The sequence below is a fragment of the Vigna angularis genome, chromosome 10 (assembly GCF_016808095.1).
Source record: "Vigna angularis cultivar LongXiaoDou No.4 chromosome 10, ASM1680809v1, whole genome shotgun sequence".
Lineage (NCBI taxonomy): Eukaryota > Viridiplantae > Streptophyta > Magnoliopsida > Fabales > Fabaceae > Vigna > Vigna angularis.
This window is the reverse complement of record NC_068979.1, coordinates 21,476,740-21,592,690: the sequence shown is the minus strand read 5'-3', so window position 1 is coordinate 21,592,690 and position 115,951 is coordinate 21,476,740. Positions and strand designations below refer to the sequence as shown.

Genomic DNA, 115,951 nt, shown 5'->3' with positions numbered 1-115,951 from the left:
AAGAGAATAAATATTGAAAAGAGATTTTGGAGTCGCCACCATAGTTTATTCTGGAAAACTACGGAAAAACCATAAAATGATAAGGCATGGTCAAATTGAACCAGATTCTTGGTTCGGGAGTCGGTTACGTGTAGGGAAGGTATTAGCACCCTACAACGCCTGCCCTAAGGCAGTACCTTTAACTAAATGTGCGAATGTGGATGTGGTTTTCAAAGTATTTAACTTCCCCTTAAAATAAAACGCTAAAGAAAACAAACAATATTTTTTAGCTTTTTGGGCCCGACAAGGATTGACCTTGCTCCTACGTATTCTCATGCAGAATGAGAAATCAGGGTTCCGTAGTTCATTTGAAAACTGTTTGAGAAAATTTGTTTGGAAAATTGTTTGGAAAATGATTTGGATTTTTGGGAGAGTGAGCCTGACAAGGACTGGCCTTGCTCCTACGTATCTCCACTTTTGATGGAGAATCAAGGATCACGTAGTTCTGCAAGGCGATATTGTTTGTAGTTTTGAAAAAGTGAATGTTTTTGGTTTTTGAGGATTTTTATTTTTTTTTGGTATTTTTGAAGAAAGAGAAAAGGTTTTTGGCACAAGGACGATGCGTGCGATCACACATGTGCCTAAACCTTTAAAACATATTTTTTGGTATTTTTGAAGAAAGAGAAAAGGTTTTTGGCGCAAGGACGATGCGTGCGATCACACATGTGCCTAAACCTTTAAAACATATTTTTTGGTATTTTTGAAGAAAGAGAAAAGGTTTTTGGCGCAAGGACGATGCGTGCGATCACACATGTGCCTAAACCTTTAAAACATATTTTTTGGTATTTTTGAAGAAAGAGAAAAGGTTTTTGGCACAAGGACGATGCGTGCGATCACACATGTGCCTAAACCTTTAAAACATATTTTTTGGTATTTTTGAAGAAAGAGAAAAGGTTTTTGGCACAAGGACGATGCGTGCGATCACACATGTGCCTAAACCTTTAAAACATTATTTTTTATTTTATTTATTTATTTTTGTAATTTTTGTTCATTATAAAAAAAAGTGAGTGTATGCAGATAAATAAACAAGACAAAAACAGTACAGAGGGATGAGGGGTTATCATACAAGGGGATTACACGATATAAATTAATGACCAAACAAATAATAATAAAATTAAGAAACTAAAGCGTAAAAAACAAAACAAGAGAAAATTAACAAAATTAAGGGTACAGAGATAAAACCAGGAGTGACGTGTGAAATTGATGCCCCTTTGTTTGGGTCAATGTCCTTTTTCTCCAATTTTGTATATGTCCGAGTGGTGTAGAAATGAAATTTGGAGGTGTATTCTGAAATGTGTGTTCGGTCCAATTGTTTTCGTTTAGGCCCAAGTTGAATGGGTGCCAATCATGAAACAAAGGGTGCAGAAAAAGTTCTCTCTTTTTTTTTAGGGTTCAAAGCCTCTTTCAAACTTAATCAGAATCCCTTAGGGGTTCTATTCCCTTCTCCATTTCAAACATCCAGACAGCCTGCGGACCGCTTCTCTTCCAACGAGCCTTGCCTCGTTCTCCAACTCACGCATCCAGCCGCCGCTATCTACAAGCCAAAACGTTGCCCGGCCATGGCCGCTGCTGCTGCCACCTCTTCTTTGTGCGCGAGGCCAAGATGCTAGCCTTCTGCCTATCGCGTCACTGCTTCCAGCTGCCGCCGCACACGCACAACAAGCCGCCAACCAGACCAACCACTGCTGCACACGATTCGGCCACCCAGGGAGGGGTTAGCTTCTGCCACCAGATCCAGGCCCCTCCTCCCTTGTCTTCTCTTCGCGTGACGGTGTTATTGGCTGCCAGCTGCAGGAACGGTTTCTCCCCTTTGTTCCTGTACTTTGATTGGGTTCGATTCTTGGGGTTTTTAGTGATTGATGGGTGAAGTTGGACTGGATGTTGATTTGGCCGTGTGTGAGTGTTACGGAAGAAGATATTGAAGCTTTTGGGTGATGGGTTCCTGTGACGTGCGTGATGGAGGGTGGTGTTTTACTGTCTCTGAAAAAAAAAAGAAAATGGTTTTGGTTTCTTTGACAGTTGAAAGATGAAGTTGAAGTAGGGTGGTTATGGGTATATCCGTGGGTGTGTGAGTTGGAGTTAGGCCGTGGGGAATGAAGATTGATGGAAAGGTATTCCTAATAACTGTTGGCCGCGATAAAGTGTTGGAGGTGGTATAAGAATGGAGGTGTGGAATTTCCAGTGAACACAAGTGAGTAGTGTGAGGGGTGGAGAATTGAATTTTCAGAGAAGCTTAGAAGTGAGGGGAGTGTGGTTAGGAGTGATGAGTTGAGGAAAGTGAATGTTGTTGAAGGGGAAGGCCCGTGAAGTAAGGTGAAGATGATGAGGTTGTATGACCGTGGGATAAGGTTGGTCGTGGCAGTGGGTTTGGGATCAAGTGTTGGGTTTGAAAATGAAGAAGAAAGGGGCTATAGCAGAGAGGTTAAGATCAGTGATGGCTGGGAATATGAAGGTTGTTGAAAGGTGAATGGACGGATGATGAGAGTGAGAAGTATAAGGGTGATAGGTGCTGGCTGTAGTGTATGGATGTTGGCCATGTATAAGGTGTTGGCCGTGAGGTATCTTATATTTGGTTTTCTGTTTGTTGGGGTGAATTGGTTTTGGAGGGTATGGTTTTGAGTGAGTGGGTTTTTCTTGTGAGAGTTGAAGATGATTGAAAATTTGAATTGGAAGTTGGATGATGAAAATGGAGGAAGAAGGTGAGGTGGTTGGGTCACGGTGGGTGTTGGGGATCCATCTCAGAAGTGATGAAAAACTGGCCCTTAGTCTGGTTTGGTGGCGTTCCCAGGTGTGGTGAATGATCAAGGGTCTCAGAGATGGGAATAATGATGCTGGAGGTGGTTTTGTTGTTGGAGATGAAAATGGAGAAGATGAAGGGGCTCCCCGTGGGATGATAGGTGCAGTGGGTGGTGGTGGTGGTGTGGACGTTGCAGCAGAGGATGAATGATGATGGGTTTTTGGAGGTGATAAAAATGGAGGAAGAAAGGTGTTTACTGCCGTTACGGGTGAGCAGTATGAGGGGTAGAGAGGAGTTCGAAACTTAGGCCATGGTAACTCTCGGCTCTCCCAGATGATGGCTGATTAGGGTACTTCCAAAAAAAATTGGCAGAGATTACCGTCGGCAGGTTTTCTAGGTATGTGTTGAAAGTGGAGATTTTTGGTGGGAATCAAGTGGGAATGGTGGAAGCTGTTGGTGGTGATGAGTGGGAAACAGTAGTGGAAGTTTGTAGTGGGATGGTGGAAGCTGTTGGTGGTGATGAGTGGGAAACAGTAGTGGAAGTTTGTAGTGGGATGGTGGAAGCTGTTGGTGGTGGTGAGTGGAGCACTTAGTGGGAGGTTGGTGATGGTGGGGAGTTGTGGAAGTGGGAGAAGTTAGAAGTGGATGGTGGAAGCTGTTACGGTGGGGAATAGTGGGAATAATTACTGGGCCCAAGACAAAGGGAACAACAATACGAGAGGGGGGGGCGAAGCGGGCAAAGGAGGACGAGCGGCAGAAGGATGGAAGTGAGGGTCAGGACGAGCGGTAGAAAGGCCAGGTGTGATTTGGACGAACGCCAGGATAGCGAGGACGAGCGGTAGAATAACGAGGACGAGCGTTCAAAACCAAACGCAGGAAATACGAACGCTGGAGGAGACCGAACGTTCAAAAGAGAAACCGAGCGTTCAAGTGATGACCGAATGCTCATAAGACAATATAAACCGAACGCGCATGGAGGACGAACACTTTCTCAAGACCGAACGTTCACTAAGAATAAACATGACCGAACGCTCATAACCGAACGCTGAAGACAAATATCATGGAGACCGAGCATTCAATTTAAAGACCGAACACTTATTACACAAAATAACCGAACGCTTAATAAACACAATGACCGAACGGTAAACATGAGAGGTTGAACAGTTGAGGGCGAGGACGAACGTCCAAAATGAACAAATGGCCGAACGGTCGAAAAGTGAACGTTTGAGGATGACCGAACGGTTGAAGATGAGGACGAACGTCCTAAAAGAACCGAAATGCCGAACGGTCAAACAGTGCAAAGGACGAACGGTTTACACGGTACAAATACTGAACGGTCAAACCTAACAGAAAACGAGTGAGAAGGTCGAACGACCACTCATGCCAACAACTAATAGCAGAGCGTCTCACTGCTCGATCTTCACTTCGACATCAACCAGGTTCTCTTCATTCAACGCATCTTCCAAACGCTCATCTCCCTCTGCTCACATCCACACGGTCACATATCATTTTCACTCAGTAAACAACGAACGTTCATACAACTCAAATCACAGCAACATCATGCATTATATTCATACAGTAATTAACGAACGTTCAAACGAAGCATACAACATGAATTAAATCAATAAGCTTCCCTTACCTTGAATGAACGAACGTTCACAGGCGCACACAGACGCTCTCTACTCAAATCCTTATCACCAACGCTCGTTAATCCACTATATATGAACGAACGCTCAGAAACCCACCTATATTAGGTCATATACTGTTAGGACGAACGTTCAGAATAATTTGGACGAACGCAATGAGCGAACTCATGAGCGAACGCTCGTCAGGCTAAAGAAAAAGAGCGTTCAAATCAACGTGGACGAACGTTCAATTTGTCTAGTGGACGAACGTTCAATTCGTCTTAATTTGGACGACCGACCACGGAGGACGGATTTTTAATATCGCGATTCCAACAACGCATTTTTAACACTATTTTGACAACGCCACGTGTCGCCACCTCATTGGTTCGTTTAAATTTTTTTTTTTTTTAAAACCTATGACCGTAACCCTTATTTTGAGTGAAAATCCTAAAATACCCCTTTCCCTTTCTCTGTTCCATTGCCTTTCCCTTTCTCTGTTCCATTGCAAACGAAGGTCCGTTCTCTTGAGAGGTGGAAGGTCGCGTTTCGTCTCGCTTCGTTCCATTTGCATCCTGTTGTCTCCGGCCAGTTTGGTCTCCTGTTATCGTGCGTAATGGCAAGTTCCGGTGACGATTGTCCGACGACTAAGGTAAGTGGTTTTCCATTCCTTGTCGTAGCTTGGTTATTCGGTTTGGGCATCTCGTAGCATGGTTATTTGATTTGGGTTAATGTTTGGGGTTCGTATCGTTGTGTTGTGGTGCTTGGGTTATTGGGTTTCGTTGTTTTGATGATTTGATTTTGGTTTATGCAGTTGAGTGTTCGTCACTCTTTTTCGACAAAGTATATATGTACTTTGAACGAACGCTTAACAAAGGAGCATCGATCATTGATTGCGACAACTCCATTTGCTTGGTTTTTAGATGTCAATGTCAATGTTAAAGTAGGTAGAAATATACTGAGTGAGTTATTGGGTAAGTGGGACGACTGTAGTAGTGGTTTTATAGTTGGGAATAAAGTTTTGAATATAAATGAAAATGATATTTATTTAGGGTTGGGACTGAGTACAGATGGTGCAAACATTAACTTAAAGGAAGAGCTGGGCAATAGTGAATGTGTGAAATACATAGGCAAAGGAACAAAGGAATTGAATTCAATATACAAAATTCTAATGCGAAAACAAAAGAAGAAGATTCCTTGTTCTCATTTTTGTAGCCTTTACCTCCTGGTAGGGATAAGTGAGATTTTATTTCCAAAACGTAGTGGGAAAGTGTTTCCCGTAATGTTTAATGTTGTTGACAACTTAAGTGCTTTGGGTAGTTATTGTTGGGGTAGTCTAGTTTATCGTTTTCTGTTACATAGTTTGTGCAAAGCTTCAAAAGGCTTGAAGAAAGGCAAAGGTATTTCAAACGTTTACGTCAACGGTTGTGTGTACATGCTGCAGGTAATTAATAGTATTTGATGTACTTACTTAAATTGTTATTTGAATTAAGTTTGTTACAAGTTAAGATGATTTATTTGTCTTAGGTATGGTTTTTTGAGCTGTTTGTTCCACCAAAAGGTCCTATTGATAAATTTCCACGAATATTGCATTGGATGAATATAAGTGTTGGAGACAAGTTCGTTAAACGGTGTATGGAGACAGGTTTGGTAAGTTGTTTGTTATCGAAAGTTTTGTTATGTTTTCATATATTGACCAAAGTTGTGTAATCTGTAATGTGTTGTTAAATTTCAGGTTGTTGACGATGTTTATGGTGGTCCTTCAACGAAGGATAAGGAGGAATACAGACCAACACCTAAAAGAAAGGATGCTAAACCAAGAGGAAAGAAGAAACAAAAAAGAGCTCGCAGAGAAACTTTTATGCGTGCCTTAGAGGAACAAGAATTTCTAATTGAAGAACTTAAAAGGAGGGTTGCAACTTTGTAGGCACAATTGGCTGAAGAGAAGGCAAGAAGGCAAAATAAAGATGACGTTGGACAAAGTGTGCCTCGTACAGAACCATCTGTGAACACTGGTTTTGTATCCCCTACTGACATTGACGGAAATGAACAACCTTTGAAGACGTATGTTAGGGTTGGATCACGAAGGCGTTACAAGGGAAGAGCACTTAGGACTCCATACACCGGGACCGTAGTGCTTAGAATAAAAAATGAGTGATTTGTGTATTTAGTTGATTGAAAATGTTATTTGGAAAGTAATGAAAATTGTAATCATTGTAAATAGATTAAGAAAAGAATGTTCAATGTTTCCGATTTGGTTCAATGAAATAAAATTTGAGTTTTGGTTTGAATTGGTCTCATATTTTATCTATTCAATACCATTGTTATTATGAGTTGTGGGTTTGTCGATTTCAGAATGTCGTAATTTTTTTTGACTCCTAAGTTGCAGGCTTGTTTGTGACATGTTGGTGTTTGAGTGGTCATTTTGAGTAACATGTGATGTGATGTGAGTCCAAGGAGTGTGGGGTGACCCCTCATGAGTTGGGGGAGCAAGCTGTGCAAGGAATGAGTGAGAGTGCTGAAAAAAGGGGCTGGTAATCGTTTACAGCAACCCTGTAAAGGATTACCCGAGAGAAATTGCCAATGTGTACAGAAAGTCCAACACAGGTACTCAGTCAGATAAACACAGGTCACCATTGGACAAAAAAGTGACTTTTAGGCACTTCTGGACCTGTCTGAGGCTGGTGCAGGTGTTGCAGTGGTGGGAGAGGGTGGGTGGTGATGTGATGTGAGTCCAAGGAGGGTGGGGAGACCCCTCATGAGTTGGAGGAGCAACTTGTGCAAGGAATGAGTGAGACTGCTGAAAAAAGGCTCTGGTAATCGTTTACACGGTTTCTGTAAACGATTACCCGAGAGAAATTGCCGATTTGTATCGAAACGCCAACACAGGTACTCAGTCCGGTGAACACAGGTCACCATTGAACATAAAAGTGACTTTTAGGCACTTCTGGACCTGTCTGAGGCTGGTGCAGGTGTTGCAGTGGTGGGAGAGGGTGGGTGGTGATGTGATGTGAGTCCAAGGAGGGTGGGGAGACCCCTCATGAGTTGGAGGAGCAACCTGTGCAAGGAATGAGTGAGACTGCTGAAAAAAGGCTCTGGTAATCGTTTACAGGGTTTCTGTAAACGATTACCCGAGAGAAATTGCGGATTTGTACCGAAAGTCCAAGACAGGTACTCGGTCAGGTGAACACAGGTCACCATTGGACAAAAAAGTGACTTTTAGGCACTTCTGGACCTGTCTGAGGCTGGTGCAGGTGTTTCAGTGGTGGGAGAGGGTGGTTGGTGATGTGATGTGAGTCCAAGGAGGGTGGGGAGACCCCTCATGAGTTGGAGGAGCAACCTGTGCAAGGAATGAGTGAGACTGCTGAAAAAAGGCTCTGGTAATCGTTTACAGCACCCCTGTAAACGATTACCCGAGAGAAATTGCCAATTTGTAGAGAAAGTCCAACACAGGTACTCAGTCAGATAAACACAGGTCACCATTGGACAAAAAAGTGACTTTTAGGCACTTCTGCACCTGTCTGAGACTGGTGCAGGTGTTGCAGTGGTGGGAGAGGGTGGGTGGTGATGTGATGTGAGTCCAAGGAGGGTGGGGAGACCCCTCATGAGTTGGAGGAGCAACCTGTGCAAGGAATGAGTGAGACTGCTGAAAAAAGGCTCTGGTAATCGTTTACAGCACCCCTGTAAACGATTACCCGAGAGAAATTGCCGATTTGTACCGAAAGGCCAACACAGGTACTCAGTCCGATGAACACAGGTCACCATTGGACAAAAAAGTGACTTTTAGGCTAATCTGCACCTGTCTGAGGCTGGTGCAGGTGTTCCAATGGTGGGAGACGGTGGGTGGTGATGTGATGTGAGTCCAAGGAAGGTGGGGTGACCCCTCATGAGTTGGGGGAGCAAGCTGTGCAAGGAATGACTGAGAGTGGTGAAAAAAGGGAGTGGTAATCGTTTACAGCACCCCTGTAAACGATGACCCGAGAGAAATTACCAATTTGTACAGAAAGTCCAACACAGGTACTCAGTCAGGTGAACACAGGTCACCATTGGACAAAAAAGTGACTTTTATGGTAATCTGCACCTGTCTGAGGCTTGTGCAGGTGTTCCAGTGGTGGGAGAGGGTGGGTGGTTATGTGATGTGAGTCCAAGGAGGGTGGGGAGACCCCTCATGAGTTGGAGGAGCAAGCTTTGCAAGGAATGAGTGAGACTGCTGAAAAAAGGGGCTGGTAAACGTTTACAGGACCCCTGTAAAAGATTACCCGAGAGAAATTGCCAATTTGTACAGAAAGTCCAACACAGGTACTCAGTCCGATGAACACAGGTCACCATTGGACAAAAAAGTGACTTTTATGGTAATCTGCACCTGTCTGAGGCTTGTGCAGGTGTTCCAGTGGTGGGAGAGGGTGGATGGAAAAAGATTTTAATTGTTTGGGTACAAAATTTGGATTCAGTTCTTCCATGACAAATAACATCATCAGTGATGCTGGCCAACTAAGATACGATACTGGTGCATGCAAGTCAATACCACTTACTCCAGTTGGAACTTTCTGTACAAGCCATCCACCCTCTCCCACCACTGGAACACCTGCACAAGCCTCAGACAGGTGCAGATTAGCCTAAAAGTCACTTTTTTGTCCAATGGTGACCTGTGTTTATCTGACTGAGTACCTGTGTTGGACTTTCTATACAAATTGGCAATATCTCTCGGGTAATCGTTTACAGGGGTTCTGTAAACGATTACCAGCCCCTTTTTTCAGCAGTCTCACTCATTCCTTGCAAAGCTTGCTCCTCCAACTCATGAGGGGTCTCCCCACCCTCCTTGGACTCACATCACATCACCACCCACCCTCTCCCACCACTGCAACACCTGCACCAGCCTCAGACAGGTGCAGAAGTGCCTAAAAGTCACTTTTTTGTGCAATGGTGACCTGTGTTCATCTGAGTGAGTAACTGTGTTGGACTTTCTGTACAAATTGGCAATTTCTCTCGGGTAAACGTTTACATGGGTGCTGTAAACGATTACCAGAGCCTTTTTTTCTGCAGTCTCACTCATTCCTTGCACTACTTCGTCCCCCTACTCATCACGGGTCACTCCACGCTTCTTGCGTTCACATCAATCACCAACACCCATCTCCCCACTCAGAAATTGATCAAATCCTTCGCATTAATTACCATTAATTTTAGTGAAAATGGTCTCGTACTTTTCAAATCTTTATTATAATGCTGCGTTCATTTTTCAATCACTAATTTTGTCATTATAACAAACACAAACGCAAAGTAAAAACAATTCATTTCGAAATCCAACCACTATTCTTATTACAAACACAAGTGTACATTGTCAAATAACATTAGGTACATATTTGAACATCTTATACATGTCAAAATTGTCAAATAACATTAGGTACATATTTGAACATCTTATACATGTCAAAATTTGATAATTTCTTAGCAATCCTAGACAATGCCGTATAGATGTAGGGCTTCCATTCTGCTAATGTTGTCATTGTCCAGGATCCAGTCACACACATATTTCTTTCTAATCCCAAGCAGCTCCTCCTGAAACCAACAATTTCCACATTAGAAACCAGGACATACAAGAATATTATCAAACACACAGTTCCAACTTACAGTTGTATATTCAGGCATGCTTTTCCCGTTGTATTTTTCATCTCCATCCCAGATTTCCATTGCTTTCAACATTATTACTCCACAATCATGTCTGAAATAATATACCCACAACATCAGATTACTTTTGCCCATATACATTACAATATAATCCGGCAGTACAGTTGAAGAAACTTACAAGTTTGGTTGGGATGGGATATTTGCTTGTTTAACTGTCAAAGGACCAATACTACCTTCCGGTATATTCATCAGGATGCAAAAAAACCGTGCCATATTTTCAGCCTACCAGTTAACAAAAACAATAAATACTTAAACAATGCAGGGTTATGTCATAATCACACGGTAATCAACAATGAAAGATGTCGAATCTTACAACGGTTGTGTCTATCCTTTTGCGGTCTCTGATCCCCTTCCCCAATGAATCAATCACAAAAATCTCCATTGACCTCAATTTCACTGAATAACACCACCAATGATCATCGTGGACAAATGGCAGAAACAACTACAAAAAATATAAACAATTTCAGTAACACATTTACAACCAAAAGTCGACAAGATTTGCAAATTCAAGGTTACTCACAAAGTCCGCCGTGGGTAATTCTTCAAGTCCAAAATGATCGGAACGCAAATAAGTGTTATAGTTATGAAGCGTGAATACATGGCGATTCTGTGGACGTTTCCTATAATCTGTAAGAATATGGTGCTGTGGACAATTTCAAATTCATCAATAAAAAATCGATCAAAAATACTTTCTTCAATCATAAATATGATACAATATCAAATTTTATTTACCGAGTATAACGGACTAAAATGAAACCTCTTAACAACACCGCACAACCTTTTCTCAAAGTACATAAAGACCATACAAGCAAAGAACACCACCTACACAATAAAAAATTTTCACATTACTAAAATAAACTATAACATGAAACACAACCAAATGTGACAATACTAACCATGTTATCAACGTATTTCATTGGGGCCAAAGTGTAAATTGAAGTAGTGCTCAAGCTTTGGCCAATTATCTCGCTTACAACCCTAAACATACAAATATTAGTCAATCACAAACAATACATATTCCTCAACCACAACTACAATTCATACCACATACCTGTGTACGTTCATCTCTCTGATGCTGACTGCTGTATACAATTGGTTTACATCCACACTAGTGCTTGGATCACCAACAAAACTCCGCAATGGGGGTATAGCCAATGGCACGACCTCCGGTTCTCCTTCATCACCATCATCTTCTATTTCAATAAAATTAATGTTACGAACAGTTTCATCATCCCCTCTTACTTCAGCATGTGCACCTAGGGGGTCATCAACTTCATTTCCATCACCTTCTTCTTCTCCCCCAACTTCAGCATTCTCCTCACCTCCAACTCCATGTCCATCACCTTCTTCTTCTCCCCCAACTTCAGCATTCTCCTCACCTCCAACTCCACCCCCAACCTCTTCATCAGTGGCACATGTATCTTCTTCATGAAAGATTGGAGTTTGATAAATTTCAAATAGCTCCCTAGTCAGAACTCCAATCTTGGCATTCAATGCTCTGATATGTTCGTTATTTTTCCTCAATCTCTCCTCCGCACCTGCTTCCCATGCCCCGTCATCAGAGCTTTCGTCTTCATCATCGTCAATTTCAACCTTGGATCCTTCACTCATTCCTCCGTCATCCATGTTGAAAGCTGCACGGATTTCCGGCCTATGACGATCTTCATTTCGTATATACCACTCCATATTTAACTGCACCAATAGCACACAACAAATTCAGACAAAATACACAATCCATTTTAACATACAAAATAACGAAAAACAAAACACTTACATCTCCGGTCATAAAAATATTTTCAATTTTTTCGGTCCTTGATTTAAACGGGAACCATCTCATTATGCGCGGGAAAAACCGGTGCGAAGGATGACCATGCAAAGAAAGTCTCTCAACCGCCCAAGCCTAAAATATCATAAAATTATTTCATCAAACATAATTCACAATGTTCTGCACTACATCAAAATAGTGAACTACATATCATATTACCTGCAACACTGCCACATTGCCACTGAGAGTGACTGACTGGGGGATACCTGCTCCCATAATTTTCTTCTTACATTTATTTAAATTCTCTACAATGTGTTTATGTACACCGGTGCACCAATCATATAGACACAAACGGTCTAAGTCATCTAACACTCCAAAAGGCATGTTACAAACATGCCTTGATTTCCTAGGGAAATAGAAAACAACCAAACAAACTAATATATATAACCTACACACTACATCGACTTCAATGTTTTTATCATCAACAATGACACTAAACATGTCTGTCAAGTCCTTCAAACTGATGGTTTTTGATTTGAACATTTCACCAACCAATCCACCAACTACTTCATCAAAGGGAATCTCTAAACCACCTATTTCTAAACCTAAGCTCATCAACACATCAACAACTCTAAAGGGCACCAACTTTTGACTAACTCTAAAACTGTTATCATTTCCAACCCACCTGCTAACCATAACCTTCAATAATTTTAAATTCACCTCCACAGGGTTATTAATATTCACACACCACATAAATGGTGTCATCCTAATCCGATCCACATGACACTGTCGGAGTAAACGATTCATTTCAATAATGATCGATGAATCCATCGAGATAAGAAGTCGCCACTACAAAAAAAATCATAAAAATTTATTACTAACAACAATCCGTAAGATAATTAAATAATATATAAACAAAAAATTTAATTTTTTTCTTACACTTGCTTTTTTCCCTTCCATTGCAACGGCCCTAAGAAGACAACATTCCACACTCAGTTATATCATTCAACTTAATGAAAACCAAAAACACAGAGTAAAACACAATGTCAGGGCTCGCCCATTTTTACTTACACCAAAATGTAAGGGTTTCAATGCACGTTTTGAAGAAGGAGGAGAGAACGAAACCGAGGATGGAAGCTTCGAACACGGCAAGAGAAGCTTCGAAGACGGACGACACACCGAGAGAGAAGACGGACGACAGAGAAGGCTTGAACGAACGAGAAGAAGGAAGGCTTGAACGAACGAGAAGAAAGAAGGCTTGAACGAACGTCTTTGGCACCCTAAACCGCGAAACCCAAATTTTGTTAAAATTTAATTTGGAAAGCCCAAAATACCCCTATGACCGTAAGCCCTTCTCTGTTCCATTTTCAAATTACTGAGCCAATTGGAAGCTGCCACGTGCCGGTGTCAAAACTGTGTTAAAAAAGCGTTGTTGGAATAACATTTTCCTTTGATTTGAGCGTGGAACTGGAATGTGGGGGCTTCTTCGAACTAGAACGTGTTTGCGATATGCAGAGGCCCTTCTTCTTCATCAACCATGGAAGAAGAAGGTAGGGTTCTGTTCTTTGTCCGCCATTGACGGCCGTAATTGCCTTCTGGATCTGCCGGAGATCGAGAAGGTTCTGATGGATATCAAAGCTGACGACGTTAAGGTGATATCGGTTCCCAAGCACTGCGATTGGGCCGATTTCATGGTTCTCGCCACTGGCAGGTCCACCTGGCACGTCAAGAACATAGCCCAAGCCCTAATTTACAAGGCACCACACCCTCCTTCCTTCGTCCTTTTTATCGCTATATTTGCATTGATTTTCGATTGAAACTCAAAAGTGGTTTTCATTTTTGTTTTTCTTCCGACTTATGTATATTTGTGTAATTAACCAGGCCAAACAGAAACAGAGAGGAGCTGAACGAATGATGCTACCGAGTGTAGAAGGGGAAGAGGGAGGAAAGTGGATAGTCATTGACTCTGGTATCTCGTGCTTTTGTAATCATTTTTGTGTTCATTTTGTTGAGTTTAGAAAATCCATTAGGGGTCGTTTGGACAATCTTCTAGTTTTTTTCAGTTAAAATTAATTTATACATACCCAAATTTGTAGAATTGTTCTTATATAACTTTTTGTTTTTGTTTTTTTTTTATCTTTTACTTTGTGCAATGAGCTAATCTAACTTACCTTCTCTTTTTTAATTTTTCTCACCTAAAGTATTTTGAAGAAATTTGTCCAAACAGAACTCCAACTAAAGAAAATTGCAGTAGCGATAATGGCTGATAACAGATACAATGTCATGAATTAGCATCTTGACTGTGTTGGTTGGTTAGCATCTTGACTGTGTTGGTTGGTTTAGGAGATATTTATTTTATGGTAGTCTGTTTCCAGTTTGTTAAAATAAGTTGTGCAATCCTATTTTCTAGGATATGCAGATTAAATCTATATCAGTTAACCATTCACGTAATTTTAGGATGAAAAATCGTGGGTGGATACAGTGCTTTCGGTCCTTCTTTTTCGGTTAGTCATCTCTGTATTTTGGCTTTATAAGCCAACTTATGTTTTGTTAATAATAAGAGATTATGCAGCACATACCTTAAGTGAGTATATTATTCTCAGTTAACAATTGGTATCAGAGCTCCTATATAGGGGCCTGATCCTAAATCTCCTTGAGAGTGAGAGAAACAGTGGTGAGTGAGTGGAAAGAAACAACAAATTTATTTCAAAAAGAGTGTGAAAACAGAATGGCAGAGAATGATAAGTATGTGCAACCTGCAATCCCAAAATTTGCTGGTCACTATGATCATTGGGCAAAGTTGATGGAAAATTTACTACGTTCCAAACAGTATTGGAATTTGGAGTTGATTACACAGAGGTGTTTGCCCCGGTTGCTCGGCTTGACACTATTCGCATCATACTTGCATTAGCAGCTCATTATAGTTGGCCAGTTTTTCAATTAGATGTGAAAAGTGCCTTCCTTCATGGTGAACTCAAGGAAGATATTTATGTGCAACAACCTATTGGTTTTGTCAAGAAAGGGGAAGAAGACAAAGTTTACAAATTAAGAAAGGCATTGTATGGCCTTAAACAGGCCCCAAGAGCATGGTACAGTAAGATAGAGAATTATTTTTCTCGTAAAGGCTTTGAAAGGTGCTACTGTGAACATATTTTTTTTACAAAATCAAAAGAGGGAGGTAAAATTTTAATTGTAAGCCTTTATGTTGATGATTTGATATATACTGGAAATGATTGGGGCATATGTGATGAATTTAAAAAGTCAATGATGTCAGAGTTTGACATGTCTGATTTAGGAAGAATGAGGTATTTTCTTGGAATAGAGGTTGTGCAAAATTCAAATGGAATTTTTATTTGTCAAAGAAAATATACTCATGAGATACTAGCAAGGTTTGGCATGGAGAATAGCAATGCAGTAAAGAATCCTATTGTCCCAGGTACAAAACTGTCAAAGGATGTTGCAGGGACTAAAATTGATCCAACCATGTTTAAGCAAGTAGTTGGCAGTCTAATGTACTTGACTACTCGTCCAGATATTATGTATGGAGTAAGTTTAATTAGCAGATTCATGTCTTGTCCAACTGAATCACATTGGGTGGCAGCAAAACGCATATTAAGGTACTTAAAAGGTACCACTGAACTGGGCATTTTTTACAAGAAGGGTGGCAGCACAAATGTTGTGGCTTATTCTGACAGTGACTTTGCTGGAGACTTGGATGATCGTAGAAGCACTTCTGGATCTGTGTTTTTACTTGGCTTTGGAGCAGTTTCATGGTCCTCTAAGAAACAACCTATAGTAACATTGTCTACTACTGAGGCTGAGTATATAGCAGCTGCCTCTTGTGCTTGTCAATGTGTTTGGATTAAAAGGATATTGGAGAAGCTTGGCCTTAACGAGCAGAACAGTACGTTAATTCTGTGTGATAACAATTCAACCATACAATTATCCAAGAATCCAGTGTTTCATGGGAAAAGCAAACACATTGATATAAGGTTTCATTTTTTGAGAGATTTGGTGAAGGATGGAGTTGTCAGGATGAGCTATTGCAAATCACAGATTCAAATTGCAGACATTATGACCAAGCCTCTGAAACTGGATCAATTCTTAAAGCTTCGTAGTATGCTTGGCATGATTGAAATTTCAAAATTAAACTAGATGTCATAGCATATAGTTTAAGGGAGGGAATGTTGGTTGGTTTAGGAGATATTTATTTTATGTTAGTCTGTTTCCAGTTTGTTAAAATAAGTTGTGCAATCCTATTTTCTAGGATATGCAGATTAAATCTAGATCAGTTAACCATTCACGTAATTTTAGGATGAAAAATCGTGGGTGGATACAGTCCTTTCAGTCCTTCTTTTTCGGTCAGTTATCTGTATTTTGGCTTTATAAGCCAACTTATGTTTTGTTAATAATAAGAGATTATGCAGCACATACCTTAAGTGAGTATATTATTCTCAGTTAACAGACTGCATTTGCTAAATGTTCTGTTCTTTTAGGAATGTTAGGTATTCACATGCCTTTCCAATAATTAATATTTACGAAGAACTAGTTTTCTATCTTTAATGGGGTCTTCTTTTTTAGAGAGGTCTATTCCATCCACACGATAGATGTTGTGTGATGTTATAAATTAGTAAACCAATATGCAAATACTGGTTGAAACTCACATCAGAGAGCTACTGGTGCAGTTTAAGTGGAGACTTATACTCTATCCTAGCTAATTGATCTACCTGTGTGACAAATTACTAGTTCCTTAGTACTAGAAAGTTGTTAAATTAACTTGTTGGTTCCGCAACATTATTGTCTTAGCGTATGTTGCTTTGCGTGATATTCATTAAATCAAACAAGATAATGAGTTTAGTCTCAGCATGGTATCAGTTTCTACACTCTACAACCTCTGATTTTCTTTCTTGCACTTATTCCAGTTTCTTCACTGGTGAATGGAGCCAGCGAATTACCATTCTTGGGTGATTAGGGATAACAAGGTAAGACGGGTGCTGTAAAAAGGTGTGGGTAGGCTGGACATTTAAGCCCGTCAATCTGCATGGGGCATTATAACCTGCAGCCCATTGGCCAAAGTGTGGGTGAGCCTGCCCCTCAACATGCATGACTCTTCTATTGAAGAATTAACTGAATTTTGTCTGTTACAACTAATCTAACATTGTGGTTTAATTCTTTTTATCTATTTCGGGAGGTGTTGCAATTTAGTGATTCTTTCATGTTAACTTTTCATTGCTTAGCGCATGCGGTGGCTTGACAAGGCTTCGGGGAAAAAATTACTTTGTTAGTCTTTAGGGTTTAATAGGTCCTTTCTCTGTCACTTTCCTTCTATCAGTCTATTATTTTTGGTGATGTATGATTTGCTAGATCAGTGAACATTGCTTTTTATGTTATGAAAACTTTCAATTATTGGATTTATAGTTCTAACATGCCTTGCTTTCCCTTTTTGGTTCATTTTTTTTTATGTTTAGGTAAAGTGATAGTTCATGCACTTGATGAAAAGGCCAGAGCTTACTACAATTTGGAGGGTCTTTGGACCCGAGGGACAATTCAAAATGAACCTGATGGGGTAAGTACGAGGCTAGCTTATATTCGTTTTAAGTTGTAAGATAGTTAGATATAGTTTGGGTTTGTTACAGGTTTACTATTTAATCATTTTTTGATTTATAGCTTATATTTACACTGTCATACCTACCAAATTTTTTATTGGTTAATAGTGTAGATAATAGCGCACCAAATAAAACTCAATTTGAAAACCATTAAGTGGAATTCACCATTTCTTACTTCTGTGCCTGCCACCTTAACATTCATTCACTACTTGGATTTATACTATGATGGTATTGCCACACCAAATCTTCCTATGGATTAGGCGTTGTGATTGAGGCCAATTCCTGTACCAGTTTGTGTCAAGAGTAGTTCAAAATGGTACTTTAAGTTATTCTTGGTGGAGGTTTTAGAGCATGCATTTGATGGGTTTTGGGGGCTCGCGCGAGTTATCTGATTAGGCTTATGTTAGTGTATATGGCTTGGTTCAACTAGGCTTGAGCAATTACATAGACATATGTCTTTATTATTTTTATTATGATGATGAATATGTATTCTTGAGATAAATACTGTAGGATGAATGATTCGAATGATCATTTTTCTTTTCACTGATTGTAGGATTTACAGAAAGCTTTGGTGAAGGTTCGTCGAAAAAACAATTCGAAGAAACCAACACAAAAGAATACTTAATTGGTGTCTCAATGTAAACAACCTTTTAAAACTGTAGCTTCTGACTGCATCTGATCTAGACAATTTAGAAGTTTGTATACATATCACGGTTTTCTGATATGTTATTTTAGTTGTTTTAAATACAAATTTTGCTATGGTTGTCTAGCTGCAATGGTAAAGATAGAAAAGAGGTAACATTGAAGGTCTCCATCATCATGTACTCCACTTTTACTTTTGGTGAGTCATGAATCGTTACCGGAGCTGGACTTTTACATCACCTACATAAATATGTGAATTAAAAAACCTGTTTACAAACAGAAAATATATATATTAAACATACATCTCATTCTCCTAGGTGACAAAAATTACTTGAGTTGGAAAATGGCTAAAAAAATGAAATATTTTCAACTTAGAGTGATGAAAACGGAGGAAAGTATATTTTTCAATATAAAAATCAACTTTAACTTTTTTTAACAGTCAGATAATTATCTTTAGAAATGGTTCTAACTTCTGAATTCTTTTTCTGACGAAGTAAATTATTTTGAAAAAATTTCAGCTAATAATTAGAAGTTAATTTTAAATAAAAATGTCAAGAAATTCTATTTCTTAAATACTCTTTTTAATGTATATTAACAACTTTGATGGCGCAAAATTTGGTAATATTTTCTAAATTCTTTTAGAATTTTTAATTTTTTACATTTTAAAATTAGAATTTACAGTTGTAAGTTTAACTGTACTTGCATTCGTAATAAATTTAAAATAATAATATATATATTTTTTACTTATTGTATTTGCAGGGTATTTTTAACAATACATATAAATTAATCAATGAAATAATGTATTATTTCAACTCTTATGAGATAGTGTGACATCCCAAAAATACAGTCATAAACCATATAATTAGAAAATCACTTTTAATAATAATTCAAAACAGTTTTCCAACTAAAAACAAAACCGAACGAACGAACGCTCAAGGACGAACGTCCTTGAGTATAGTCTTAGAATAATAAAGAACGAACGCGCAAAGTCGCACGTCCATACAATAAGGGTTACAAATTAAGGTCGAACGTAAAATAAAAACCTGACTGAACGGTTTACACGGGACAAATACCGAACGGTCTTAACCAAAATGAAAGAAGGAGGTGGTCAAACGACCACTCAATTCAACAACTCCACTACTAGCCGAGCGTCTCATTCTCACTGCTCATTCTTCACTTCAACTTCAACTAAGTTGGCTTCGTCCAGTGCTTCTTCCAAACGCTCGTCTCCCTCTGCTCACATCCACACGGATGATCATTGCAACGACAGGACGGATGTACAAAACGAGACAACACAAGGAAAAACGCAGGGTAAGCTTATGTAATTTAACTCATGCATCAACATACAAATTCATGTAAACAATTCATCACACATGAACACAATTCAACGTACGTACTACATAAAACTCAACACTCGACTGAACGTTCGGACTGTATGAATTCTGCGTAGTCACAGGCGTTCGCGCACCCGAGTGGTGTGGTAACTGGCATCCTCATCAGCTGCAACCCGAGGTTAATCCGTTCCGTCCAAAGTACCCCTAAGGACGAGGATCTCCTGCCGTTCCCACGCATGACGTACCCCATCTACTTGAGGATGAGTACTCACGGAACATCAGGATCGAACACCCAGCATTAACTTCCCACAGTCATACTTTACAAATTCTCAAACTCTCAATCAGGAGTCGTTCCAACCCGGAACGCTCGTTCAAATCCATAATATTCTTTTCATCTCAAATAACATTCATCATTTATTTTTCATCATTCCACAACCGTTTTCATCATTAATAGGATGACCATCAAAAACCGATCGTCTTGCCCTCACCAAGAAAACGAGGACGAACCATGCTGACTGGACCAAAAGGACGCTCGTTAAGAATCGGAGTACGAACGCTCAGTATATGACCGAGCACCATTTTGAGCGAGCGCTCAATCTAAGACCGAGCCCCTATTTAGAACGAGCATTCAGTATAAAACCGAACACCCTTTAGAAAAAACGTTCGGTATAAGACCGAACACCAATTAGAACGAACGTTCGGTATAAGACCGAACACCAATTTGAACGAACGTTCGGTATAAGACCGAACACCAATTAGAACGAGCGCTCAGCATAAAACCGAGAACCCTAAAGGACGAACGCTCAGTTCAGAACCGAGCACCATTAGGACGAACGCTCAGTGTGAGACCGAGCACCAATTAGAGCAAGCGTTCGGTATAAGATTGTCGCAACCGGAATCGCGACGGGACGACGATCCGAAAAAAGAGAATAAATATTGAAAAGAGATTTTGGAGTCGCCACCATAGTTTATTCTGGAAAACTACGGAAAAACCATAAAATGATAAGGCATGGTCAAATTGAACCAGATTCTTGGTTCGGGAGTCGGTTACGTGTAGGGAAGGTATTAGCACCCTACAACGCCTGCCCTAAGGCAGTACCTTTAACTAAATGTGCGAATGTGGATGTGGTTTTCAAAGTATTTAACTTCCCCTTAAAATAAAACGCTAAAGAAAACAAACAATATTTTTTAGCTTTTTGGGCCCGACAAGGATTGACCTTGCTCCTACGTATTCTCATGCAGAATGAGAAATCAGGGTTCCGTAGTTCATTTGAAAACTGTTTGAGAAAATTTGTTTGGAAAATTGTTTGGAAAATGATTTGGATTTTTGGGAGAGTGAGCCTGACAAGGACTGGCCTTGCTCCTACGTATCTCCACTTTTGATGGAGAATCAAGGATCACGTAGTTCTGCAAGGCGATATTGTTTGTAGTTTTGAAAAAGTGAATGTTTTTGGTTTTTGAGGATTTTTATTTTTTTTTGGTATTTTTGAAGAAAGAGAAAAGGTTTTTGGCACAAGGACGATGCGTGCGATCACACATGTGCCTAAACCTTTAAAACATATTTTTTGGTATTTTTGAAGAAAGAGAAAAGGTTTTTGGCGCAAGGACGATGCGTGCGATCACACATGTGCCTAAACCTTTAAAACATATTTTTTGGTATTTTTGAAGAAAGAGAAAAGGTTTTTGGCGCAAGGACGATGCGTGCGATCACACATGTGCCTAAACCTTTAAAACATATTTTTTGGTATTTTTGAAGAAAGAGAAAAGGTTTTTGGCACAAGGACGATGCGTGCGATCACACATGTGCCTAAACCTTTAAAACATATTTTTTGGTATTTTTGAAGAAAGAGAAAAGGTTTTTGGCACAAGGACGATGCGTGCGATCACACATGTGCCTAAACCTTTAAAACATTATTTTTTATTTTATTTATTTATTTTTGTAATTTTTGTTCATTATAAAAAAAAGTGAGTGTATGCAGATAAATAAACAAGACAAAAACAGTACAGAGGGATGGGGGGTTATCATACAAGGGAATTACACGATATAAATTAATGACCAAACAAATAATAATAAAATTAAGAAACTAAAGCGTAAAAAACAAAACAAGAGAAAATTAACAAAATTAAGGGTACAGAGATAAAACCAGGAGTGACGTGTGAAATTGATGCCCCTTTGTTTGGGTCAATGTCCTTTTTCTCCAATTTTGTATATGTCCGAGTGGTGTAGAAATGAAATTTGGAGGTGTATTCTGAAATGTGTGTTCGGTCCAATTGTTTTCGTTTAGGCCCAAGTTGAATGGGTGCCAATCATGAAACAAAGGGTGCAGAAAAAGTTCTCTCTTTTTTTTTAGGGTTCAAAGCCTCTTTCAAACTTAATCAGAATCCCTTAGGGGTTCTATTCCCTTCTCCATTTCAAACATCCAGACAGCCTGCGGACCGCTTCTCTTCCAACGAGCCTTGCCTCGTTCTCCAACTCACGCATCCAGCCGCCGCTATCTACAAGCCAAAACGTTGCCCGGCCATGGCCGCTGCTGCTGCCACCTCTTCTTTGTGCGCGAGGCCAAGATGCTAGCCTTCTGCCTATCGCGTCACTGCTTCCAGCTGCCGCCGCACACGCACAACAAGCCGCCAACCAGACCAACCACTGCTGCACACGATTCGGCCACCCAGGGAGGGGTTAGCTTCTGCCACCAGATCCAGGCCCCTCCTCCCTTGTCTTCTCTTCGCGTGACGGTGTTATTGGCTGCCAGCTGCAGGAACGGTTTCTCCCCTTTGTTCCTGTACTTTGATTGGGTTCGATTCTTGGGGTTTTTAGTGATTGATGGGTGAAGTTGGACTGGATGTTGATTTGGCCGTGTGTGAGTGTTACGGAAGAAGATATTGAAGCTTTTGGGTGATGGGTTCCTGTGACGTGCGTGATGGAGGGTGGTGTTTTACTGTCTCTGAAAAAAAAAAGAAAATGGTTTTGGTTTCTTTGACAGTTGAAAGATGAAGTTGAAGTAGGGTGGTTATGGGTATATCCGTGGGTGTGTGAGTTGGAGTTAGGCCGTGGGGAATGAAGATTGATGGAAAGGTATTCCTAATAACTGTTGGCCGCGATAAAGTGTTGGAGGTGGTATAAGAATGGAGGTGTGGAATTTCCAGTGAACACAAGTGAGTAGTGTGAGGGGTGGAGAATTGAATTTTCAGAGAAGCTTAGAAGTGAGGGGAGTGTGGTTAGGAGTGATGAGTTGAGGAAAGTGAATGTTGTTGAAGGGGAAGGCCCGTGAAGTAAGGTGAAGATGATGAGGTTGTATGACCGTGGGATAAGGTTGGTCGTGGCAGTGGGTTTGGGATCAAGTGTTGGGTTTGAAAATGAAGAAGAAAGGGGCTATAGCAGAGAGGTTAAGATCAGTGATGGCTGGGAATATGAAGGTTGTTGAAAGGTGAATGGACGGATGATGAGAGTGAGAAGTATAAGGGTGATAGGTGCTGGCTGTAGTGTATGGATGTTGGCCATGTATAAGGTGTTGGCCGTGAGGTATCTTATATTTGGTTTTCTGTTTGTTGGGGTGAATTGGTTTTGGAGGGTATGGTTTTGAGTGAGTGGGTTTTTCTTGTGAGAGTTGAAGATGATTGAAAATTTGAATTTGAAGTTGGATGATGAAAATGGAGGAAGAAGGTGAGGTGGTTGGGTCACGGTGGGTGTTGGGGATCCATCTCAGAAGTGATGAAAAACTGGCCCTTAGTCTGGTTTGGTGGCGTTCCCAGGTGTGGTGAATGATCAAGGGTCTCAGAGATGGGAATAATGATGCTGGAGGTGGTTTTGTTGTTGGAGATGAAAATGGAGAAGATGAAGGGGCTCCCCGTGGGATGATAGGTGCAGTGGGTGGTGGTGGTGGTGTGGACGTTGCAGCAGAGGATGAATGATGATGGGTTTTTGGAGGTGATAAAAATGGAGGAAGAAAGGTGTTTACTGCCGTTACGGGTGAGCAGTATGAGGGGTAGAGAGGAGTTCGAAACTTAGGCCATGGTAACTCTCGGCTCTCCCAGATGATGGCTGATTAGGGTACTTCCAAAAAAAATTGGCAGAGATTACCGTCGGCAGGTTTTCTAGGTATGTGTTGAAAGTGGAGATTTTTGGTGGGAATCAAGTGGGAATGGTGGAAGCTGTTGGTGGTGATGAGTGGGAAACAGTAGTGGAAGTTTGTAGTGGGATGGTGGAAGCTGTTGGTGGTGATGAGTGGGAAACAGTAGTGGAAGTTTGTAGTGGGATGGTGGAAGCTGTTGGTGGTGGTGAGTGGAGCACTTAGTGGGAGGTTGGTGATGGTGGGGAGTTGTGGAAGTGGGAGAAGTTAGAAGTGGATGGTGGAAGCTGTTACGGTGGGGAATAGTGGGAATAATTACTGGGCCCAAGACAAAGGGAACAACAATACGAGAGGGGGGGGCGAAGCGGGCAAAGGAGAACGAGCGGCAGAAGGATGGAAGTGAGGGTCAGGACGAGCGGTAGAAAGGCCAGGTGTGATTTGGACGAACGCCAGGATAGCGAGGACGAGCGGTAGAATAACGAGGACGAGCGTTCAAAACCAAACGCAGGAAATACGAACGCTGGATGAGACCGAACGTTCAAAAGAGAAACCGAGCGTTCAAGTGATGACCGAACGCTCATAAGACAATATAAACCGAACGCGCATGGAGGACGAACACTTTAACAGACCGAACGTTCACTAAGAATAAACATGACCGAACGCTCATAACCGAACGCTGAAGACAAATATCATGGAGACCGAGCATTCAATTTAAAGACCGAACACTTATTACACAAAATAACCGAACGTTTAATAAACAAAATAACCGAACGCTTAATAAACACAATGACCGAACGGTAAACATGAGAGGTTGAACAGTTGAGGGCGAGGACGAACGTCCAAAATGAACAAATGGCCGAACGGACGAAAAGTGAACGTTTGAGGATGACCGAACGGTTGAAGATGAGGACGAACGTCCTAAAAGAACCGAAATGCCGAACGGTCAAACAGTGCAAAGGACGAACGGTCGAACAGTGCAAAAGGACGAACGGTCACTGTTTGGACGAGCGGCCACAGCAACAGTGGGGAAGGACGAACGGTTGAACAACAGTAGGGAAGGACGAACGGTCACTGTTTGGACGAGCGGCCACAGCAACAGTGGCGAAGGACGAACGGTTTCAGCATAGCGAGGGACGAACGGTTTCAGCAACAGTGGGGAAGGACGAACGGTTTCAGAAAAATCACATTTAATAATAATCTCAAACAATTTTCCACTAAAATTTTAAAACGAACGAATGATCCAGGACGAACGTCCTTGAGTACAGTACAACATTAAGGGACAGCGTGCACAACTGCACGTCCACACAAGAGTTTATAATTTAAAACCGAACGTACAAGAAAATCTGACCGAACGGTTTACACGGTACAAATACTGAACGGTCAAACTTAACAGAAAACGAGTGAGAAGGTCGAACGACCACTCATGCCAACAACTAATAGCAGAGCGTCTCACTGCTCGATCTTTACTTACAGGTTATCGTCTTACCAAACTCAAGAGTATCAGAAGAGAAAAACCTCACAGAAACACAACCACCTGTTTGTAATTTTTATTGTATTTATTTAAAATATATATATATATATATATATATATATATATATATATATATATATATATACTTGTTCATAAATTCATATTAATTAATTTATTACAAAATTTTGAGATTTGACTCATAGAATTATTCTCAACCATTTTTTTTTATTTGGTCCAAAAGAATAACATAATAAGTTATCAATGAGTTTGAAACGCATTAAAATTATGTCTAAAAATTTATCAAGATTTTAACGATACTACAATACTCGATGAGGTAAACAGAACACGAATTTGCCCCAATCTTAAAACGACCTTTGTGTTTGCGGACTCGAAATTAACCAATAGGATTTCACATTAAGGCAAAAATACAAAGTATTAATGAACTTTGAAAACACAAAACACATACGTTTAACACAACCTGAATGGAAGCCGAAACTGGAAAAAAAAATTAGATTGGCTCATAATGACATTGAAAACAAAAGACATATGAACGGGAGCCAAAATCTGGCTTAAACACATAGAGGTTGATAACCCAAAAATGATACATGTTAATGAAATGAATGAATGTTTAAGGTTGAACATGACTGGATTAAAACATTAACTTGATGACAAAAACGGCTTAAACAGGGTTTAGGGTTAAACACGAGCGATGGACCAAACACAGCACATCTAGGTTAAGACAGGGAGAATTAAGTTCATAATGATAACAAATTTTTATTTATTCATTTTATTTTATATATAACCGAAGTCATGGTGTACAATCAGAGCAAGTGCTCAAACCTGTATGCATACTCAGTCCCGACCTATTTCCCGGTATTAACTGAAGAAATTCAATCTCCAGGTCATACCTTACACTGTAAGGCAAGTACTCAGTATATACTACCTCGTTCTCATCTGGACATCTCTTAGCACCACAAATTCTTTCAATGTCCCTAAACCACTGATCAGCTTCATTCGAACTGCACTTCCCATCAAACCGGGCTGAATGATGTTGTAGAAAGTTTTCCAAGTTCCACTCTTGGACCGGAATAACAGAAGAGAAAACACCCTGAACGGTCCTGCCACTAGTCAAACACTTTAATGAATTGTCTTGAGTGTTCTCAGATGTTACTCTCGCGTTCTCAGCAAATACCCTTGCGGCTTCTTGATTGTGCAGGGTTATGGTATTTTGCTCCACCAATGCAGCATTCTGTTGTTGTAACGCTTGGAACACCGCATTCATCATCTGATTAGAGTCAGACGGATCAACTCCCTGGGACGAAGGAGGAGAAGAAGTAGGTACCATCTTCTGTTCATACAGAAAGAAAGACCATTAGCCTGACTCAAATCAACACAACTTCCAACCCGAGACCAAAGTACACAATCACAAACGAAGCGCACCCACAACCTACAGGTTTCTAAGGAAGAACTGCTCTGATACCACTAATGTAACATCCCGATTATATAATAATCAATATTATATAATAAGGACGTTAACATTCAAATATAGAGAACAGTCGGAGTATGACGTGTAATTAAATGTGGTATTACAGTCATCCAGAAATAAAAGAAACTGAAAATTCAAACTTAAACAATTGAAAGGATTAAACACTACAAGTGTTCAATCAATAAATTCTAAGAAGACTATTCTGTGAAATCAGTAACCTCCAGCTCTTGCTCCAAGGGAAACTCCGCGACAACATCTGCTCCCATCCAAGTGGATGATCATCGCCAAAGAAACATACCCAAACAGCACATAACAAAAACAATGCAAGGGTGAGCTAGATATAAAAACATGTTATACAGATAGAACAGTTAAATTCAATGTTATCATACTTAGATTCGTATAAAAGAGCAATTATAGCATGTTCATTAACCATAATTCCACCCACTCATACAACATGCAAAAGTCATCCAAACATGGTAAATTGACATCTAAAGATTTGTTACTTTATAGACCGACTCGTTACTTCATAGACAGACTCGTCCGGACTAGAATGAATTCTGTGTAGCTTCGGTGTTCGTGCACCCGGGTGATGTAGTAACTGGAACTCTCATCAGCTGCCACCCGAGGTTAGTCCTATCTGTCCAGATAATCCCTAGGACTAGGACCTCCTGCCGTTCCCACACATGACGTACCCCCTCTACGTGAGGACGAGTACTCACGGAACATCAGGATGAACAACCGGCTAAGCTTCCCACATTCATTCTTTACAAATCTCAATAATCAAATTCTGAGTCATTCCTCCTTGGAACACTCATTTAATCATTCATACTTTCATTTCATCTCATATATAGTTCATCATTCACTTTTGATCATATATTCATAAATTGTAACCGAAATATTTAAATAACATAACTTAATGTTACTTTGAACCTTAACCCCAATTATGAATAATCACATACTACCATATTATCCCAACAATTCCAACATATTTCATACATTCACATAATTCATGTCATAGATAATATTCCAAACATTGGTACACATAATTCAATCTAAAAGCAAAGGAACTTAAAATTCAACATATTTGTAAAATACTATTTGGACGAGTACTATTCACTGGACACTATTGGACGAACGCTCACTCAATTAAGGACGAACGCTCACTTCTAGATCCAGGACGAACGCTCAAATCAATGTGTTAAGGACGAACGCTCACTATTTGGACGAACGCTCAAAATATAACCGAACGCTCAACAATTTGGACGAACACTCGATGCTGATCATTTTGGACGAACGCTCGGTTTGGACGAATGGACGAACGCTCACAAGTGAAATCAAGGACGAACGCTAAAATTTGAACAAAGGACGAACGCTCTCTCACACTCGCTCAAAGGTCGAACGCTCAACACTGAATTTAAGACCGAACGCACAGAAGTTAAGGACGAACGCTCAACTGAGAACAAAGGCCGAACGCTCGATCGAGCCATTTGAACGAACGTCCAGTGGCTCAAAACAGACGAACGCCAACTATTTGGACGAACGTTCGACATGCAACTTAAGGACGAACGCTCTCTGGACGAACGCTCACTAACACTGTTTGGACGAGCGTCCCCTATACGAACGCGGACGTTCGTTCAGCAATGAACGCTTGACAGGTTGAACGAACGTTAGGCCGACCACTATTTGGTCGAGCCTTGCTGGGACGAACGTTCTTAGCATTTGGACGAACGTCCAATTTGAAACCAAATTGGACGAACGTGATTCTGCAGATTCTGCAGAATCACAGGTTTTCCAGAAAACCATAAAAACCTCCATTTTTAACTCTTAAAGCTTTTAGATTTCTACAAAAACAGTAGAATTAACTAATCAAAACGAAAAATCTAGCTCCCCTTACCTCTTGGAGACTTCCTTTGTGAATTCTTGAACCTAGAAATACAAGTGTCTGGATCTCCTTCCAACTCCAAAGTTCTTCACTTCTTCTCTCCCAGCAACTTTCAAACTCTCTTCCTTCATCTCGGTTTTTCCTCCTTCCATCCTCTCTTCTTGCTCATTCCTTTATGTTCCTTCCCACTTCTCCTTCTCCTTCCTTATGCAGCAAGCAGCAGCTGCCACACCCAAGCTCAGACTGTCACGGCTGTAAGGAGAAGTTGATCATCACCTTGCTCACGGTTCACGCAAAGTGCAGCCAGCAAAGAGGAGAAGCGTTCCATGCACCACAGCGTCCAGCATGCTTCCAGCAGCAAGGTGGCATCACAGTTCCAGCTGTATCGTCCACCATCTTCACGCAGTCCAGCTACTATCGGTCACAGCAAGCAGCACACGACCAACACGTCCAGGAAGGGAGCAGTCCAGCACCTTGAAACAGCAGTTGGTCCAGGCAGAGAAAGCATGGCACGGCCTTGGGAGAAGGATGCTACGTAAGCTGAAAATGCCATGACTCGGAGAAGAGTTGATTTATTGTCTTGGTGGAATAGAGAATGGAACCCACGGCTAGAAGGAATTCACGTGAAGAGTAGTTCACAGACAAAAATAAATGGAGGGTCCCTTTTTGCTTATTTTTGGTATGAACCCAGAGCACAAGAGACAAAAATTTGGAATGAAGCGTCGGCAGGAGCAAGCACTAACACGGTTTGGCTTCCAGTTGCCTTCTCTTCTAGGAAACTCTCTCTCCAGATTTCCATTTTCCCCTTCCTTCTGTACATGCGTGATCCCAATGATCAAACATTGTTCCCCCGTGAAGCCCTTCCTACCATACCAATCATCAAAGGACGCCCCCACCACTTCACATGCTCAGCTGCCCACATGAGGCCACCTCCACCACATTTTCTTTTCTAATATACGGTCCTTACAATAACAGATGAAAATAAAATACTTAACTGAAAATGAAATTTATCAGAGATTCAACATTAAAATAAAATGACTGAATAAAAATCAAACCGATCAAACTGCTCCAATTTGCTGTGACAGATTACATGCTTTCATAAATAAAACACTACATTATTTTACTGTTTAAAATATCCTAAACTAACTAACTAAAATCTACTTCCAAAATCTAATCCTTTTTTCTTCTCTGCCGCTGCCCTTTTATATCCTTCTATGGAGAGACAGTGTGACATCCCAAAAATACAGTCATAACTATAAATTTAGAAAATCACATATAATAATAATTCAAACAGTTTTCCACTAGAAAATTGAAAATTTTAAAACTTTCAAACGAACGAACGCGCAAGGACGAACGTCCTTGAGTACAAAACCAACATAACGGACGAATGTGCAAAAGCCGCACGTCACACATAAGAATTACAATAAGAAGTCAAACGTACAAGAAACCTGGCCGAACGGTTTACAGAAACAATTACCGAACGGCCGAAATCAATTTAAATGAAAACTAGAGATGGTCGAACGACCACTCATTTCAACAACTAACTAGCCGAGCGTCTCACTGCTCGTTCTTCACTTCAACATCAACCAGGTTCTCTTCATTCAGCGCCTCTTCCAAACGCTCGTCTCCCTCTGCTCACATCCACACGGATGATCATCGCAATGACAAGACGGACGTACAAGGACAAAGGACAACACAAGGAAAACGAAAGGGTAAGCTTACGTAATTTAACTCATGCATCAACATATAAGTTCCAGTCAACAGTTTATTCCACACATACATAGCAACATACGCATTCATCATACATCACATAATTTAACGCACGTACAAAATAAAACTCAACACGACTGACTGTCCGGACTGTATGAAATCTGCGTAGTTACAGGAGTTCACGCACCCGGGTGGTGTGGTAACTGGCATCCTCATCAGCTGCCACCCGAGGTTAGTACGCTCGTCCAAAGTACCTCTAAGGACGACGACCTCCTGCCGTTCCCACACATGACGTGCGTTCTCTACTTGAGAACGAGCACTCACGGAACATCGGGATTGAACAGCCAACATTAACTTCCCACAGTCATACTTAACAATTTCCAATAATTTTCCAAGAGTCGTTCCTACCGGGGACGCTCATTCAATATCCATAACTTTCATTTCATCTCAAATATTGTTCACCATTCACTATTCACCAATCCATAATCATTTTCATCTTGATAGGGAAATCATCAAAACCGAACGTTCTATTCTCAATAAGACCGAGGACGAACGCTGTCAGTGAGACTAAAAGACGCTCGTTCAAATCAAAGTACGAACGGCAGAATTTCAATAACGTACGAGAATACATAATCTACTGTTCATTGGACGAACGCTATTTAGTGGGAAAAAGAACGAGCGCTCAAAATGATACCGAGCACTATTAGGACGAATGCTCGAGGCCGAGCACTATTTGGACGAACGCTCAGTTGGAGACCGAGCACTATTAGGACGAATGCTCGAGGCCGAGCACTATTTGGACGAACGCTCAGTTGGAGACCGAGCACTATTAGGACGAACGTTCGGTATGAGACCGAACGCCACTTTGAGTGTACGTTCAGTGTAAGACCGAACGCCTTCCAGTACGATCGTCCGGTGTAAGACCGAACGCTATTCTGAGCGAACGTCTGGTGTAAGACCGAACGTTCAATAACTCAGATTGAAAATCTTGAAAAATAAACTAAGGGAAGTTTGGAGCAGTAATACGAACGGGGAAAAGTTCACTGTTACATATATATACATACAAGTACACAGAAAGAAAGAAGTTCATCAAACGTACAGGATTCAAAAGTGAAAAACCGAACGCTCAAACAGTGAGGACGTTCGTCCTCGACCAGGATTCTACCCAGATGACAGAATCCCATTTCAATGATTTTTGCCAACAGAACCGAACGGTCAATGACCGTTCAGAACGAACGCACAACATCTCATGGAAGGTTCATTTCTCATAAAATCAAATCATCTCATTCGTTCATATGAACTCAAACTCTCAATTTCATATATTTCATTTTATCCAACATCTCATGCATAATATGTAACTCGGTCATATATCATTCTCATTCCATAAAAACGAACGTTCAACATAAATCAAGCATAACAGCTTCATATAATCAAAATAACGAACGTTCATGCAAGTCACCCTAGAAACATCATACAGTAAAATAACGAACGTTCATACCATCATTTCATACATCATGCATCTCTTTCATACAGCCAAATAACGAACGTTCACATAGCATACATCAAACCAGTTAAATTAAATAAGCTTCCCTTACCCGGAAATGGACGAGCGTTCACAGACGCACACACATACGCTTCTCCACCCAAATTCCACTAACCAGCGCTCGTTAATCCACTGTACGAGCGAACGAACCCCAACACCAAACTCAGAATCACGCTACTCTAAGAAAAGACGAACGCACAACTCAGAATTGAGTTTGCATGCAAAGAAAACGAACGTTCAGAGAGGAAGAAAAGACTTACGAGATTCACTAACCGAACGTTCTCCTCTGGAAGCTCTTGTCGCCGAGCGTCCTTCCACGTTGCCGGAATCCAGAATTGGAGGGGATGAAACAGTGTTTTCTTAGAGAGAGAGAGAGAATGCAGAGAGCAAGGGAAGAGAAGGAATTCTCAGAAATGAAGCAAAGAGATGCGTGAAGGGAGAAGTGGGGAATAAGTTCAAAATCTCAGATTTGCTTTCTTCTCCGCCAGCGCACGTCCGCACTCGCCAGCGCACTCCACTACGCCTCTGGCAGCCCACGCCGGACGGTCGAGCACTGCACTGTTGCCACGCGTCTTCCACCACCGCGGTCGCACGTTCAGGCTGACACACTGTTCTCCACTACGCCGGACGCACGTTCTCTCTGACTGTAGATGCCGGACGTCCACTCTCAGGGAGACACGTGTAATCCACTACACCGGACGCACGTTCCCACTGTGCTCCGCCTCAGTTGGGCGTGCGACAGCTGACGTTCAGCAGAGGGAGTCGGGCACTGTTTGTCGGCCATGTGTACTGCTGAGGTGGCGCGCTCTCCTGCTGCCACGTGGACGCCACGTTTTCCGAGGCCTGACAGACAGCACTCCCCTTTCTCGGTGTGCTTCCTTAATTTCTTCCGGTTTGTGTTTTTGTCCCTTAGCATTTCCTGAATGTGCCAAAAATAGGCAAAAATGGGACCCTCCATATCTTGTCCGTGAGCTTTGCTGCTCATTCTTTTATGGAAAATCTTTTAGAACGTGGCTCCCACTCCAAACGCTTCCTCTACTGCCTTGACCGTGTCTCCCATTGCCTCCTCTTTCATTCCAGCATGTATTTCTCCTTCTCCGTTCAGCCATGAACTTCACATGTAAAATGAAGTTACTTTCCTAGGTGGCGGGTGAAACCTTCTCAACGTGGCTGCTGGACGTGAAACCATCCAGGCCGTGAAGTGAGTGTGTGCAGCTGCTCCAAGCTGGACGTCTTCTTCAACAATCAGCCGTAGCCTCCCATGCCTCCTAAAACCGTGAGCTTGGTGGCCTTCTCTCTTTCCATCACATTGCACACCACTCCAGCCCCTTGATCACTTCTTCTCCCTTCACACTTTGTACACCTCCTCGAACATGAGCTGCTGCCTCTCCTCCGTCACCTCCTTCTTTCAAAAAGAACCTGGACCCTTTTGCTGGACTGGTAGAGGTTGCTGCATCCTTGCTGCTTTCTCTTCTCTGGACCGTGAGCTGCAGTGTGAAGGTTTATTGTTGCTGCACCAGTCTTGTGTTGCTTCTTCTTTGGACGTGTGCTGCTTCTGGATGGGACTGCTGGAACGTGGAAGAAGGTGTGGGGTGTAATGTGATTGTGGCAGCCAACTTTCTTGTTAATTGATGAAAGCAATAAGTTGCAAGTGTGGAATGCAAGCCGTGAGTTGTTACCAAGCCAAAGAGAAACCGTGAATGGTGGACCATGTGTTGTCTCCTTTGTAATCTTTATTATGTGCTTCTTTTTCAATAATATTCCCTTGGAATTAAGAATGGTGGGCTCTTTGCTTCCAGTCCCCTCCTTCCATTTAAAATGATGGTTGCTCAAAAATAATTGGCTGTGTGGCATGTGCTACGTGAATTAGCATAACACTTCTCCAATTTAATAAGCATTGTGCACTTTCCAAGATGATCACGTGAACCTTTCCTTTCCATTAACGTGGTGCTTTCTGCAAAACCGCTGGGTTTTCTTTCTCTAACACCAAGTCCGTGTGCTTTTTATTTTATGAATCAAAACCAAAAGTTTGTGGCACCGTGAAACAACTCTGCACATTTCTTCAAGACAAAGTGCATTTCTTATGTGTGGGGCCGTGACATTATGTGGCAGCCATTTCCAAGAATTACACTTCTAATTGTTTCCTTTCAAAACCGTGAGCTCCACTAAGTGGTGGCCCCCCTTTTCTTTTGTTTCCATCCAAATTAGTTTTCTTCTTCCCAACATGTGCCTCCTACAAAAATAATTCTTCAATCATGCCAAGTAAGAAAAGATGGGTCATGTACGTGTACTATAAGCACTTAGATGCAAAGTGTGAATTTAAAATAAAACTTGTTCCATGGACTACACAGTTAACGTGTTACTTTCAGCCAAGATCCTTTTAAAATTATTTCCTATGTGAATGTTGCATAAACCTTACTGGACGTATAAGTGATAGGTTTAATCATTCACTAAGTCCCTATTTTCGCATGGAATCTCAATTTCGTCCCTTTCTTTCTGAAAATCTCAATTGGGTCCCAATTTTATGAAAATTGCAACAAATCGATCCTTTCCGTTAAATAGTGTCAAACGGCGTTAAAAAAATTGATGAGTGAATGCGGAGATGACGAACGAGCGCTCGTCCAGCAGCGAACGAGCGCTCGTCCAGCAGCGAACGAGCGCTCGTCCAGCAGCGAACGAGCGCTCGTCCAGCAGCGAACGAGCGCTCGTCCAGCAGCGAACGAGCGCTCGTCCAGCAGCGAACGAGCGCTCGTCCACCGAACGAACGGTCGTCCAGTGTGGAACGAACGGTTGTCCACCAGAGAACGGACGCTCGTCGACCTCTTACTGCTGGACAACCGTTCGTTCCACACTGGACGACCGTCCGTTCGGTGGTCGAGCGCTCGTTCGCTGCTGGACGAGCGTTTGTTCGCTGCTGGACGAGCGCTCGTTCGCTGCTGGACGAGCGCTCGTTCGCTGCTGGACGAGCGCTCGTTCGTCATCTCAGCATTCACTCATCAATTTTTTTAACGCCGTCCAGCCAAATTAACGGAAAGGATCGATTTGTTGCAATTTTCATAAAATTGGGACCCAATTGAGATTTTCAGAAAGAAAGGGACGAAATTGAGATTCCATGCGAAAATAGGGACTTAGTGAATGATTAAACCTAAGTTATACAACACGCAAATAGATTTTCAATTTGTTTCTCATTTTTAGTTTGATGATAAATTTCTCAGTCCAAAATATTATCCAAAAATTTCCCTACATTCAATATAAATAATTAGTCTCAGATAATTCAAATTAATTAAAATAAGAATTTCTGATCAAATTGCATAATTAGAAAAAATGGGAAAATAGTGGACAATTAAGCACAATTCCCCGATTAATTCTAGTACAGTAAACTAAGTGAAGTGAAGAAAATATTGATTCATCATTCCCGGTGTTGTTTCTGCACAATGAGTTTTACAAAGAATGGTTTCTTGGGCATGGAGTTCGATATAAATGTGATAATCAATGCCGGAACATCACTAATATGTCTAATAAGTCTTATAAAAGATTGGTTCACTTAAAAATCAATGTCATTTTCACAATTGACCCCTGTGTGCAAAACATTTGCCTGAATTCTCCACTTATAAGAGATTTTCAATCTCATTTTTTCAAGTTCATCACTCAATGCATATTCTCCATTTCTTCCGTAATCAAGCTCAAAAATATGGTTTCTATTTAAATACATAAAAATCCTAAATTTATGAAAATATAATATAACTCAACATACCTTTTTCTTGTCTTAATAAACTTCATCCTCGTGATCAACTTCCTCCATTGCAACATGTAACGTCCCGGCAACTCACAGGGACCGTTGACTGCCCCCACAGATCACCACCATGCTTCTTGCACCGGCGAGACGAGGGCAGGGAGTGACGCCGGTGCAAGAGGCATGGTGCAGGGGGCACAGACAAGGAGCGGCTCCTGGCAGCTTCGGGTGGAAGGGGTACATGGACGAATCGAACATACACCGGAATGAGAGGGATCTAGAGACTGTATAGGTATGGGACTATGCGGTTGAAGGATAGCTTAAAGGGATTGATTGGGCTACTCATATCACCAAAATGCATTTGCTTTTCGGTAGCCTGACTCATAAGAACTCCATGGTTAAGCGTGCTTAGCCTGGAGTAATTCTGGGATGGGTGACCTTCCGGGAAGTTTTCTCGGAAAGTGTGCGAGTGAGGACAAAGCACACTGGAAAGCCTGGTGGTGATCTGTGGGGGCAGTCGATGGTCCCTGTGAGATCTGTAACGCCCCGGCAACTCGCAGGGACCATCGACTGGCCCCACAGATCACCACCAGGCTTTCCAGTGTGCTTTGTCCTCACTCGCACACTTTCCGGGAAAACTTCCCGGAAGGTCACCCATCCCAGAATTACTCCAAGCTAAGCACGCTTAACTATGGAGTTCTTATGAGTCAGGCTACCGAAAAGCAAATGCATTTTGGTGATATGAGTAGCCAAATCAATTCCTTTAAGCTATCCTTCAACCGTATAGTCCCATACCTATACAGCCTCCAGATCCCTCTCATTCCGGTGTATGTTCGATTCGTCCATGTACCCCTTCCACCCGAAGCTGCCAGGAGCCGCTCCTTGTCTGTGCCCCCTGCACCATGCTTCTTGCACCGGCGTCACTCCCCGCCCTCGTCTCCGTGCCCGGGTGTCACATGCCCACCAACTTCCGTCTGGTTCGTCCTCGAACCACACCGTACTGGGAGAGTAAAGAAGAAAGCAGAATGTAAGTGCGAGTAATAAAAGCTCAGAAAAGAAAAAGAAAAAGGAAAGTACATGAAAGGAAGCAGAAAGAAGAAAGGAAAGAAAAGAAGTAAAGGAGAAGGAGAAGCTGGGTAAAGGAAAGAAAGAAATAAGAGAAAAGAAATACTTACTCGAGGCGGGGCAAAGCCTTGGAACTTGCAGATTTGAAGCTTGCCGGAAGGCTCTCCGATCTACCACGCTCAGTCGTTCAGATCTCGCAAAGTTTTCACACTCAAAGCTCTCAGTGCTCAGATCTCTTTCTCAGATGCTCTCAGATCTCAACGTTTCGAAATGTCGCCCAACGCGGCTAGCACCTCGTTTTATAGCCAAGGAACCTCACTGTGTCCACAGTTCCGGTCATGCATACCGGAGTCTTCAATAGTATCGGTTAAAAAAAAAAAAAAAAAAAAAAAGATTTTTGTAGCTTGCGATTTTTGCCACATTGTGAGAGTATGAGACATTCAATTAGAGAAGATCTCTTGCTATGTGAGTAAGTGAAAAATGACCTGATTTTGGTGTGAGATGTGATATGTATGTTGGCATAGAATTGTCACCTTGGCTGAGCGGTGGGAACTGCCCTGATAAGCTCACTAGATGAGTGGTGGGAGTTGCCCTGATAAACTTTTGAGTGGTGGGAGTTGCCCTGATAAGCTCTTTGAGCAGTGGGAACTGCCCTGATAAGCTCACTAGAGTAGTGGTGGGAGTTGCTCTGATAAGCTCTTTGAGCAGTGGGAACTGCCCTGATAAGCTCACTAGATGAGTAGTGGGAGTTGCCCTGATAAACTTTTGAGTGGTGGGAGTTGCCCTGATAAGCTCTTTGAGCAGTGGGAACTGCCCTGATAAGCTCACTAGAGTAGTGGTGGGAGTTGCTCTGATAAGCTCTTTGAGCGGTGGGAACTGCCCGGATAAGTTTGTTATATGAGTAGTGGGATGGGAACTCTACCCAAGAGTTAGAGGACAAGATGAGAGAGACGTATCTCAACTTGTTTTGGTAAGCTTAATTTTCGAGGACGAAAATTGTTGTTGTTGGGGAGAATGTAAGGACCGTATATTAGAAAAGAAAATTTGGTGGAGGTGGGCCCCATGTGGGCAGCTGAGCATGTGAAGTGGTGGGAGCATCCTTTGATGTTTGGCATGGTAGGGAAGAGCTTCACGGGACAAGTTGAAGAGCTTCACGGGACAAGTTGAAGAGCTTCACGGGACAACTGTTGAAGAGGTGGGAGAGAAATTTTATATGGGCAGCAGGCTTAAGAGTCTCACCACCTGGAAGCATGCTGGACGCTGTTGTGCATGGAACGCTTCTCCTCTTTGCTGGCTGCACCTTGCGTGAACCGTGAGCAAGGTGATGATCAACTTCTCCTTACAGCCGTGACAGTCTGAGCTTGGGTGTGGCAGCTGCTGCTTGCTTCATAAGGAAGGAACATAAAGGAATGAGCAAGAAGAGAGGTTGGAAGGAGGAAAAGCCGAGATGAAGGAAGAGAGTTTGAAAGTTGCTGGGAGAGAAGAAGTGAAGAACTTTGGAGTTGGAAGGAGATCCAGACGCTTGTATTTCTAGGATCAAGATTGCTAGGAGGTCTTCAAGAGGTAAGGGGAGCTAGATATTTTGCGTTTTGATTGTTGAATTATACTATGTTTGGTGCAAATCTGAGAATTTTGGGAGTGAAAATGGGTTTCTGCGTTTTCTGGAAAAACCTTTGATTCTGCATAATCTGCAGAATCGCGTTCGTCCAATTTGGTCTCAAATTGAACGTTCGTCCAACTTGACGAATTGAACGTTCGTCCCGCCAAATTATCTGAGCGTTCGTCTAGTTTTTGAGGACGCTCGTCCAGCTTGACCTTGTGAACGTTCGGTATTTTCTGAACGTTCGATTTTTATATGTATTTTGATGAGCGTTCGTCCGAAACGGCGACGTTCGTCCACGTTGTTGAGTGAGAGTTCGTGCATAAGAGTGTAGTGTTCGTTCATGCGTTAGAATTATTTATACGTTCGTCCTCGGTTCAGCGCGTTCGTCCAAAGTGTTCGGCTTAGCGTTCGTCTCGTCTTAGCGTTCGTCCCGTAGCGTTCGTCCTTCCTTTGAGCGCTCGTCCAAACGAGTGTTGTTTTCGATTCTGAGCGTTCGGCCTTTTTGTAAAATGACGTTCGTCCGTTTAGAGCCACATTGGACGTTCGTCCAAATGCCTAAGAACGTTCGTCCAGACGTTGAACGTTCATTTTTATGGAATGAAAATAAGATGACTGAGAGTGGTGTCTGGTAATCGTTTACAACACCCCTGTAAACGATTACCCGAGAGAATTAGCCAATTTGTACAGAAAGTCCAACACAGGTACTCAGTTAGATGAACAGGGGTCACCATTGGAAAAACCATGAGTGTAGGCACTTCTGCACCTTCCCGGAGACGTTGTACGTTCGTTCTGGACGGTCAGTGAGCGTTCGACAGTGAGCGATCGTTCTTCCCCGTGAGCGTTCGTCCTTCCCAGTGATCGTTCGTCCAGTTTGAGCGTTCGTCCAGAGAGCGTTCGTCCTTGATTTCATCTGTGAGCGCTCGTCCATTCGTCCAAACCGAGCGTTCGTCCAAAATGTTCAGCATGGAGCGTTCGTCCAAAGTGTAGCGTTCGTCCTTTCGGATTAGTGTAGCGTTCGTCCTTAAGTAACCAGTATGGGCGTCCGTCCTTAAATGAATGGTTGAGCGTTCGTCCGAATGGTTGAGCGGTCGTCCGAATTGTTGAGCGTTCGTCCTGGTGAGTGTAACGTTCGGTCAGGAGGTTTAATCTTTGCGCGTTCGTCCAACTGTGCGCTCGTCCGCGTTCGGCAGCGTTCGTCCAGACTGCTCAGCAGTGAGCGTTTGTCCAGTGACTTTCGTTCTAGAATGGGTTAAGTGAATAGTGGTCTTCCAAATAGTATTTTACAAATATGTTGGTTTACCATGTTTGGATGACTTTTGCATGTTGTATGAGTGGGTGGAATTATGGTTTAATGAATATGCTCTAATTGTTCTTTTGTACGAATCTAAGTATGATAACATTGAATTTAACTGTTCTATCTGTACAACATGTTTTTACATCTAGCTCACCCTTGCCTTGTTTTTGTTATGTACTGTCTGGGTATGTTTCTTTGGCGATGATCATCCACTTGGATGGGAGCAGATGTTGTCGCGGAGTTTCCCTTGGAGCAAGAGCTGGAGGTTACCGATGTCGCAGGATAGTCTTCTTAGAATTTATTGATTGAACACTTGTATTGTTCAATCCTTTCAAATGTTCAAGTTTGAATTTTCAGTTTCTTTTATTTGGATGACTGTAATTTATTACATTTAATTACACGTCATATTCCGACTGTTCTCTATATTTGGATGTTAACGTCTTTATTATATAATATTGGTTATTATATAATCGGGACGTTACATTAATGGTATCAGAGCAGTTCTTCCTTAGAAACCTGTAGGTTGTGGGTGCGATTCGTTTGTGATTATGTACTTTGGTCTCGGGTTGGAAGTTGTGTTGGTTTGAGTCAGGCTAATGGTCTTTCTTTCTGTATGAACAGAAGATGGTACCTACTTCTTCTCCTCCTTCGTCCCAGGGAGTTGATCCGTCTGACTCTAATCAGATGCTGAATGCGGTGTTCCAAGCGTTGCAAGAACAGAATGCTGCATTGGTAGAGTAAAATACCATAACCCTGCATAATCTAGAAGCCGCAAGGGTATTTGCCGAGAACGCGAGAGTAACATCTGAGAACACTTAAAGACAATTCATTAAAGTGATTGACTAGTGGCAGGACCGTTCAGGGTGTTTTCTCTTCAGTTATTCTGGTCCAAGAGTGGAATTTGGAAAGCTTTCTGCAACATCATTCAGCCCGGTTTGATGGGAAGTGCAGTTCGAATGAAGCTGATCAATGGTTAAGGGACATTGAGAGAATTTGTAGTGCTAAGAAATGTCCAGATGAGAACGAGGTATCATATGCTGAGTACTTCCGTACAGTGTAAGGTATGACATGGAGATTGAATTCCTTCAGTTAATACCGGGAAATATGTCGTGACTGAGTATGCAGACAGGCTTGAGCACTTGCTCCGATTGTACACCATGACTACGGTTATAAAAAAAAAAAAAAAAAATTTGTTATCATTATGAGTTTAATTCTCCCTGTCTTAACCTTGATGTGCCATGTTTTGGTCTTTTGCTCGTGTTTAAGCCTAAACACTGTGTAAACCGTTCGGTCAGGTTTTTATTTGTGCGTTCGACTTCGGATTGTGATTCGTGTTGTAAGGTGTACGGCTTGGCTTTTGTTTTTAGCGAAAAACTGTACTGAATTATTATTAAATGTGACTTTCTGAATTTATAGTTATGACTGTATTTTTGGGATGTCACACAACAATACCTACAGTACCAAATAAGATCCAAAAATATTAGAATAACAACGTATCATACATAACCAAAATCACCCACAAACAACATCATACATATATTATACATTCATTCCACTCAAATAAAAAAAACGAACCTTGAGTGAACACAACGTGTGCCGGTTAGATAGCTCAGACAGCCTTCAACGTTGTCCGGCGACACTCCGGCAAGCACTCCGTCGGACGTCTCTCTCTCTCCAACTCCCTTTCTCCAAGTCGTTCGGCCTCTCTAGGTTACACTCTCTATCTCTGAACCTTCGCGCTTCTCTCTCTAAAATTGTTTCAAATTCAATTTCAAATTTGAAACGCGGACCTGCAAACTCTGACCACTCCCTTTCCACGTTATATTTCATTTTCATTTAATTTTTCCAACTGGACCACTCAAATTTAGACACGTGTGGCGTGTCTAAATGTTGTCAAAAGTGGTTGTTCAAGTATCATTTTCCTAAAATAAACTTGGACACAAATTTGGAGATTACTTCTAGATTCCTTTATTTTATTACCAACAGACACATGTAATGAAATAAATTATGTAGAAAGAAGAAAAAATAAATTGTTGTATGCTCTCATCATAGTTTTGGTGAGTCAAACACGGGTTTAGTTTAGGTGGATGGTGTATCAATTCGCCCCCAAAGAAAACGATGCTTCCAAGTATAAAGAAGACCTTCATTTACATTTTTACCCTCTATACACTCGTGTAGTCTCTCTTAATACACGGGCCCACACGGTAATTTCAGCCTCCCCACTCACAGACCACACTCCCTTCGTTACCATCGCCCTCTCTTTTGCAACATTCACTCTCTGCGGAGCTTCCAACGCAAACACTAATCTTAACAACCACAACTAAATCTGTTTTAAAAACTGCAACACACTTTCTTTCTCTCCTTCACGTTTATTTTCTCTCTGGCTTCTTCTTCCATTTTCGCTTCTCGTTGCGTTTTAAGAACACTCATGGCTTCTATTGCCGGATCCAATTGTGTCGCTCTTCGAACCGCCAACTTTGCCGCCTCTGGTAACCGGAAAGTCTGTCAGATCCGGCAATGGTCTCCGGTTCTCACGAATCACCGTTCCGTTTCCGGTCTTCGTCACCAATCGAATGCTCCGTTTAGATCCTCTGGTACCGATTTGTTTTTTTCTTTGCGTTTTGCTTTTCACTCGTTACTATGTACGCGTGTTCAGTTTTGGTGATTATTTGATACGCGTAAGTGCAGGTGTGAAGGCGCAGGTTGCTACTCTGGAGGAAGCGGGAACCGGAGCAACTCAGAAAGTGGAAGCGCCGGTTGTAGTGGTGACTGGAGCTTCCAGAGGTATTGGCCGAGCAATTGCACTGTCGTTAGGCAAAGCATGTTGCAAGGTTCGTCTTCGCCTATCGTTGAGCGTAATCTGATAATGAACGATTCACTGTCTTAAAAAAACTAAAATGAAACTGACTGTTGATTATATTTTGTGCATTTCACACAGTGTACGTATGTATATATGTATCTCATTTTCAAATTGTTGCTTTTGAATTTGCTAGTTTTTAAGTTGCGTGAGACTACGAGTGATAATGTGCAGTTTAAGTCGGTTGAACTTCTTTAGATTTAAAATTTGACACATAAGAAAATGCTTCTGGCGATTGTGACGCAATATTGAAGATCCAGATTTTTGGATACGCAGTTTTCTTGTTAAATCTGTTTTTTGTTTTTTTCAAATTTTGTCACGATATAGAGTATTCCATGGAATTTTCTTTAAGAGCTTAAAGTTGTCTATATTGCTGTAATACTATCGTGATTTGCTTTGGGATCCTGATGTTTAGTAACTTGCCTTGTATTACAGGTTCTGGTCAACTATGCAAGGTCATCGAAGGAAGCCGAGGAGGTTTCCAAGGAGGTAGAAATTTTCCTCCTGAAGTTTGTGTGATTACTTTTTTGTGCGCACAGTTACTGTTTGTGATATAGCTTTCGTGCAGATGTCATATTTTGGGCCATAATGTAGAGTTATTTACTATGTGAACCTATAAGATTACTTTCATTATTTTATTATACATTTTCTTCATTAACGATATACTTGAGATTCGGATATCCTACAATATCAGCATATTTGTTATTATAGTGATTATCAATTTTGTTGTCTAAAATGCTTGTTATGATGATTATAAGTTGGTGGTGCCGTGCTAGAGGATTGCCCCGATAACACATGGATGTCTAATTTTTTTCTCTTACTCAGGAGAAAGGAGTGATTGCCTGAATTGCATTGATTTGTTTGGTTACGCATTTTACATTGTTTTAATTATGTCTTATTTGTTTGATTCTCTTCTTTTAGATTGAGGAATTTGGTGGGCAAGCTCTTACATTTGGTGGAGATGTTTCTAACGAAGCTGATGTGGAGGCTATGATTAAAACTGTGAGCAAATATTCTGGAATCATTACATTTACCTTATTCTACTCTAGCTGCTTCGTAACTTTTACATCTACAGGCAGTGGATGCTTGGGGAACAGTTGATGTATTGATAAACAATGCAGGTAAGTTGGAAGACTCCGGTGGTTGAGCTAGCCCCCTTCCTTCCCTCTCTTTTTCTCCAGTCATTCTCAAATAAATATTATAATGTCTTTCAGGAATAACTTAACTAGAGATGGTTTATTAATGAGAATGAAGAAATCTCAATGGCAGGAGGTTATTGATCTAAATCTAACTGGTGTTTTTCTTTGCATACAGGTAAATATGTTTTCAATCAGAGTTTGCGTGAAATTCATGTTTAGCTTGAGAAATCATTTTCTGTTTTATAATATAATTATAAAAATGTCACTTGTTTATGAAGATTTGTAAGTAAAATATATATTTTTTGAAAAAGCCCTGCTTAAAATGTTATGTATAAATCTTTGGAAACAATGACAAGCAATTTGAAAATAGGGAGGCATTTCTGAAATTATTTTTAAATAAATAAATCAAGAAAGCATTGTCTCAAACCCAAAAGCTTGGTTTTTTTTCTCTTCTTTTCAATTGGATCTGAGCTAGTTTATTTTTGCAGGCTGCTGCTAAAGTTATGATGAAGAAGAAGAAGGTGACATACCGCTAAACTGTTCTTTTATTATGATTCTCTTTTTGGAGAAATCCTTGGTGAAAAAGTTCAATGGACAGGTTAATTAATTCAATGACTGGTTACCCATTAATCATTTTAATATCATTAATATGTGAAGTGATTAATTATTCCTAAAGTGAAAATATTTTTTCCTTTTTTAAATTTAGTGCTTTTAGCATCCATTCTACAGCTATCTTATTTTATGGCTTGCAAGATGACAGCTAATGGTAACTAAGATATTCACTTTCATGTAAATTGTTTCTTGTAGGGAAGGATAGTCAATATTGCGTCAGTTGTTGGTTTGGTTGGCAATGTTGGGCAAGCCAATTATAGTGCTGCAAAAGCAGGAGTAATTGGCCTCACAAAAACAGTTGCAAAGGAATACGCTAGCAGAAACATCACCGTAATTTACCAAATATTTATGCATTTTCTTTCTAGCATCAAAGGCTTGCAATGTCAGTTGACGGAGTTAACTTAAACCTGGTTTCCTTTGCCAGGTTAATGCAGTTGCTCCCGGGTTTATTGCATCTGACATGACTGCCAAGTTAGGACAGGACATTGAGAAAAAGATATTGGAGACAATCCCATTAGGTGAACACTGGGAATACTTTAATGGAGGTTCTAAATTGTTAAATTTTTTTGTTAACTTGCCGTTTTCAACTTGGATTCAGGAAGATATGGCCAACCAGAGGAAGTTGCCGGACTGGTGGAATTCTTCGGCTCTTAATCAAGCTTCTAGTTACATCACTGGGCAGGTAAAATAGGGAAGTAAAATTAACCAAACCTTTTTTTTTAAATCAAGTTATGCGTTAGGGATAACTTACGTCGTTTACGTTTTTTCCCTTTTTCTTTTGGAGAGTTAACATTTCCACTTATCACATAAAGCATTTATTTAGACTAGAATTGGTTGGCGCAGGTTTTCACCATTGATGGAGGTATGGTGATGTAATCCAGCAATCTGTTTACACTGGCAACGTGAGCTTTTGCAAACTCCTGCTGCAAGGTGATAGTTTGTTCTTTGCCTGAGTTTTGTTTAAGTTAGTTTACCGTAGTAGAGGCTTATTTGAACTTCATGGTGAAATTCAAGATGTTCTGCATCTTTTGTTCCCTTTTGGGATTTATGGTCATGTTCGCGGAATACGCATAATTCTGATAAGCAACTCTGTCGCTTTTGCCCTAGCTTTTCTTTCTTGGATGTTCATTACGGAAACTGCAATGTTTATTAACTAGAAACCTGCCCATTATGGAAACATGCTGAATTATAATGCGACTCTGTTTAAAAATATTGTAGATTTTAAATTTTTATGTTTATATTTACACAAGTAACTTTAGTTTAGAGGGAAAGAATAGTTAAATTTCTTTTCTTTGATAGCATAAGGTTTAGTTATATCGGATCTTAATTGGACTTCTAATCCTTGTTGTAGATTTCGTAGATTTCGTATGAAGTTAGAAAATCTTCTCAACATACCAAATTTAAGAAAGTAATTGTTATTTATGAAAGCACTTTTAAATTTCTTTAAAAAGTTATCAAGTTTATTGAGGTATTTGCATCGTGTCCAAATTTGTGATGAAATAATTGAAGGTAAAAATTAAGATCGGCATCTAAAACTTATTGTTATAGCGACATCTTCCTAAATGTAATCATCCTCGAAATGTAATTAAAACTATCGCATAAAATCTAAAACTTTAATCGCATAATAATTTTCCAATTTACATAAAATTTAAAAATAAAAAGATGTGAAAATGTCATTAAAATTACACATTGATTTATTTATTAAAGTTAAAACCATACTAATTAAAGCTATGAAGTTATACTTCGATTTAAGTACAATAGTTAGACACCGGTTTTATAAAGTGATGAGTTTTATATTTATTACTTAGATCATAAAAAAGTAAAAATAAAATTAAGTTAAAATTTTCACAACTGGAAATGTCCGAACCTACGGTAATTTTTTTATAATAAAAGTACCAAAATTTTGGTCAAAGAAGTTCATCTGCTTATGAAGTTAAACAAACTTGAATACAACCAAATTCATTTATTTTCCAATTGACTTGACTAGCATAGGACTTTAAAAATGCTTCACGTTCTTATAGATTCGACAACGCCGTTTTACCTAACTAACAAGTTGCTTGCATGGTGAATCGTAAAAATTTTGCAAGCATGAAAACTGAAACTTAAGACCAAGAGAAACTCAACAGGAATGAATAGTAAAAAATATTAAATGACTGACTGCGGAAGTCCTATCACCAAGGCAGAATCAAATATTAGATAGTGATTTGTTGCTTATTACGACATAATTTTACACAATCCATATGTAAAATTATGAGTAAATTTTCACATGAAATTATTTGTATGATATAATTTCTAATACTTACAAGAAAGCTATTCAGAATTTAATATAATTAAGACATAATTTATTAACTTAAATATTATATTACATTGTCTTTAAAAATTCTTTACAGTTTCTATTTTACATTTATCGTTTCAATATGATATTGTCTTAAATATTTATTTTGTTCATCGCATGAATCAACTATCTAATTGTGTAAAAAAAACACCTAAACTTTATTGCTTAATTTTTATAACGAAGGTAATTCAAATTGTGTTCCTCGTTTTAAGACATTATAATCTAAAGACAAATAAGTTTACAAGGTGCACAACTAGATTCCCTAATTAAATTATTAAAATTGTAGTATAAAACTGAATATAATATAATATATATCTTGTAAAATGACAAGTGAAATATGATTAGTGTACATACAAAAAAAATAAAATTTTCTAAAGTAATAAATATGATTAATGTATTGATTAATTAAACGGGTGGTCTGGCCGATGTGGTTTGTAGAGGAAACATTTTTACTGTTTCGATTCAACAAAATAACTAACATCATGTAGGTTAATTCAGTGGTTACCTTAACAAAACGAATCTTCATCATCATATGCCAACAATTGAAGCGTTAATTAGATTGGAACCCCCACCATAATCAAGCTCTACAAAAGTTCCCCCTCCTTCCCCCTTGGCTAGTCTACCCGGATTGACAGCTGCAAATTTCTTCATTTCGTGTTATTTATGCCTTCACTTTCGCTGCTAAGTACCTGCAGGGTGGAGAGTTATTTTGATAGAAATCCAACAATAAAACTGAATATCACAGGTATATTATTCAAGTATTATGCAGAAGAAAAGTTATGGAGCTGAAAGCTCTACAATCACCAGTAAAACCCAGAGTGCTCTCACTCCTAACCAGAGGATGACTCTCCTCCTAACCAACTCACCACCTCCCCTTCGTATCCCCTCACACTCTCTATTCTCTCTCCTATAACCGAATTCCCCTTCCCTCTGACACGTCATTCCCCTCTCTAACTAACTTCCCTTTCTTTTCCTAATCCCCTTTTCTTTCTTCTCACGTAAACATTCCATATTTTCGGCCTTGCTCCCTCTATAATTGTTTCATGTTGATTAACAGGCCCATCCTTATTAGGAGTCCTATCATTACTCCCTCCTGCAACAACAGCCTTGTCCTCAAGGCTAAAATAAGGAAATTGACTTTGCAATAGTCCCTCATCTTCCCAAGTTGCCTCCTCCTCTGTTCTCCCCTTCCATTTAACCAACCATTGTTTAGTAATAGTACCACCCTTAGGAATCTCCCTGGTTGCTAACACTGTCTCGGGTTCTTCTTGATCTTCCTCCTCAAGACTCAACTCTGTTGGTAAAGTGGGTTCTACTGCATGATTACCAATAGCCTTTTTTAATTGAGAAACATGAAAAACCGGGTGTACTTTTGCTGATTCCGGCAACTGCAACTGCACCTTATAAGACTCTTCTCCCTTCTTTTCCACCACTAAGAAAGGCCCATAATACCGAGGTGCCAGCTTCTGATTAATACGTCGAGCTATGGTTACTTGTCTATGGGGACGCAATTTGATAAACACCCACTCTCCGACCTCGAACTGCATGAATCTCCGCTTTTTGTCTGCAAATTTCTTCATTTGTTGGTGGGCTCCCAGCAGATGATATTTCAATTGTCGAATAGCTTCATGTCTATCAACCAAGTCAGCGGCTACAACTTCCACACGTTTTTCGCCCTGTGTAAAACGCACTAAAGCAGGTGGTGTTCTCCCATACACAATTTCAAAAGGGGTTTTTCCTGTTGCTCCATGAAAGGTAGTATTATACCATAATTCTGCCCAAGGTACCCAATATGACCAGTTCTTGGGTTGTTCCGACACAAAACATCGTAAATAAGCTTCTAAACATCGATTTACCATTTCCGTTTGACCATCGGTCTCAGGATGATAAGAAGAACTCATTTTTAAAGTTGTTTCTTGTAATCGAAATAATTCCTGCCAAAAAAGACTCATGAACACGGGGTCTCAATTACTAACAATCGATTGCGGAAGGCCGTGAAGTCATACAATTTCCTTAGCAAATAATTCAGCAATCTTCCTAGCAGTATAAGGATGTTTCAATAAAATAAAGTGGCCATATTTAGACAATCGATCCACCACTACAAATATAGCTTGAAACCCCTTCGATTTTGGTAAGCCCGTAATGAAGTCTAGGGAAATATCTTCCCAAATCCTATCTGGAATAGGCAGGGGCTGTAGTAATCCAGCTGGAGATGTTGCTTCATATTTTTGTCGTTGGCACACATCACATGCTTTAACAAACTCTTGAATCATCTTCTTCATTCCCGTCCAGTACAGATTTGCTGCGATACGTTTGTAGGTTCTTAAAAAACCCGAGTGACCCCCTACTGGTGAAGAATGAAACTCATTTAAGATAGTAGGAATTAAATCTGACTTAGCTGACAATACCAAGCGTCCTTTGTAAAATAATGGTTTAATCCTTTTCGACATCCCTATTTATGTACGAATGTCTCAATTGGGTCCTCGTTTTTAAAGTGTATCAAAATGGTCCCTAATTTTGAAAATTGATATCAATTGAGTCCTTTCCGTTAAATTGGCTGGACGGCGTTAAAAAAATTGATGAGTGGATGCTGAGATGACGAACGAACGCTCGTCCACCAGCGAACGAACGCTCGTCCACCAGAGAACGAACGCTCGTCCACCAGAGAACGAACGCTCGTCCATCAGAGAACGAACGCTCGTCGACCTCTTACTGTTGGACGACCGTTCGTTCGGTGGTCGACGAGCGTTCGTTCGCTGATGGACGAGCGTTCGTTCGCTGATGGACGAGCGTTCGTTCGTCATCTCAGCATCCACTCATCAATTTTTTTAACGCCGTCCAGCCAACTTAACGGAAAGGACTCAATTGATATCAATTTTCAAAATTAGGGACCATTTTGATACACTTTAGAAAACGAGGACCCAATTGAGACATTCGTACATAAATAGGGATGTCGAAAAGGATTAAACCTAAAATAATACTCCTCTTTGCAAACTGAAATCTGCAATAAATGCATCTTCCTGTTGTAACTTCTGCACCACTTGTTGTAAGAAAGGATCTACTCCCACTTCCTCTTAGATATGTTGTTCCTGCAACCATAATGGAAAAGACTGAATCTCCCTCAATTCACCCGCTTCGAATATTCTTGATAGTGAATCAGCAGCTTTATTCTCTGGGCCCGGTTTGTAAATCACCTCAAACTGATATCCTAACAACTTTGCCAGCCAATTTTGTTGAGCTTCGATGGTGATTTTTTGATGTAAGAGGTGTTCTTGAGAAACATGTAGAACTATATTTATTTCAATACATATTATTACAACATACTAATGTATTTATAGGAGTAAAAGTTAGGCACCTCCTTAAGTTAGGCACCTCTAAGTTAGGCACCTCCTATGTTAGGCACCCCTAAGTTAGGCACCTCATACCTAAATAATTATAGAAAAATACTTAGTAAGGTTTTCTCTAATTACAACACTCCCCCTCAAGTTGGTAAATGAATATCAATCATTCCCAACTTGCTTACAAGATCTTGAAATCTTCCCTGAGGTAGCCCTTTTGTAAAAATATCTGCTAGCTGAAGACCTGTTGGAACATGAGTTGTAATCATAAAGCCTCTGTCTAGATTATCTTTTATAAAGTGTCTGTCAATCTCAATGTGCTTTGTCCTGTCATGTTGTACTGGATTATGAGCAATGCTTATGGCAGACTTATTGTCACAGTATAGTTGCACAGGACTGTCTATCTTAATTTTAAGATCATCCAAAATGATTTTCATCCAAAGTCCTTCACACATTCCTTGAGCAAGGGCTCGAAATTCAGCTTCTGCACTAGAGCGAGATACTCTGTCTTGCTTTTTGCTCCTCCATGTTACCAGACTATTTCCAAGAAACATACAATACCCAGAAGTAGATTTTCTATCAGTAATAGACCCTGCATAATCAGCATCAGTATATATTTTCATACCTAATGTGTCTTCCCTTTTAAACAACAATCCCTTCCCTGGACTTGACTTCAAGTACTGGAGAATTTTATCAACTGCTTGCATGTGTCTATTTCTTGGATCATGCATGAATTGGCTTACTACACTAACTGCATAGGCAATGTCTGGTCTTGTGTGTGATAGATAGATTAGTTTTCCTACTAATCTTTGATACTGGGTCTTCTCTACAGGAGCACTTTCTTCACTTCCAATTCTATGATTCTGTTCTATAGGAATTGTTGAAGTTCGACATCCCAGTTTTCCCGTTTCTTTGAGGAGATCAAGTACATATTTCCTTTGGGAGATGAATATTCCTTCCTTGGAGTAAGCAACCTCTATTCCAAGAAAGTATTTAAGTTTTCCTAGGTCTTTTATTTCAAATTGAGCTGCCAGTTTTTCTTTTAATGCCAACTTTTCTGCTTCGTCATCTCCTGCAATAATCATGTCATCCACATAGACAAGCAATAGGGTGAGTTTACCTGTAGATGAATGTTTTATGAACAGAGTGTGGTCTCCTTGGCTTTGTCTGTATCCCAAGGAAATCATTGCTTTTGTAAATCTTCCAAACCATGCTCTAGGGGATTGCTTAAGACCATACAATGCTTTCTTTAGGAGACAAACCTTGTTTCGTTCAGTTTTCACTTCAAACCCTAGGGGAATATCCATGTAAACTTCCTCTTCCAGATCTCCGTGAAGAAAGGCATTCTTTACATCCAACTGGTGTAAGTCCCATCTAAAATGAGCCGCCAAAGCAAGAATAACTCGAACTGTATTCATCTTTGCCACAGGAGCAAATGTCTCCTCATAGTCAATCCCATAGGTTTGAGTATAGCCTTTTGCCACCAGTCTCGCTTTATATCTTTCTATTGTTCCATCCGCCTTATGTTTCACTGTGAATAGCCATCTACATCCTACTGCCTTCTTGTCTCTTGGCTTGTCAACAATTTCCCAAGTTGAATTTCTTTCTAATGCATTCATCTCTTCTTTCATGGCTTGAGTCCAATGTTCAAGTTTCATGGCTTCTTGGATTGAGGTAGGAATTTTTGTTGCATCAATGGCAGCAATAAAACTTCTATGCTTATCAGAGAGATTGTTAGTGCAAACATGTTGAGAAATGGGATATTTAGCACATGATCTCCTTTCTTTTCTCAATGCAATGGGCAAGTCATCAGTAATACTTACCTCTTCGATGTTGTCTTCAGGGATTCTCACCTCCGGATTAGACAATTTTTCTTGCTCTAGAGTCGAAGTGGGTTGTTTTCTTCTTTCATATTTTTGACCAAAAAATTTGTCTTCTTCTTCATCCTTATTATGGATCCTGATAGTTTCATTGCTCAGGTCTTGGGCATCCTGCGAAGACTGACATGGTAATGACAAGAAGGAGAGTTCATCCATTTCAAGTGTTTTCTCCCCCTGAAGTGGTGAACTGACATAAAAGGACTGTGTTTCATGAAATGTGACATCCATGCTGATAAAGATGCGACGACTCTGAGGATGATAACATTTGTACCCTTTTTTATTAGAAGGATACCCTATAAAGATACATTTAAGGGCTTTTGGATCTAATTTGCTACGATTAGGGTGATGAGAGTGAACAAAAGCAATACATCCAAAAATTCTACTAGGCAGACTTGATATTAAAGGGGAAGAAGGAACAAAAGACAATAAAGACTCTATAGGACTAATGCCGTTTAAGACACGGGTAGGTAACCTATTGATGAGATATGTGGCAGTTAACACTGCTTCCCCCCAGTAAATTTTTGGAACAGACATTTGAAAAAGAAGAGCTCTAGTTACTTCAAGGAGATGACGATTCTTTCTCTCCGCAATCCCATTTTGTTGAGGAGTGTTTACACATGTAAGTTCATGAACAATACCATTATGAGAGAAAAAATTGAGGAATTCATGATTAACATATTCAGTACCATTATCAGACCGAATTCTTTTGATATTTCTTCCAAATTGATTTTGGACAAGATGAAAAAATTTAACAAAGATTTGGAAAACTTCAGATTTATTGCTCATAAGGTATGTCCATGTGACACGAGTGCAATCGTCAATAAAGGTAACAAACCATTTTGCTCCAGAAATAGATGCGACAACTGGTCCCCAAACATCAGTGTGAATTAAATCAAAAGGAGAAGTACTTTTTTTATTACTAATAGGATAAGATGCACGATGATGTTTTGATAATTGACAAATATCGCAATTAAAAGACTCAACAGACTCATTGGTAAACAAATGGGGAAATAAAGACTTGATAACGTTAAATGAAGGATGCCCAAGCCTTTTATGATGAAGCCATATTTGAGAGTTTGCCCACGTCTCAGATGTAGCTTGTAGACTCAAAATATTTGTTGTGCTTTGGTCATTAGTCTCTAATAGATACAACCCACTTTGCTCCTTAGCAGTTAAAATCGTCTTCCCCGTGGCAAGATCCTGAAAAACACAATGAGTGGAGAAAAATATTACTGAACAATTTAAATCCTTTGTGAGTTTTTGCACAGAGATAAGATTATTGGCTAATTGTGGAACATGTAAAACGCCCTTTAATATAATGGATGATTCCAAAACTATATTCCCAGAGCCACATATAGGTATACCCTGACCATTCGCAACAGTAATAAGTTGTTCTTTACTGCTTTCATCATATGAGTTGAAAGACACACGACAAGGTGTCATATGATCAGTTGCTCCTGAATCAAGAATCCAAATACCTTGAGTCATATTACCAACAGTATTGAGACAAATCTTACCTTTCATGGACAGAGTACATGATCCAGAGGGCTTACTCATTGATTCAACCATTGCTTTCAAGCGGTCGAGTTCTTCCTTATAAGCTTTCATGTCAAGATCTGGTGGTGGAGAAACATTAGATTGATTGGTGGCTTCCTGTTCTGAGGTAGTGTGATTTACCCATTTTTGAGTAGGCCCTTTGTTATTCCTCATACGCTCTAGAACATTACTTTTCCCATGGAGTATGAAGCATGTTTCTTTGGTATGTCCAGATCTTCTACAAAATGAACAATAATCTCCACGATTTCCTGTTTCAAATGACTTTCCTCCAGTATAATAATCTCCACGATTTCCTCTTTCAAATGACTTTCCTCTAGTGCTCGTTCCTTTGTGGAATCCCTTTCCGGTTGTCATGGCAGAGCCTGTGTTGGAGATCCCCCCATCAAGCATGACAACTCTTCGAGTTTCTTCTCCTCTTGCCATAAAAAATACTTCTGATAAGGAAGATAATTTTTCTCTTCCTAAGATCTGTACCCTAATTGGGTCATACTCTTGATTTAGGCCATGGAGAAATTTAAAGATTCTTCCTCTTTCCACGACTTCAGCATGTGCGGCAGCATCTGTCTTACACATCTTTATTGTTTGGTATTGATCTAATTCAATCCAAAGACCATTCAAAATTCCATGATATTCTGATACAGAATGTGAGCCCTGTTTTGTATTAAATATCCTGCTCTCAATGTCATAACATGCAGCAAAATCCTTTTTTAATGAAAAAGTATTTTGTAAATCATCCCATATCTCCTTGGCAGAAGAATGAAACATGTAATTTCGACTTATCTCAGGAACCATGGAATGCCACATCCAAGTCATAATTAGTGAATCTTCATTGTCCCACATTAGGAAGTTTTAGTCATCTGGTTCTGGTCCTCCACCATCTATGTGGTCTAGTCTTGAACGACCCTTGAGAATCCTTCAAATGTACTGGCTCCATTGTAAGAAATTCCGCCCATCCAACCGATAGGCACCTATCATATTTGGAAGATCATTAGGACCCAAAGGAATAAATTTTACCTCAGACATCCTTGGGAATGCAATCTGGGGACCCTATCTGCTGACGAAACAGTGGAAAACAGTGCCGGACAGCGGCAAACAGCGCCAGACAGCGGCAAACGGTGCCAGACAGCGGCAAACGGCGCCTGGACAGTGCCAAACGGTGTCGACAGCGACAAACGGCGCTTGGACAGCAACAAACGGTGTCTGGACAGCGACAAACGCGGCCTGGACAGCGACAAACAGTGCCGGACAGCGGCACAAGGCGTCGGACAGCGGCACAAGGCGTCGGATAGCGGAAAAACAGCCTGGGCAGTGGAAAACAGTGTGGGCTACACAGAATAATATGGAGCAGTACTTCAAAACTCAGATTTACTCCGATCTGAGCCAAAATGGGTTGTCACCGGCCCTTGTAACGGAATGAGGAGGCTCCGACGACTCCTTCTGTGACGTCGGCGGCGAGTGGGTCTCGCCGGAACTAGGCGCGTGGGCTACACGCGCCGGCAAGGCTGGTTGTGCGTGGCGGTGCGAGGCGGCGCGTGGCGGCGCGTGGCAATGTCTTCTCCGGAGCGATTTGCAATGTTGTGTTTACTGCAGATAGGCGTCCCTTTCTGTCCTATCAGTGATTCCAATAGTTTCTGCTACAGTTGAAGTGGCTGGATAGCTGCTGTTGCTGGTGGCTGGTAGCTTATCAGTGCAGCGGAAACAGAGCTCCCAAGATCGGGAGCTCTGATACCATCTTGAGAAACATGTAGAACTATATTTATTTCAATACATATTATTACAACATACTAATGTATTTATAGGAGTAAAAGTTAGGCACCTCCTTAAGTTAGGCACCTCTAAGTTAGGCACCTCCTATGTTAGGCACCCCTAAGTTAGGCACCTCATACCTAAATAATTATAGAAAAATACTTAGTAAGGTTTTCTCTAATTACAACAGGTGTCTTAAACTCTTCTGATCTGAGTACACCTTAAAACTCCTTCCAATCAAGTATGGTCTCCAATGTTGGACCGCCAACACTAATGCCATTAATTCTTTCTCATAGGCTGACTTGTTAACATTAGTCGATGCCAAAGCTTTACTAAAATAAGCTATCGGTTGTCGGTCTTGCATCAATACTGCTCCTATCCCTGCCCCTGAAGCGTCGCACTCAATTTCAAACGGTTTAGAAAAGTTAGGTAAAGCCAATAGGGGAGCTTGAGTCATCACCTTTTTTAATTCCTCAAAGGCCAATAATGCATTTGGACCCCAATGGAAACCATCCTTCTTCGTCAATTCAGAAAGGGGCCTAGTAATCTTACCACCACCCGCAATAAATTTTCGATAATACCCTGTTAATCCCAAAAAACCCCTCACACCTTTGACATTACGAGGTATGGGCCAATTTATCACACTTTTAATTTTTTTCTGGGTCTACTACAACTCCTTGCTCAGAAATTAGATGACCCAAGTATTCTACTTGCCGACTCCCCAAAACACACTTTTTTCTATTGACCATGAAAGATTGTTCACGCAGCAGCTCAAAGACTCTCATTAAGTGCTTCAAATGTTCATCCCATCCTTTACTGTAAACTAGTATATCGTCAAAGAATACTAGTACAAACTTCCTCAAATAGGGCTTAAAAATATGATTCATAGTAGACTGGAAAGTCGCAGGGGCATTTGTCAACCCAAAGGGCATCACTGAAAATTCATAGTGACCCTCATGTGTCCTGAAAGCTGTTTTATGAACATCTTCCTCCGCCATGCGTATTTGATGATACCCAGATTTCAAGTCTAGTTTAGAAAAATAAGTAGCACCATATAACTCATCCAATAACTCCTCTACCATTGGAATTGGGTATTTGTCGAGAATTGTGACTTTATTCAGCTCCCTATAATCCACGCACATGCACCATGAACCGTCTTTCTTCTTAACAAGAATTACCGGGCTGGAAAAAGTGCTAGAACTGGGTATGATAATTCCTTGTGTCAACATCTCTCCAACCTGTTTTTCAATCTCCTCTTTATGGTGATGTGGATACCGATATGGTCGCACACTCACGGCTTTTGCTTCTGGCTGCAATGTAATAACATGCACCACATTTCTATAAGGTGGCAGCCCCTGTGGCTCTTGGAATACAGTCGCATAACCCACTAAAATCTGTTGAATATCTTCAACTTGTGTCTTTGATAAGCTTTGCTTCGAAATGGATTTTTCTCCCAAACTATTCTCCTTCACCACACTTTGGAAAGATGTGATCAACGCTATATGTTGTCCGTGTTTTCTCAGTTTCTGACCTTGTAACTCTAGATATTTGTCCTGCCAAAAAAAACTTAGCGTCATCTCTTCCCAATCAAAAGTAACCTTTCCAAACCTTCGCAACCAAGAAACTCCCAAAATCATGTCCACGTCCCCCAATTCCAACACATATGGCTCTACCGTAGTAGAGAATTCTCCTAATTGGATGTCCAACTTCTCACACTTCCCCGCCGTAGACACCCTATGTCCATCTCCCAAACGTACACCAATCTGTTTTCTTTTGTCCACTTTCAACTCCAGAGCAGCCACTACAAGGGGAGAAATGAAATTGTGACTGGCCCCACTATCAATCAGCACTCCCAAGGTTACTCCATTGAGAAGACCCTCTATGCGCAAAGTTGTAGGGTTATTCCGACCACCCCATGGTACTTCAACTTCTGCGAACAGCCCCATAGACCCACACTCCAAGTTATGGTCATCTTCTTCTTCTTGCGTCTCACTCGCGATCACCTCCCCCGCTTCATTTACTGTTTCGTCATCCGCTAACACCACCATTCGCAGTTGCCACTCTGTGCATCGATGCAAGGGATGATACTTTTCACCGCATCGAAAACAAAGCCCTTGAGCTTTCCTGTTCATCAATTCAGAGTACGGCAAATGTTTCGTACCGCGATTTCGGTCGGCGGTCGGAAAATGATCACCTGAAACTCAACTGCCTTGCGTCGTCGAGCGTCGTCGAGCGTGACTCATGAAGGCTGGAGCCCGCTGCCGATAATGGTTTATTTGATATGCTTTGGGTTGGGCCTAACCCAACGCCTAATTTCCCTAAATGTGGACCTTGACCCGACCCGGATCCAGACTTCTCTCCCTGACCCGTACCCCAATCACGATTGCTTTTCCACCCTCTTAATCCTCCTCCACGCTGAAATCCCTCTCCCTGCACTTCTGCTTCCACGTCTCGAGCTAGGCCCATGGCTTGGAGACGATTCACCGGGTTGAAGGTGCGAACCCTCCGCCGAATCTCCGGTCGCAACCCTCCAATAAAGTAACCCAGATATTGCTCCTCTGGTAAACGAGAAACTTGAGAGGAGATATATTCGAACTCCGCTAGATACTCATCTACGCTGCCCGTCTGCGACAAATCTTTCAACTCCTCGAAAGGATTACCGCTAGTATGACCCCCATAACGACTGATCAACTCTCTTTTTAACTTGGTCCACGACAACCCCACTTCTGCTTCTTGTAGAAGATTAAACCAATGAATGGTTGCCCCTTCCATGCTTAGTTTTGCCAATCGGACCTTCACTTCTTCTGTAGAGCCGTGCACTTCAAAATATGTCTCTGCCCTGGTAATCCATCCCACAGGATCAGTACCATCAAATGATGGCAATTCCACCTTCTTTGCTGCCATCCTGTACTCTGCCCCTGAATCCATATCTGAAAACGGAGATTCTCGACGCTCTCCCGCTTGCTCGTTACGCAGCTTAGTCAGCTCTTCCAACATTAGTTGGCGAAATTCCCCCAACGTCTCACGTACAGACACTTCCATCGTTAACAATCTTTCCTCCAATGCGTCGACTCGGTCAGACATTTTGGGTGGCATGGACAACAATGCTAGCTCTTCTTGGGGATCCGGCAGGTCGGACCAATGATAGAAACCCAACAATAAAACTGAATATCACAGGTATATTATTCAAGTATTATGCAAAAGAAAAGTTATGGAGCTGAAAGCTCTACAATCACCAGTAAAACCCAGAGTGCTCTCACTCCTAACCAGAGGATGACTCTCCTCCTAACCAACTCACCACCTCCCCTTCGTATCCCCTCACACTCTCTATTCTCTCTCTTATAACCGAATTCCCCTTCCCTCTGACACGTCATTCCCCTCTCTAACTAACTTCCCTTTCTTTTCCTAATCCCCTTTTCTTTCTTCTCACGTAAACATTCCATATTTTCGGCCTTGCTCCCTCTATAATTGTTTCATGTTGATTAACAGGCCCATCCTTATTAGGAGTCCTATCATATTTCTGAACATTTTATCATTAAAAAGTAACCAAAACTACCGGCTTATTTGGGGTTTGATGAAACTGAAACATCTAATGAGGTGAAGACTTTTTTTTTACCTTGACAAAGTGCTTGATGTCTGAAGGTAGGATAAGTACGTCCGGAACCAATGAAAGCTTAAGGGCTTCTGGAGCAAGCGAAAAGTCCAAGGGGACACTTTCTGCGGGTGGGTAAAGTGGATAGAAGCTGACTCAAAAATTGAAGGGCATTAGTTGTTTCTGATATTTCCTGAACCCAACATCAACCAAAATAAATCACAAGATATAAAAAGTATTACCTTTGTTGGTTGAGGATATGGTTTGCAAGTCTACTCATACGATCAATTGGTTTTCCATCTGCTGCAGTTCGTGATATCTCTTCTCCGCTGATTTGCTTGAGAACATCCACGGTGCAGCAACCAACCTTAACCTGAAAGCCAATTCTTGATCAATAATCTCTCACTTGCTCAACCTGTCACTTAACTTTTTTGTTTAAGTTTAAAAGAAAATCAGCAACTGGCAAGAAAAAACCTACAAGATCTTTTTTGAACATAAGATGTAACACAAGGTTGAAACCAGAAGTCACTGAATCTTAAAGTAAAGGTTTCATTTACACAAAATCCATGACGTATATTACAGAACTTGAGAAAGCAACAAGGGTAAGTCGAAAATGAGACCCCGATACAATACCTCATTTGCCTCAAAGATTCCAGGATTAGCGAGACTGACTATCTGAAAACAATAATTATGTAAGCATCATAGCCAAACTGAACCATTGCTGAACGATATTCTGCTAGTTCAAGGAACAGTTCTGAAGTTTAATTCTTAAGTGTTTAAAATCATTATGCCGTTTCTTTTTATGTAATGATCATACCTGAGATTTGAAATCAGATAAATTGATTTCCAGTGCGGGCTACAAAAACAAATTATTAAATAATATTTCAGATCCGGTTAAACAATACACTAAGAGAAACAAAAATCTTTACATCCTAATTGGTCCAATTAATCAAATACCTGAGGAAACACAAAATCATGGTTAGCATCTCGTATAGATGGAACAAGAAGAACACGTGTTCCAGAACCCACGTGCTCTACATAATCTTCCACCTGGAAATGGCAAGTAACCGACAGAAGTAAGAAAAATGAAAAAAAAAAATCCAAAAAAGATCATTTCCTCTAAATTACCTTCCTCACGATTTCAAAATGAAATATTTCATCAAAACTCCTGTATCTGGGAGCTCAGAATCCACAAATGGTCCCAGCTGAGACAAAACCCACTTGTCAACATCACCAAGTTTTCATGCTTAAAGGATCTAGCACATATTGTCAAAGGCAAAATAAAATAATTATGATAAAAATATGCGGATTCAGTATAGGAGGTGTTTACCAATACAAGCAACTGTGGTGGTCTTCGTTTTGCATATTGCAGCAGTTCTGTAAGAGGCTCAAACAATAAATTGTCTGTCGTAGTAAAGGGACCAGCGGCAATAATCTGTTAAGCACCACAAGCATGCGTAAATGATAAAATACTACCAGAAATGCAAGATGTATCTCAAGCAAGAGTATTTGAGACCGTAATTTCTTTCAAAATCTATATCTCAACTGTCACTTGTAGGAATGGATACAATATTACATGTGCCACATGAATGCCGTATGAGTTATGACCATTCCTTAGAAAAAATGTCATTGTTAAAACTGTAAAAGCAAAAGTTAAAAAATATTCTGACAATTCATCAAAATGAAATCTATAGCACAATATAAAGGAGATGCATTATACAAACCATCGATAACTCTCTCTGTTTATAAATAGTAGACTGACTCTCCTTATCAATAGCTTGCTTCTTCAGAGGATTCAAATTCTCATCAGCAACAGATATTATAGGTATAGAATCCACCAATTTAGATGCAATAAAGCAATGCCCACTAGGATTATGTCCTCCAATACCAACTACCTATCAACATAAATCTTCCATTTATAACCTGTAAATATGCTATATTTACACATTTAAAACCAGGGTTTTAACCCACCAAATTTACATTACTAACCTGGCCAGGAAAAATTGAATAATGGTTTAAACGTTGCAAGTCAAGGCGAACACATTCCCCTCCAGAATGCTCAATACTGCCAAGTTATTAGAAAACAGACCCATGTATGATAGATATAATTGAAAAGACAAAAATATAATGTAATGTCGCCCTTAAACAGTCAATGCCATATAGGATTTAACCTAAAATCTCCCATTATTTCCCTAAATAAATAATGGGTCACAAATTGTTAAGAATTGTATCACAGCATTCCACTCATTAGCAAAAGCTCTAGTCAAGTTGAATAGTCTGACTTTGTTATTGTGAATGTTCGTTACATGTTTATAAAAGAAATCCAACACACCGGCAAACAGACATATCAGTCTGATACTCGGATGAGATCACAGATACATGTGTATTGATGGCACATGGAGACTATTACCTGCTCTGCAGAATGACTGACTTCTCATTTAATCGTCCTTCGGCATCACAACAAATCATGCCAACAGCAAAAATGCTCCTCTGATAAATAATATAAATTCAAATTATTAGACAATCTACACACATTCAAAGATCATTCATTGCAGTCACAGATCAGATTATCAAATCTGATGCCCAAGTTAAGAAAAGAAAAAAATCGTAACAATCTTGTTATCCAAGAGTCATAATTAAATTTTGGTGCTTCAAAATGTTGGTGTATAGCCATGACAAAACATAATTTTGCCTTCAAATTTCAGTGTGCATGGGACAGAAAGGGAAGTATTATATTTACCTGTGACGCAGATGTGGTGTTACGTACCTGAGTACGTAAACTAGCCAAATACAACCTTTCACTCTCTCTCACACGAAATAGAACAATAAACGAATAATATTGGATGAATGAATCTCTTTTATTGATGGTAATATCTGAATAAACAAGGATAAACAATAATTGGGAGCGTAACCTCCTTCAATTACTTTGAGAGCATAACCTCTCTCACAAGACAATAATGTCTGTCACAAAACTCAATAATCAAAAGCCTCTCTTTTAACCCTGGACTCTAACCTTATTTATATTAATTAATTTCCGCTCATCTCTTATTAAATATTCCTCTAGAATATATCTGCATTTAATATAAATATCCTTATATTTAATATTTAATATAAATATCCCTATATTTAATATAAATATCTCTCCGTATATTATTCTAGCATATATCCTTAATTATAAATATCTTATATTGAATATTTCCCTAAATATATATTTATTTACTCTAATTAACTTATACTATATTTATTTAGTCTAATTAACTTATACTAAATATTCTTTCTGCTCATATACGTTCCAACCCTTATTATTACCCCTATCGTAACATGTGGGGTCTGTTGGTTCTTCATAGAGACCAGAAGCTACAAATGCCCTTGTATGTTTTCTAATTCGGTTTTCTATTGCATTAAGCTAAATAAAAATAATCAGACTTCAAAAAAAGAAATAGTGTAAAATGGTAATGATTTAGTTAGGAGTCATACTATACATCACATACCCTATCCTCCATTCTATCATACATGAATTTACATCACGGTTTGAGTCCTGATCCATGACTGACCAATGAACACCTTTCACGTTGTGGAACTCTTCTGACAACATCATCTTCATCATTCTCGGTATACTCGTGATGAGGTTCCTGCTTCCCATTCTCTACACTAGGGAGAGTGTTGATGCTAAATTTCACTGAAAACCTATCTGTTCGCTTTGAAAAGGGTGTTATTAGTTTTGATTTTGATGCTTTCCCAGAAGATAAAACATTCTCTTACATTAAAGATATTGGATCAGTTGAAGAAGATAAAGATCATGATGGTGATTTATTGGAGTTCCAGGAGTATCGTCCTTTGTATCATCATCATTATTTAAGTACCTGCATAAAATGATTTCTTAACTAACATCAAGCAGTTCTTCCAGCCTCGTCAACTATTACATAACCATACAGGATATAGAGAAAAACAAACACCAATTGAACCAGTGTACATGGTATTATATCCCAAAACGCATGTGCCTTTATATTAAAAAAAAGGTAGAGAAAATATCAAACACAATTCCAAGGAAAAAAGGGAAGCTGGTTGACAACAAATTGAAGTTTGAAAATATGAGATCAAAAGATCATTTTCAATCTGCAAGTGTTTATTCAGCTGAATGTACATGCCTTTGAGACGTGTGAAATGGGAGACTTGTTATAAAGGAGAGTCAAATCATCTGCGGAAGGTGGTTCAGTAAAGCAATTTCTGGCAGTGGTTCCACAAGCTTCTACATAGCACCAATCAGGGATATCTGTTGTTCCAATCATTAGTGCAAGGTTACAAACAGGATTGATTGCAGCCGCTGCTACAAACTTGTCTGGTGCCTGCAGCAAATGCAGAGTTCGAATGTTACAGCAAATTGATAATGCAACATGTGAGACAAAAACATCTATTAAGTGGAGTTATTGCACCTGGCCAATCAACTGAGTTGTCAGAAAACCACCATGTGAAATGCCCATTACTGTAATCTTAGATGGGCTGGCAAGACCCAAGTTGATGACATGATCTATGGCAGAGAGAACATCATTGACATCCTATATATGAAAAACTAAAGTTAAGGTCCGACCCAGAAAATCTAGCGTATCTATATTGCTAAACTAGCTTATAAATTAAAGCTTTGCTTCTATAGCATAAGCTAATCAAAGTATCTAGCGTCAGAAGTAGAACATAATAAATACCTGAGACCCAACATTCCCTGGAAGAGATTGCAATGGTTCCTTACCAAATGCCAATGAACCTCTCAGAAATAATAACATTATATGAAACCTCAGAATGGACAACTAAAAACATTCTTTATCCATGTTTTGACATCTAAAGGTTTTATAAGCTATACGTGGTCATAATGAGTTTCCTTATGGGTGTTGACAATGACATTTATTTCTCTAGAAAAGCAGTCCGAGTAGTGCAAACTTTTAAAAAATATAAATTAAGATGCATATGGAGAATGAAAGACTTGTGTCCAGGAAATTTTATCGAAGTATAATTATTCAGAGTCCTTATAGCATAACAAAAAATTGACCAGCCTTTCACTTTCAACTCCTCAGCGTTTACCATTATGAAGTCTAACTAAACCCTAAACATCCTTCTGTTCACAATTCCCATAATTCATTTCAATTTCTAAATTCCTATTACAGACAGGTATCCACATTTATTTCCCATTCCAATATCAGACTGAGTATTTTTTACTTCACGGGGAAGCTATTTAAACTTCATATATGCTAACATTCTCTTTATTTTCTCTGGTATCTAGTTTTTTTCTACTGTAAACTTGCTTCCTTTTCTAAGGATTCAAATGATAGGATCTACAACCAATCCTCTTTGACAGGTACTTCGAGCTAATGAAGTCAATTAAGCTTGTTTTGCATAAAAAAGGCAATAGTCTTACATCTTTTTTATGAGTTAAAAGCATAAATAAGTTTCATGTCCTCAATATGTGACCAACTTTTGTTACCAATAATTTCTCTTTTCAAATTAGGTACCTAATAATTTAAAATATTTAAGTTTATGATGTTAGTTCCATCTCTCTTGACATAACAATACTGAACCAAACTAATGATTGGAAGTTCAAGAGTATTTTGGCTACCTGTAATTTACAATCAGCAAGCTGTATCCAACTGTAGATAGAAAAGTATGACAAAGAGACGTCTTGGGGCCCTCCATGAAGGATCACAATTAACGGATCAAATTCAATCTTGGTATTGGTTTTAGAAGACACAAATATAGCTTCAAAAGGTTTTGTAGCACCTGAAATTAAAATTAAAATAGATAGATATAATAGTCAATTGACTGGTCAATAAATTTGAGAAGATTTATTGATAGGGCGTAATTAATAAGTGTGTTCCTGAAGTACTGTATCACCAAATAAGTGGTTGAATTGTACAAGACAATCTTCATCAATTTATCAAGTCAAATATTTTCAATAGTCACATACCACAAAGTTCTTTTATGCTCTCTGTTAAATGGTTGTTTATACATAGCCCCCTTATAGTGAACATATAAACTAAAGCTTCATTTCTACTTTCTTGTTTCTTTGTCAATAAAATCAAGATTTTATGCAAGATATAATACATAGTATTATCTTCATGCACCAATCAAAAGCTAACTTTTGTTCATTTTCCCTTTTAGGAGAGGACATGGTGGGGACAGTGCATGTTGGGGAGAGTGGAGGGAACAATCACAGTATGATTTTCAATAATGAATTTAGTCCCATATGTTTAAATTTCATCACATGAATCAGATTAATTCACCTCATTATTGACGAGCAGTATATGGATTGAATTTCATAAATCTAATAGATACCTTATCAGTTGGATTCTGAGAATACACAGATACAAATTAAAGCATATCTGAAATTTCATTAAGTCATTCAACTTAGCACTGAATATCCACGAGAAAGAAACCGGAATAACTTGAAAACCTTTTGTTTGACCAGCATGAGCATCCTTAACTGAGATCCTCAGTATACCAGACTGGAGAGAGGACAGCAAAGATCTAACCTGCAGCCAAAATCCTATGATTCGCTTCTAAATAGAATGACATGTTTGCAACAATGATTTCTGATAATATCTGACAAGAAAATAGAACAAACCTTGTCAGAGCATCTGAATATTGGACTGGATATATTTGACCAACTCCATGTAGTATTGTTTGTCTCCTTCTTAATGGCCTTTCCATACCTTATTTGAGCAAAATCAACCGGACTACTGGAAACTGCAAAAGGATTAACAAAGAAAAACGATAAAACATATTCCTCCACTTCAAAAGTCCCAGGTATTGACAAATTGAGCAGTTGTTTTTACTGGCAACAATATTGTTCCCATCCAGCGTAAGAAGATTCCACGAGAAATTTGGATCTACAGGGCTATGTACTATCTCCCCACTATAATGTGATGAAAAAAGAATTGATAATAAAGAATACACAACCTTTGATAAATGGAATAAAAAACATTCCTGTTGTTATTTACTTACCTCAGCACATTCACTGAGAGCAGAACTTCACTGCTGTGCCAGATGGATGATATAATCATTGTGCAATTGTCAGATAACCAAGGATTACTATGAATAATGGTACAATAAAGCCCAGGGAAGCAACCGTCTTCAGCGCACATCACAACAGGAATCTCCAAAATTGATTGAAAAGACTGAGTTATTAACCGAAAACAATATGCACTAATTGACATATGCTTAGATCTCACTAAGAGAAGGGGTAGGATGAAGAAGAGAAAAGAATCTTATTTATAGCACCAAGTATCATATGATGTTTTGTTTTGTAAAATAGCAAGGATCCTCAATACTAACATAAACAATCTGAAAATCACAAATGAAAAACTACATGGTCGATGTGATCCAACAACTTAGACTTGAATCCAGTGTATTTAATAAATGAACTAGATAAGAAAGTAACAAAAAGGTTCACTCTATGTTATTAAAGAATGCAGTTAAACCAAATACATTAAAATCAAACTGGCCACATAGGAAGATCTTACCATGTCGTCAATTTTGGAAGATTGGAAAGGTTTTCCATTAGTTAGCCAATCAATTCTGTGAAGTGAATTTGTAGCATTATGCACTCCAGAGTCCACAGCACTTCTTGCAGATAAAAACACAAGAAGTTTTCCATCTGGACTGGTGGAAAATTCATGAACAACGGTCAGAATATTAAGAACATGTTACGTACCCGAGTTCGTGAACTTGCCACTCACACCCTTTTACACTCCCACAGATACTAAACAATGGAATTTGACGGAATAAAACACTTTATTAACTGGAAATATTGGTATCACAATAAACAACCAATAACTGGGAGCAGGGTCTCCGTCAGTTACCTGAGAGCCTAACCTCTCTTACAAAACTCCTTAATCAAAAAACCTCCCCTAAACCCTAGGTTCCTCCTTTGTTAATACTAATTACTCCTTCCCAAAAAGGTAAAGAATAATATAGTAATTATGCCTATTTATTATAATTATTTGGTAAGAATATTTCTATCCTTATTTACTATATTTACTTCTATAATATCCTGAGGTACATCCTTTGAATTTCCCGCCTATCCTAACTGTTGTCAGTTAGAACGCTCGTTGTTGCTTCCACTCGCTTAGGACGCTCGTCGTCGCCCCACTCGCTCATCCCTCTTTTTCTCTTCCCCCTACCGTTCGGCCATCGTGCTCCCCCCTTTCAGCCGTTCGGCCCTCGTGCTTCCTTTCAACCGTTCAGCCCTCGTGCTTCCCCCTTTCCACCGTTCGGTCATCGTGCTCCCCCCTTTCAACCGTTCGGCCACCGTCCTCTACCGTACGGACCCCCTCTCTCTCCTATATCTTCTTCTCTCGTAAACTCGCCAGCCCCTAACATTACCCACCTCCTGAAGATCAACCTTGTCCTCAAGGTTGAAGTCTGGATATTGATCTCGGATGGTTATGGCATCTTCCCATGTTGCCCCGTCCGGTCCTCCCTCTTGCCACTCGATCAACACTTCCTGCCGTTCGTCCTCTCCTTGTTGCACCTACCTTTTATCCAGAACTCTGATCGGCCAGGGAGACGGTCCCTCCATCTCTAAGTCTATGGGTAACTCTTTCTCCACACTGTTCTCCCCCACGGCCTTCTTTAATTGCGACACATGGAATACTGGATGTATCCGCGCGGCTTCGGGTAGTTGCAACTTAAATGCCACTTCTCCTATCTGTTGTATGACCAGGAAAGGTCCAAAATACCGAGCGGCTAGTTTAGAATGCAGTGTGGAAGACATCGACGTCTGTCGGTGGGGTCTGATCTTTAGATACACCCAATCTCCCACCTCCACATTGGATGGTCTTCTTGCCTTGTCGGCTTGCCTCACCATTAATTCTTGAGCCCTGGCTAGATGAATTTTAGCTGGTTGAGTGCCTCATCCCTCATCTGTAACTCCTAGCAGACGGCTTCAACTAAGGTTTCCCCTGGAACGAACCTGTGCAGTGAGGGAGGAGACCTCCCATATACGGTTTCAAATGGGGTGCATCTCGCCGACTCTTGATAGCTGGTATTATACCAATATTCCGCCCAAGGTAGTACTATGCTCCATCCCTTTGGTTGTTCTGAGCAGAAGCATCTCAGATAACCCTCCAATACCCTATTCACGACCTCAGTCTGTCCATCAGATTCAGGATGATAGGCGGTGCTCATCTTCAGTTGAGTTCCTTGTAATTTAAACAACTCCTTCCAAAAATTACTCAGGAACAGTGGATCCCGGTCACTCACGATAGATATTGGCACCCCATGCAACTGGACAATCTCCTTTACAAACACTTCAACTACGGTTCAAGCAGAATAGGGATGTTTTAGTGGTATGAAGTGTCCATATTTGCTGAGGCGGTCTACCACTACCAGCACAGCATCATACCCGTGGGACTTGGGCAACTTAACGATAAAATCCATGCTTATCTCCTCCCAAATGGCGTTGGGTATGGGTAAAGGTTGCAACAACCCCTGCGGAGAGAATGACAGATATTTATGTTTTTGACATACCAGGCAGCTTGCAACAAAGTCAGTTACGACTTTCTTCATTCCTACCCAATAAAGAGATTGCGCCACCTTGCGATAAGTCCGATATATCCCTGGGTGTCCTCCTATTTGCGTGGTATGAAACTCGGCTATCAACTTGGGCACGCACCCAGGCCGATCGGGCAGACAACACTAGCCTCCCCTTATAGTGTAACCTCTCGTGTTCCAGAGTGAACGAGGGATGTGAGTTGGGGTCTTTTCCCAAATCTTCTATCACCTTCTTTAACTATTCATCTGCCTCAACTTCTTCCAAAATCTCCCTGAAGTCTTGCCAGTAAGGTCTGGCCACAACCCTCAATTCCTTTTCTTCATGTGGATCATCCTCTTCCTTCCGTGATAGGGCGTCTGCTACCTTGTTGGTGACACCTTATTTGTACACAATTTCAAAGTCATAACCCAGGAGCTTCGCAATCCAATTATGCTGATTCTGAGTGGTGATGCGTTACTCCAAGAGGTACTTCAGGCTCCTTTGATCGGTGTGAACCACAAACCGTTGTCCCAAGAGGTAGGGCCTCCAGTGTTGTATGGCTAAAACCAACGCCATTAATTCCTTCTCATATATCGATTTACTCAATGACCCCTCGGATAAAGCTTTACTAAAGAAAGCTATGGGTTTCTTTCCTTGCATGAGTACCGCTCCTACCCCTCTTCCTGATGCATCACACTCAATGTGGAAAGGCTGGTCAAAATCAGGTAGAACCAGCACTGGTGCAGTGGTGATGGCCTTCTTTAACCTTGACATAGCTTCCTCTGCTTGCTCCGTCCATGTAAACTGCCCCTTTTTAAGAAGGTCGGTCAAGGGTTTGGCAATCTTCCCATAATCCTTCACAAACCTCCTATAGTATCTTGTCAGACCCAGAAATCCCCTCAAAGCCTTCACTGTCTTAGGTTTTTCCCAGTCTATCACGGCCCTTACTTTGTCTTCGTCCATTTCTACACCCCTCGCGGATATCCAATGTCCCAAATAGCCTATTTGAGTTTTGCCGAACTCACATTTTTTTCTGTTGGCCACCCACCTATTGGCCACGAGTTCCCTTAGCACCGTCCCCACATGCTCTAAGTGCTCCTTCCAGAATCGGCTATACACCAATATATCATCAAAGAACACCAGTACGAATTTCCGTAGGTAGGGCTGCATCAGGCTGTTCATTGCACTTTGGAATGTGGCTGGTGCGTTGGTGAGACCGAACGGCATCACCATGAATTCGTAGTGACCCTGGTGCGTCCGAAAGGCCGTTTTCTCTATGTCTCCATCTCCCATTCGGATCTGGTGGTAGCCTGACTTCAAATCCACCTTCGAAAAATATTTGGCCCCTCTTTGTTCTTCTAGCAATTCCTCTATCAGTGGGATACGGAATTTGTCGGGTACCGTGGCTCGGTTAAGGGCCCTATAATCCACATTTAGTTTTCTTTTATTACTGCAATCCACTACATCAAGGACCAAGTATGGGAAATGTTGAAAACTGAGTTCTTATAATCCCATCTATGAAACTATATACAAACAGTAGACAAATACAAAAAAAAATTAACATTTTAGTGAATTTAAATAGGTTTAATATTATTTTGACATCAATATTTATTGAAATTATTCAATAAAATCTTTTAATTTATTTTGATGAATGTAATGCTTATATTTATTAGAAAGAATCTATATTTATTATATGTTAAATTGAAATTGGTACTATTTAAATGATAAGAATGCTAAAATATATATGTCAGATTGAATCACATTATTATCCACTAAACAAATTACTACCGATTTAATTAAAAGAATCATAAAAAAAATTAGAAGATTACAATACATAATTTGATAATATGAACAAAACGGTATTAACGATTTAATTAATGCTTTAAATCAAATTCAACCCAAAATACAACAGAGAAAAATTGCAAATGCGGATAGACTAACGGCAGCGAAAAAAAAAACTAGAAATGAAAACGGCATCGTCGCATTACCAAGGGTTATTCACAAACTCACTCGTACTGCTCTAGTTTGAATTGAGCGTGGAACTGGAATGTGGGGGCTTCTTCGAACTAGAACGTGTTTGTGATATTCAAAGGCCCTTCTTCTTCATCAACCATGGAAGAAGAAGGTAGGGTTATGTTCTTTGTCCGCCGTAATTGCCTTCTGGATCTGTCGGAGATCGAGAAGGTTCTGATGGATATCAAAGCTGACGACGTTAAGGTGATACCGGTTCCCAAGCACTGCGATTGGGCCGATTTCATGGTTCTCGCCACTGGCAGGTCCACCTGGCACGTCAAGAACATAGCCCAAGCCCTAATTTACAAGGCACCACACCCTCCTTCCTTCGTCCTTTTTATCGCTATATTTGCATTATTGATTTTTGATTGAAACTCAAGTGGTTTTCATTTTTGTTTTTCTTCCGACTTATGTATATTTGTGTAATTAACCAAGCCAAACAGAAATAGAGAGGAACTTAACAAATGATGCTACCAAGTGTAGAAGGGGAAGAGGGAGGAAAGTGGATAGTCATTGACTCTGGTATCTCGTGCTTTTGTAATCATTTTGTTGAGTTTAGAAAATGCATTAGGGGTCGTTTGGACAATCTTCTTCAATAGATAGTTTTTTTCGGTTAAAATTAATTTATACATATCCAAATTTGTAGAATTGTTCTTATATAACTTTTTGTTTTGTTTTTTTTTTTATCTTTTACTTTGTGCAATGAGCTAATTTAACTTACCTTCTCTTTTTTAATTTTTCTCACCTAAAGTCATTTTGAAGAAATTTGTCTAAACAAAACTCCAAGTAAAGAAAATTGCAGTAGCGATAATGGCTGATAACAGATACAATGTCATGAATTAACATCTTGATTGCATTTGCTAAATGTTCTGTTCTTTTAGGAATGTTAGGTATTCACAGGCCTTTCCAATAATTAATATTTACGAAGAACTAGTTTACTATCTTTAATGGGGTCTTCTTTTTCAGAGAGGTCTATTCCGTCCACACAATAGATGTTGTGTGATGTTATAAATTAGTAAACCAATATGCAGATACTGGTTGAAACTCACATCAGAGAGCTACTGATGCAGTTTAAGTGGAGACTTATACTCTATCCTAGCTAATTGATCTACCTCTGTGACAAATTACTAGTTCGTTAGTACTAGAAAGTTGTTAAATTAACTTGCTGGTTCCACAACATTATTGTCTTAGCGTATGTTGCTCTGCGTGACATTCATTAAATCAAACAAGGTAATGATTTTAGTCTCAGCATGGTATCAGTTTCTACACTCTACAACCTCTGATTTTCTTTCTTGCACTTATTCCAGTTTCTTCACTGGTGAATGGAGCCAGCGAATTACCATTCTTGGGTGATTAGGGATGACAAGGTAAGACGGGTGCTGTAAAAAGGTGTGGGTAGGCTGGACATTTAAGCTCGTCAATCTGCATGGGGCAGTATAACCTGCAGCCCATTGGCCAAAGTGTGGGTGAGCCTGCCCCTCAACATGCACGACTCTTCCATTGAAGAATTAACTGAATTTTGTCTGTTACAACTAATCTAACATTGTGGTTTAATTCTTTTTATCTATTTCGGGAGGTGTTGCAATTTAGTGATTCTTTCATGTTAACTTTTCATTGCTCAGTGCATGCGGTGGCTTGAGCAATGAAAAGTGACAAGGAAAGTGACAAAGAAAGGACCTATTAAACCCTAAAGACTAACAAAGTAATTTTTTCCCGGAAGCCTTGTTAAGCCACTGCATGCACCGAGCAATGAAAAGTTAACATGAAAGAATCACTAAATTGCAACACCTCCCGAAATAGATAAAAAGAATTAAACCACAATGTTAGATTAGTTGTAACAGACAAAATTCAGTTAATTCTTCAATAGAAGAGTCATGCATGTTGAGGGGCAGGCCCACCCACACTTTGGCCAATGGGCTGTAGGTTATACTGCCCCATGCAGATTAACGAGCTTAAATGTCCAGCCTACCCACACCTTTTTACAGCACCCGTCTTACCTTGTCATCCCTAATCATCCAAGAATGGTAATTCGCTGGCTCCATTCACCAGTGAAGAAACTGGAATAAGTGCAAGAAAGAAAATCAGAGGTTGTAGAGTGTAGAAACTGATACCATGCTGAGACTAAACTCATTACCTTGTTTGATTTAATGAATGTCACGCAGAGCAACATACGCTAAGACAATAATGTTGTGGAACCAACAAGTTAATTTAACAACTTTCTAGTACTAACGAACTAGTAATTTGTCACAGAGGTAGATCAATTAGCTAGGATAGAGTATAAGTCTCGACTTAAACTGCATCAGTAGCTCTCTAATGTGAGTTTCAACATATTGGTTTACTAATTTATAACATCACACAACATCTATTGTGTGGATGGAATAAACCTCTCTGAAAAAGAAGACTCCATTAAAGATAGTAAACTAGTTCTTCGTAAAAATTAATTATTGTAAAGGCCTGTGAATACCTAACATTCTTAAAAGAACAGAACATTTAGCAAATGCAGTCAAGATGCTAATTCATGACATTGTATATGTTATCAGCCATTATCGCTACTGCAATTTTCTTTACTTGGAGTTCTGTTTAGACAAATTTCTTCAAAATGACTTTAGGTGAGAAAAAATAAAAAAAGAGAAGGTAAGTTAAATTAGCTCATTGCACAAAGTAAAAGATAAAAAAAACAAAAGCAAAAAGTTATATAAGAACAATTCTACAAATTTGGATACATATAAATTAATTTTAACCGAAAAAAACTAGAAGATTGTCCAAACGACCCCTAATGGATTTTCTAAACTCAACAAAATGAACACAAAAATGATTACAAAAGCACGAGATACCAGAGTCAATGACTATCCACTTTCCTCCCTCTTCCCCTTTTACACTCGGTAGCATCATTCGTCTCTGTTTCTGTTTGGCCTGGTTAATTACACAAATATACATGAGTCGGAAGAAAAACAAAAATGAAAACCACCTGAGTTTCAATCGAAAATCAATAATGCAAATATAGCTATAAAAAGGACGAAGGAAGGAGGGTGTGGTGCCTTGTAAATTAGGGCTTGGGCTATGTTGTTGACGTGCCAGGTGGACCTGCCAGTGGCGAGAACCATGAAATCGGCCCAATCGCAGTGCTTGGGAACCGGTATCACCTTAACGTCGTCAGCTTTGATATCCATCAGAACCTTCTCGATCTCCGACAGATCCAGAAGGCAATTACAGCCGTCAACGGCGAACAAAGAACAGAACCCTACCTTCTTTTTCCATGACTGATGAAGAAGAAGGGCCTCTACATATCGCAAACACGTTCTAGTTCGAAGAAGCCCCACATTCCAGTTCCACGCTCAAATAACACTAGAGCGGTACGAGTGAGTTTGTGAATAACCCTTGGTAACGCGACGACGCCGTTTTCATTTCTAGTTTTTTTTTTCGCTGCCATTAATCTATCCGCATTTGCAATTTTTCGCTGCTGTATTTTGGGTTGAATTTGATTAAAAGCATTAATTAAATCATTAATACCGTTTTGTTCATATTATCAAATTGTGTATTGTAATTGATAAGTGTGAAAAAACAGATGTTTTGACACTTATAAAGGATCTCAATTTTGTAATTATTCATGTTATTACTCAGGGAAAAGTCGTAATAGGAAGTAGATTGTGTTGTAAATTATTGTACAGGAAAGGATGTATAATTGGAACTCTGTCAGTCAGTTCTCGCATAGCGCAAGCCAAAACTCGCACTGCCAGGATATATAAATTCGCATAGCGCACCATCACATGTGTGCTGTGCGAATAACGTCAGTTGAGAGGCAGCAGTTACGTGAAATTCGCATAGCGCACACACACATGTGCGCTGTGCGAATTAATGAAGTTATTGGTTTTTAAAGACGTGACAGAAAGGCGAAAGGCATCTCCTGACAGACGAAAAATAGCAGAGAAAAGACGGGAGAACTGCTCTGGAAAACGAGGAGACCTCTCTGAAGACATCAAGACTGCACATCATGCAAGGAATTGCGGAAATGAGTATGTTTGTGATGTCTAGGATAGGGTAAACTTTCATTCGTTGGAATTGACTGTAATGGCTGACATTTGATGTAATATTTCCTGTTCAATATAAATTGTGTTCATATGCTTTTCTTGTGTACTTTTTATTTTATTTTACGGAAGTAAAATATACTTGTTTTTATATTCAAATTGTACTGGGAAGTAAATTTGAGTATTGACGCAAGAAAAGCAACCAGAAGGAGAGATGCTAGGAATAGTTTCAATTCTCCGGGTCATCAATAACATCAGTCTTAATGCAAAGTTTATGTTTAATTACTTAAGGAATTAATAATTGAACATAATTTTTTTGAACTTGTTTTAAGGAATTAAACCAAGATACTGTGATGTTGATGTTTGAACGCAAGTTATATTGCTCAGAATAGTTACTGTAATGTGGTCATGAAGTCAATTCCAGTGAAACTTTCTTTAAATTTTAATTTCAATTTTAAATTTTCATCTAATTTGATATTATTAATTCACTTATAATTTGCTGTTCAATTGATTTTGATAAATAAATTTTAATTGAATAACGTAACACAAATTCCCTGAGGAGAACGATACTTTACTTATCACTGTATTACTTGTAACGATTTGGTATACTTGCCAAAAAGTTATCAAGTTTTTGGCGCCGTTTGCCGGGGAATTTGATTGTTTTGTTATTTCAATTAGTTGTTTATCAATTTCAATTTTGTTCCCATCTCCATAAATTCATTGTTTTAGTTTTCTGTGTATCTGTATATATTGTGTTTTGTTCCTGTTGTTATTTCTTGGGTTGGTCATTGAAGATTTTCGTTCTGCATGCCACGCAGAACAAAATCTGAGAATTTATTGTTTGATTCTAAGATTGAAAGGACAGCCCGTAGAAATAATAATAGGCGTAGAAGAGAAAATAGAAAAAAAGAAGCTAGAGAATCCAGCTTATCCTCAAACGCTTTTTCTTCATCTGACCAAGAGGATAAAAAGATGGAGGGAAACGGGGAAAATGAACAAAGAAGGCGTACGTTGGAAGATTATGCTTCAGTGTCTGTACCTACATCTTTCAACAGTATAGCCAAACCAGTTGATGAATCAATATTTTCTACACTTCACTTAGTTTATTGTACTAGAATTAATTAGGGAATTATGCTTAAATGTCCGATATTTTCCTGTTTTTATTAATTGTGCTTAAATTGATTAGAAATTCTTATTTTGATTAATTTGAATTATCTAAGTTAATTATTTCTATTAATTATTTTGCAGGAAAATTTGGAAAAACATTTTGGAATATTGGGAAGAACATTTAAGTTACACACGGTTATTTACTTGGAAGAAACACTATGAATACACCACACTGCCTCGTAAAAGCATATGCTTGCTAATGTGAATGATATGTTGTCACAGCATATTGGATGATGTCTGGATGGAAGTATACCACAAAAAGAATGGAGAATGAAGAGGCATGCACCGCGAATGAGTGGGGCCGTGTGGACATGATAGTTTTGGAAACATTGTAGAATGAAAATTTGATGGGAAGTATGTAAATTAAAAGGAAACCACTTATTCTTGAACGAAACCACTTGATTGAAAGAATGAATACTGCACGGAACTTTTGGTAAAACAAATGGAATAAAAGTGGGGATCTCCACTAGAAAAGGAAATAATATTCTCATAAAGAAGAGTGGTCACGTGAAGGGAGGAGCTCACACAAGTCAAAGTATTATATGACCCACAAGGAATGAATTTTAGTGGTGCACTTATGAAGGGGCTGCACTTCCACGTTCACAAATGTAAAGAGGATTCCAGAAGCAGCTCCAGCTATCACCGAGCCTTCACGGCCTGCACCAGAAATGGGAGAAGCCACATCTAACATCTTCAATCTTCCCAACGTAACTATCCAGTGGAAGAGAGGACAACCAGCAACTGCACCGTCCTCCACCAATCCAGCAAGAGCTCCATGGCTGGAAGAAAGAAGAGCACTTCACGGTTGATCCATCAGCACCAGCCCTCAACCATATCAGCAGCTTGGAGTGGACCTCTCGGTCATCTTCCATGACAGCAGAACAGCAACGCCCATCCAGCAAGTTTTGCATCCAGAGTTTGGGAGGCACTCACAACACACATCAAGCCACCGAGATGGAGAAAGTTTTTATTAGGGATGAAAGAAGAGTTTCACGTTCAGTTTTGAGCAAAGAGATGCACATGATGATGGGCTGGACATTCACGCATCTAGCCATGAAGCTCACGGCCAAGGGTCCGTTCACTACTTAGAAAATAATTTTTGGAAGAAGGAAAAGCCTTCAACGGTCCAGAAGAAGAGCTCACGGGATTCCACTTAGTTGGTGTGCACGGGAATAAATTAAAGTGAAGCAGCAGGAAGCATGTCACATGCACACGGATGGTAGCAAAGCTGGACCAGCACACGTCCACACTTCAGTTTCCAGCAGCCACAACCAAAGAAGGAGCTGGACCGAGAGGGGAATAGAACGGAAGAAAGAAAGAAAGCATGAAGGATTCACGGTCCAGCAGAGAAGTGAAGACATTGTGCAATGGAAAACAATTCACGCATCCACACAAGCTGGGTCCAGCAGAAGCACAACAGCAATGTGGGATTCACGTTCAGCACAAAGATGGAGCATTCACGTCCAAGGGAGAAGAAGAAGACAAGGATTAGGGACCCAACCTTTGGTAAAAGCACACGGCACAAACAAATGGAGGGCCTCCCACCTTATTTTATTTGGCACATCAGACAAGCACATCACGGGAAAGCTAGCTGGAAAATGAAGAAATGACATACAGTATATTCAGAGAAGTGGCTATAAGTTGGAAGCAGCAGCGAGAGAAGAGGGACATCAGATTTTAGGAGTAGTTAGTACCACTCACGGCTTGGAAGAGGCTTCTGCCTCTTCCTTTTTCCTTTTCATTTCTAGTAACAAGCTTTCTTAGTTTCTCTTTTCAACAATATGCAAAATGTAGTGTTTTATTTCTGAAGTGTATCAGTGTTGGGAATAGTTTGTTAATTTTATTTTCACGGCATTTTATTTCAAGTATTGTGTTTTGCTAAATTTGATTTTCAATTAAGTGCTTTTAATTTTACTGTCTCTTTTATTTTTATCGTTTACTATTTTCTGCATCGTTAAATTATGTCAATGTATTTCTCTGTTCATTTTAATTTCAAACGTCATTTTATGGTTTATTTTCACTGATGTTTTTATTTCTACATTTAATTTTACTGTTTTTGCATATTTACTGTTCTGTTTTTATTGTCTTTAAATTTATTTCAAACGTTTTTAAATTCGGTTTTATTTAATTTCTAGTCCATTTTAATTTATTCGCATTCAAAATCACAAAAACAACCCCCCACTTCGTGTTTAAATCTAAGACTGAACCCCAGTATTGGTCCTTGAAAGACGACCTAGGAGTCAAATCCTAGTCTATACTGCATTCTTTTCATGCACATAAAATTTGTATGACCGCAACAGTTGTATCAAATTTTGGCGCCGTTGCCGGGGACCAATAACGGTTTGGTTTTAGATTTTTGTTGTGTAAATTTTTGTTCTGTTAATATGTTTGTTTTGTGTGTTTTGTCTTGTATATTTTTGTAGGCGACAACGACACCTTCAGCAAATTTTGGCGGCGTTGTCACTTCAGTCCAGGTTCTTGTTTTAGATTTTTACTGTTTTTGTTTTATTACGTTGTTGTAATCTATGTTTTGTCTTTTATATTTTTATTGTGCTATGTTGTGTATTCAGTTGTTAGATAAAAAAAATAATAATAATTGTTATGTCTTGTTTGTGCCTGTAGCATGTTAATTGTGTTGTATTTTATTTTATTTTTTTGTTGTGATGTGATATTCTATTATTTGTATGTGTGTCGCATGTGTTTTATCTGTTAAATAAAAAAATTAAAAAAAAATTAAAATAAAAAAAATAAAAAATTTATTATGTTCTGTCTTTTGTGTGCGTGTAACATGTATAAATGTGTTGTGATTTATCTGTTTTGTAAATTTTAGTATTTAGTTTTTATTTGTTTTATTTTTTCATGTCTATCTATTCTGGTTATGTGAATACTGCTTATTTTGCCAATGTCTATGATTATGATTCTTATTCTGCGTATTGCTCTGATTTTAATTCTGCTGAATTTTATGATGAAAATTATAATAATCATCCTCAATTTCCTGAGCGCGCTCCTCGTGAGCCGGTCCCACCTAAGGATGATATTCATTGTGTTCTTAGCACTGGACTGATATATCTGCTCCCTAAGTTTCATGGATTTGCCGGAGAATCACTACAAGAAAAAATCGTATTACATACAGCAAAAATCTATATATAAGACCCAAAATCCATATATAATACATGTTTATATACAGATTATATATGGACAAAAATCCGTATATAATACTGTCGTAGCTAGATTTATTCGTATATAATACAGTCGTAACTTATATACGGATAAATCTGTATATAACTTATATACGGAAATTATATACGGATTTATCCGTATATAAATTATATACAGATAAATCTGTATATAACTTATATACAAAAATTATATACGGATATTTCTGTATATAAATTATATACGAATTTATCCGTATATAACTTATATACGGATTAATCCGTATATAATTTCTGTATATAAATTATATACGAATAAATTCGTATATAATTCATATACGGAAATATCCGTATATAATGGTTTCAAAAGAGCTAAATAAATACCCTGTTTATAGCAGTTTCCCATGCACAATATACAAGCAGACCTTACAGTATATACACTATAATACAACTTATCCCTAATGCATATTCACCAAATTGCTTTTAGGAGTTTTATATATCTGACTAGAGATAAATACAACCATCAAATTGCTTTTACAACTAATGCAATACATAAATCAATCATAAATTACTTAAAAATACAACATAATAAACATACACAATTGAATATTTTTTTAGTTTGAATAATATCAAGCTGTGTACAAACATGGATGAAGTTAAGTATGAACATCTAAATAAATTAACAATCACGTGTATATTAGTTGATTTTCATATTGTAAATCAATATACAATTAAACTGCTAAAGGTAACATTTTTAAAAGTTAATTAACTTTGATTTTCATATTGTAAATCAATATACAATTAAACTTCTAAATGTAACATTTCTAAATGCTAATTAACTTCCTTCGTAGCCTGAAATGGAAGATTAGAATAAATCTCCTTCCTAAAGGAAAATTTCATCCCTTTACCTTCATCTTTATTCAGAATCCAATTTCATCATTAAGTGGGATTTTGTGTTGCTAAATCAGCAGTTCCTTCGCTTTGCTAATATCTGGCTTCCTCATATGTAAATCATCAACTGTGTTTGACTTGTATTCTATTGTAATATTGGAATCAATTGTTTCCTTAATAACCTACATGTTTAAATTCATGCATTAAATTAAAAGTCTTTCAAAACTTACATATAAACAATACATGATCAATCTCAAAAGATTTCATGTAACACATTGCCAGGAACCAATAGTTTAGATTTATGGTTTGTTTTAGTACGTACACTTGCACACAAACAAAAGAATTTATTTGAATCTATTTTGTGTTATAGTAATAAGTCTCAAATAGTAGCAAAGCAACTGATCCAAAAGCACCATGATAGTAAATAGTGGGATGGTCATTATAAATACAAGATAAATAACTTAAAATCTATATATCACAAACCAATAAATGTTTAAGCACAACGAACCATCCAAAATTAAAGATAAATCCATAATTTATAATCAAGACTAATGCTATTATTCCATCAAATATGTTTTGGTAGATTTTTTATGGGCTGGTAAATAACCTTAGAAGAAATCCAACTCTACATGCATTGGAAAATGGCCATGAGGGGAAGATATTCTGGTAAGAAAAGACTAACCTGTCTTCCTGACTTTTACTTATTAGCTCTTGCATTTTCTCCACCACATGTACAAAGCAAGCCCGTACTTCAACTTCCTATTTAGTCCCTGGACCTATTTCTCCTCAATCAATACCATCTTTGCACCAAGACCAAGCTTTCCACGTGTCTATTTCAACCCATGCAGGGAATGCAAATCCTTTAATGCAAGCACCTAACATTGAACAAAAACTCATGTTCTAGACAATGTAAGTGAAAAAAAAAACAAAGCTATATATTCCACTGATTATCAATATAAAGAGTAATAAGTTATCAAACAATTATTTCTTCTTACTAATAATGCTAGAAAGTGAAAAATTATTACATCTGTAGCTCAAGAAAAAGACATTTTAATTATCAAGGTTTGAATGACTCATTGTACAAGATTTTTGTGTCGCACTCGACCAATAGCTTCTACTTCTACTTTAAATTATTTCTCAGCTTGGCCCTGAAAAAAAAGTTAAACATGAATTACTTGTTTTAAGATAAACACTAGCCTACAACAAAAAGAGAGTATCATTGGCGAGGATATATAGGTTGGTTGCCACCAGGACAATCATTGAAGAGAATAACGAAGATCATGTCTAAGTCATTTCAATTATAATAGAGACAATTGAATATTTACAAGCAGTATTTTCCAGCAAAATTTTACTAAACTTGTTTGCTAGTAAAGAATTATATCTTGTCACATCATAAGAGAAAATAAATTTTCAAATTAAGTATTTATAAGTCACAATTTTATAATATAGTAATGCGTGATATAATAACAAAAATAGCAAAAATTTATAAAGTAGTTAAAATTATTAACATCAGAATCAAATTAGTATTAATCGGAGGAGCAAATTGCCATTTTAATATTCATTAAAATAAAAATTGCAAGATTTTATTAACACCAAAACCCCATTCGTGTATCCTTCTATTAGACCAAAAATAAATACAATAAGAAATACCATGTCCAATTATAACAGATATACAATCATACTAACCTTGTTTCACTTTGAGGCACTACTGTGATTGACAAGGGTAACATAATAAACCGCCCTCGTTGCTGCTATCGCATAATCCCCTCTCTTAACAATCTTACCATCCAAATTATTCCTGGGACAGTAGTCAAACAGTTGACAAAGAATAAAAAATGGTCCAAATAGTTAGATGGCCTCAAAAAGAAAGAACGTTCTGAATTCTTGCATCTATTACTGTTAGAGATAAAAAAGAAAAAAATAATTTTAGACATATTCAGTGGGCCTGGCCAACACATATTATTGAATGGAAAATCAAATCCACTGAAAACAACTCTTATATTTTAAAAGTTAAGATCCAAACATTATACCTTGCCTCATTTAGCACTGCTAACACTCGCTTCTGAAGTGTCAGTACTTCACCAGGTTCCTTTTTACTATAGCCTCCACACCTAAACATTGTCATAGTTCAGACTTAGATGTGGTTGAATACTAAAATGAACAACATAATACGCTTCCATATATAAATTCAGTATTCTTGCCTCAATTTCAAATCATTAATCATTCAATCCCCCAATACAGGACAGGGTAAGAAATTCTATATCAGACATTGTCAAAATAATAATTACTAGAAATACAAAAACTTCTACGACAGGTCAAATAAATTATATTTTACCAGGTTGATGATAAGAGACTTAAGAGACTTAAGAGACTACATACAGTTGCACCTCATCAACTTAAGAGACTACATACAGTAGTGAAGCAGAGTTGTTTCTGTCAGATCAAGTAGAGGCTTTATTACATCTAGTTATATATATATATATATATATATATATATATATATATATGGAAAAAAAAAGTAGTAGCTATTTTCCACAGGTTCCACACTAATCCCAGAGTCAATAAAAATGCCATGAACAAACCAATGGCTTTCCCTTTTATAGAGTATACATGCCATCTAGGGATAGTCTTTTTATACATGTAAATTATCACCATCAGGCAACAACCAAATTATTTATACATGTAAATTATCACCATTGATAATGTGATGAAATGAGCATAGTGCGCACTACATGCCAAGACAATGAATCTAATGTAAATAGACAAGCACTGAGTAGTTTTGTATTTAACTCATGAGACAAGTTTGGCACTATATTTGTATACTAATGAGTAATGACTATGAAATAAGAATTTTGAAGCTAACCAATTCCATTGAAAACTATAGAATATGTTACACAGAAAAAAAACTTTGTGCCTTCTGTGTAGCTTGGTTTGAAACGTGGAAACAATTGTTGAAATTTAAGGATTACATCTTTTTTGGGACAATAGTTTTGCTTCAAATATCAAGTGACCAAAAATACTCCAGTAGAATGAAAAATGAACTACACAATATCGATTTTAATTGACACAACCAAAACACAAGATGATGGGGCCATTCAATACAAGAAAAAGAAAACAGATCAAGAAAGAAAAGCTATAAAATAAAAGAACATGCAGCTAAAATGAAAAGAAAAATAGAAACATGACAATTGAAATGGTGATTCAATAGCAGTTTTAAAGATACAATCCAACACAACATTAGCATTAGTGATTAGAAGAAAGGAGCCATACACATACTGTTGTAAAAGATAATATCCTCTAAAATATAAAAACATTTTTTATTAACGTATATATCTTAGAAACCTTTACATTATATCTTAGAAATGAAAACTGTCAAATTCTTTGTAACATATAGATGGCAAGAGATAGAACTATCATAATGGCTTTCTCCAAGCCAACAGTAGCTATCTTCTCCGTGAGATCTAATGCTCCACTGATAATTGTTGCCTCTTAATGAAAGCAACTTTCTTGATCTAAAAAACTACATACAGGAAAAGAATAAAATAAAAGTACAAACACATTCACTTCATCAATGCAAAGATAGGCCTTTCATTTCTCAATAATACATGCTTCGACTTTTATTATTCTATTTATCTAAATTCTCATCAGATACACCACCTTTAAAACTCATGTTTCATACTTTCCTAAGATTCATAATTTTTTATAATTAAAACTGTAATTATTTTAAACTGTAATTATACATTGATTATTTTGAAGCGAAAAGAATACAGTTTACTTCTTCAACTTTGTTGGCAAGTGAAATTTTAGAACATGTTAATAATCATTAGCAATGCCAAATTACTAGCAAACCTTATCCCAATGGTGGGTTGGACACGAATCTATTAATTCCCAATATATATATATATATATATATATATATACTCTATTAAGCTTTAATATATATTATGTGCAACTGAACTCTAAAGATGGTCATCGTAAAAATAATAGGCACGGTTTGGCATAAAATTCTTATAAATAAGATAGAATTCAATTCTATCTAAGAATGTGGTTAAACTATGGAGCCTGACATTATAATAGATTGTAAGGGTCAAACACAGCATTAGCTAAGCCATGGCCTTAATATATGGAAGCTATAAACTCCTATGGCAAAAGAATGTATAAACCAAATCACGGAATACATCAATCCAAATAATACTTTTCTTTGATTAGACATGTATTCGAAAACATGCTCTTTAATATCAAATCTTAGTAATACTTTAATGAATATTTAAAGTGAACACCATAATGAACAACTATTTTAAAGTATAATGGATTAATCTACTCCTATATCGAATAGTAAAACAGAGTGAATCACAATGCAAATGGCTTCAGATTTAGACTATGATACACAGAGTGAACCACAAAAATTTGATACTTTCTAGGAAACATTGAGGTATAAAATAAAAGCTGAGATTGAAGAAAGAAACAATAAGACTGCAACTTTGAAAAGTAAGCTCATGAGGCGAAACATGAGGACCAGATATTAAAGAGCAAAAGAAAATGTACCTTGATTATCTCTACTAATTGATCAACCCCACTTTCATGAAACGAGAGGACGCACCCTACGCGTCATTGCCAAGCGTGCAACAGGAGCCGAACTAAAATAAAAGAGGGAAATTTTTTTAAAAGAAATCAAAATGAAAAACCATTAAATCTCGCAACGGTTTGAAATGAAACAAGAACACAAGAATACTGCTCACTTTCTATGTTGATCGTTTAGAATCTCCACAGCAGATTTTGTCACCACTTCCTGCTTTTGGTTCAAAACAATCCCTACAGCACCTTCAGTCTTCAATCCAACCTCTTCTTTGGGTTTCAAAAGAGTAGCAGGCTCGAAGGAGCGCTGAAACGTCGTCGGGTGTGATTGATTTTGCGGCCACTTGACGAAAGAGCCTCCAAGGAGATGACCAAAAGACCGATGCGGACTCGACTCGAACTCCTTCGAAGCTTCCTTGATGAGAAAACGCAGCGAAATAATGAGACGAACTCGAGATCGAGAGCGAAACGGAGAATGATTGGAAGAACATGTTAAAAAACCCTAAACGAATGAATAGAAGCCAGAACGATTGCGGGAAAGCTCCAAAATGGAGAAAGAACCCTAATCTGGACCGAAGGAACCCTAAAAATGGGGAGAAACATAAAATGAACCGATTAATCGGTTCAAACACAAGATTGATCGGTACAAAAGTGTTTAACCGGCGCAAATGGAGGTTTAATCGGTGGAAATCGAAGAACAAATGGCAGAAAGGGTTTTAATCAGTAGAAAAGTGGTTTTAATCGGTTAAAAATGAAGGGAAAGTGAAGAGGATGATGAAACCATAAGATTCGGAAGTGGTTCTGTATATGAAAGTGAAAATAGAGAAGGAGAGTGGAGAGTTAAAGTTAGGGTTGCAGAGAGATCTAAGAGTGTACAGTTAGGGCTTGAGAGAGATTTGAGTAAACACACCTCTGTTCTACCAAACCAGCTTCAAAATAATGAAATATAATTTCAATTTTTTTTTAAATAATTAATTTCCAGTAAAACAACACTTGCTTTTACTTACGTACGTATTATAGCACTTACATACGGATGTTATCCCCAGAAAACTCTCCCGCCCCAGAAAACTCTCCCGCCACCAAGTACTCAAAGTACATACAAATTTTATATATGAAAAATCCGTATATAACTCTTTTTTCGGGATCCGTATATAATATCTGTATGTAATCTTCATGTTACATACGAATCAAAATCCGTATGTAATTATCGGTGGATAATCACCATTTTTCTTGTAGTGAATGCCCACAGACATTTGGAGGAGTTCCACAACATGTGCTCTTCAATGAAGCCTCCACATGTCCCTCTTGATCACATTTTCTTGAGGGCATTTCCACACTCATTACACGGAGCAGCTAAGGATTGGCAAGATTCTCTTCCTCTAGGATCCGTTACCGATTGGGGATATCTTGAGCTTCAGTTTCTGAGCAAATTTTCCCCTGTGCAAGATGGATACAACAACGGTCCTGGATGGAATGACCCTAACTTGGGATGGTACGATGCCCCACATCAATACCAAGAACCACCATTCCAGAGCACCTTTATGCCTCCACCAGTCCAGCAATATGAGATTCAGCAGTATGATGCTCCTACTCAATTAATTCCTCAGCCTTCAACTTCTGAGCCCACATTGCAGGAGTTATTAGAGCAGATGACTATGCAGAATCTCAAGTTCAAGCAAGAGAGCATGAAGACCCAGCAGGAAACTCAAGCTGCCATGAAGAATCTGACTGATCAGATCGGGCAGATGGCCACTCTTGCACCTGAGGAGACTGCTGATGAATATTTTGAGGAGCAGGCAAGAATAAGCAATAATTCTGAACCAGGTAGACCATTTTCATTTTCCACCAACATATCTCAATTTGATTGTATTGATGATTGTGTTGTTGAGGGGTATGTTGATGACTATATTGTTACTGAATCTGATTTTAATTTTTCCTCTGTGCATGATGAGAACCGCTTTTTACTATCACATTCGAATGTTTCTTCTCCATGCACTGAACATGAATTTGAATTTGTGGTTGATAATGCATGTAATTTTGAAATTGATTCATGTTCTGAGGATGTATCTGAGGTTTAGCATGTTACACTGGATTTGGGTGTTATACCTCTGCATGAAATTTCTGTAGTGCCATTTTGCACTAACCATATTGCAGGAGGTACATATAAATTTGATCAGCATGCACCCACGCTGGAAGACAAAGGTGCCAGTACATACAGCAGTTCGAAGATCAAAAGGCACCTACTGAATCCGTTCAGAAACAACAATTGTTGTTTAGATCCGGCGGTGGAGGATATTTCCCTGCTTGATCAGATTTGGAGGATGAAGCAGTTCGTCCTCAACAATTTTGTGCTGGATCCTGAAGAGAAGAACATCTCCCTACAAATCCAAAATTGGCAACTGCCACCCTGACCAGGGAAGTTTTCTTTTTCTTTCTTCCCCGTTTTCCTACTTTGATTGCATTTGTCCTTTATCTGTTTAGTGTTTTAATTGATGATCTTATGCTTAGAACACGTTTAGGACATTGTAGTTTAAGTGTGGTCTGGGGGAGATTCTGCATTTTGTTTTCTTTTATGTTTATTTTTCCTTTTATTTTTCTTTATTAGTTTTCGAATTATTATTATTATTATTTTTTTTTTAAAAAAATAAAAATAAAAAAATAAAAATAAAAAAAATTAAAATTAAAAAAAAATTGTGTTAAAAAAAATTGTTTAAAGCGTGAAAAATCTTTCCTTTCAATTAAAATTTAATTGTTATGAGATGTACATATATTTATTTTTCATATATTTAAAAAAAAAATTGTGTTCTGTTTTAGGTCTCTTATTTTGTTAATGTATGTGTTTGTTTGCTGTTTTTGAAATATGTGTTTTATTTGGTTTGATATTTTGATTCAGTATTAGGTCTTTTGTTTCGTTAATATGTGTTCTATTTTTATTTATTTAGTTTTTTGTTATAAAAAAAAATCAGAGAGTAAAGTTGTAGTAATGGGGCAGAGGTATATAGTTTGAGCAGAGATGCTAATTTAAGTGTTTTTATTAATAATAATAAAAAAAATGCAACAACAAATATAATAAAATACATAAAACATAAATATAGCTGTTCGGGGTTCGATCTTCCACGATCGTTAATATTACAAACCTTAATAAATAAAAAAAAAACAACATAAAAAAATTCAAAAACATAAAAAATAATAATTGTTCAGATTACATGCCTCATTAATATTCTGGCCACACTCGGCCAACAAAAACATAAAAAAAAAACATAAAACACTAAAAATGGAAGAATTCTCGAGCTAGTTGTGGTGGTCTAAGGGAGAGCTCCGTTGAGGGAGCTCTGGTTCGGAATGTGAGAAGCATGGGTGGAGGGATTTGTCGTTCGTCCCTATCGTCGTCGATGATGATCGGAACGGGAAACAGATCCAGCAGCCTCGGTGCTCTCATAATCACCCAGTCATATTCTTTCAACAACAAAAAAATAAAAAAACTTGTGTTAATAATTGAAGAGGAAAAAAAATCAATAAAAATTGAGGTGTGATCAGAGTCTTAACGTACATATATAGCGGCAGTTGTGAAAACTGAGTGCCAGTGGGGTCTATCTCCGCTTGCCAGCGCCTGACCCGATTGCCGTGGTTGTTGAACCAGCAGTGCACGTTGTATTCGCTGGCATCTCCGAAGATCCTTAGTCGAGACGTGATCTCGACAACTTGCGCTCTGCTTGGGTGTGTGACCCCAAAGTTGTAGATTCTAGTCATCATCTGGGTCTGATTTTCGGTAGGACGCCATCGTTGACTGGTGTTTCTCTCTGATTCTATCTCACTCATCATTCCTCTCAATATATTCTAAATAAAAAAATATATATAAAAAAAACATCAAAAAATAAAAAACAGAAAAATAAAAAGCATAAAAAAAAATTAGATTAGATCTGTGTTTTCTTTATTTGTTCTTGTTTCCTTTTAGATTTATTTATTTCATCCTGTCAGTCATTGCTGTTTCTGTGTCTTGTCTCAGGTTTGTCCATTTTCCAGTTTAAGGTCCATCAGTTTTGTCATGTTTAGGTCCAGGTCCTCGCAAAGGGTCCTAACGGATCTAGGTCCATCGTTTTGTCCATAGTTTGTTTTTAGATTAATTTTTAGTTTTTAGTGTGCGTAATATTATAAAAAAAAAATAATAGTAAGGGCAGGAAAGCATAAACGGGAAGCTGGGAAAGCGCATGAAAAATAAAGAGCAGGGCAGAGAAGAAAAAAAAAAAGCAGGAAAGGAAATACAGAAAGAAAATGTAAAGGAAAGCAATAAAGAAGGGAAAGCGGCTGATGAGTCGATATTTTATTCACTTCACTTAGCTTATTGTGCTAAAATTAATGAGGGAATTGTGCTTGAATGTATAGTATTATCCTGTTTTTCCTAATTGTGCTAAAATTGATTGGAAATTCTTATTTTAACTAATTTGAATTATCTGAGCTTATTATTTTGCATTATTAATTACGGGAAATTTTGGATAACAATTTGAGACATTTGAAGGTTAAATGAGAAAAGGCAATTGAGTCAATTTCATCTTAACCATTTCAATTTTCGCTGGTTGCTGTTTGAATTTTGTGTCAACTTGTATTTCTTCGTTCGAGTTCAATTCTTATCCGTTTCCCATGCAATTTTTTTTCATAGTTTCGTATGGATGTCTAGTTTCATGTATAGTTTTTCTTTTGTTCAAATTCGTTCTGTGCTGTTCCCAGTATTTATTTTACTCGCCTATGTCAGTCCAGTGTTTACTGTTTGGGTAATGTCTAATCTCTTTGCATTGTTTGATTGTTGTTTGGTATTTGTGGTGGCTGGAATATCAAGGTATTGGCTTAGAGATGCATCTCACAGTTGAAATGAATTGGAAACCAAGCACATAAGCACACAAAGTTTTACGTGAATATTGTTGCACAAACAATGTACATGGATGATGGAATTAAGCATGAAGGTGCTGCCACAAATTATCTGAATTTGTCACACTCTTCCAATTCATACATGAAGCACATAAAGAATTATTTTTGGAACATCTTTGGTGTGTCACATGAAGCATCCAGCCAAGGAGAGCATGTGACAAGTAAACCCAAGGCAAAGGAAGCAAAAGAAAATGTTGGAAATGCACATTCTCGGTAACTTGTGTCCAACCACTTTTGACAATTTGTTAGCACATGGAAGAACACATCTTCACGTGAAGCATGCTCCCCACCATTCAGAATTTCAGCAAGCCATCCAATTCTTAATTATTTTTCCTACAACCAACACACACACATTCTCGGTAGCCAACTCAAATGGGAATCTTGTTTTCCATTATTTTAAAAGGCACATGCTCATGGAAAGGCTTAAGTGAAGTGGAGCACCAAGGGAGTGCACACTCTCGGCAAATGGAGTCTTGAATCCATTTGGTGGATGATGACTTGGAATCACAAATGCTGAAATTGGTCCACCATGCATGCATTCACAAGAGAATCACCGAGACTCACAAGCTTCACATGCCACAACTTACATCCACTTCCATTTAACAATCAAATTTAATATGAAGAAGAGTTGTGGAAGAAGGTTGTTGTGCCGAGAAGTAGAGAAGAAGGAGGGGCCACCACTTATTGGAAACTCACGACCTTGGTGCAGCATAAAAATATTCAGCCATTCATACCTTCACATGGACATGGAAGCCAAAGGAAGAAGCACATGCAAAAAGAGCTTCATCCAGCAGCAACTTCATACGTTCCAGCTACACCACTCCTTGGTCCAGCAGCTAAGTCAGGAGTGGAGGTGGGTCATTAATCTTAAGTGCTTCAACCACCAAAGGGACAACATCATCATCATCTAAGAAAAAAAAAATGCTGCACTAGGAGAAGACTTAAGAAGAATGTCACGGATATAAGGAAAAAAAGAAAAATTTGGAAGGGGTTGGTTGGGAGGATGTGAAGGAGAACCGTGAGCTAGAGGGAGTTTTTGTGATTTTCTTTTACTGAGTTTGGATGTGAGGCAGAGAGATACCAAGCTTTGGAGGAGGCCGTGAGCAACCAGGGATATTGGAGGAAGAAGGAAACAAATCTCTGCTGGAATGGAGGATGAAGTAGCTTGAAACCTTGCTGTCTTCTCATCTGGTTTTATTCATCTTTTCATTTAAGTTTTTAATCATCTACTGTTATATCAATATTTGTATTTCTTAAACTGTAATTTGGATTATGTTTGTGCAAATTGTTATTGTAATTTTAGAGCTTTGTAATTTCATTTTAGAAGTGTTTTTCTTCTTTTGATTTATGGTGCAAAGTTACGGTTTGTTTAAGAGTGCAATCTTTCTTTCATTTAGTTTTCTTTGATAAATGTTTGGTTGAATCCTTTGTTCTTATGTTCACGGCTGTTAAGGAAGTATTGTTTCATGTTTTAATGTTAAGAGTGAAAAGAAGCAAAGCAAAAAGTGATATCAAATGGTAAGGAAGTTAAGAGTTGAATTGTTTTTGGATGTGCAGCAAAGTTCTTGGGTTATTGAAATTCCAGCACCAATGTTTTGTTTTTAATTCTTCTTGTTAATTGGATGACCATTCATGTTGAGAAGAGTATGTGTGAGTACGTAGAAAGCTTTCTTTTCCTTGTAGAAATCAACATTTTCTTCTAAAAATTCCATTAGCATTTAATCTTTTCTTGCATTGAATTGTATTTTCATGAGTTGTTTTGGAGAAAGTAAATCATCGCTGGAATGTTGTGCACGTTAAGTGATGTGATAATACAGTTTAATTTGTTTTCCATTTAAGAAAAAGATAAGAAATGTAATTGAAGTTGAAGCAAATGTTTTCTTTGTAAAATAAATTTGGTATGGATGTTGTAAGGCACGGTGTTGGATAAAGAAATCTGATTTCATTTTCAATCAAACCCATGGAAGCTCAACATGCCACGGTATATAGAGAAGTTTAGAAGCAATTGCAATTTCAAATTTAATTTCTTTTAGAAGATACTCTACGTTTTATTTTTACTTTCACTGTTTAAGAATTTTATTTCGATGGTTGAATCCTTCGTGAATTTCATTTTCAATTAAGTGTTTTTATTTTTATTGTCTATTTTCTGTTACAGCATTTTAATTTCAAGCAATGATGAATTTTACGTTTTGTGATTTTAGTGTCTTTTACCGTTTAGTTTTTACGATCTTTAAAATTTACTTCAACATTTTTTAATTTTGTTTTATTTAATTCCCAGTTTTAATTTCTTTTGCAATTCAAAACAAAACTTTAAAACCCCCCTCTTTTGTAAAAGATCTTAAAACTGAACCGCACAATATTGGTCCTTGAGAGACGACCTAGGAGTCAAATCCTAGACTATACTGCATTATTTTTTCTGTATCAAATTTGATGGGCCGCGACAGCCTTCATCAGCGGCAAAGGAAGGAAAGAAAGTAAAGCAAACAGAAAGAAACGGAGATCCAGGTGCAGAGGACTTACCTGGAGAAGTAGGGTTGGCAGAGAAGCTCCTCGCGGATCTCGGACTCTTCAGATGGCACGGTGGCAGAGGCTCCTCGCAGGACTCGTACACCTTCAGAGCACGCGGACGCGGGGGGAGAGGCTCCCTGCAGAGATCCAGACGCTCGAGAGGGAGGAGAGAGAAGAGAGAAAAGAGAGGAGCAGAGAGAGAGTGTGGGAAGTCAGGAAATGCCACTCAGGCGTTGAGATTGGCCCATTTATAGCCAAATGTTTTCAACTGTAGCAACAGTTTCGGTCGTTGCCACCGAGACTATTGCCACAGTACCGGTCTTCTCCTTTTCCAAAATAAAAAAAAAGTAAAAAAATAAAACAAATTAGCATCTACTGAAGGGTGCTAGGTGATTTAGACATCTGCTGATGGATGTCATTGACAACATCTACTGATGGATGTTATTGAAAAATTTCTTCCCTTTTTCCTACTTTTTATTGCACTTGTCTATATTATTTGACTGCTTTGAAATTGATAATCTGATGATTGTTACACACTGAGGACATTGTGTGATTTAAGTGTGGTCTACTGGGAAGAAATTCTGATTATTCTGTTATTTCTGTTAGTTTCTGTTAGTATGTATTTTGTGTGTTTTCTGTTAGTTTCTGTTAGTATGTATTTTGTGTGTTTTCTGTTAGTTTCTGTTAGTATGTATTTTGTGTGTTAAATTTTTTTTTTGAGTGTTAAATTTTTTCTATTTTAAGTTATTTTTTATCGAGTTTTGTGTGCAATAAATTTTACATTTTTCTCTTGATTTCTGGATGATGTATAAGTTGTAGATTTTTCCTTCACTTACTTAATACTTATAGTTTGTAATCCTTGCTTTTCTCTGCCTGGAAAGATGATTATGTGTTTAAGAGGTTGATTTAATCGTGACAAAAACACCCTGTGTGAGAGATTTGAGCCACTTAATTTTCTTTCTTGTGTGTGATATGTATCTTGAATGCTTGCACATCTGCCTTGGCTTGATTCTTTTAGATATACTTGATTGATATGCATGTTCAGACGTGATAAAGGCAATTTTATTCTCGAGCCTCTTTAGCCAAATAAGCCTACCCTGTTATGATCCTTTGATAACCCCTTTGAGCCTATACTGTATATATTTCTTTGTGTTGAAGCTCATACACTGATCCTAAGTGAAAAACAAATGATTACCTTAACCTTAGGAAAGTCTGGAGCTATAGAAGTATTTTGAGAATAAGTATGGTCTCCCTGGGGATTCTAGTGAATTGGCGAGTTGGTTCCTCTTCGTGTTTCATTTTTGTAAATATGTTGTGTATTTTGTCTCTTACAATTGAGTGCAAAAAAAAAATCTGAATAAAAAACTAAATAAAAAAATGAAATTGAAAAATAATCGTGTGAATAATGGAGTCGAGAAGAGGATTGAATTAGAGGTTTGGGTGAGATTTCACTGTGTTTACACTTGTTCCCCAGTGCTCCTCTATTTCTTCTGAGTTGTAGCTACTTATCCATATTTATCCTTCCCTGTCCTTGGCCCCATTACAACCCTGAAAGACCTTTTGATCTAAACGGGCATATGTTTGGAGTATTGATATTAGAAGCTTGTCAAGTCTACTTGTGTTTGCTTTCTTGAGTGCATTGAGTTGAAAATTCTTTGCCCTAGACACTTGAGAGAAACACTATAGTGCATCTGTGAGGTTATGTTATTTTTGAATCGCCTCTTGAACTGATTAATTATTTTTGCCATACTTTGAATTGCTTGGAAGATTTCTATAAGTATCTGTTTTTCTTGATTTTGTGTTGGAAGATTTCTACTTCTTTCATCGGTCCATAATTCTTGAGAACTCTGTAAATTCTTTTTATTTTTCTTGAGTCTTTATTTTTCCGTCTGCTGCGTGTGTGTCAGTCCTTTAAAGTCCTTTGAACCATTCCCTGATTTGCGTCTTGATTTTGCTCAGGAGTGCAAAAGACTAAGTGTGGTCTATTTTGATGAATCAATATTTTCTACACTTCACTTAGTTTATTGTACTAGAATTAATTAGGGAATTATGCTTAAATGTCCGATATTTTCCTGTTTTTATTAATTGTGCTTAAATTGATTAGAAATTCTTATTTTGATTAATTTGAATTATCTAAGTTAATTATTTCTATTAATTATTTTGCAGGAAAATTTGGAAAAACATTTTGGAATATTGGGAAGAACATTTAAGTTACACACGGTTATTTACTTGGAAGAAACACTATGAATACACCACACTGCCTCGTAAAAGCATATGCTTGCTAATGTGAATGATATGTTGTCACAACATATTGGATGATGTCTGGATGGAAGTATACCACAAAAAGAATGGAGAATGAAGAGGCATGCACCGTGAATGAGTGGGGCCGTGTGGACATGATAGTTTTGGAAACATTGTAGAATGAAAATTTGATGGGAAGTATGTAAATTAAAAGGAAACCACTTATTCTTGAACGAAACCACTTGATTGAAAGAATGAATACTGCACGGAACTTTTGGTAAAACAAATGGAATAAAAGTGGGGATCTCCACTAGAAAAGGAAATAATATTCTCATAAAGAAGAGTGGTCACGTGAAGGGAGGAGCTCACACAAGTCAAAGTATTATATGACCCACAAGGAATGAATTTTAGTGGTGCACTTATGAAGGGGCTGCACTTCCACGTTCACAAATGTAAAGAGGATTCCAGAAGCAGCTCCAGCTATCACCGAGCCTTCACGGCCTGCACCAGAAATGGGAGAAGCCACATCTAACATCTTCAATCTTCCCAACGTAACTATCCAGTGGAAGAGAGGACAACCAGCAACTGCACCGTCCTCCACCAATCCAGCAAGAGCTCCATGGCTGGAAGAAAGAAGAACACTTCACGGCTGATCCATCAGCACCAGCCCTCAACCATATCAGCAGCTTGGAGTGGACCTCTCGGTCATCTTCCATGACAGCAGAACAGCAACGCCCATCCAGCAAGTTTTGCATCCAGAGTTTGGGAGGCACTCACAACACACATCAAGCCACCGAGATGGAGAAAGTTTTTATTAGGGATGAAAGAAGAGTTTCACGTTCAGTTTTGAGCAAAGAGATGCACATGATGATGGGCTGGACATTCACGCATCTAGCCATGAAGCTCACGGCCAAGGGTCCGTTCACTACTTAGAAAATAATTTTTGGAAGAAGGAAAAGCCTTCAACGGTCCAGAAGAAGAGGAGCTCACGGGATTCCACTTAGTTGGTGTGCACGGGAATAAATTAAAGTGAAGCAGCAGGAAGCATGTCACATGCACACGGATGGTAGCAAAGCTGGACCAGCACACGTCCACACTTCAGTTTCCAGCAGCCACAACCAAAGAAGGAGCTGGACCGAGAGGGGAATAGAACGGAAGAAAGAAAGAAAGCATGAAGGATTCACGGTCCAGCAGAGAAGTGAAGACGTTGTGCAATGGAAAATGTTTCTGCGGAATCGGACCGGGGAAGATTCCGGCCTCCTCCATGCTGAAACACTCCTTCTCCTGCGGTTGATGCGCTCCTTCCCTCGCCTCTGTGCTCCTCCTCCTGCTGTCGGTATCAGTGTAATGGGGGGTGGACCTGCAATAAAATTTCCGACGATCAAGTCAGAATGGGTTTTTATCAATGTATCATTCTTTTAGAATCCGATCCATACCTTCGCCGTTTACCCTTATTTATCTGATTTTTGTAGAGAATATTCTCTAATTATGCTCAGTCCACTGTGAAGGTAACGACGGAATTTCTCGTAATAGTTGGAGAAATAAAGGTGGAGGGTCCCTCCACTGTCTCCTTCGATTATATGCTGATTACACATTCATTGTGCATTAGCTGTCAGGACCGACCGCAGAAGGCCGACCGCAGAAGGCTGACCGCAGAAGACCGACCGTAGAAGACCGACCGCAGAAGACCGATCGCAGAAGACCAATCGCAGAGGACCGACCGCGGAGGCTATGTCGAGACCGACCGCGGAAGCTGTGTCGAGACCGATCGGCGGGCTGTTGAGAATGTATTCTGGTCGGTTGTCCAAGCATGCTGGGTATTCCGGGCGGTGGTCCGTCCATGGTAGTAACATAAGCCCCCCAAGCCCTAGCAAAATTATGATATTGCGTTGGGTTTGTAATGTTATATCAATCGGTAGTAGATTTTACCTGAGTTTAGTATGCTAGCATGCGTTCCTTATCACCTGAGCGGGTTTTGCGTTAATAGTTCCTCGGCGAGAGTTCATAAAAGAGCTTGCTTGAGCTTGCTTTGCTGCATGATTTAGGTCTTAGAAGCTCTCGAGGAGCGTGCTCTAAGCCAAGGTGAGAGCTCACGAAGAGACTGCCTCACCCGCTCGGTTTAGGTCTTAGAAGTTATTCGTGGATCGTGCTCTAAGACCAAGGTGGGAGATCACGAAGAGACTGCCCCACCCGCTCGGTTTAGGTCTTAGAAGCTCTCGAGGAGCGTGCTCTAAGACCAAGGTGGGAGCTCACGGAGAGACTGCCCCACCCGCTCGGTTGCTCAAGGAGTGCCAAGTTCTGTCATCTGCATCGAAGAAAACATAACGCACAGATTTCGAACGGTTAGAAATATGCAGCTAAATTTAATTTGAGCAGTTGATCCAACAAGTGAGACCGTTCGGTCTTCAATTAAATGTATTGAGGCCGAACGGCCGAGAATACGTTCATGCCGAGCGGGCTGAGATCCTGATGAGGCCGAGCGGGCCAATAATTTATTGAGGCCGAAAGGTCGAGAATAATTGAGGCCGAACTGCCAATAATAGGTGGAGGCCGAGCGGCCAATATCATGAGACCGAGCGGCCAATAATAGGTGGAGACCGAGCGGCCAATATCACGTTGAGGCCGAGCGGCCGAGAATCAATTGAGGCCAAGCGGCCGAGAATCCATTGAGGCCGAACGGCCAATAATTCGTTGAGGCCAAACGGCCATTACACTGAGGCCGAACGGCCGAGAATCAATTGAGGCCGAGCGGCCAAGAATCCATTGAGGCCGAACGGCCAATAATTCGTTGAGGCCGAATGGCCATTACACTGAGGCCGAACGACCGATAATGCATTGAGGCCGAGCGGCCAAGAATCCATTGAGGCCGAACGGCCAATAATTCGTTGAGGCCGAACAGCCATTACACTGAGGCCGAACGGGAGAATTAGTTCAGGCCGAGCGAGTCGAGATCCTGCTGAGATCGAGCGGCTGATAAAATGACGAGACCGAGCTGCCGAGAATCAATTGAGGCCGATCGGCCAAAAAATATATTGAGGTCGAACATGACCGCTCGGGCTGAATTTAGTTAACATTGGAGGCGGGACCTTTTTGGTATTGCCGATCGGTTTCAATAAACTAGCCTGATTCTGGTTACCGAGTGGCGACTATACTCATGTTAAGGTAGCCTCAGCGTTCCAGTTACTAAGCAAGTGTATGGTCCTATAACCTGCATTTCCAGACTGTAAAAAAGAATAAACTTTGACGATGATTACGTAAACCATCACCTCTCGGAAGGTGTTATATGAGTGTGGAGGTGCCCAGTTGAAAATTTCAATGAAATTAGAGAAACTCCTAAAATCGAGTAACCTATTCGCAGATATCATAAAAATTAAATCATAGATATTGAAACCAGTTACGCAGTAATCATCCTCTAGGAGACAAAACTGCTCGGGATAGTGAGTTATGCATCTCCCTTTAGGGTTTGAACCAAGGGAAACAACCCTGTTGCGGTTACTACCACTGCTGAGGGTTGGAAATAACCCATTGAGCTTCCCCTGCAACTTAATCAGATGTTCCAATTTAAACGCAATTTTAAGCGGGGAAGAAACAACAATGAAGTGGTCTCTTGGGCTCATGGTCGGCTGTGACAAAGAGACACTGGTTGTCGTGGTTGTGGTGCAGCCATTGATGGCGCGCTTCCGGGCGTCGTGAGGGACCATGGCGAGGTTATCGGAGAACATGAGTTTCCATAACATAGGAGTTGTCGTTCATGCCGACCGGAACTATCTACTTCCTCTATCATCAAGGGAAAGCAAATGCAACCTTGAGATTCCTGATGTTGTCGGCGAGGGTGAACTTGAATTTCCCTATTGGCCAGAACGGATTAAACTGCTTTAATAAAATTGGTTCACCGGGCGGATTGTGGTGAAGACGCTCGGTCCTGGGTGAATTGTAGGTGTTTCTACTATCCTGCAAAATAGATAAGGTGACCGTAATAACATTATTGTCACATCTGTTTGGACCTTAGCCACATGAGGGGCTTGGCGAGAGTTGGAAAACATTCACTGCTGCTCGGTTACTGAAAGTTGGCCAATTGCTCGGTATGCTGTATTTTGCACGAGTAGTAAGCTCTCAGTTTGCTAAATAGCTTGTATGTAGGGTCGCTTCCTTTGCATTGGAGAATAATAATTCCGTGCAAGTGAGACCGATCGATTTGGAAGATCAAAATGGGAAATGAGATCGGATTGGTCGCTTGGATAAAATCGGTTCAGAGCGCTGATATCGTCGGGGACGCTCGGTACATAGAGACCGCCTGGGATATTCAGGAGTTGAACACCTTCATTTGTCATCGCGATGCGCTGGAATGCTCCGAACGGGTGAGTTGGAAGATCCGAGCGGTGTAATATTTTCTGGAACCCCCCGATACTACTGTAGCGCTGCCTCCGAGGTCAACCAAGGTGCACTCCAACATCATCAGCACCTTCACGGGCGGGAAGCTTCTGCGATGGGAGGATGTCTTCCTTCAGCAGAAGCTATCGGACTGGCCTTCACGGCCGCTTACAAAGAGGACGGGGCCGTATTTGTCTGTCATGAAATAATGCAGTCAAAACTCTCAAGTTTAAATTGTTTGCCAACGGGTGAGGGGTGATTGCCCTCAATGTCTGTGAACATCTATGTTCTCATGTGCAAGTAGCAGAGTACATGATACTTCGAGAATGAATGCCAAATTTTCATCTTCTATGTTGTAGCTACCATATTCTGGAAACCAGGTGAATGTTTCGTTATCGTGTCAACCTAGTAGTCAAAAATGTCTACTGTTGTTTGGCATCGTGTCAAGGAAATTGTTTCTGCCGAACCGGAACGGAGAGGAATCCTGCCGCTACAGTCCCGAAACACTCCTTCTGTTGTGTTCCGCACACCTTCCTTCGCCTCTGTCTGCTTCTCTTCCTGCTGCCGGTATCTGGTGTAATAGGGGGTGGACCTGCAATGGAAAAACTCCGACGCTCAAGTCAGAAGGGGTTCTTAGTTTTTATTCAATCTGAATCAGAATAGATCTATACCTTGTCTATTTATCTAATTTTAGGGAATATTCCCTCATTATGCACAGTCCACTCAGAAGATAATAAAATGATGGTGTTTTGTAATAGCTGGCGCACCAGAGGTGGAGGGACCCTCCACTTTCTCCTTCAATTATTTGCCAATCACTCATGGGAGCATTCAATCACAGTCTTCTTATTTGGTTGTCGAGACCGAACAGCCAGCTTTGTTGAGGCCGAACGCGGATAGCTTTGTCGAGACCGACCGCGGAGAGCTGTGTCGAGGCCGAACGCAGAAGAGCTTGTCGAGGCCGAATGCGGATAGCTTTGTCGAGACCGACCGCGGAGAGCTGTGTCGAGGCCGAACGCAGAAGAGCTTGTCGAGGCCGAATGCAGAAGAGCTTGTCGAGAATCAAACTTTGTCGAGACCCACTGCGGAAAACTTTGTCGACCGACCACGGAGGACGACCGACCGCGGAGAGCTTTGTCGAGACCCAAGCTTTGTCGAGACCCAGCTAAAGGCTTTGTCGTGGTCGACCGCGTGAGACCATGTCGAGACCCAAGCTTTATCGAGACCCATAGTAACATGCCCCCCAAGTCTGAGTTAATCGTTTGGTTGTTAACCGAACGGTTCACTATAAGACTTATGAGTTTGAGGGTTTTTTCCCTTGTTTTTAAAGAGTTTGATCTAGGTACTTGAATTCAAAGTTTTCTACTTACCCGAGCGGGTTTTACCATCGGTCTTCAAATGTTTATAGAGGAATTTACCTCTTATCTGAGCGGGTTGTACCGTCGTTCTTCAAATGTTTATAGAGGAGTTTACCTCTTATCCGAGCGGGATTTGCCGTCGGTCTTCAAATGTTTATAGAGGAGTTTACCTCTTATCCGAACGGGATTTACCGTCGGTCTTCAAATATTTATAGAGGAGTTTACCTCTTATCCGAGCGGGATTTATCGTCGTTCGGTCTTCAAATATTTATAGAGGAGTTTACCTCTTATCCGAGCGGGATTTACCGTCGGTCTTCAAATATTTATAGAGGAGTTTACCTCTTATCCGAGCGGGATTTACCGTTCGGTCTTCAAATATTTATAGAGGAGTTTACCTCTTATCCGAGCAGAATTTACCGTCGTTCAGTCTTCAAATATTTATAGAGGAGTTTACCTCTTATCCGAGCGGGATTTACCGTTCGGTCTTCAAATATTTATAGAGGAGTTTACCTCTTATCTGAGCAGAATTTACCGTCGTTCGGTCTTCAAATATTTATAGAGGAGTTTACCTCTTATCCGAGCGGGATTTACCGTCGGTCTTCAAATATTTATAGAGGAGTTTACCTCTTATCTGAGCGGGATTTACCGTTCGGTCTTCAAATATTTATAGAGGAGTTTACCTCTTATCAATTTTCATTGAATATGATTTTATTTAGTGTTTTCGGGAGCGATTGCTCGGCCTAAATTGGGCTTAATTTATTCAATAAGATGTTGATGCCGAACTGCCAATATTAAGTTGAGGTCGAACGACCAATATCAAGATGAGGTCGAGCGGCCGAGATCACTCTAATACCGAGCGGCTGATAATATGTCGAGGCATCATTCCACGCACTTCACCCCTGGTTGCGAAGTCGCCTGCTACACGGTCTCTGCCAAAACTACTGTAAGCAGGTTCCTGGAGAATTTCAATATCTTCAGCACTTCAGATTTTTATATCTTCAAATTATGAGAATAGTAGCCCGGTTGATGCAGCTCTAAATTTAAACGCCTTCATCCAGCCATGAACTGGCAATGAATATATCGGAGGTGTCGCTAGTGCCAGCATTTCCTCTCTCTGTTTCCGGATCCCTCTTTTTCATGAGGCTTTTTTGATGAAATTATTTATCCAAAGGGGAACCTGACGCCCCCTTACAGCTGTAGATATTCATTTGTCCTTTCCTAAATAATGGAGTAAAAGAAAGAAGCAAGCCAAAGCCAAAATAATGTAATGTAATCTCCACTGGAAGTTGACATAACAGTTAAAATTATTGACAACGTTATCATATATCACATTTTTAAAGATCCATGTGATTATCGTAGAACTAGAATAAGTGGTAAAATAAAAAAATTTTAATGAGAAAGTTTAGAATCTTAAGGATTTTCCACTTATCTTTTTCTAAACTTCAACCGACTGCATCTATATGATGAGCCTTTCCGAAAGTAGATTCAAGTTCAATGTCCAAATACCTGGATATTCCTGAAAATTCTCAAAACAAAAGACATCAAATTTATTGTTGAACTCTTTGCTTCTTAGTGCAAAACCTGGTACTGATCCGAAGTAACCATGTTGAACTGAGCTTTTGTGTGGTTTTATGTGGTTTCATGGGGATGCCACTCGTTCCCCACAGACGGCGCCAAAATGTTTCTGCCGAACCGGAACGGAGAGGAATCCTGCCGCTACAGTCCCGAAACACTCCTTCTGTTGTGTTCCGCACACCTTCCTTCGCCTCTGCCTGCTTCTCTTCCTGCTGCCGGTATCTGGTGTAATGGGGGGTGGACCTGCAATGGAAAAACTCTGACGCTCAAGTCAGAAGGGGTTCTTAGTTTTTATTCAATCTGAATCAGAATAGATCTATACCTTGTCTATTTATCTAATTTTAGGGAATATTCCCTCATTATGCACAGTCCACTCAGAAGATAATAAAATGATGGTGTTTTGTAATAGCTGGCGCACCAGAGGTGGAGGGACCCTCCACTTTCTCCTTCAATTATTTGCCAATCACTCATGGGAGCATTCAATCACAGTCTTCTTATTTGGTTGTCGAGACCGAACAGCCAGCTTTGTTGAGGCCGAACGCGGATAGCTTTGTCGAGACCGACCGCGGAGAGCTGTGTCGAGGCCGAACGCAGAAGAGCTTGTCAAGGCCGAACGCAGAAGAGCTTGTCGAGGCCGAACGCGGATAGCTTTTTCGAGACCGACCGCGGAGAGCTGTGTCGAGGCCGAACGCAGAAGAGCTTATCGAGGCCGAACGCAGAAGAGCTTGTCGAGAATCAAACTTTGTCGAGACCCACTGCGGAAAACTTTGTCGACCGACCACGGAGGACGACCGACCGCGGAGAGCTTTGTCGAGACCCAAGCTTTGTCGAGACCCAGCTAAAGGCTTTGTCGTGGTTGACCGCGTGAGACCATGTCGAGACCCAAGCTTTGTCGAGACCCATAGTAACAGAAATGATGGAATCAGATGCCAAAATGTAAAAGGGGAGACCAGGCCGAACGACCGAGTTCCCGTTGAGGCCGAACGGATTGAATCCGAGCTGATGAGCACGAGCGGCTGAGAAGAAATTGAGGCCGAGCGGACAAGAACAAATTGAGGCTGAGCGGGTTGGATCCGTGCGGAATGATTCCGAGCGGGATGATTCCGAGCGGGATGAATCCGAGCAGATTAAGTCCGAGCGGCCAAGAAGAAATTGAGGCCGAGCGGCCAAGAATATGTTGAGACACCCTTCCGCGAACTTCCCCCCTGGCCTGCGAAGTCGTCTCCTTCACGATCCTTGCCGAAACTGCTGTAAGCAGGTTCCTGGAGAATTTCAATATCTCCAACACTTCAGATTTTTATATCTTCAAATTGTGAGAATAGTAGCCCGGTTGATGCAGCTCTAAATTTAAACGCCTTCATCCAACCATGAACTGCCAATGAATATATCGGAGGTGCCGCCAGTGTCAGTGTTTTCGTCTCTCTATTTCTGGATCCCTCTTTTTCATGAGGCTTTTTTGATGAAATTATTTATCCAAAGAGGAGCTTGGCGTCCCCCTTACAGCTGTAGATATTCATTTGTCCTTTCCTAAATAATGGACTTTTACTAAACTTCAACCGACGGCATCAATATGATGAGCCTTTTCGAATGTAGACTCAAGTTCAATTTCCAAATATCTGGATATTCCTGAAAATTCTCAAAACAAAAGACATCAAATTTATTATTGAACTTTTTGCTCTTTGTGCAAAACCTGGTATCGATCTGAAGTAACCATGTTGAGACTGAGCACGTGTTTGGTTTTATGTGGTTTCATGGGGATGCCACTCGTCCCCACAGACGGCGCCAAAATGTTTCTGCGGAATCGGACCGGGGAAGATTCCGGCCTCCTCCATGCTGAAACACTCCTTCTCCTACGGTTGATGCGCTCCTTCCCTCGCCTCTGTGCTCCTCCTCCTGCTGCCGGTATCAGTGTAATGGGGGGTGGACCTGCAATAAAACCTCCGACGATCAAGTCAGAATGGGTTTTTATCAATGTATCATTCTTTTAGAATCCGATCCATACCTTCGCCGTTTACCCTTATTTATCTGATTTTTGTAGAGAATATTCTCTAATTATGCTCAGTCCACTGTGAAGGTAACGACGGAATTTCCCGTAATAGTTGGAGAAATAAAGGTGGAGGGTCCCTCCACTGTCTCCTTCGATTATATGCTGATTACACATTCATTGTGCATTAGCTGTCTGGACCGACCGCAGAAGGCCGACCGCAGAAGGCTGACCGCAGAAGACCGACCGTAGAAGACCGACCGCAGAAGACCGATCGCAGAAGACCGATCGTAGAGGACCGACCGCGGAAGCTGTGTCGAGACTGATCGGCGGGCTGTTGAGAATGTATTCCGGTCGGTTGTCCAAGCATGCTGGGTATTCCGGGCGGTTGTCCGTCCATGGTAGTAACAGAAAACAATTCACGCATCCACACAAGCTGGGTCCAGCAGAAGCACAACAGCAATGTGGGATTCACGTTCAGCACAAAGATGGAGCATTCACGTCCAAGGGAGAAGAAGAAGACAAGGATTAGGGACCCAACCTTTGGTAAAAGCACACGACACAAACAAATGGAGGGCCTCCCACCTTATTTTATTTGGCACATCAGACAAGCACATCACGGGAAAGCTAGCTGGAAAATGAAGAAATGACATACAGTATATTCAGAGAAGTGGCTATAAGTTGGAAGCAGCAGCGAGAGAAGAGGGACATCAGATTTTAGGAGTAGTTAGTACCACTCACGGCTTGGAAGAGGCTTCTGCCTCTTCCTTTTTCCTTTTCATTTCTAGTAACAAGCTTTCTTAGTTTCTCTTTTCAACAATATGCAAAATGTAGTGTTTTATTTCTGAAGTGTATCAGTGTTGGGAATAGTTTGTTAATTTTATTTTCACGGCATTTTATTTCAAGTATTGTGTTTTGCTAAATTTGATTTTCAATTAAGTGCTTTTAATTTTACTGTCTCTTTTATTTTTATCGTTTACTATTTTCTGCATCGTTAAATTATGTCAATGTATTTCTCTGTTCATTTTAATTTCAAACGTCATTTTATGGTTTATTTTCACTGATGTTTTTATTTCTACATTTAATTTTACTGTTTCTGCATATTTACTGTTCTATTTTTATTGTCTTTAAATTTATTTCAAACGTTTTTAAATTCGGTTTTATTTAATTTCTAGTCCATTTTAATTTATTCGCATTCAAAATCACAAAAACAACCCCCCACTTCGTGTTTAAATCTAAGACTGAACCCCAGTATTGGTCCTTGAGAGACGACCTAGGAGTCAAATCCTAGTCTATACTGCATTCTTTTCATGCACATAAAATTTGTATGACCGCGACAGTCGTATCACCAGTGGTAATCGCGGCTAACATGGAAATGAAGCCAGCATTGATACACCTTGTTCAAAGTAATCAGTTTTCAGGATTGTCACACGGAAATCCCTACGATCATCTGACAACTTTTAATGAATATTGCAACACTGTGAAAATGTTGAATGTGTGAGAGGAAGCAATCAGACTTAGTCTTTTTCCATTTTCCTTGGCAGGCAATGCCAAGAAATGGTTAAATTCTTTTCCTGAGAGAAGTCTGACAGGTTGGGATGATGTTGTGTCAAAGGTTTTGCAGAAGTATTTCCCTCAATCAAAAATAAACAAAGGCAAGCAAGAGATATCCTCTTTCCAACAGGAACCTGAAGAGACTTTAAGTCAGACATGGGATAGGTTTAAGGGATTGTTAAGAAAGACTCCCATACATGGATTTGATGTCCCCACTCAATTGAACCTGTTCTTAGGAGGTTTAAAATCTCACACAAAATTGATGCTAGATGCCTCAGCAGGAGGTAACATTAGGTGGAAGACACCTGATGAAGCTCATGAAATTATTGAAAATATGGCATCTGGTGATAATGATGTTCAAAGTGAGAGAGGACAAAATCAAAAGAAGGGAATGTTTGAGTTGCAATCCCAAGATGCCTTATTAGCCCAAAATAAAATTATGACTCAACAGCTTGAGTCTTTGATGAAAAAGGTATCACAACTACAAATCCAAAATGTATCACAGGCACAACATACTGTGCAAGGGTGTGAACTGTGTGGTGGAGAGCACCAAAATGGACAGTGTGCTATTCTCACTAATGCTAAGGAAGAGGTAAATTACATGGGAAATCAAGGCCGTCAAGGAAATTATGGAAATTATAATCAAGGATGGAGACCTCATCCTAGCATGGGTCAGGCTAGTTCCAGTAGATCACCTCCACAGTTTCAACAACAACCCACTCTTTCTGATAGGACATCAAAACTGGAAGAAACTCTTCAACAATTTATGCAGATGTCCATATCAAATCAAAAGAGCACAGATGCATCTCTAAGAAATTTAGAAGTTCAAATGGGTCAATTGGCCAAGAAACTGGAAGAGAAGCCTGTAAATACATTTGGAGCTAACACTAAACCAAATCCAAAAGAGCACTGTAAAGCTATAACAACAAGGAGTGGTAAAGTGTTAGACAGTGTAGTTGTGAGGAAAGAGGATCAAGAGGAAAAGTTAAATGAGGAACAAAAAGATAAAGAAGAAGAAGTGGAAGAGCAGAAAGATAAAAATAAAAAAATTGAAGAGAGCCAAAAAGGAAAACAGATTGTGAATCCTTTACCGTACCCAAAGACATATTCTAGAAAGGAAAAAGAAAGTCAATTTGCTAGATTTATGGCTCTCTTCAACAAGCTGGAAATTACAATTCCCTTTTCTGAAGCACTTCAACAGATGCCCTCTTATGCTAGATTCATGAAAGATCTGTTGACCAAGAAGAGAAAGTATATTGAGGAAGAAACAATAGAGGTGCAAGGGAATTGTAGTGCCATCATCCAAAAACTTCTACCTCCAAAATTCAAAGATCCTGGAAGCTTTACTATTCCATGTACAATTGGAAAACTCCCTATTGGAAAAGCATTGATAGACTTAGGGGCAAGCATTAATTTGATGCCTTTGTCTATGTTAAAGAAAATAGGAGACATGGAAGTAAAACCAACAAGGATGACTCTACAATTAGCAGATAGGTCTTTAAAATACCCATATGGAGTTATTGAAGACGTACTGGTGAAAGTTGATAAGTTTACTTTTCCAGTAGATTTTGTTATTCTTGATATGGAGGAGGATACTGAAGTCCCCCTAATATTGGGTAGATCTTTCATGAAAACTGCTAGAGTCATAATTGATGTTGATGATGGTCATTTGAAGGTGAGGCTACATGATGAAACAATAACCTTTAATGTTGTGGAGGCTATGCAACATCCAAAAGATAAAGGGAACTGTTTCAGAGTTGAAGTACTGGATGATGTAGTTGAGACTGTAAAAAATCAGATGTATGTGAAATCCCCTTTAGAGCGTGTATTGGTTGATGCTTGTGAAGAGCTTACTGTTGAAGAAGAATCTGAAGTGGAAGAGATTTCACAACATCTAGAAAAATTAAAAGAAGAGAATTCCACTGATGTGAGAGTGGAAAAATTGGAAAAGGCTGACTTGGATGATCAGGAAAAAATGGAATTAAGAGTGCTTCCTGATCATCTCAAGTATGTGTTTTTAGAAGAAAATTCTAAGAAGCCTGTGATCATAAGCAATTCTTTATCAAACAGTGAGGAGAAACATTTAGTGAAAATCTTGAAAAAGAATAAAAAGGCAATAGGTTGGCACATCTCTGATTTGAAAGGCATAAGTCCAACCTACTGCATGCATAAGATCATGATGGAACAGGATTATAAGCCCATAGCACAACCACAGAGAAGGTTGAATCCTATTTTGAAAGAGGTGGTGAGAAAGGAAGTGCTTAAATTGCTTGAAGCAGGAATGATTTATCCTATCTCAGATAGTGCTTGGGTGAGTCCTGTGCATGTTGTTCCTAAGAAAGGAGGTATGATTGTTGTTCAGAATGAGAAAAATGAATTAATTCCTACAAGAACAGTCACAGGGTGGAGAATGTGTATTGACTACCGAAAATTAAATCAATCCACCAGGAAAGATCATTTCCCTCTTCCTTTCATGGATCAAATGTTGGAAAGGCTAGCAGGACAAGCCTACTATTGTTTTCTGGATGGGTATTCAGGATATAATCAAATAGTAGTGAATCCAGAGGACCAAGTGTTACGCGGGTCGCTCCGCGTACAAATTCGATTGCAGATAAGAATGCAGTATAGACTAGGATTTGACTCCTAGGTCGTCTCTTAAGGACCAAACTGTTGGTTCGGGTTTTCAGTCATTTACGAATTGGGGGGGGTTTGATTGTTTTTTTTTTATACGCAGAAAGATTAAATGATTTAAGCCGTAAATTCACAAACAGTAAAAATGACACAGTGAATAGTAAAAACGAAATTAAACAGTAACAACCAAAATCACCGTGAAAATTAAATACAAAACAGTAAATATCATAAAGTGGTAAACTGATTACTGTGATAGATAAAAATTCATACAAAGTTACACGGTAAAATTTTAACAACAGCAAAACACTACAGAATACACACTTTACCAAGATTTGAATTAAAATACAAAAACAATATGACTTTACCAAGATTTGAATTAAAATACAAAAACAATATACGCACAGAAAACATACAATCACAAAATTTAAATTTGAAAGTGAAATTGCTTCTAAAAAATCATCTCATGTGCCATGACTTTTTTACTTTGCTTTGATTGAAAAGAAAAATAAAAACCGAGACATCAAAACTGTGAGCATCCATCATCCAACCAAATCTTCATAGTGTTTACAATGAAAAACACACCAACTTTGTTTTACAATGAAAAAATCATGCTTGCACTCCTACGTACTCCTACCCATTAGAAAAGTAAAATAAATTCACACATGAACACAATTCCAGCCACGGTACTCTTCCTTAACCCAATCTTTGAAAGACCAAATTAATACAAGAAAATGACCAACATGATGGACTAAATGCTAATGAAAATTAAGAAGAAAGATGTTTGAATTTCTTACAAGAAAAAGGTTTTTCACGTGACACACCTACTGTTTTCAACAATTAATGGTCATCTAAGGAACAAGAAAAATTAAAAACATTGATGTTGGAAATGAAATGATTCAACCGAAACTTCACTTGTTACACATCCAAAACATGTTCAATTTCTTCTCCTCCACCAAATTTTAATCATCCTTTTCTTACTTCCTTTTAATCTTAAAATTATGAAAACAAACTCATGGAACAATTATTCCTTACCTTAAATAACCGTGACAAGTAAAACACAAACAAAATTTAAAAGCTTCAACAAACAAAACTAAATGAAAGAAAGTAAACTAGACTTTAAACGACCGTGAGTTTTCACAACACAAATCAAAACAAAGAAAATATTTCCATAATGAGATTACTTAAACAAACAAAGTCCAAATTACAATTTATAAAATACATTCAAGAGTGTAAAAACAGTAACAAAAACTTAAGAAAAAGATGAACAAAACCAGATTGGAAGTCAGCAAAAACTCAAGCTAGATCATCCTCCATTCCTCCAAACAGTGGCGGTTTCTTCCTTCCTGAAAGTTGCTCACGGCCTCCTCCTGGCAAGATAGGAACTCTCGGCCTCACCCCTCTCCAAACTCTCCTCTCTTCCTCACATACAAACTCAGTACAAAGAAAATCACAAAAACCAAAAAAAAGAACCCAAGGAACCCAAAAACCGAAACTTAAAACTTGAACTCCCAAAAACCGAACTCCTCCCTAAACTCTCTGACCGTCCCCCTCCTTCCTGGACTCTTTACTTCAAAAGAGGATTCAAAAAAAATCCAGATTACTCCATGTGTGCTTGCTCATTATTGGCCGTGTGGTGTGCCCAACTTCTTCCATCCTTCTTCAATCCAAACAAGAACAAGGAGTTCTCCATTTTTGTTGTCTTCAGAAAGAAAATTCCCTTGGTTGGTTGATTGAGGCCGTGTGTGAATTTGTCCACTCCGTGAGCTTCTGCATTGAATGTGAACGTTGGCTTTTGACAAGTGTGGAAGCCTCCTTCTCTTTTGATTCCAACCGTAGCTTTGCTTGCCAAAATAAGTTTTAAATGGGTCCTAGGCCGTGTGCAAAGTGGTATGGCTGGTGTTACAATTCCAATCCAAATTGGTTTCTCTTTCAACAAATGGTGGTGGCCCCTACTTCTATTATGTTTGTCTCCTAAAGAAGCCTCCCATTTTGTGTGTAGTGGTGAGTTTCCTCGGTGCTTTTTCTCATTCCAAAGACAATGGACCTACATGAGCACATGTGTTTTCCACTTTTATTCTAGCAATTATTTTGCTGAATGCTTGGTTGCAAGCGCCGTGTGTACCACTTCCTAATGCTTATTGAATGAAATTAAGAATTTCCTTTAAGCTCTCTCCCATGTGTCGTGAATTGGTGGCCCATGTGTTGTCCAATTTGCAAAAATTCTTCACTTGAAATCATGCAGCCGTGGCACTCCACTTCTTCATTGAAAAGTGGTCCCAATGTCTCTTCAAATATGCTGATTTTCCTTTGTCCATTGGCCATGACCGTGAGTGGTGGTTAAGAAGTGTGGGAGCCAACTTTCTTAAAATAAATAATCATATGTTACTCTCCTTGGTTCCTTCCAATTCTCGGCAAAAATGAATAGTAATGTACTTTAAGCATGAATTTGCCGTGTGATGTGTATGTGGGTTCCAAGTTTTGCTTCTAAAAATTTAAGACATGAAGGACTTGCTTAAGAGTGTTGGGAGGTCTTAGCATCGTCCAATGATCAATTCCAGCCACCATAAGTATTAAACAGCAAGCAAACAATGCAAACAGATTAGAACACTCAAACAGTAATCACTGGACTGACATAGGAGAGTAAAAAAAAAATACTGGGAACAGCACAAAACGAATTTGAACAAACGAAAAACTATACGTGAAAATAGACATCTAAACGAAACTATGAAAAAAAATTGCATGGAAAACGGATAAGAATTGAACTCAAACGAGGACAAACAAGTTGACACAAAATTCAGCAAGCAACCAGCGAAAACTGAAATGGCTGAAATACATTGGGTTCAATTGTCATTTCTCATTTAACCTTCAAATGTCCCAAATTGTATTTCCAACTTTTCCTTGTAAAATAATTAGCTCAGATAATTCAAATTAGTTAAAATAAGAATTTCCGATCAAATTTATGACAATTAGGAAAAATAGGATAATACTGTACATTCGAGCACAATTCCTTGATTAAATTTGGTACAATAAACTAAGTGAAATCAATAAAATATTGACTCATCACCAAGAAAAGACCGCTTTTACTTGTCCCTTTGGTGTGTTCGCATACCGAAGGATGCCTTTTGGTCTCTGTAATGCTCCTGCTACATTCCAACGTTGCATGCTAGCCATCTTTTCTGATTTGGTAGAGAATTGCATTGAAGTATTCGTGGATGATTTCTCAGTTTTTGGAAAATCATATGATTTATGAATATGACCAGATCTGTGAGTGTTGAGAGCATATATTGATTGAGAGATATTGAGTTTTCTAGATATGGAATTGGTTTTTGCATGATTTTGATTCTACGTATATACACACACTTTTTGGTTAAGGATGAAAAAGGCCCTGTTTATTATTGATTATATAGATACTTGGCCAGATAGCCTACCTTTAGACACGGTGATACATTTGTGAACCCTTTTGAGCCTTGAAAAAAAAAATATTTCCTTCCACCTTGAGCCTATTAGATGATATCCTATTGGACTTAATCCACCCCATTGGACTTAACAGAAACCATTTTTGCTCACCACGCTTCATTGCTCCAATCCGTCACTCACTTCACCACCCAGATTCACCTCGGACCGGGGCCTTCACCTCATACCATCACTCACGGTGAAGAGACGAGAAAGAGAGAAGGCAGTGTCCCACTGCCGGCAGCGGTTGCAGTGATGCCTAAGGTCAGCGGCGATGCTGAGAACGGTCGAGGGAGGTTTGCAGTGGCCGGATGGACAGAGAGCGGCAGCACTGGCAGGGCAACGTCTTGGTTTGTAGCTGGCGACGGCCGGATGCGCGAGTGGAGGGAGGTCTCTCCTTTGGCTGGACTCTAGAATGAAGAAGGAAAGAATTCTGGAGTGTTCTAATGCAAACAAATAAAAAAAAGAAGATAAGAAAAAGAATTGGACCCTGCAAGCATATTTCAGGATGCACCCCATTTTTTTATATTTACACCCCTAATAGATCCAAAGTTGGAGAAGAAGAGTACTGGCCCAATTAAAGAAGAGCACCCCATTTTTTTAATATTCTCTTGTTTTATTTTTATGTTTTTTTTTCTTTCTTTTTATTGGTTTTTATTGTGTAATCCCCTTGTATGATAACCCCCCATCCCTCTATACTGTATTTGTCTTGTTTATTTATCAAACACTGCACACACTCACTTTTTTATAATGAACAAAAATTACAAAAATAAATAAATAAAATAAATATAATAATGAATTTGACAAAATCCCAAAAATATGTTTCAAAGGTTTAGGCACATGTGTGATCGCACGCATCGTCCTTGTGCCAAAAACATTTTCTCTTTCTTCAAAAATACCAAAAGAATATGTTTTAAAGGTTTAGGCACATGTGTGATCGCACGCATCATCCTTGTGCCAAAAACCTTTTCTCTTTCTTCAAAAAATTACAAAAAAATACGTTTCAAAGGTTTAGGCACATGTGTGATCGCACGCATCGTCCTTGTGCCAAAAACCTTTTCTCTTTCTTCAAAAAATTACAAAAAAATATGTTTCAAAGGTTTAGGCACATGTGTGATCGCACGCATCGTCCTTGTGCCAAAAACCTTTTCTCTTTCTTCAAAAATGCCAAAAAATACGTTTTAAAGGTTTAGGCACATGTGTGATCGCACGCATCGTCCTTGTGCCAAAAACCTTTTTCTCCTTCTTTAGAATCCCAAAAATATGTTTTAAAGGTTTAGGCACATGTGTGATCGCATGCATCGTCCTTGTGCCAAAAACCTTTTCTCTTTCTTCAAAATTACAAAAAATATGTTTTAAAGGTTTAGGCACATGTGTGATCGCACGCATCGTCCTTGTGCTAAAAAACCTTTTCATTCTCCTAAATAAAAAATACCAAAAAATATAAAATCTTCAAAAACTAAAAAACATCTACTTTTCAAACTACAAACAATATCGCCTTGCCAGAACTACGTGATCCTTGATTCTCCATCAAAAGTGGAGATACGTAGGAGCAAGGCGAGTCCTTGTCAGGTTCATTTCCCAAAAAATCCAAAAAATTCAATTTCTTCAAGCAAATTTCTCAAACAATTTCAAAGAACTACATAACCCTGATTTCTCACATGAGAATACGTAGGAGCAAGGTCAATCCTTGTCGGGCCCAAAAAACTAAAAAAAATATTGTTTGTTTCTTTTGAGTTTTATTTTAAGGGAAAGTTAAACATTTTGAAAACCACATCCACATTCGCGCATTTAGTTAAAGGTACTGCCTTAGGGCAGGCGTTGTAGGGTGCTAATACCTTCCCTACACGTAACCGACTCCCGAACCAAGAATCTGGTTCTAATAGACCATGCCTTATCATTTTATGGTTTTTCCGTAGTTTTCCAGAATAAACTATGGTGGCGACTCCAAATCTCTTTTTCCAAATATTTATCTTCTTTTATTGGATCGTCGTCCCGTCGCGATTTCGGTTGCGACAGATGGCGACTCCACTAGGGATCATAAGAGAGTCAGGCCATTTAATTAGATGTGCGAATTTAATGTGGTTTTTCTTTGTGTTTTTCTTCCCCTTTTTCTTTATCTTTGTTTGATATTTGTCATAATTGTATGTGTGTTTGTTTTGATTATATTGAACCCTAGGATAGAAAACATGTTATATCTGCTTGGGAACTTTCTGGTTGTTTTGCAGGTGAGGGTTTGGGGTATACAATTGCATTCTCCCTTCACACACACACAATATGCATATCATGAGTAGGGCCCTATACCCGGGTCTGAGCGCAACTTAGAAATAGAGGGGTTGTGTAGCGGTGTCATTTGGGACATACTTCCTGTATGACTATCGTGAGAACCCCAGCCAGAGTCTGTTCTTTTCATTTGTATCTCCACATCTAGTTGATTACTCTGACTGTTGTGGAGAAACAGTGAAAAGAGCCATAGCTCTGGTGGCCTTAATTTAAGCATTAGGAAGCTATCCTTGTGAGTGCATATATTTTGCCTTAGAACTTTGGTCCTTCAACATTTGATAGGGCACGAAGGGAGAGATGTGTACTGCTACCCGCCTCCTGTTTGTTCTTTTCGAAAGTAATGACTTTGCATTTCATGCTACGCATGCATTTGAGTCGTTTTAATTCATTATGTTATCATGCATCGTGTTCATACATCATTTGGTGACATGCTGGTTTTAGGGGAAATCACAAGTGTTTACTTTGTATTTTACAAGATGGAAGTTGATACAAGATCTGATGCCACACAACATACCAATTCTGTCGTGTTAAGAAAGAAACCTCGCCTGAGGATTCATGGGGGTAATCTGACAGGGCTGATAAGCTTAGGAAAACAACTAACGACCATAAAAAGAGAAGCTTTCAAGAAAAAATATGGAAACCTGTTGAGCCTAATTGAAGTGGAGGTACAGTTGCCTGCTATCACAGCCTTAGCACAATATTATGACTCCCCGCTAAGATGCTTCACCTTCCAAGACTTTCAGTTAGCACCGACTATAGAAGAGTTTGAGCATATCCTCGGTTTACTACTCGAGGGTACCACGCCGTATCAGCATTTGGAGCATCATGCCTCTATCGCGACTATTGCTGCCATAATGAAACTACAGCCCCAGGAACTTGAAGAAAAGTTGGTAACAAGGCATCAAGAGCTTGGGCTGACGCAAGGGTATCTGGAACAGTACCTACAACATCTGGCTGATAAGGGAGAGTGGGAGACTTTTATGGATGTATTAGCTCTCACCATGTACGACATTGTTTTATTCCCTAGAATAGAAGACTTTATGGATTATACCGCAATAGATGTATTCGTGGCGAGAAAAATAAGATCGGAGAATCCTGTAACGGCAGTCCTTGCTGAGGTTTATGGGACCATGAGTTTCTGTCACGAAAGGAAGGGGAAGAAAATCCTTTGTTGTGTGTCGGCACTGTATGATTGGATGACTGCATGTTTCTTTAAAGGTGCGGTCAATATCAAGCGTCCGTCGGAAGAACTGTCATGCCAGGGGCTTACGAACAAAGAAGGAAGTGAGTGGGCTCATTTCTTTGCTAGTTTAAATGGAGGAAAAAAAAATGGTGTCTTCCTTGGTTTGAGCTCAGACAGCCTATCCAACATTGTGGCCGTTTTCCCAATGTACCTCTCATAGGGGCCCGATATGGCATCAATTACAATCCTCTGTTGGTTCAAAGACAATTCGGGCATCCCATGAAAGGGGCACCTTCACCGGACTATCTCACAGCATTTTTCATCTACTATGAAGATGGGCATTGCACTGAAATGCTGAGGAAAGCGAGAAGTGCTTGGGAAAATGTTGTGCGAGCAGAAAAGGATTTAAGACTAGGAGTGATGGACGACAAAATTAATTATCACACCTGGATCTGGGAAAGGGTAAAGAAAGTCAAATTGCCTTTCAAATCGATCGTTCATCAGCTAGCTAACGAAGGGCCATCCCAAGAACTAGAAAGCGAAGAGGTGAAGCAATTGAAAATAGAGATGGAAGAACTGAGGGAAAAGAACGCTAGGTTGGAAAAAGAATTACAAACTACGCGCGACGATCTTGTTCATATGAGGAATGATAAAGAAGAAAAAGCACACGCCTATGAAGAAATGGTCAAAAGTCAGAAGGCTGAAAGAGTTTATACATTCCAATTAAAACAGGACCTTGTAACCGCAAGCAAAAAGCTGGCCATGAGAGTAAAGGAAAAGAACGCAACATTAGAAGAGGGAAAACAATGGAGGCTCCTCTACGAAGAGGCTAAAAGAGATAAGCGAGAGGCTCTGAAGAGACTAAGAGAAGCGCAGGTTCAAGTAGAAAAGGCGGGACATGAGATGAAGGAAATGGCCTTGTCTTTTGAGACAGATATGAACCAAGAGCGTTGGAAGCTGGCAGAGGCCGAAGAAGAGCATCGCTCCATGATAAAGCAAATGGAGGAGTACATTGAAGAGCAAGAGGAACGGTGGAGGTCATTGGAGTTTGGAGAGAGGCATCATGCCTTGATAAAACAAATGAAAGACCACATCGCGATGCAAGAAGAGGCTGTGAAGCATTGGAAGGGAAGTTTTTCCCAACTGGCTATGTTGGCGAACAGAGCAATTGAAGACATTCCTAAGATGGTGTTGGACGCCGAAGCCACGACCCACTTTTGTAACCCGCCTCCCGAGATAATGCTTTTTATTAACCATTGTAAATGGCTAGTAGGCGAAATGAAGGCCTTCATTGCTCGGGTTAGGAAGTGATTCATGTCTCTATATGAAAGACTTAAGATGTTTTGTATGGTATCAACTTGTATCGATTTCCATCATTAACATTGTAGTGATCTTATGATTTCCACCTATCATTTAGCATGCATCACATTTTTCCTTGTTCTTTCTCTCTCCCTTTTTCTTTCTTTTTTGTCTGGCGCATTTCATCTAACTTAAATTAATAATAAAACAGTAAAAAAAAAAACGGCCAACTTTCCACGACATCCCTACAGGACTCGAGCCAATTCAAGGATCATGGAAAGATGGGAAGAGTCACAAGAATCCATCAAAGCTGAAATGAGTCAATTGAAAGACCAGGTTGGCCAAATCTTGGTTACCCTTGAATCCCTGAAGGCCACTGGAGAGTCTTCATCTACACTAGTTGGCGGAAATGCCCATTTTTATCCCCCGTTTTTCAATGCTACGAGCCAATCGATTCCTTTCCCGTTGTATGGGTTACCCTCGGGATATACTCCTCCCATAGGAGAATATTTGGAAGGGGGGCATGTGTCATTTCCCATTCTCATAACTATTGATATCCCGCCAGTCACCACTCATGGACCTAGCTCTGTGTCAGCTCCCTTGGTAAGTACTCAAACGAATGAAGCAATCACAGTTGAAGGAACACGAGTGACTACAATACCGCATATGATTGTTAACCACGATTCTTCAGCAAGAGCCGCATCACAAACCGCGGCGCGTGCAGGAATCGACATCAGTAACGATGCTAAAAATAGACTGGAGATTCTGGAGGAAAAAATGAGGTCTATTGAAGGGATGAAAAATTATGGGTTCGGAAATGTTGCAAGACTAAGCTTGGTTCCTGGAGTAAAAATACCGTATAAGTTTAAGGCGCCAGAATTCGAGAAGTACATGGGTGATACATG

The 115,951-nt window shown here is 39.4% G+C and overlaps 8 protein-coding genes and 1 long non-coding RNA gene across 13 annotated transcripts; 4 read left to right on the top strand and 5 right to left on the bottom strand.

The window, feature by feature from the left end:
* Positions 1 to 4,837: 4,837 nt before the first annotated feature.
* Positions 4,838 to 6,671, top strand: LOC128194201 (uncharacterized). The gene is made up of 4 exons (XM_052869108.1): positions 4,838 to 5,050; positions 5,213 to 5,842; positions 5,926 to 6,048; positions 6,134 to 6,671. Exons 1-4 carry the CDS (start codon positions 5,015 to 5,017, stop codon positions 6,323 to 6,325), a joined length of 981 nt encoding a protein of 326 aa, XP_052725068.1. The 5' UTR covers positions 4,838 to 5,014; the 3' UTR covers positions 6,326 to 6,671.
* A 3,073-nt stretch (positions 6,672 to 9,744) lies between these two features.
* LOC128194331 (uncharacterized) lies at positions 9,745 to 12,374 on the bottom strand. Its single transcript, XM_052869721.1, has 10 exons — positions 12,068 to 12,374; positions 11,858 to 11,983; positions 11,135 to 11,775; positions 10,980 to 11,061; positions 10,816 to 10,905; positions 10,604 to 10,726; positions 10,397 to 10,525; positions 10,202 to 10,305; positions 10,027 to 10,117; positions 9,745 to 9,954 (listed from the first exon to the last, which is right to left on the bottom strand). The coding sequence occupies exons 1-10, from the start codon at positions 12,347 to 12,349 to the stop codon at positions 9,853 to 9,855; spliced, it is 1,770 nt and encodes a 589-aa protein (XP_052725681.1). The 5' UTR covers positions 12,350 to 12,374; the 3' UTR covers positions 9,745 to 9,852.
* A 929-nt stretch (positions 12,375 to 13,303) lies between these two features.
* LOC128194234 (protein Iojap-related, mitochondrial-like) lies at positions 13,304 to 18,253 on the top strand. Its single transcript, XM_052869313.1, has 4 exons — positions 13,304 to 13,605; positions 13,730 to 13,817; positions 17,317 to 17,414; positions 18,008 to 18,253. The coding sequence occupies exons 1-4, from the start codon at positions 13,321 to 13,323 to the stop codon at positions 18,077 to 18,079; spliced, it is 543 nt and encodes a 180-aa protein (XP_052725273.1). The 5' UTR covers positions 13,304 to 13,320; the 3' UTR covers positions 18,080 to 18,253.
* A 7,418-nt stretch (positions 18,254 to 25,671) lies between these two features.
* On the bottom strand, positions 25,672 to 33,151 carry LOC128194233 (uncharacterized). Of its 3 annotated transcripts, none has more exons than XR_008245603.1 (3): positions 31,850 to 33,151; positions 31,642 to 31,768; positions 26,335 to 26,710 (listed from the first exon to the last, which is right to left on the bottom strand). XR_008245603.1 is itself a non-coding variant. In XM_052869312.1 (2 exons), exon 2 carries the CDS (start codon positions 26,311 to 26,313, stop codon positions 25,777 to 25,779), a length of 537 nt encoding a protein of 178 aa, XP_052725272.1. In that variant the 5' UTR covers positions 26,314 to 26,316; positions 31,642 to 33,151; the 3' UTR covers positions 25,672 to 25,776. The 3 variants fall into 3 exon arrangements, 1 of the variants encoding a protein (XP_052725272.1); XR_008245602.1 differs by lacking the exon at positions 26,335 to 26,710 and adding an exon at positions 29,714 to 29,967; XM_052869312.1 differs by lacking the exon at positions 26,335 to 26,710 and adding an exon at positions 25,672 to 26,316 and having other exon boundaries at positions 31,642 to 33,151.
* Positions 33,152 to 41,489: 8,338 nt separating this feature from the next.
* Positions 41,490 to 45,102, top strand: LOC108329653 (3-oxoacyl-[acyl-carrier-protein] reductase 4). Its single transcript, XM_052869311.1, is given in 12 exon segments — positions 41,490 to 41,878; positions 41,973 to 42,115; positions 42,577 to 42,630; positions 43,063 to 43,143; positions 43,217 to 43,266; positions 43,356 to 43,455; positions 43,769 to 43,801; positions 44,088 to 44,222; positions 44,317 to 44,410; positions 44,491 to 44,537; positions 44,539 to 44,574; positions 44,736 to 45,102. Coding segments are annotated over 12 exon segments (972 nt in total). The 5' UTR covers positions 41,490 to 41,712; the 3' UTR covers positions 44,769 to 45,102.
* A 14,425-nt stretch (positions 45,103 to 59,527) lies between these two features.
* LOC108318938 (acylamino-acid-releasing enzyme 2) lies at positions 59,528 to 67,194 on the bottom strand. The gene is made up of 14 exons (XM_052870038.1): positions 66,863 to 67,194; positions 65,849 to 66,029; positions 65,331 to 65,482; positions 65,162 to 65,241; positions 64,951 to 65,072; positions 64,780 to 64,858; positions 63,946 to 64,106; positions 62,774 to 62,896; positions 62,489 to 62,686; positions 61,832 to 62,203; positions 60,751 to 60,830; positions 60,330 to 60,405; positions 59,671 to 59,775; positions 59,528 to 59,545 (listed from the first exon to the last, which is right to left on the bottom strand). The coding sequence occupies exons 1-10, from the start codon at positions 67,192 to 67,194 to the stop codon at positions 62,192 to 62,194; spliced, it is 1,440 nt and encodes a 479-aa protein (XP_052725998.1). The 3' UTR covers positions 59,528 to 59,545; positions 59,671 to 59,775; positions 60,330 to 60,405; positions 60,751 to 60,830; positions 61,832 to 62,191.
* A 4,661-nt stretch (positions 67,195 to 71,855) lies between these two features.
* On the bottom strand, positions 71,856 to 73,208 carry LOC128194231 (protein Iojap-related, mitochondrial-like; the record flags this gene model as incomplete). Its single annotated transcript, XM_052869310.1, has 2 exons — positions 71,856 to 72,786; positions 72,912 to 73,208. Coding segments are annotated over 2 exons (474 nt in total), but the record flags the coding sequence as incomplete, so codon positions are not given.
* Positions 73,209 to 78,876: 5,668 nt separating this feature from the next.
* On the bottom strand, positions 78,877 to 84,600 carry LOC108345970 (uncharacterized). Of its 3 annotated transcripts, none has more exons than XR_008245601.1 (7): positions 83,851 to 84,600; positions 83,657 to 83,748; positions 81,142 to 81,222; positions 80,798 to 80,909; positions 80,137 to 80,259; positions 79,794 to 79,986; positions 78,877 to 79,293 (listed from the first exon to the last, which is right to left on the bottom strand). It is a non-coding gene; the product is annotated as an uncharacterized LOC108345970 (long non-coding RNA). The 3 variants fall into 3 exon arrangements; XR_008245600.1 differs by having other exon boundaries at positions 80,194 to 80,259; positions 83,851 to 84,598; XR_008245599.1 differs by lacking the exon at positions 80,137 to 80,259 and having other exon boundaries at positions 83,851 to 84,595.
* Positions 84,601 to 114,026: 29,426 nt separating this feature from the next.
* Positions 114,027 to 115,058, top strand: LOC128194434 (uncharacterized). Its single transcript, XM_052870036.1, has one exon. The coding sequence runs from the start codon at positions 114,027 to 114,029 to the stop codon at positions 115,056 to 115,058; it is 1,032 nt and encodes a 343-aa protein (XP_052725996.1).
* The last annotated feature ends 893 nt before the right edge of the window (positions 115,059 to 115,951 follow it).

What these genes read in the sequence shown, in the direction of transcription:
- LOC128194234 (XM_052869313.1), top strand. Translation starts at nt 13,321, where the DNA reads ATGTGGGGGCTTCTTCGAACTAGAACGTGTTTGCGATATGCAGAGGCC. An exon ending in GTGGATAGTCATTGACTCTG is followed by an intron (nt 13,818 to 17,316) that starts GTATCTCGTGCT and finishes TTTTATGTTTAG; the next exon opens with GTAAAGTGATAGTTCATGCA. An exon ending in TTCAAAATGAACCTGATGGG is followed by an intron (nt 17,415 to 18,007) that starts GTAAGTACGAGG and finishes CACTGATTGTAG; the next exon opens with GATTTACAGAAAGCTTTGGT.
- LOC128194201 (XM_052869108.1), top strand. Translation starts at nt 5,015, where the DNA reads ATGGCAAGTTCCGGTGACGATTGTCCGACGACTAAG. An exon ending in GTTGTGTGTACATGCTGCAG is followed by an intron (nt 5,843 to 5,925) that starts GTAATTAATAGT and finishes TATTTGTCTTAG; the next exon opens with GTATGGTTTTTTGAGCTGTT. An exon ending in GGTGTATGGAGACAGGTTTG is followed by an intron (nt 6,049 to 6,133) that starts GTAAGTTGTTTG and finishes GTTAAATTTCAG; the next exon opens with GTTGTTGACGATGTTTATGG.
- LOC128194434 (XM_052870036.1), top strand. Translation starts at nt 114,027, where the DNA reads ATGAAAGGGGCACCTTCACCGGACTATCTCACAGCATTTTTCATCTAC.
- LOC128194233 (XM_052869312.1), bottom strand. Translation starts at nt 26,313, where the DNA reads ATGGTACCTACTTCTTCTCCTCCTTCGTCCCAGGGAGTTGATCCGTCT.
- LOC128194331 (XM_052869721.1), bottom strand. Translation starts at nt 12,349, where the DNA reads ATGTTTAGTGTCATTGTTGATGATAAAAACATTGAAGTCGATGTAGTG. An exon ending in ATATTTTTATGACCGGAGAT is followed by an intron (nt 11,776 to 11,857) that starts GTAAGTGTTTTG and finishes CTATTGGTGCAG; the next exon opens with TTAAATATGGAGTGGTATAT. An exon ending in ATTTTAGTCCGTTATACTCG is followed by an intron (nt 10,727 to 10,815) that starts GTAAATAAAATT and finishes AATTGTCCACAG; the next exon opens with CACCATATTCTTACAGATTA.
- LOC108318938 (XM_052870038.1), bottom strand. Translation starts at nt 67,194, where the DNA reads ATGGTGAGGCAAGCCGACAAGGCAAGAAGACCATCCAATGTGGAGGTG. An exon ending in TATTCAGATGCTCTGACAAG is followed by an intron (nt 64,859 to 64,950) that starts GTTTGTTCTATT and finishes TTTTGGCTGCAG; the next exon opens with GTTAGATCTTTGCTGTCCTC. An exon ending in TTGCTGATTGTAAATTACAG is followed by an intron (nt 62,897 to 63,945) that starts GTAGCCAAAATA and finishes TTTCATATATAG; the next exon opens with GATGTCAATGATGTTCTCTC.